The sequence below is a fragment of the Streptopelia decaocto genome (assembly GCF_964273445.1).
Source record: "Streptopelia decaocto genome assembly, chromosome: 23".
NCBI classification, from domain to species: Eukaryota; Metazoa; Chordata; class Aves; order Columbiformes; family Columbidae; genus Streptopelia; species Streptopelia decaocto.
Window position 1 is genome coordinate 5,529,156 of NC_138678.1, and position 114,676 is coordinate 5,643,831.

The 114,676-nt window shown below is 54.2% G+C and overlaps 3 protein-coding genes and 1 long non-coding RNA gene across 23 annotated transcripts; 2 read left to right on the top strand and 2 right to left on the bottom strand.

Annotated features, from left to right (window-relative positions):
* Positions 1–3,590: 3,590 nt before the first annotated feature.
* On the top strand, positions 3,591–6,644 carry LOC309449263. The gene is made up of 2 exons (XR_014185925.1): positions 3,591–4,119; positions 6,372–6,644. It is a non-coding gene; the product is annotated as an uncharacterized lncRNA (long non-coding RNA).
* Positions 6,645–10,461: 3,817 nt separating this feature from the next.
* On the top strand, positions 10,462–18,845 carry TMEM200B (transmembrane protein 200B). Its single transcript, XM_082071427.1, has 2 exons — positions 10,462–10,637; positions 17,142–18,845. The coding sequence occupies exon 2, from the start codon at positions 17,165–17,167 to the stop codon at positions 18,425–18,427; it is 1,263 nt and encodes a 420-aa protein (XP_081927553.1). The 5' UTR covers positions 10,462–10,637; positions 17,142–17,164; the 3' UTR covers positions 18,428–18,845.
* A 3,482-nt stretch (positions 18,846–22,327) lies between these two features.
* EPB41 (erythrocyte membrane protein band 4.1) lies at positions 22,328–94,702 on the bottom strand. 20 transcript variants are annotated; one of them, XM_082071508.1, is made up of 25 exons: positions 92,627–92,693; positions 82,466–82,537; positions 64,119–64,569; positions 61,609–61,836; positions 59,362–59,466; positions 58,403–58,445; positions 56,656–56,731; positions 55,984–56,202; positions 53,886–53,973; positions 53,272–53,424; positions 52,623–52,720; positions 52,111–52,283; positions 51,129–51,245; positions 49,763–49,885; positions 47,188–47,399; positions 45,501–45,557; positions 45,346–45,390; positions 44,597–44,659; positions 41,496–41,675; positions 31,152–31,589; positions 29,280–29,408; positions 27,895–27,996; positions 27,365–27,445; positions 26,315–26,422; positions 22,328–25,615 (listed from the first exon to the last, which is right to left on the bottom strand). In XM_082071508.1, the coding sequence occupies exons 3-24, from the start codon at positions 64,560–64,562 to the stop codon at positions 26,324–26,326; spliced, it is 3,273 nt and encodes a 1,090-aa protein (XP_081927634.1). In that variant the 5' UTR covers positions 64,563–64,569; positions 82,466–82,537; positions 92,627–92,693; the 3' UTR covers positions 22,328–25,615; positions 26,315–26,323. The 20 variants fall into 20 exon arrangements, 19 of the variants coding, with proteins under 19 accessions (XP_081927634.1, XP_081927635.1, XP_081927626.1 ...); XM_082071509.1 differs by lacking the exon at positions 92,627–92,693 and adding an exon at positions 83,821–84,014; XM_082071500.1 differs by lacking the exons at positions 82,466–82,537; positions 92,627–92,693 and adding an exon at positions 94,519–94,702 and having other exon boundaries at positions 64,119–64,552.
* Positions 94,703–102,333: 7,631 nt separating this feature from the next.
* LOC309449408 (CCN family member 2-like) lies at positions 102,334–113,191 on the bottom strand. Its single transcript, XM_082071521.1, has 5 exons — positions 113,058–113,191; positions 108,873–109,086; positions 105,031–105,282; positions 104,037–104,245; positions 102,334–103,549 (listed from the first exon to the last, which is right to left on the bottom strand). The coding sequence occupies exons 1-5, from the start codon at positions 113,118–113,120 to the stop codon at positions 103,238–103,240; spliced, it is 1,050 nt and encodes a 349-aa protein (XP_081927647.1). The 5' UTR covers positions 113,121–113,191; the 3' UTR covers positions 102,334–103,237.
* Between the last annotated feature and the right edge of the window lie 1,485 nt (positions 113,192–114,676).

Sequence of the window (114,676 nt, forward strand, 5' to 3'; positions counted from 1 at the left end):
GCGAGGTTGGCTCTCGGTAAATCACCCGCCGGCCGCCGCGGCAGCGGGTCGGGGATGGGGCGCCTGGCTCGGGCGGTCCCGAGATGAGCCGTTTGGGTCTTTCCTTCTGGGGCAGGAGGGTTAATAAATGTTAATAAATGTGCTGCTGCTCGGGCAGCTCAGCATAAATCCATAGATGGAAAAATTCAATAGTTGCACATGAGATCGTGAAATAATCCCAGAAGAATGAAAAACCCCTGCTCCGATACCCCTGTGTGAGCTCGGTTTCAGCAGGACTCATAAAATCACCACTTGAGCCCTTGGCAGAGTGTTAATTATTTTCCTGCCTATTAGAGCCACGTGTGTGATTGCTCCAGCGCCTGTTAGCAGGGTTAGTGAATTACTCTCCAAATGGCTCCTTCTTTCCCTGGTTGTCCTCTGGACGCAGGCGCCTGGAGATCACATCCGAGTCTCTGCTCAGCCTGGGGTGCGGGGTCTTTGCTCAGCAGCTGATCCCTTCCCCTGGTCACGGAGGGTCGAGCCCACTGTGGCGCCTGGAGATGCCAAAGGAGTTTGCACTGGGAGAACTCCGAGGTTTGTGAGCCTGTTTGTTCCCTCTTCTCCAGAAAATCATCCCAAATTTCGCATCATTTCTAGGAAGATTAATCAGCATTTTATGGGGGAAAGCGGCACCGACAGCTGAGTTCCCTCTCACCAAGGGGTTGTTTCTTCCCGGGAATTGCTTCTCTCTGGACGGCCGCCGAGGCCAGGCTGTTCCTTGGCTGCTGCTTAATTAGCTCTGAGTTCTTCTAGCACAAGTGTGGATCTACATAAATTAGCAATAGTGATCTCCGTAAGCACTTTGTAAGGCACAGGTTCCCCACCTTCCCTCTGCACCTGCACGTTTCCTCTCCACCCTGTTTCTTGCCCTTTTCTTTGTAACTGTTGTTAATTCCTAGTCCTTGGTGTCTGTGTCTGGGTCAGGATCTGCAGCCAAGCACCACGTAGCCGGAGGGAACAGACGGCGCGTGGGTGGCTCGGAGCCCGCGTGGTGGCTCCGCTGACCCGACACGTGCCCCGTGAAAAGGAAAGATGCTGCTTTTGGTTCTTGCCTTCAGCCCCAGAGACGCTCCAACAACTGAACTTGACTCCTTGGCAGGAGTCAGTTGCCCCCAATGCAATTGCACCCGGTGTGCCTGCAAACACCGTCGGTGGCGAACGCACAGAGAGAACCACGCGGTGAGGAGAAGAGGTGCCGTTCAGCAGCTCAAGAAAAGCCTGCGAAGAACCAGCTTTCTTCAGACTATCGGTCCTCGGGGAGCAATCGCGCATGCAATATTCAGCGGGACAGGGAAAGCAACGCAGAAAGAGCCATAAATATCTCCAGGAAAAGTATCTCTGATGGAGATGATGAGGCTGAAGAGGATCAGAGCTCTGGAGAGGCTCCTCCACGAGACCCTCACTGGTCCCCCTCTCGTCCATGCTTATGGTGGGAGAAGCCCATGGCGTCCGCCCACAACGTGGCGGTGCTGCGGGCACCAGGGGGGTTTCCGAGCCCCCAGACCTTTGTGGGGAGCGGGGCAGCCCGTGCGCGCAGCTGCGCTGCCCCCGGCACAGCCCTAATCTCATTACAGTATTTTCCATAACAATACAACACTGACATAATTATTACAGGATTTTCCATTAGCCAGACCATAATTGAAAACTTGCTGGGGAAAACAGTGTCGGGTTGCTGAAATGAAAGTTACCCCTTTTGCTCCCAAAAAGCCCTCTGGTTTTTGGTTATCCCTGCTCAGTCCCTCCCGGGTCCCTTTGCTGGTGCTTGGTCCTTGGGTGGCCATAAAACACCTTCACTCTGAAATCAGCACAACTTAATCCTCTCCAGAGGGATTACAGCCAGAATTTGTCACGGCTGCTGCTGCCTTTGCACCGGTGGCCGATCGGCTGTGACCGTCTGGGACTCGCGCTGGGCTGCAACGACCCACTGGGGTTACAAATATATATATATATATATTAAAAAAATATATAGGCAGGCATGGACTGGGATGGGTTGTACGAGGTGTCTTGTTTTCTAGGTAAAACGTGTCAGCAAAGCGCGGTAACTGGTGTCACTTCACCTCCTGAATGTCTGTCTGTGAATCCACCCCCCCAGCCCAGGCAGCCCCGTCCTTCCCGGGGAGGGAAAACTCGCCGTGCCAAGAAGCTCCAGCCGAGGGCTCGGAGCCTCCCTGGGGCCGGGCGGCGGGAGCCAGACCGTGCGATGGAGAGGGCCGGGCTGCTTCAGCTGCATCAGCGTTACTGGCTTTGCTTGTGGAGGGGCTGGTGCCGTGACCGAGCCCGTCCCAGGCGAGCGGGAGCTCACGGCGGCTGCTCCCGCGTCTGGAGAAGCAGCTTTTGGACGTTTCTCCCCAAAAGCCGAAGCTCGTGATGGAGCAGCACAAGGAGCGAGTTGTGCGGCCAACCCCGCCCCAGCACCCGCTCTCCGTGCGGCAGGCGGGCTGGCTCTGCACGCCTGCTCGTTAACGTGCGGGGTTAATTACGCGCGTGAAGGGCCGGAGGCTGGCAGCGGGGGGAGCGTGTCTGTCTGTCTGTCTGTGTGCGTGGCAGCGGGGCAGTCGGTTGCCGCGTGGAGCCCGGGATGCTGGGCTGGGAGCCGGCTGAGACCAGTTCTCACAAAGGGTTTGGGCTGCGGAATGTGGTTTCTGTGGGCACCTTTCCCCGAGGCTGCGAGCCTGGCGCGGCGGGGCAGCTCGAGCAGGGAGGTGTGTGCGCCGCCGCTGTAAGAAGTTGAGGGAGTGTGGTTCACCCCTCGCGCTGTTTGAATTGGGGCAGCTCGAGCAGGGAGGTGTGTGCACCGCCGCTGTAAGAAGTTGAGGGAGTGTGGTTCACCCCTCGCGCTGTTTGAATTGGGGCAGCGAGGCCGCGGCGGCACAGCCCGGCCCCGTGGGCGCCGCCGGCTCCCGGTGCGGCCGGGGAGAGGGATCCCGGAGCCACCGCCACGTCCTGCCCCGTGCCCAGAGCCGTAACTCCCTCTGCACACCCGCGCGGGGAAAGACCTCACAGATTTGGGTCCAAAAGCGCCTTGTTTATCCCCGGCCTCGTTGCGTGTCCTCAGAGCCCTCTGGTTCTGGCGGTTTCACCTGGGCAGGCTCCAGCTGGCAGTTCTGTTTATCTGGGCTGCATTAAGCGCCTGGCAGGTTGTGTTGGTAAGTGCACGTAGTTCTTCCAAACTCCGTTTCCTCCCGGTGAGACGCCGGGTCCCCACGGGCTGGCGGCCGCCCCCTCTGCAGCATCCCCGCGACCTTCGCAGCAGCCGCTGGTCGCAGCCGCGCTGCCGGGGCTCCGCATCCTGCTCTCCTGGTACATATGGAAAAGCAGGATTGCAGATCAGTCATCTGGGCTTTTTCTTGCATCCCATCAGCTGTGGATCTGCTTGGTTTTATTTAGAAAATAGTATATTGAAGGTATATACCTGTTGCTAATAGATACTTCAACTGAGGTCAAAGTATGTTATGTCTTGTGGGGGGGGGAAATGCAATTAAAAGCTCTTCATGCCAATAATAATTAAACAAGTGCATTTATTAGCCAGGGCAGCTCCATTTCTGGTGAGCGTTGGTGGGACCTGGGGGTGACGAGTGGGATGGCGTTGATGGTGAAGTGTCCTGCATGGGGGTTTCTGCTCTGGAGTGAACAATGGGGCGTCCAGCGCGTGCGCAGCAGCTGGGGGGGATGGAAACCGGGGTTTTGCACCCCAGGACTCCTGCTTTCCTGCAAGCGGGAGATGACAACACATGCATCAACCCCCGACTCGCCCGCATCCCGCATGGCCCCTCTCTGCCCGCCCAGTTTGCATCATGGACCGTGGTGGAGTGATGTCCCTGGGCCCCCAGCCGCTCGGCTCCTCCTGCCCGGGCTGTGAGCACAAGTTCCTCCTCTGGCCGGGAAGATTTTCCCCTCCCTGCTCTGATGCTGCATCTCTTCCCCTCTCTGGGAATAATTATAGCTGCTCAGGAAACGCCAAGGAGCGGCAGCAAAAGAGACCGCTGCCTTTTCCTTCTTCCTTCCTCCTTATGCACCAGCCAGAACCAATTAGACCCGTGGAAGCTCCTTCCTGCTTCCCTTTTAATTTCAGACCCTCCGGTAAGAGGAGACACGATAAAATGCAAGATTAAATGCCTAAAATACTGAGGATTTGGGATTACTGAGGTCAGGCTGCAGGACGCATGTGGTTCAAGAGGGGGTTGGACGGTGGTGCCTGCCCGCACCTTCCCTCCCGTCCGCAGCGCCGAACGGGGAGGGCGAGCGTGGAGCCGGCACAGCCCGTCGGAGACGACAAGATCCGTCACCGGTGCTCAGGGCCGGACTTGAGGGGGTTTGTGCGTGGGGCTGGGGCTGAGGTCCAAAATCCTGGCCCGTAGCAGGGTGGGGGGCCGAGGGTCTTAAATTTGTAGGTAATGGCGTTGAATAGCCCCCATCATAGAGCAACCGTAGGTCGTGGTGACATCCCCTCCGCTTCTCTCTCCATACGGGAGGGTTTCAGGCTTTGATGGCTGGAAAGATGCTGCTGATTTATTCATGGCCACTTCCCGCCCATTAGCTTTAATAGCGCTCACTGCTCTCCTCTGGTTTGGAGCCCGTCCTGTCCCTGCCCGCCTTTGCTGGGAAGGCCGAGCACCGGACATGCTGGAGCACAAACAGTTTCTTGGAAATCTCCGTTGTGCCGGGTTTACACCCTCAGCATCTGACCTTTCCAGCGTGGAAGGAGGGGGTGCCAGCAAATGTCCCCTCTCTGCTGCTTCTTCCTCTTGATCTTCTCGCTCAACAGAAGAAAACTGCGGAGATGAAACCCTGGAGAAGCTGCTCTGCCTTCCTCCCAGCTGCTCGCCGGCAGTGCCATATGGCAAATGAGCTCGGCTCTGGCTCTTTTGGGGTGGAAATGGGCCCTATGGGTGAATCCCAGCCTTGTGCAAGCCCCATGGCCGTTAACGAGACCACCCCATCCCATCTCGCTGAGCAGCCGAGGGGGCCCCAGGACCTGCCCAGGGAGGGAAAAATCAAGTGTTTGGGATAAAGCTGCCGTGTCTGAGCGGTCGGAGGGCAGCCAGAGGTGCTGCTGAATGCCTGGGTGCTGCTGCCCTTCGTTCCCTCTTGGCTCCCGGCCCATCGCCCCGCGCTGCGCCCACCGCTGTTCGGTTCCAGCCCCGCTCCCGGAGCCTCCGGGCGCTGGAGACGGGGCGCTCAGCACAAGACAATTCCGTGTCCTGCCTGGGGGGACGTGGCCAGATCCCGTCAGTGTCACCTCTGCCAAGAGGGTCCCTCCATCGGGCTGCAAACGGGGGGCAGCAAGCTGCTAATGAAGGGCTGGTGCTAACGAGGGCATGGTTTAATAAGGGGGGGTCGGGAGGTGCAGCGGAGTTGGAGGTTTCTCGGGCAGGACGGGACGCCGTGTACCTGCCTGTCCCTGCCTGTGCCGCAAGGCAGGAGTGGGCTGAAGATACAAATTGCTCCCCCAAGAGCCACCTGGAGCTGGAGTTGTTGTTATGGCTCATTTTGAAATGAAAAGGCAATCTCAGAATATTGCATTTCTGTGAAATGCCCCATCCCAGCTTTAGCTGAAGCACTTCATTCCAGCTTTTATTTTTGTTACTTCAACATTAGCAAGCACTAATGCTTAGCAATTTAGAACATAACCGAAATGACAAACCAAAATATTTTGATGTAGGAACCTCTCCGAAATCTGGGAAAGAGCTCGAAGGGTGAGTCTTTGGGTGCATTTCGGGATAATCCTTCCTAGATGGTCTCCTCTCCCGTCAGGAGTCGGATCTTGGTCCCTCGTGTGACCAAGCAAACGAAGTTATGGGCAGATGCGGCAATTTCAGAGCAAACCGCCTCTCCTGAATGCTTCTGGATGCTTAAAATTAGGGCACGGACCCCCAGCCTTGGCCGTGCACCGAGGTGGTGGGTACGTACGCGATGGGAGCGAGCGCCTCCAGCTCCGTTCTGTCCGTGACACGCGTTGCGTGTTCTGCCTTAAAGAGACACCGGGTGAAATTGAAACCAGCTCCAGCACAGATTTCCTCCCCAGCTTGTGCTAACGCTGCATCGTTGGAGCTGGAAATGCGATGGCCAAGTGGCTTCTGGCTGATGCTGGTCCCGGGGCTGCAGCGCCTGGGCGCCGCTCCTCCTCCTCCTCCTCCTCCTCCGGGCTGCTGAGCATCAGGAATGCAAATGCAGCAGGCAATGTTATCTTCCCAAATATTTTCTGTCAAGCGTGGATACGTTTCTGTGGCCTTTCAGTCGCATGAAACTTGACAGAGCTGCGTTTTGGCCTGAAGTTATCGGCTTGATGTTCCCTTCAACTGGAAAATGTTCCTTTTTGGTTGTTTGTACAGAAGGAATGATTCTTTACGCGGAGCTGCGTGACCCGGGAGCCGGTCAGGCGAGGAGGAATTGCTTCACATGGCAGCGGAGGAGAGATCCCGTACATCAGATCCACCTTGTCCCTGGACGAGAACCGCTGGGTAAAGAATGAAATACAGCGTCACCCAGCACCGTGTGACATGTGCAAGACAGGAAGAGTTTGCAAAACAGGATTATAAATCAGTGGGAAGAGAGGAGGCATTTAACTGAAAGCTTTGGAAATATATTAAAACTCTTTTTTCTAATTGGGCTAACTCATTTTAATCTGTGAAAATATGCAGGTTTTCTTCTACGTGGAGACGGGTGACATTTCCAGAACTCAAGTCTTTAGGCTTTTCCAAGTTCTTAGTGAAAAGCTGGAGATAATTACTTTTCCAGGGACATAAAGATAATGACTCCACATTTACAGAACATGATTAATAACAAGGCTGTTTATATTTACAGTCACTTACCACTGAAACGGGGCCACGTCCGAGGCGCCCGCGGAGCCTTTTATCCCCGGGTGCTGCGAATCTGGCGCTGTGGTTATTTCCGGCGCGATACCAAAGAAATCCCTCGGAAAGGGCCTGTAGGGAGATGCCGGCTCGTCTCCCCGCTCCTGAGGCCGTGCCCGGAGCTCCTGCCCTGGCGCCACGGGATGGGGGAATGGCTTTTGCCCCTTTTCTCAGCAGCGACCTTGTGAATACCGGGGGGGCTGCTGCAGCATCTCCTGCGGGATGGATGTTGGTGGAAATGGGATGGAATCCCCCATGCCCTGCAAGCGCCGGCTGCCAGCAGGGGGGGATGCATGGTGGTCGGGCTGCTCAGCTGGAGGGTGATTCCAGCCGCACAGTTTTCTGTCTCTTCCTGGTGCCCCATGACTGCGGGCCAAGGATGCGGCAGTGAGGAATAGCCACCAAGAGGCTTTTTTTAACCTCCATGGCTGACTTGGTTGTGGGAATACATCACGTCCTGGCGCTGTGCATCAGTTGCCCCATTAGTAGGGAAGTGCTGGTTGTGTAGCTTGTGCTTTTTCATGGCCGCAGCCCTGCGGCTGAGCAGAGCGGGTGACCCATCCAGCGCCCCCCAACCCCCCGGGCCAGCATCACCACCCAGCGCCCCCCGACCCCCCGGGGCAGCATCACCATCCAGCGCCACCCGACCCCCCGGGGCAGCATCACCACCCAGCGCCACCCGACCCGCCGGGGCAGCATCACCACCCAGCGCCACCCGACCCGCCGGGGCAGCATCACCCACCCCACCCAATGACAGAGAAGCCCCTGGGGGTCCCTCAGCCAGCAGGGGCCCAACCAACAAGAAATGTCTCTGCTGAGCCCACTGCCCAAAATACCTGCGTGGGCGGTGACCCTGCCCTAGCGCGGGTTGGCCGATGCCTCTACCAGATCGGGGACACCACGGGGGCTCCTCTCCCCCTGCTCTGCTAATGGGGACGGATCCGCAGCCCCAGGGAGCCGATGCCAAATCCCGCTCCAACAGCTGTATGTTCTCCAGCATGAGTCATCCCACCCCGAGCTGCAGCCTCTCCATAATAACATTCCTCCTCTCTGATCTCAGCTCCTGGCTGGGGTTGCTCGCTCTCTAGTTCTCCTTCCTTCCTCCACACGGTTCCTCCTGCCCAGGCCCCAGCGCAGAGCAGAGGAGGCTCTGCCAGACCTTGGAACAAGGTGGAATCACATCCCTTTTGTCCCTCAAAATCAAGAGAATGTGCCCAATTACCATGAGATTTGTTTTTCCTCTCTCTGAAGACAGCGACATCAATTCTTTTCCATATCGTCTTTTGTTTTTCCTCCCCATCCAAGACGCGTGTGTAAGAGCAACCACTGCCCACCCTTTCCCAGAGCATCAGGGAAGATGCTCTGAGCTTTCAGCCCTGCACGTCTCTGGTCCTATGAGATCTGCCCCAAAGCCGCCCCCTGACCCCTTCCTCCCCTCCCTGCTGTCACTTCTGTCCACAGCGGGTTCTTTTCTCCCCTTTCCCCCTCTGCTCCCCCAGAAGTGGTTCGTTTGCCTCTCCCTGTGTGAGCTGCCTGGAAGAGTAACCGGAGCTCATCCTCTGCGCCGTCCAGCTTTAACCCCCGGAGAACCGCTGGCAGCTGCCCTCTCCCCCATTCCTGCCTCTGACATGTTTTCTCACACTAATGGCAAGCCCAGGGGAGACCAACCACCTCTGCGCATCACTGGGTGAGCTGCGCTTGGGAAATGGCTTTGGCGGGCTCCAGAGCGGGGACGGGCAGCGCCTGTGCCAGCTCGCGCCGCCCTGACCCTGCTCCCGAAGCTGCCGCTGCCGGGCTCTCGCCGCTTCCCCCGGCTGTTTGGCCAGCTCCGCCTGGCACAGGTACAGCTTCTGAATGGAAATCAAATTTTGCTCAAAAGCATTATTTTCTTCTGGATTGTGGAGTGCCCAGATGGTCTCCAGCAGTAACAAAGGGAGACCTTGAATGTGCCAGTTGAACAGCGTGAAAAGCCAAATATCTGGGCAGTTGTGTTTGTTGGCTTGTCAGGATGAGACGAGGATGACTGAGGCATCGCTCCAGTCTAGCGGTGCAGCCGGCACCTTGAGCCCGCAGCTGTAATCCCTCATTGCTCAAGAAGTTCCAAAGTTTCCCAAATGATGCTTTAACCGAGCCTGGCAGGGGAAGGTGACACTGTGCAGCATCTCTGCAGCATAACCAAGAACTGGGGATGTTCTCTCGTCATTGACTCGCTGGATGATGCTCCCCTGCCAAAGACGGGAGAGGAACCTGTTGTCCTGTGCCCCATTTCTGAGTGTTACCCCTAGAGCCCTCCCCTGGGCGCTGCTCCCTCCGCAGAGCCGACTGGGTTCTGGATCTGCCTGCGGAGCGCGGGGCACGGGTGGCAAAGCCATGCGGGGCGTTGCAGGGTTGTTTCTTGTGGCTCCCTGGGGAGAGCAGGGGGCTCGTTTGGTGCTCTGAGATTTACCACAGCCGCTGGGAAGAGGGGGAACGCAAGCTCGGTACATTTTTAATTAAAGGCTGATAAACAGCTTCTATGCCTGCAAAATATCAGTGGTTTGAGAGTGTAATGGGGCCGAAGCTACTCAGCATTTACCAGTGCATTGTGTTGCGGTGTTGGTGTGTGAATATGTTGGTAAGATCGGTTGTTTCGGTGCATCATGATGTGCCACCAGCACTTATAGCCATGGGACACTGCTCTGTGCCCCGGGAGGATGGGGATGTGGGGATGAAGGTGGAGATTCAGGGATGAGGATGGGGATGTGGGATGGGGATATAGGGATGAGGATGGGGATGCAGGGATGAGGATAGAGGGATGAGGGTGAGAATGGGGATGCGGTGATTAGGATGGGGAAGTGGGGATGAGGATGCAGCGCCAAAATCCTTGGGGTTGACAGAGCGGTCTGTGTGTATCTTTTTGGCAAGTTCGGAGGAAGAAAAGCAGAGTGCTGTGCTCAGAGCCGGCTCCTTGCAGAGGCTCCGTCCTCTGCGTGCCCGCCCGGAGGAGAGAGAGCCTGAGGAACCGCTCTGAACACGGCCGGTCTGCGGGGTCTGCAGCAAACGCCTCGGCTGCCAAAGTTAACTTGGAGTAACGCTTTTATCCCAACTGCTAAACTCTCCTGTGCTCTCGCAGCTGGAAGGGGGAAAATTCCGCAAGGCCAGGCTGGCCTGGCTGGGAGGAATGGGGTCTGAGGGGGTCTGTGCCGCGGGAGGGGGAGAAGAGACCCCGGCCCGGGGCTCTGAGCATCCCGCGGGCAGTGGGGGGTCCCATCCTGCGCGGGGGTGCCGGGCTGGGGGTCCCTGCAGGGAAAGGCAGAGAAGGGACCCGGGGGGAGGCGGGGAAGGGATCCCGGCCCGGTTTGGCTCAGCCGCGCTCGGAGCCCGGAAAATCCCCGCGAAGCGATCGGAACTTTCCCACGGCCGCGAACCGGCCCTGCCGGAGCCCGCGTCCCGGAGGGCGGCTGGGGGGTCCCGTCCTGTGTCCCCCCGGCCCCTCCCCGCCAGCCCCGCGCTCCGCCCCCCGTGGGGCCGCGGCCGGGGCGGGAACCCGGGGCCGGGCGGAACCCGCCGCCCCCCCGCCCCGCGCCCAGGCGTCCCGGCGGCGGCGAGCGGGGAACCGGGAGCTGGGAACCGGGAGCTGAGAAGCGGCTGCCCGCTGCCTCCCGCCGCTCCATGGCCCCGGCCGCGGCGGCGCAGCCCAGCGCCCGCCGCCCCCGGGGGAGCGGCCCCGGCCCCGGCGGGAGGCGAACGGCTCGGCGGCCGCCGGTGAGTGCGGGATGGGGGGTGGTCGGGATCCCGGAGTGGGGGGACCCACGCGGATCCACGGGCACGGCACCGGCCGTACACGCGCACATCAACCCCGGGCACAGCGATCCCGCGGCGGGATGCACAACGGGCACCCACGGACACGGGGCACCCACGGACAAAAACACGCTCCCACAGACACCAGAAACACGCACAGACACAGCACATGGACACACACATGCAGCCTGCAGACGCACACTCGCGTGCACACTCTGACACGGATATGCACGGACACTCGTGTGCGAGCCCACGCACGGGCACACGCACCCTTGCACGGCCAGAATCCGGCCGCAGTATCCAAACCTCAGCACTTTGTGCAGTTCCCCGGGGCTCCTCGCAGGGCGTGAGGCAAGGAGCGGAGCACTCGCAGCTGATCCCTGTGCAGGATTTGGTGTAGACACTCGAGAGAGTGGGTGGAAATGATCCCGGTAGCTCCTGGAGGGTCTTTTTGCACAAGGGGCTCAGCTTTGCAGCTTGGAGGGGGGGAACAACCGCAGCCAGACCCACAGCTCCCGTCTCGCTTCCAGGTGGGTTTTAATTCTTATTCACAAAATCGGGGAGACGAGGCTTTTGCAGGGTAAGGATTAGCAGAGATGAAAGGTTTAAAACGCTGGAGGCAAGAGTAATCCCAGCTGGGAATAGAGCTGGGAACTTCGTTGCTTGCAGGCAGAGTGGGATGTGGGTCCCTGGGGTGGGAGGAGATGGGCTTTATGTGTTTGACCCGCTGGAGAACTTGGGCCATGCCTGGGAGCAGGGAGGACTTGGCGGCCCCTCCCTCCCTCCCTGCACACTGGCAGGGATTCGGCAGAGGAGCAGCAGCGACGGTGCCAAATTCAGAAGGAGTTTGGTCCTAATTCCCTGGAAATCCCAACCTAGAGCTTTTTTTCTTTCTCTTTCCTTGCCTCTTGGCCGTGAGGATTCCAGGGCGCTCTGGTGCGGGCTGCACGCCTGGGGCGCCCGGGGCAGGAGTTCTCCTAGGAAATCCCCCCGAGCTCCCCGCTCCTCCTCCTCCTCCAAGCAAGCAAAAAGCTGCCATTAGAAATCTACTTTCTGTTTAAATTTAGATGCCTGCATTATCTTGAATTTGGATTTATTAATTATTTGCATCTGGTTCATATCAAAAAAAGTTGAGCAATGCAGATGTCCTGATTTCAGCATCAGCTTGGAGGAGAAACATGAAATTTGTTGGCGTTTCTATTGTCTCCTTAAACAATGGCCCGTCAGAAGGGGCTGGGAATGACGATCCCCTTCGTGGGGGTCTGACGTGAGTTGAGCATCCACCCAGCTCGTGTGATCTCCTCGCAATGGGTGACTGCGGCTCATTTCCCAGCCATGGAGATTAGTCTAATTAGCAGAGCAAATCTGGGTAAGGCGAGCTCTTGTAATTAGTAATCAGTTGGATGTTTCCACGCACTTTCTTTGCCTGAGGGGTAGAGAGGAGCTGAGCGGTTGGCCCCATTTTGGGAGCAGGGAGGACTTGGGAGATGTCAAGGTGAAGAGGACTGGTGTTACTGGTGGCACTGGTGACTCTCCCCGCTCCTGGGCGTTGCTGCAACTCGTTCACTGATTGGGACCATCAAGCACAGGGTGGAAAGCAAAGGGACAGACCCGTTTGTGTCCCCAAACCACCCCGGCACTGCCTGTCCCCATAGCCTGCTGTCCTGGGTCATGTTCCAAGTGACAGTGGTGGCCCCGGTGGCTCCTGGCTGCTGCCTGGGACGTGGGACCTGACGCTGGGAGGGTGCTTCTCCGCAGCTCAGCCAGGCCTGAGGTGGCGTCTCCATCAGCCAGAGCTTAGGGGAGGTGGTTGTGTGTTAACATCTCCTCTGTCCTGTCCTTTGCTTGGGGAAACTGAGGTCTTGGCTGCTGCGGAGAGAAACGAGGGATGTTTCAGACTGCTGAGCCCTTGGGCCACGGGCAGAGGGTAAATTGTCACACCCGGGTGTCCTGTGCCGCAGCAAAGGTGAAAGTGGATCGCAACCTCCGATAAACAGCCGATGCGAGACCCCCAGCCCAGGACCAGGAGGTGGTTCCTGCTGGGAAGATTAATCCTTCCCACACCCTGATAATTAGAGTTACTGGGTTTATGTAAAAGCTTCTATGAGATAACTTAATTAATTATGATTGATTAACGGGTGTCACCGGCCAAAGCTGAAGCTGGAGGGACAGATTTTGTCACCATGTTGGGAACACGCTTGCACTGGGGTCACGGCAGGGAGATTTACCCCTCGGGATGGAGCCCAGACAAGGCTTTGCCGGTGGGTGCTGGGATGGTGACAGTTCTTCTGCTGGGACAGGCCCAGGAAGATGCCTGCTGGCTTTTTATCTCATTTCTTTCATCTGGTCACCTTTAATATGCAGCCAGAGAGAGAAATTTGAAGTGGACTGAGAAAAATAGAGATGGAGGAGGCACCACGTGGGCCTCACAGCACCCCGAGCACCCAGGATGACGGGTGCTCCACATGCCGGGACCGCGGCTGCTCCCCCCTCCTCAGCCGCGGTGGGAGGTGAGACGGGGCGGCGCTGGGGTCTGCTCCGTGCGGTCCCTCCCTGCCCCGTGCCGGGGGTGGCGTGGAGCTTGGGCTGAAAAGGGAGTTATTTTTAAGCGTCTCCTCGGCACAGACTGTTATTGCCATTCTCTGTACTGTCCCCGGTGGGTGGGGAAGCCGGGGAGGGCTCTCGCAGCTCCCCATGTCCTCGCACCCGTAATGTCTCATCTGCCTGGGTCCCTTTCCCAGGGGAGCTCAGCCACCACGGGCTTTGGCACCTCAGGAGTTGAAAAGCGATCTAAACCGGATTGGATTTTTTGCCGGTGTGTGTCTGTTGGACGAGCTGCGGGGGAGGAGGATGCTCTGGGGGAGACCTGTCCCCACCACGGCTGCTCTGAGCCCTGGGAACGTCCCTGTGTGGTGACAGGGCTCCCTGGGGTTTGGACGAGGTGGGGGCGTCTGTGCTGCACCCTGGCACTTCGGGGGTCTCACCCATCACCACAGCCTTCAGACACGCTGCGGGATTTGCTGACTGATTGGGCAAAGAATTTCAAAATCAGTTTATTCCCAAAGTCAGGAGAGCGGCTTTAAAGTTGTGATATTTTAGAAGAAAAGGCAAAATGAGGGGTTTTCCATCTGTCAGAGATGGGACCCTGGGCATGGAACGGGACCCTGGGTACAGGATGGGACGCCTGGTATGGGCAGGACCCTGGGTAATGAGGGGACCAAACCCTGAAGACGGGCAGCGCAGGCTGGAGCGGGGCAGGACAGCGGCGCTGGAGACGCCGTCCCTGGGGAGACGCGGGTTGTGAATCCCCGCTGCTGTGCTGCACTGTCCCTCACCGCAGCGCTTTCCAGGTGTTATCCTGGAAAAAATGACTCTTCAGGGGGATAAACCTGCCGGGAAAGCAGCCGCCCTCAGCATTCCCCGCACTTGGCCCTTTTCCTTGAGGTGCCTCCCCGGCTCTCCAGCTGTCGCCGAGCTGCTGGCCCTGGCTGGCACCTCCCGGCACACGGCACCGGGGCGGCCCTGCCAGGCGCTGGCACAGCCCTTCGTCCCCCAGCCAGAGGGAGACTGTGTGGCCAGATCTGCTTTCTGCCAGCCTGTGGCGTGCTGCAGGCTCCGCTGGCACAGCCGCGCAGGGGCAGAGCATCCCCAGGGCACCCACGGGACGCTGGACCTGCCTGCGAGAGGGACCCGTCCCAAATTCTGCTTTACTCCCCAGCCAGCTCCACTCTTGTCGGGTGCCTTGGGATTTAGTGTCAAATTCTAGGAGTGTCTGTCTGTGCAGGCTGGGAGGGTGGAGCCAGCAATACGCCTTCGTGATGGGGAGGATTAAAGAAATATTTGGGTTTATTTTGATGCCAGGCTTATTGCGGGGATTGGAAGCTTAGCTCAGAACCTGGTGGCAGAGCAGCGCTCATCTCGCCCAATAACGCTCACGGCATTTACGTTTCTGTGCTCTCGTTCCCCGCGGTGGGAGTCAGAACCTGCGGGCTGGAGGCGTGGGTCCCCGTGACCCGCAGCTGGAGGAGGTGGCCGGGAGCCCTGGGCCACTGCCTGTCCCCTCCGGGACCAGCCTGTCCCCTGCCCTCCCGCTGAGCTGCCTCTCGTTCTGCTGCTCCAACGCTGAATTAGCCCATTCGCGTGAGTGTCGGCGGCTCGGAGTTGCAGAACTGGATGGCAACGCTGGGTTTTATATATATTTTTTATTTTTTTTTAAAGAGCTTATGTAACCTTGGGGATTCTATTAATAAAAATAATGGTTTTGAACTCTGGGAACAAGCAGGCCCAGCGACGAGCAATTAAACACTCTGACTGCAGAAAGCAGGCGGCTATGGGGCAGGGGGGAGATAAGGGGAGAGGAGCGGGGGGCAGGAATGGCTGGGGAGGGGCCGAGGGGATTCCCGGCCTGCGGACAGACTGCCAGCCGCTGTGTCCCCGTCCCTGTGCCACGGAAAGGGAGGGAGGAGGGGAATGGGGTTGTTTTAGACCCAGCCTGGCTCTGGACCGTGTGGATATGGGATGGATGGGCACCCTCTGGTCCTGCCGCCCCTGTTTTTAAGCACCCCTGATCCCCCAGTTTAACTCCAGGAGGTACCCAGTACAAAAATGTGGGAACAGCAGCTCGACACGGCCCAGGTGAATGTCACTGGGACCCGCCGCACCGCCCGGTGTGGGACCCCGGCGGGGGTGCTCATGGTCCCCGCAAAGGGATGCTCAGGGTCCCCAGCAGGGACGCAGCTCCACAGGGCTCTAGGGGTTAAAGGAGATAGTGGTGGAATTGGGATTAAAGTGGCTTGGCCAAGGCTCAGGACCAAAAATAGGAGGTGTCTGGTGGGTGTGTGTTCAGGGTGACTTTGGGGGCCGTGAGCCCTGGGTGTTCACAGTTCCCCCCCAAGACGGTATAAAAAAGCCTTTGGGGGGTTTATTTTAATCCCTAAGTAGCCAGCAAGGCTTCATGTAGAGGATTTGATATGAATTTAAGAGAGGTTGAACCTAAGATGGTAATGAGAGAAAGCTGGGACATAACCTAAATCAGGGTATTTGGTGGCAAATGTTTCCCTTTAGTACTGAAATGTTTAAAACTCATTTTTCCGTCCAGGGTGACCATTGTGTTTATTTATTGCGTTTCCCCTTTGGCGACGCAGGACTCTCAGCTTGTCTCACGGGGAGGTTTAAACCCCGCTCAGCAGTGGGCTGCGTGTTTGGGCTGGTTTTGTTTGGGACTTTTTTCTCTTTAAATCTCCCTTATTCAAATTGTCACAGCTTGACAGCCTTGTGCCAGGAACACACTGTCATCCTCAAAGTCATAGCTTTAATTCCTTCTCTCTGATGCTAATAACACCTTAAGATGATTAAGGCTGGGGAAAAAAACCACTTTGTTGTTTTGCTCTTTGGCTGCTGGTGGTGCTGGTTGCTGGCTCTCGGTGCTCCGCTCGGCTCGGGGAGCAAAACCTGAGCGCCCACCTCCCTGCTGCCTGTGCCAGGGTGTTTGTGCTCGGTTTACCCTCTGGCTTGTAGTTGCTGAACATCAGTGCTGCCGTGCCCTCCGAACGCTTTTCCTTTGCGATGTTGGATACGGCCGCACGACGAGCCCTCCCGCAGCGTCCGTGGCGGGGCTCCCTGCAGCAATGCCCGCGGGTCCCTGGCTGGGGACGGCGCGGGCAGCGCTCCCGCTCGGCAGCGCCGGCGCTGCAGGGGCTGCGGGCGAGGGCGCGGACACGCCGTCCTCCCGCGTCACCCACCAGCGCTGGGCACCCGGCCGGGCTGCGAGTACATAGATTGCTGTCAGCATGAGGTTATTTATATTTTTTTAAAGATGTTTTTCGGTCTGGGACGTGTTCAGAGCGTTTGAGCTTCCCCGGATCATGAGGCAGCGCTTACCCGTGCGCGGCCCTGCCAGCCCAGCCCCGTCTGCTCTGCCGCTGGTTTGGCAGCAGCTTCAACACCTTTTTGCTCATCTAGGAAACAAGGTACTGGATATAAAGTGCATCAAGTCTCATGAGGAACAGCTGAGGGAGCTGGGGGTTCAGCTGAAGAACAGGAGCTGAGGGGAGACCTTCTGATCTCTGAACTGCCTGAAAGGAGCTTGGAGCCAGGGGGGTCGGGCTCTGCTCCCCAGGAACAAGCGCCAGGAACAGAGGAAACGGCCTCAAGTTGCGCCAGGGGAGGTTGAGGTTGGATTTCGGAACAATTTCTTCCCCAAGGGGCTGTGGGGCATTGAACAGGCTGCCCAGGGCAGTGCTGGAGTCACCATCCCTGGAGGGTTGGACATGGAGATGAGGTTCTCAGGACAGGGGGCAGTGCCAGGGTGGGTTATAGTCACACTCAATGATCTTGAGGGTGTTTTCCAACCAAAATGATTCTGGGATTCTGTGTCCTGGGCGTCCTTGTGGTCCCCATGCTCCTGGGATCCCAGACACATGGGCCCCCAGTGATGCCTCTTCACCTCTTTCTCCTCCCCACCTGCAGGAAGAGCGGCTGAGCCGGACACGATGACTGCCGAGAGCACCAAAACCAATGGACCCGTGCGGGAGCTGGAGACAGGGGGGACCAAACCGCCAGTGCCCCCCGCCCCGCCGCGGCGCCGGGGACGCCGGCTGCGGCGCAAATCACCGCCAGAGGTCCCGGTGAAAGGGCAGCTCCGCATGCGCTCGCCATCAGGAGCCTTTGTCATGGTGGGCATCTCGGTGGTGCTGGTGGGCATGACCATCGCCGTGGTGGGCTACTGGCCCCACCGGGGACCCAGTGGCACCGGGGCCAGCGTGGGGAACACCAGCATCACGGGGGACATGAGGAGGGAGGTGGCTGCTGGGCGACACGTGCCCCACAGCGAGAAGCTCAAGCTGATCGGCCCCGTCATCATGGGCATTGGACTCTTCATCTTCATCTGCGCCAACACCATGCTGTATGAGAACAGGGACATGGAGACCCGCAGGCTGATGCAGAAGGGGCTCTACTCCATGGCGGGGGGTCTCCCCGAGGGGACCGGCCCCGGGGACGGTCATTGCCAGCGTGGGGACGGCCAGCCCGTCCCGCAGGCCAGCACCGAGTGCGTGGAGGGCTGCTACCAGGTGGATCTCTCCTGCCAGCCCTGCCTTGGTCCTGACGGCAAGTGCTCCAACTGCTACGGCCCCAGCAGGCTCCAGACCACGGCCGAGCTCCTCCGGCACCCCGCAGCTGCCTCCCTCCTCAGCCTCCGCTCCGGCGCCTCCGCCGAGGCCAACCTCAGCCTCCCCCACCGCGCCGGGGCCGAGTGCCTCCTCTCCTCAGCTGTCGGGGCCTTGGCGTTGCCCGTCATCAAGCTCAACAACTGTTTGCTGAATGCGGCGGCACGAGGGGCTGGCAAGAAGGCAGAGGGGGCTCCTGCTGGTCCCCTTGCTGAGGCACCACAGCTCTCCCAGGCTCCGCTCTCCAGTGGTGCCAACATCACGCCCAGTGGCCAGGACCATGGTGGTGGTGGCCATGTCATCATCAACGTGGACGGCGGCTGCCCCGGCGTGGAGCTCAGCCTGGACACGCAGCTCCACACCCCGGGACACTCCAAGTCCCTGGACCTGGGCCGGCCGGGGGTGCTGCTGGTGGCCCCCATGAAGGACCGTAAGAACCGGAGCTGGCCCCGGCTGGACCACCTCAGCCTGGTGGGTTACGCCAAACTGGAAAGTGCTGGCGAGTCCTCAGACCGGCTGCTGGAGCCCAGCGAGCCCCGGCCCAGCTCCTGGGCCGTGGGGATGGAGCCGGGGGGCACGCGGGTCTGATGTCCCCATGGCCTTTGGGGACTGTGACGTTACTGTCCGTCATCCCAGCACCCACCAGCGACCCTAGAATCCACAGCCAGGAGAGGTTTGGGGGATGTTTTTAAGCAGGTGCCAAGAGGGACGTCCTGACGCGCGGCAGCGGGGGGACGACTCACCTGGGGTGTTCTCGATGACTTCCCGGTGGATGCCCTCGGCCTCACAAGCCCTTTTCCATGGAGCCCTTGCTTTGGGACCCAACACAGACTGTGGGGTGGGGACATGGGGGCAGGCGAAGCCCCACCGGCTCCTGCAGCACTTTATTTCAGCAGGGTTGGGGCGGGGGGATGTTTTGAGCGGGTGGTGTCCCCTTGTCAAGCCTCAACCCACTGGGAAATTTGCTTGATCGGAACACGTAAGCCCAACGGGGCTATTAAATATTATCTTGATGCCACGCGGTCCCACCTCACCTTGTCGTCTTCCCGTGAGATGCTCGGGGGGCAGCGCGGTGTGCGAGGCTCGGCTGCGGGAGGAAGGGTGCTCTGTGACCGCGGAGTATTTGCAGGATAAGGGGACAGGTTCAAGGTTTGGTTGCTGTTGTGGTTTCTCGCAGCGCGAGGATGCAGGAGGTCCCTGGGGGAGCTGCAGGCAGCGGCGCTGCTGCCCCCCCGCTGCGCAGGCAGCTGCGGGTTAGAGCAGTTCCCAAAGCCCGTCTGCGGGTCGGGTTTATCTGTGCTCATTTTGGTGGGGTGAAGGATGCAGGTACTGGAGGATGCAGGCAAAGGGAGGGGGTGTGATGGGGTAGAGAGGGAGGGCTGAGTGGTGGGGCTGGTTTTCCTGAGCCCCCTTGGGTGCCGATGTGGTTTTTTGTGCCTTTCGGATGGAGAACAGGAGCTGTGCCAGATGAGGCCAGAGAGCCTGGGATGGGTGTTTAATAACAGCCCTTTGACCACCACTGTAACAGAGCTGGGGGGCTGTGCAGCCCAAACAGGGATGGAGCCGATCCAAAAATGTCCCCCAAAAGTGCAAAAAGCGGAGCAAGGAGAGAGAAGGGCTGGAGCGACCACACCAAAACTCAGCAGATCCCAATTTCAGAGTTCCAGCCCCAGCCCCCCAGCTGCTCACCAAGATCAGCTGTGGGCTGATCCTCCTACCCCACACCTGGTGCTGCTCAGCCCATCAGGCTGGTTCGCAGCCCTTCTTCCTCCTTCTTCCTCCTTCTTCCTCCTTCTTCCTCCTTCTTCCTCCTTCTTCCTCCTCCTTCCTCCTCCTTCCTCCTCCTTCCTCCTCCTTCCTCCTCCTTCCTCCTCCTCGCCCCGCAGCAAGGGACTCTGCCTACCCGGTAAGTCCTTAAGATTTAAAGTCTCTGCGCAGGAAAGCACTTTGCACTTGTTGTACAGCCAGGGAATGCAAATGTCGGTGCACTATTTAGGGCGAGTGCTCTTTGCTACACGTCTCCTCGCTGAGGTGCTGGGAGGATGAAGTGTCGGGGTTTTCGCGCCGGGGCTGTTGCGCCGTGCGCCAAGCGATAGCGCGGTGCCTTGCGCCTTGTGCTTAGCGACGAGGAGCCCTAGGTCAGCGCGATGGCGTGCGGACGTGTTTCGTGGTGCTATAACGCTTTGTGAATTTCTGGTGAGGTACATAGGGTGTTGCTTTTGGATGCTTTATTTTTAAAAAAAGGAAATAAGGGCAACGCCAAGTCCCCCTCTGCATTAATGAGCTGGTGTGGAGCCAAGGCCGCCTGTCTTGGTGCTTCCCAGCACCCAAGGAGCCAGGACGGGGCTGGAGCTGGGGTGGGTTTGGGGTTCGTTGCTTGTTTTTTGTGTTGTGTTGGTTTAGTTTTTTCCTTTATTTTCGGCTCTCGTGGGTCTATGGGTGTCCTGCGCAGACTTGCTGCTGCCGCAGGTTCCACACATTCCTCCTGGAGACCTTATTGCGGCCTTTCTGTACTTAAGAAAGATGGGACAGACTTTTGAGCAGGGCCTGTTGCAATAGCACAAGGGGCGATGGTTTTAAACTAAAGGAGGGAGATTCAGGCTGGACAGGAGGAAGGAATTGTTGACACTGAGGGTTTTGCTTCCATGGAGGGTCAGAGATCAAACTGGTGCCACCCACCCAGCTGCTGCAGGTCGGGAGGTCACTCCCTGCCTCTGGCTTTGACTTTCCTCCTGTGCCTCAGTTTCCCCAGTTACGAAGCTCAGGGCTGGGCTTCGCATGTCCTACCTGCCCTGTTGAAGTGCAATTCCTTCCTTTCAACCCTGTTTACCCCAGACCCTAAAGCACCCCGGGCTCTCGTGTCCAGAAGGGACGGAGCCAGCCCTGCTCCCTGCCCGGCTCCCGCAGCGATTCCCTGACCCCGGGGCGCGCAGCGACCCCCGGGGACACCGCTGGCTGCTCGAGCCCCAGAATGAGAAGAACGACCTAAAAATAACCTGGGCTGGAACGAGCTGCTGTTTGGGTGGGAACTTTCTCCTCCCAGGGTTGCACCTCTGGGTCGGGGTCCCAGATGGAGACCCGAAAAGGGCCAGGGGTGGGTGACGAAGGGAAATGGCTTTTGTGGCTCCTTCCCAAAGGATGGGACCTCCGCGAAAGAGCCACCGGTGTGGGATCCAGGGCCTGGAGCTCGGGCTGGGTCCCTGGGGGCGGCCGCAGCCTCCGCTGGTGTTGGGACAAAGGGTTTGTTTGGGATATTTCACTTATTTGCATCTCTCCAGATTGCCATGGTGTTTGTTTACCTAATATTTTCCCTCGCTTGTAGCCAGGCGAAATGCCACAGGGCTCCAGGCTCGGCAGCCTTTGCAGTCTGATGGGGGGAAACTGAGGCACGGGGCTAAAGGGGCGCGACAGGGCTCAGACCCCCCAGCTCTGGGCCAGGCTCTCACCACCCTCAGTGTAAAGTATTTCTTCCCTGATGGTGATGCTGTGGCCGCTGAGCTGCGGACCGACCACCCAAAGTGCAGCCGAGCAGGAATTTGCCAATTTCCTGGCTGTTTGTCCCCAAACACAGTGTCTTTGGAGCTGCTGTTTGTGCCAGGCTGAGGCTCGTCACCCTTATCTAAAGGAGCTGGGACCCCCGTGAGCCCCAGCTCCTTGGGATGGGGTTAAATAAGGGCATTTTGGCGTGACCTTAATGGGGTTGGACACGGTGATGTGCGCTGGCTTGGGGAAATAACACGATGTTCGATTCTGCCCCGTCGTTTTAAGTCCATCAAGCTGCTGTGACATGTTGGGGAAAAGCAGCTCCAGCGGCGGCCGGTTCCCAGTTATCTGGGGCCAATTTCTGTGGTTCCTTTGTAATTTTTGCTTTGAGATCCAATACTTGGAGAGGCTTGGAAGTGAACTGGCCCAGGGCAGGGTGGCTGGAAGATGCAGTGACTTGTCTCTGGAGTACTTTGAATTTGTGTTGCTCTTACCATGTGAATATAGACATGTGCATGAGCAGCAGCAGGGCTGTGCAACCCTTCCTCTCCTCTCTGTTGGGGAAACCGAGGCGCAGTGGATGGTCCCACAGGGGGATGCTCGTCCCGTCCCGTCCCCAGTCTCCAGCCGCCCCAGCTGGGCCAACTGGCTGTTGTTCTGTGGGGCTGGCGGCCGCGGTGCCTGGTGTTCCTGTCCCGCCAAAAGGTGCTGCAGACAGAAAAAATGAGACAAAGAGACCCAGTTCGGACCATGTTCCTGCTCCAGCTCAGTCACGTTCGCTCGGGGTCGGGCGGCAGCTGCGGAGCAGAAACGCACCGAGCTCGCCTCAAGTTCTGCAGCTCGAGGTTCGGTGCGGAAGATGATGCTTTACACCTGGAATCGGGGGCTCCTTTTCAGCCCTTTCTGGGGGTTCTGGTCCCGCCCGCTCTGCTGGGGACGCAGGGACAGGTCTGCTGAGGTCGGAGCCGCCGCAGAGCCCGGGAGAGACGGGAACGAAACAGGAAATTGGTTTGTTCGAAAATTTATTGAAAAATGCAATACAAGAAGCAATACTGAACACTTATGTCTAAACTCTACGGCACCTTTCCCTTTGATTTACTATGAAAGCCCAAAGTAAGCGCTCCCATCACTAGTCAATCTATAAAGATTTGTGAGTTTTAAAAGTTCCTATTTTTATAAAGGATGTAAACAGCCGGCCTAGACAACTCAGCAGTGCCTTGAAAAACTTTACAAAGCTCCTTCATATTCTCAACTAAGTGATTTTTGTCGTTTACAAGTTCAGTCGCTCAGGACGCTGCCACCTCGTCAGGTAATCGCACAATCAGAAAAGAAATCAGCAAACCAGGGTTTATGGAAAGCAGGAATCAGTCTGTGCTAACACATCGTGTGGGGCAGCGGTCGCCATTTGGCAACCGGAGCTGCCGTTCCAGTTTAATGGAGACTGCGAGCTCCTTGCCTTCCTTTCTATAAAAACATTCATTCATATATAAATAGCTTCCATATAATGTATATTATACAATCAAGACAGTCTCTGGGTGAATTTGTGGAGTGGGAAGAGCTGGGAACATTCATATAAATAGACATTACTTAGCTGGTTTGTCTCTAGAAATGACACAGCACGCGGAGAACCGGGGATTGGAAAACGCGTGGGGGGTGGAAGGGGCGCGGGCAGCCGCCCCCACCGCCCCCCCGACCCGTCACAGCCCCCCCCGACCCGTCACAGCCCCCCCGGCCCCAGCCGGGGCAGCAGCTGCTTCTGCTCACAACAGGTTTATCTCGTGCCAGGCGGCTCGGGCGCGGGTGGGGCGCGGGTCGGGCGCAGGTCGGGCGCGGGTCGGGCGCGGGTCGGGCGCGGGTCGGGCGCGGGTCGGGCGCAGGTCGGCGCGGGTCGGCCAGCACTGGCCACGCTGAGCCGGGCCATGTCTTGTTTAAAAATGCTCGAGGAGAAGCAGAACTTAGAAGGGGGAAGTGTGAGAACACACAACCCGGAAATGGCCACCCAAAATCCAGGAAAAAAAACAAAGTAGGGTTATTCTAGTCTGTGGGTCCTTAAAAAGGGGCGTACGCGCCACGGTGAGCACATTGCTTTGGAAAGGAACCACCAGCAGGTTTCTTCCCCTAGAAATCCCCTGGTCAGGGTGTTGTGTGGTGCTCGGGGCACAGGACACCCCACCTGAACACCCGGGGCCAAGTTTCAGCTTCACACTGTGTTCCTCTAAACCCTCCTGGCACCCAAGTGCCTTTAAGTGCTACGGGCAAGCTTAGTCTACCCGGTGGAGCTCCGCGATCCCGAGGGCCGGCTCAGCGTGCTCGTCTGCTCCGGGGGAAGGAGGGACTGCGCAACACCACCGCAGTGCCCGCAGAAGGGCCGTGGCGGGTAAGGCGGGTGTCCCAGCGGGGGCGCGGAGCCGCGCCGGCGCTGCGCTGCGGGGGGACGGGACGGGGGGCTGTGCAGACAGAAACAGGAGGGCTGATCTCTGCGCTGCAGGCCGAGCGTTCCCGCAGTCCCAGCAGAGGTCACCGCGGCGACCACGCACAGGGCCAGCAACGCTCAGGAACAGTGAAAAACCCAGCGGCTCCAGCGTTTCCAGCACGGTCTCCAATCAATACTGCAGCTTCGTTAAAATTGCACCTGACTGTGAGAAGCTACACGAGCCCCAGTGTCTCTCAAAGGCTGTTTGCAGCCAAGTCATCGCAGCCTGAGCTAAATCCAGTGACTCCTGAAACACACGATTCAATTTTACAACAGCAGAGAGCTTCTTTTATTTGCCATTTTCTTCCCATCCTCGACTGAGGAGCAGCAGCACACACTCCCTGCCCTCGGCTACCAGTGTGCCACACTATATATATGTATAAAATCACAACCTCAAAGTGTACTGAAGTGGCCACAATGTCTGCACAGGCTCTTTACAAAAGCTTGTTGTTTTCTGGCTTTGTTCTCTTTTTAAATTTAAATGCTGGAAGGACAAAGCAGGGCACAACTGAAACACCTCCCTGAAGCTCAGGCAGCTCAGCCCGGCTGCTGCGGAGGGCAGCGCATCGGCCCCAGAAAAGCCATGTTCCGGTCACCCCGCTGGTAAGCTCAGCCTAAGGATGCAGACACTTAACCCTGGTGTTTCGCTCCAGCAAGGCAGTGATGAAACAGACCCCCAAGCCAGCGCGGAAAAGGGGGTGGCGGCACCTTCCACGTGATTTGGCTCTATCATGACCAGCAACACCTGATACATCCTAAGACTTCTTGTTCAGCCTCTCCAAACACAGCCTACAGGCCTAGGGAGGATTGTCTAAAGGGTTTTAAATTCGGTGATAGTAGGATATAAGCCCTGGAAACATGTTCAGCTTAAATAGCACTGAGAGGGGACAAAAAAAACCAAGAACCCATGACTTAGAAAAAGCCCCAAACCCTAATTTAAATATCATGAACACAAACAAGTGAAAAACTATGACACCGAAAAGAAATGAGTTACTGTGAATGCTGCATAACCTACCTTAATAGCATTCAGAGTCCAAACACCTTAACACACACTTCTAGGGCTTTTGAATGTAACAGCAGGGGTCGGCAGCACCCGGCAGCACACGGGGAAGGCGAGGGCTGTCCGTGCTCCGAAAGCTCTACAGTTCACAGTATGAGATACCCGAAGCAACTTCCAGTATTCCTTAAACCTATAGTCAGCTATGAAGATGTGTGCATAGGCTACACCACAAAACCCTACTTGTGTTCACACACCGGGGCCTGAAACCCAACGGGGAGGAAATTCAGAGCGAAGGCTCAAGCTCCCTAGAGCTAAAAAAACAAACAAAAACAAAAAAACCCACAAACACACAAAAAATAATAGTAATTAAAAAAACAACTCAAGAGGCAATTGGAAACGCCGCAGGAAACTGAAGTCCTGGCTTTTCGAGCCGAGTCCCTGCAGGAGCCGCGGTGGCGGAGCCGCACGCGCCATCCGCACCGCGCGGCTCTACCCGCGTCCCCTGCCCGGGGCCCGCGCGGCGGCTGCAGCTGCGCAGGCTGGTGCGTGAGAGGGAATGCAAAATCGAAAACCTGTAAAAAATGCTCAGCACAGTCGGAAATATGGCATACTTCTGTCACAACGTGTATAAAAATGCAAAACCCTACATCCGATAGGATCCAGTGGAGTCTGGAAAATCCCAAGTAAAAATGTCAAAGCGCAGCTCCTAATACGTGATATGAATGTCTCTGAGCATCAAGTCTTGTAAATCTGAGGTCTCTGTGCTCCAGGTAGTTTCTTGGTAGTTTTGCTGGTTTCGTTTTCCCGGCAGGAACGCGTCCTAGGGAGAGAAACACACGGTGAGTTACGGCTGCAAACAGCCGCGTTTCTGGGAAAGAGAGGAACCTGCTGCCCTGGCGCCGCCGGAGAACGGAAACCAGGAGGTGAGGGGCCACCAGCAGCACCAACGCCCTCGAGGAGCGTGTCTGAAGAGCCACAAGTCCAGGAACCCTTAGGAAACATGTGCCACTTTTGTTAATATTCAGGTTTGCAGAGTTAAAAAGCTCAACTACAACCTCTGTTAAACCACACTGGCTCTTCCCTCACTGATTGTGTCCAGCTCAGGGTCACCCAGCACTGACAGAGACTCATTTTGGTTGGAAAAGACCCTCAGGGTCATTGAGTCCACCCACAACCCACCCTGTCCCTGCCCCATGTCCTGAGAACCTCATGTCCGTCTGTCCAACCCTCCAGGGATGGTGACTCCAGCACTGCCCTGGGCAGCCTGTTCCAATGCCCCACAGCCCTTTGGGGAAGAAATTGTTCCTAAATCCAACCTCAACCTCCCCTGGCGCAACTTGAGGCCACTTCCTCTGGCCATTTACTTTGAACCTGAATGGGACTCATCAGCTAACAATAATGACAATAACAATTTTACTTAAAACTCTGACCGTGTTTAGGCAAATCTCACTGCGCTGAGACGGAGCCCCCGCCATGGGGGAGCAGCACCTGCCGCCCACCCGCTCATCTCCCCACTTACACAGCCCGGCTACTCCTCGGCGATCTCGGTCTCCTGGTGCACGACCACTTTGGTCACCGACATGTCCGGGTGCTGCTCCTTGGCCGCTTTTATCGCCTGCGCTAGAACCTGGAAGAGAATCACAGTTCAGGGCGCTCCAGGGGCTCCTCGGGGACTCGAGAAACAGAAATCCGCTTCGGCTGAGCAGTTCGGTGACTTCTGGTGGAGTTGAGTTGGGTTATTTCTGAAGGGAAAAGCTGTTTTATAAGATACCCCACATCACTGCCCCATGGCAGAAGATGGATGAAAGCAATTAAACACTGTTCATTGTTCCAGCAAGTGTGACGAGCACATTTCAGACACAGAATCACAGAACAGTTTGGTTTGGAAGGGATCAGGGTCTCAGTGTCAAAAAGTTATCTCATGTCCAGCCTAAATCTCCCCTCTTTTAGTTTGGTCCTATCACAACAGGCCCTGTTCAGAAGTCTCCATCTTCTCAGACATTTTCTCTCGAAATTAATAAACTAGTTCTTGTTGTACGAATATTCTCCAGCCCCATGATACTTGCAACTAAAAGTAAATTGGAAGCATAACTCTCTGGTGACAAAGCCACCACCTCCCACCCACGCCAGAGGCCAATGGGGTCACTCATCAGAAAGGTCCCACATAAAGCTGATGAGATTTAATGCGGGTGTTGAACGCTATGAAACGACTTCTGGCACAATACGGCAGCAATAGTGCTTCAAAGTTACTAGAAAATTAGTGCACATCACCCAGATGTCAAGGAAAACTTTTCCCCCCGTATTTTTGTGGATTTTTTTAAAAATTGCATTTGTCCAATCAAATCTTTGCTGCCGACACCAGAGCAGAATTCAGCTTTGCTGGCCCAGCTCTGCAGCTCCACACTGTGCAAAAGGAATTTGTCACTGAAAGCAGTTGTGAAGGGTTCAGTGAATCTCCCTGGGCTGTTTCCTGGCGATGTTATCTTGGAAGGGCAGGCTGTCTGTCTGTCTGTCTGTCCGCCTCGTGCCAGCTCTGAGCAGCTCTTCAGGGTCATGTTCAAGCTCCTACCTGGTCGTGGTCCACGTCTGCGTCTCCCGTGATGACAATCCTCTTCTCAATCCGCGTCTCTGAAATGCCACCTTTTACAGTCTGGTACAAAAGGAAAACTACCGTTAGTCTGGCAACGACAAGGAATTTGAGTGCATGGGGCTGCCTGTCTGGAGGCGGCGTCCAAAACCAGCGGTACCAGACCCTGCCGCTGCAGCCCCGCGTCAGAACCACGGGGGAGCTGCTGCTGATCACAGAAAACCTGTCAAATACTTATTTCCTGACGACTGGACCGGGGAGGAGCTGTGATTCCCAGTGCGGTTCTTCCCCGTTACCCTGCAGGACAGTCAGAGCCCGTGTCCGCAGGCTGCGCTTCACACACAATATACAGTCAAAGTTCAACACAGGCAAACCTGGGACCCACGTGCTTTGTTTCAGGCATGTATCACATTTCTCTGAAAAGAACTGGGGTTTAGGTTTTTTTCCATTATTCAACTGTGCCCACCTCTCCATCACGTTGTTCAGTTATCTCTGTTGTCTGATCGTGTTACCTTTGTGATCTGCGTGGTGGTGGTGCTGCTGGTGGTCTCCGAAGTGATGGTCTGAGCCGTCAGCAGGATGCCGGGGTCTAAATCTCCACTGCCGCCATCCGTCTGCAGGACAGAAGGACAGGCTGTCAGTCTGGGCAGAAACAGGGTCTGCACATCACCACGAGTCTGCACAGACAGAGCAGGACGCAAACCGGGGACAGAAACTCCACTGTGGACCATGGGACACGAGCTGATCTGCAGGTCACTCGGTTCCCATCCTGCATGACTCGACCTTTCCAGGTTTGCCAAAATCCCTCAAATAAATGATCCTTTCGAACTCATCCCTGCTGTGCTGTCCGTGTCTGGAAGGGCCGGTACGTCCCTAAGGAACAGTGTCCCCAGCACGGTGCTGGGACGATGTCTGCAGCCACCACAAGGTGGGACCGTTCTCCACACACCACGAGCCAGCGCACGCAGGGCTGACTGCTGCGCCGCTTCTGCGCGACCTCTGCACCACTTCTGCGCCACTTCTGCGCCACTTCTGCGCCACTTCTGCGCCACAGAGATGCCCTTTTCCCGCTCATTTTCCAGTCAGAAACTCCAACAGCAGCAGCCAGAGCAAGAGCCCTGCTCTGCGCCTGCTCGCCGAGGACCAGGCGCTGCTCGCCGTGCCACGTCTGAGCTGCACCCAGGAGGACGCTGAGCAGCCACGGGACTGCTCGGGAACCCCAGATTATACAAGTGTGGTCCACGGGGCACCCGGAACCAAACTCGCACCCCGGGCACTGCACCCCAGCAGCAGAGCATAGGCTGCTTCTATTACTGTAATACCAGCCACAGTTACGACAAATCCACAAAGCCTCCAAATTCTCAAATACCTAAATAAAACCTCTTTTGAACTGAGGATTAATTTTAACCTCAGCTATAGACCCACACCTGCGTATGTTGGTATTGCTCCACTGATATTTCTAGTCTCCCATCACCAGACCAGCACCCTGGTTGCATTTTATACTATACTTTCGTTTCTCAACACCTGTCTCAGGATTGGAACCTAAAGGACAATCAAATAATTTATAAACCGAGTTCTAAAGAGGCAGAAACAGCAAAGAGCCGGGAAAACAAGACAAGGCAGAAAAATGCCAACTGGGGTTAATTCCACACAGTCAAGTCTCCATCCTGAAGCCAGCAGTCGCTGAGGAGAGCTCTGCTCGCACGCACTTCTTTAAAACGTAATTACTCTTCAGGGACAGTAAGACATTGCTCCTCTAAAAACACCAGATGAGCCTGGAAACTGTGTCCACAGCACCGGCTGGAGCCTGTGCTGCTGCCCACCTGGGAGATCCACAAACAAAACGCTCACTTCAGTTTAGTTCGGCCCCTGGAAAATGAATCAGAACACACCTTACCTGTGCGGCTTCGTAGGTGATGGTCTTCGTCTCCGTGTGGACGATGGGGACTTCTTTTGTGGGAATTTCGCTTTTGAGGGCGCTGGACACGTCGGAGATGGTGACGGTCTGCGTCTTCACCAGCGGCGGCTGCGGACAGGGTGAGAACACCCCGTAAAGAACAATCCGGCGTTACCGGCGGCGCCGCGCTGCCGGCAAACCCTCCTGACGCTGATCCGGTAAAAGCGCCGCGGGCAGCGGGTCCGGCGCGGGTCCGGCTGCACGGCCCGTGTGCGCACCGCAGCGGGTCCGGGCCGCACGGCCCGTGTGCGCACCGCAGCGGGTCCGGCTGCACGGCCCGTGTGCGCACCGCAGCGGGTCCGGCTGCACGGCCCGTGTGCGCACCGCAGCGGGCCGGGCCGCACGGCCCGTGTGCGCACCGCAGCGGGTCCAGCTGCATGGCCCGTGTGCGCACCGCAGCGGGCCGGGCCGCACGGCCCGTGTGCGCACCGCAGCGGGTCCTGCACGGCCCGTGTGCGCACCGCAGCGGGTCCGGGCCGCACGGCCCGTGTGCGCACCGCAGCGGGTCCGGGCCGCACGGCCCGTGTGCGCACCGCAGCGGGTCCGGGCCGCACGGCCCGTGTGCGCACCGCAGCGGGTCCGGGCCGCACGGCCCGTGTGCGCACCGCAGCGGGTCCGGCGCGGGTCCCGGCTGCACGGCCCGTGTGCGCACCGCAGCGGGTCCGGCCGCACGGCCCGTGTGCGCACCGCAGCGGGCCCGGCGTGGGTCCCGGCTGCACGGCCCGTGTGCGCACCGCAGCGGGCCCGGCGCGGGTCCGGCTGCACGGCCCGTGTGCGCACCGCAGCGGGCCCGGCCGCACGGCCCGTGTGCGCACCGCAGCGGGGCCTGGGCGGGCAGAACGCCCACCAGAGCGCCCCAGGGCGCCCGGGGCCACCGGCCGCCCTGTCACGGGACCACCCAGAAACCGGCCCCGCTCATTATGAACCTTCTAATTACTGGGAGCTCATTGCCAGCGGCCAGTAAAAGGTGATCCTCATCTGACAATGTCGAGATTAACACAAACCCTGGTCAAATAAAGACTCGCTCACAGCTGAGCAGCTTTATCTGGACTGCAAGTGAAACGCTGTTTTATTAAAAATCCTCATCAGATCCTATGTCAACTTTCATTAAATCAATGTCAGACAAAACAGAAACATGACATCTCAAAAGAGAAATGGGGGTGGGAAAAGAGAGAAATCAGTTGTTCCACCACCTGATAATCATCCAGAAGCGAGACAAAGTTAGTTCAGACCCACAGTGCCTTCCCAGAGGCTCGATTTCTGCTCACCATCCCCAAACCTGGCAGATGCCACCACGGCTGTTAGTGGGGGAAGCAAACACCCGTTTGATGGCAAGCAACCAACGTCAACACTGAAGCAGGCAAAGAACATCCCCCGCGGTGGAGCACAAAGGGGACACCACAGCCCGTGTTCGCCACGGAAAGGAACAGTCGACAGCGCTTCCAATTCGCTCTGTTGCGCTAAGGCTCAGTCTCCAGAACAGCGGGAGACGGCAAAAACCTTAAGGAACTAAAATTACGTGCCTTTGGAGCCTAAATATTTCCCTCTTTGGGGATGTAATGGGATGCTTTGAGCAAAGAAAGGTGCTGTGGCGATTGTACTTAATGCAAAGATGAATTGAGAGGGGCTCATTTTAAAGCAAAAGATAAACTGAGAGGGGCTTGTGTGTGCTGACTGCGCGACATTAACCGGCTCAGTCGCTCTGAGCAAACACAGCCCCTGGGGTCCGTGGCATCTGCTTGCTGCAGTGTTTGGGGGTCCCGCTCCAAAGCCAGCCCGGGGTTTGGGGGAGCAGGCGCTGGGACTCACTACCTGGAAGCAGCGAATGACCACCGGCAGCCTGTCATTAACATCCGAGTCGTGCCACTCGCCATTTAGCTTCCTAAAAGCAAACTCGTCTTCGCCGTCCTGCGCCCCCCGGGCAGCGGCGGCAGGGCCGGCGGGGGGCGCGGGCCCACGACGCTCCCCGTCCTTCTCCGCGGCCGCGCAAACCCCCGTCCTGCATCTCGGGTCCTGCTCCTCGTTGGCGGGGAGGCTGGGAGCCACCTCCTCCTCCTCCTCCTCCTCCTCCTCGCGGCTCGGGGAGGAAGCAGCGCAGTCCCGGCCGGGAGCAGGCTGGGAGGCGGGCGGCACCGGGGGGTCACTAACAGCTACCGCCTGCTTTGAGCCCCCCCGCGCAAAGCCAGAGGGGACAGCGCTGCTCTCCGGCGCTGCCGCCACGGCCTCTCGGGACAGAAAGTCACTCATGTTCTAAAAAGAAATGAATACACACACAAACAAAAAAAAGGCCAGAGAGAGAGAGAGAGAGAAAGAGCGTTAGGGAGAACAGGAGGTCATGGAGCATCAAGGCAAAACAGCGGTTTCTTGTCACAATCACATCTCCGATAACACATGCAACAGCGGGGACACTTGGAAACCTTTGTGCTCCGTGCTGGATCCAGTGCGCTCGCCGACACGGCCTTCCCGGTACATTAATAACCCCCTCTTTAAGGAATTAAAACTACTCTCCGCAACTGGAGGAAGAGCCACCACTGAGCACCTTCTGCCCGGTGTGGACACAGGAATCATTCCAGTGTAGCAAGTGAGGACTTGTGCACATTCACAAATGCAAGAAAACCCACCGGCTACACCAAAACCTCACCCAGTTCTGGCAGATTTGTGTCCATGAGGATTTCCAGGCTCTTGGGCTTCTCCCGGGATGTTGCTCAGGACAACGCGCTGAGCCGCAGTGAAGATCAGCGCCGCGACGACCGGCTCCGACCGCGCCACAGGGACACGCCATTTCTGACAAACCCCCTCCGTGTGCTCCCCAAAGGCGCATCCAGCCCCACCCTCACTTTGCCAAACGCAAGATGTTATTCTACGGCAATACCCCACAGAACAGAAGTGGATGTTTTCAGCCTTGAGCACCCATGTCTTCATTTTGCTTTAAAACCCGGATTTATATACTGCCAATATACTCATCTCTCCTTAATTATATATGCTAAATCTTGCAAATTCATCATAAGATCCTGCGAAGATGCAGCTCATCTCCTGGAGTTTAATGGAAAACGGCTCAGGAGGAAGATTTCTTTACATACCGGCCGGGGAACTACTTGAACCAAGAGGAAGAATCACAGATAAAACAAAGCAGATTAAGCAGCTTCACCGACAAATCTATGTAAGAGACAAACAATTGTATCCAGTCAAAACAGCTTCCCAGCTCCCTTTTGCAGACAGAAGAATGGTTTGCACTTTGGACATGTCTTGTATGGTAGAAGCACAAAGGAAGAGGAAAGCCGAAATGAGGCCTATAGCGTCAATAAATCGCTCATCGGTAGAGCCAAGTGCAGCAATAAACATGCAAACTCTGGAGACAATGAAATCCTGATAAGATCAACTGATCACAAGCACTTTTCTTTCTTGCCTTCCTGTTCCACTGGTAAGAAAACAGACTAATGGAAAGGTATTTGTCAGACTAATTCAAAGGTATTTGTCAGACTAATTCAGTTTGTTTCTAGATAAAATAATCTATTTACACACACTTCTTTTTTTAGATACAGCTATGCTTGTTCCTATATTTTAAAATGCAGTTTGCATGTAGGCTAGCAAATACTACCTTATAAAAAACACCCTCCCAAGGAATTCGAGCACCTGTTACAAATTCTGATCTTATCAAGATTTATTTTGACTGGCACATGCAAAGGCGTTCCCGCGTTCCTGCCCAGACCCGCAGGGCTCCAGGAGCCCGGGGCCGCGACACCCGGACGCCCCGCAGCGGGGAGCCCAAATCGAGCACAAGCGCAGCGCTCGAGCACTCGCATCCGTCCGCAGCGCCAACAGCACACGGGACAGGGTGCAGCGTCCAAAGAAAGCGATCGAGCCAGACATGGATGCAGCCAAAACGTGACCCTGCTAAACATGGATCGTTGTGCACCTGATGTTGACAAACACTGAGGATATTGCTCAAGTCAAGCATTAGCATGTAAAAAATGACAGAGGACAACTCAGACCGGGGATAAATTAATAACAGGCTTAATTGCATGGCTGACACCAGCGACCGAAAGGATCTGTTTTTCTTAAGAAGTGGTTTTGTATGCATTTGTTTTGCCTGTATCTCTTCCAGAAAGTGCAGCTTTGGACCGGGCTGTGTCCGTACGCGCCGGCTGCCCAAGCGGAGCCGGGTTGGCGGAGCCGGCGCGTGTTCCGCAGCCCGTGCGGACACGCTGCCCCCAGAGACGCTCCATCACCCACCCGGACCAGACCCTCGCCCCGCAGGACACCCAAGGAGCGCTAAAGCCATGTCAGCCTGCAAAGACTTTTTCCGAAAATTGATAACAAGATGAAATTACAGTGCACGCCAACTCCCTACAGCCGCCCTATTAAATCCTATACGTTCAGTGAGTTAGCAGTTCCCGGTCCCCCTGTTGTTCGCTATGGCACCGCGTGGTTTGTGCTGGCGCGTGTTATTAGGTCATCCCCAAACAAGCGTCCGCAGGAGCCACCGGGCTCGGTGTGACCGGCGACACACGCACGAGCTGCTGCTGCTGCTGCTGCTTTGCAGTGAACCACACTCACCAGCGAGGTCCCAGCAGTTGATGCTCAATCTCACCGCTGTGCAAGCATTTGGGTAGAAAGTATTATAAAGCAGAAAACAAGAGATGCGGATTTTACAATACCTGCCGTGCCTTACAGGATTTCTTTACTTAAAGACTGAAGTTTAAAAGCTTAGAAGCTGTTCAACAAACTCTCGGTATTTGAAAATGATGGCCAGGGCCTACGGATCTGCGTTTTGGGGCTGATTTTTTAATTGCCATTAATGTGATCACAACAGCCTGACCAGCCTAGTCAGACGACAGACGGATAAAAGAGAATTTGACCCAAGTTAAAAGTAAGGCTAGAAAATACACAGCATGCTGCAAGCTTAAAAATAGTTAACTTCTTGTCATGAACTAGAATCCCAAGATATTATACAACACAGCAGCCACTTCCAATCTGCATCAACTATTTTGCACCATAAAACAACCTCCAGATCAATGCTTAAGTGATTTGAATAAGGCTGCTGAGCAATATGATGCCAGAAGCGTTTCCTGCCCCCATCCGCCCTGGTCCCTTCCCAGGTGCCCTGGGATGCGGGTGTGGAGCTGTGCACTTCTTATTCCCAATGTCCTGTGCAGAGAAAAGGCTGCTGGGGCCCTGCAAACGTCCCTTGGAGCAGCAGCAAGTGCGAACACCGTGTTTCCAGGGCACCCAGGAGAGCAGCACGAACAGATCGCTGCCCTGCGATCGCTCACGAGCGCACAGGATGAGCCAAACAGCTTATCCAGAACTGAACGATCTTACAGAAGAAAAGCTGCAAGTCAAAATAAAAATGGCTCTGGATCCAGCCTCGAGACACAACCTCGCGCACCTTCAGCCAGGGCTTACGCTGCGCTCCAGGCGGAAAGGCGGCGGTTAATGAGGAACGTGGCTGCTTCACTTACAAAACCAGAAAGGAGCATTTCTGTCCCCAGATGAACGCAGCGTTCGAGGAGACGCTCCCGCGGTTGTGTTGTGCAGGACTTGTGACGCTTTGGCTCGTGGGACAACTTTCTGCACATGGATTTTCCTACTATTCAGTCTCAGAAGTGAAGCGGGAGAACGTGTTAGTGTCACATTCAGCATTTGGGACACAGCTGAACCTTTTTGCCCATCTGCAAACAAAGTCTTTCTTAAATCAAGCCAGATTTAATCTTCAATCAAATTACTCTGGCCGGTTAGGGAGTGTGCATTGCTGACAGCCGCTCCGCAGCAGACCCAACACCGCGAACCCAGCAGACCCAACACCGTGAACCCAGCAGACCCAACACCGTGAACCCAACAGACCCAACACCGCGAACCCAACAGACCCAACACCGTGAACCCAGCAGACCCAACACCATGAACCCAGCAGACCCAACACCGCGAACCCAGCAGACCCAACACCGCGAACCCAGCAGACCCAACACCGCGAACCCAGCAGACCCAACACCATGAACCCAACAGACCCAACACCGCGAACCCAGCAGACCCAACACCATGAACCCAACAGACCCAACACCGCGAACCCAACAGACCCAACACCATGAACCCAACAGACCCAACACCGCGAACCCAACAGACCCAACACCATGAACCCAACAGACCCAACACCATGAACCCAACAGACCCAACACCGCGAACCCAACAGACCCAACACCGCGAACCCAACCTGGGATCTGGTGGCTGCTGGCTTGAGAAAGCAATACCCAGGGTTAGTCCACGGGAGTCGTTAACACAGGCCACATATAGCTTTTTTTGTTAATAAGCAGTGGAAAGAAGAATCTGATTTGCAGTAACATTTATTAACGATAAATGTACATATTTACAAAGAAAAATCTGAGAAGAAATACAAAACCAAAAAAAGTGTTCCAAAAGAGAGCAGTTTAGGTAAAAAAGAAAGTGTTTTCAGTCCCCACAAACTGATCCAACGCGACCGCGTGCCGCTGCTGGGAGACCCCGAAGAGGCACAAACCGGAGCTCGTCCTTCCCTCCGCCTTCACGCGCCACGACAGAGGCGGCCAGGGACACAAGAGAAACCCCATCACGTCCTCCCATGTCACAGGGTCATGGAGCGGATGTCGCCCACCCCAAGTACAGAGCAAAGAGTTTCTGAATGAATCCATAACCCCAACTTGGGCTAAATTCTTCTGAGCAGCTCCCTACATCAATCAGCCTGTAGGCTGGAAAAGGCGCCACCAACTCAAGACCAGGAAAAATAAAAACCCACTAAACCGGTGGAACAATTCTCAGAGTGACAAATGACTGACCCTCACGTGAAATGAAAGACACTTTGCCCACGGCCGTCCCGAGGGCCCGCGGTGCAGACACAGCGAGTCCAGCCCAACCGCGGTGCTGCAAACGCCAACGAGCCCTTTGGAGCCGTGGCAGGGAAATCACCTCTCCTCGTCGTCTCAGCACAGGAGGCAAACACGGAGTATCTGGTTTTCCGGTCGTCACTAGTTAGCGCATGAACGGCAAGGGGGACAGCCGCTCTCAGCCCAGCTCCGTCCCCACGCTGACCCACGGCGGGTCCTCAGCTCACGCTCCACTGACCCACAGGGCAAAGCGGCACCAGCAGGAGATGTGGACCATCCCCTCATCTATCCGTTCACTTTAAATAACGGAAAAGGAAAAGGGATGTTATTTTACAATAACGCAGACCTCGGACACCACTGATGATCATCACGAACAGAACCCGATACCAAATGCGGCCTCAGAGCTGAATCCAAGTTCCAAGCAATCGGCTCTGGCACTCTTGCTGCTTCAAAATACTGACGCCCACCTTCTCCCAAACCACAAAACCACAAGATTTTGTGTTTGATCTGAGGTTCAGAAGAGCTGATATTGGCATAAGAGGAGTTAGAAAGTGAGTTTCAGGATTTGAAACCCGCCCTGTCCCCGCGGTGGGACGAGGACCCGCACCGAGCTCCAGGCGCGCCCTGAGCGGGATGCGCCGCGGGCCGCCGGCGCGACGACCCGGCGGCTCCCGCACCTCGGCTCTGAAAGTGGAAGATGTGTACAAAGGCAGTGTGTTAAACCGGGAAGAACACTCTCCGATGGAAAATCAGCATCCTCACAAAGTAAAGACCTAAAGGCACAAACCGGTGAACTAACTGGAGCGGGTTACAAGAGTAATTGGAAAGATTCCCGTGAGATTAAAACGAAGAGTTTCACTAGCAAGCCACGTTTCTGAGACAGCATTTAGAGAGCCTCAACCGGTACACGGAGAGCAACAGGCGGCCCGAGTGGTCCGTGGCACACCACGGCCCTTCGGATCAGACAGCACGTGCCATATTTCTGCCTTTTTCCAGCAAGCTTATCTGCTAGCTTCCTAAATAACACTGTTCACACCGATACAGATCTACAAAGGGTTATAAGTACATGTATTTATATATATTCACACATTTTAGTCCCTGTAGTAAAGGCCTGCGCCGTTCTCCCCTGTGCCGCGGAGCAGCCGACGCTGGCGGCACCGGTGGCTGCCCCGGAAGGCAGCGCGTCGACACCGATCCTCCCGAGAACGCAACAGAAAGCAGATTCCTATCGAAAGGAGAAGCGTTTGGCTCAGTTCAGTCCCGTAATTACTATATACAGAAAAGAAACCCCTTAGACACAAAGTTCCACCCTCCTCCGGCTCGCAAACCAGCCCAGCGGGGCAGCTCCTCCTGGAGCCTACGCGGCTCAGCCGGGCAATTTGGATAAACACGAGCATCGTCCAGACGTTCACATTTGTAGCAATAAACAAGCGGCAGCATGCACAGTTTTGTTAGGGAAGTCAGAAAAATGGATGGCTTTGACACTGAAGTGTTTCCCGCCGCGGTGAAGCCGACACGCGAACAGCGCGGACGCACCTGGGGGCAGGTTACTCCGCTCCTGCAGCCTGCGCAGACTGGTCAGTTAGTTCGACACAAATTAAAACAAAACACATCGAAGCGCACCAAGACCGCTGAGTTCAGAAAAATGATTAATCCACGTTTACAATAAATATTTTCTCCTATAACACTATGTATTTTCTTGGAAATGAGAACATGAAAAGCTGCGATGCTTTGCCAAAGGCTTCCCCCACCGGGAAAAAGAAAAGCTGCCTGTCTCTGTCCCTAAGTTAACACTTGATAATCAACACTCTTTATTTAAATGCCAATCTCAGTTTCGTGGAGGAGCGGTTATGGATTAGATTCAGCAGATCGCTGTAAAGCCTCTTTTAGTTCAGTAGCAAATGCTCCCCAGCTTGTGAACGTCTCACATTTGAAACGAGAAGCTTCTAAGCAAGCCTTCAGCAATTCCTACATGGCACCTACAGAGGCTGAAGAAGCAAATGTTTTCTCCCACATATTTACACTCTCTCCCAGCGATCAGTAACACGGTTCAGAGAACTCGTTTTTTTTGCGCTAGGACACGTGCAAAGGGAGCTGGCAATCCATGACACCCGCCAGGGCCCGGCGGCAGCGACACAGCGACGGGCAGCGGATTTAACACGACGGTCGCCGCCCTCCCGGGACAGCGGAACGCGGAGATCACAGACCAGGACAGGGAAGATGTGGCAGAAGCTACAGCCAAGAAACTCAGGAGCTTTGGTCTGGAGGTTTCAACCTGACCTCAGAGGAAGAGCAGCCACCACACAGTCAGTGCTACGACCAGCAGAAAGGACATCACAAAGGGAACGCGTGGAGAGGGAAAAAGGCCAGAGTACAGCTGACAGCTTTTGAGGGCTTTCTGCTCCTCAGGAATCGGAATAGAAACCTTTGGCAGAGTTGCTTCGCTTGCCGGCCGGGGAAAGGCTGTCTCAGTAGGCATTTCCTGCTTTTTTAGCTTGTCTTCATCCTGTACTAACAGAGGACGTTCCCGTGTCTGCTTTCGTGGTAGGAGATCAAGAAAGACAGAGAGAGATGAACAAAAATGACAGATGGAAAGTGCCCAAAAGTGACACTTGGAGGTGTGCAAAGCATTGGGACAGCTTGTGCTCAACGAAAAGACGAACCGCCCCGGAGAGCGGAGCGAGGGGCACAAGCCTTGGGTGAGAACCTGACCCTCTGCAGAGCTCCTGAGCACCCGCTCCCGTCACGGGGACTGCGCCTGCGCCCCAACGCCTGCGCCAAAACCCGCCCGAGCGGCCTGGAGCCGGGGTGGCTGCGGAAAACGTCTGGAGGCCTCAAGAACTAGAAATGGTGTCGTACAAAATGCGGCCTCCGACAGCCTCCTATTCTACAGTGCCCTTAAAAAACAGTGTTAAATATCGCCAAACATCCGGACTGCAGTGCGGATACAAAATGCTATTTTCAAAGCTCTGACGAGAGTATCAAAATTTCAATTGTTTTGAAAATTCCACTGGAACAAGTGAAAAACTGTTAATCTTACAAACCGCAGGCGGCACACGGGTGGGATGGCAACGGGAGCCCTGCGAACTTCGGAAATTTTGCTCCGCATTTTAGCACTTTTGTTTCTGGAGTCTGAAGAACGTAAAAAGGAAGAAAAAGGTGTGAGTATCTCAGCACGGGGACCACGCGAGGGCTGCGGCGCGTCCGCCGGAGCGGACGGGCTGGGAGGCGTGGCCGTGGCCGTGGCCGTGGCGCCGTGGCCGTGGCGGTGGAGCCGGCCCGGCCGAGCCCCAGCGCGCCTACGAGAGGAAGAACTTGGCCCTGAGCTCCCTGAGCTGCGCCAGCCGCCGCTGGTCGGCGCGGGGCTTGGGGACTGGCTCTTTGCACACCCCGAAGTGCTGGGAACTGCGGAGAAAGTAGCTCGGAGACTGGGCAGCAAAAGAAAATACAAAATGCAAGAGTAACATGGTCATCAAAACAAAACAGAACAAAAAAACAAAGAAAGACAACATAAACAGAACAGGGTACAGTTAAACTTTCAGCATTACTTTTCTCGACAAATACATGGTTATATCTTTCATGCAGCTTTTTCGAACCAGCCATGCACCAAAATAAGCAAAATCGGAAGCTGCAAAAGCTGCAGCAGCGCAAAAGTCCTCTCGTGTGAGGTGTGAAACCACTTCACGTAGCCAAAAGAAAAGAAAGTTATCCAGCAGCTGCTGCTGAGTTTTGCTTGGTGCCATTGCCATAGCAAAGTCTGGCTCAGAAGCGCATCAGCTTTACCTCGAGCCCACCAACCTGTCTCTCAGAAGATAGGACAGTGACTTTCTCGACCTGGACACACAAAGTGCGTTAAGGTTCAGTTGTCTTGCAATAAAACATTTTGGAACAGCAGAAAAGCAGCCCCTGGCAGAATATCCTTTGGGCACTACCAAATACACCGCCATGGACAGGGAAATAGGATCGCTTTGCGTCTTTAACTGATTTACCATCCTTAAACATGAAGTGATCTTTAGTAATCAATGATAAATAATGATTAAGAGATTTACCATCCCGAAAGGTGTGGGAAAATGCCCTATCCGGGAGGTGCCTGGTGAAGATGCATTTCTGGACGTTCGCAGCAGAATGTGACCACTTCGGACAGGCTAAAATTACGAGTGAATTTCCAGAAATGCAAATGCAGGGCTGACACCATCGCTGCTGCAGCCGCAGGTGTGGAAAGCCCCCAGCACCTGGTTATCGCCAACAGCAGCCCCCCCAGACCTCACGGGCGGTCCCCATGCAAGAAAGTCTTCAGAATAACCAGCAATGGCACTTTTGAAGAGCAGTTGTGGAGCTGCAGAGTCCCTGCTCCATCCCACCCACACGTCCATGGGCTGTACTGGCAGCCTGTAGCAAACCTGGCCATTAAACCCCTTGTCACAATAACCCTCCGTCCCCTGCAAGATGACGGCTGCACCGTCTGGAGATCAAACGCCGCCCCTGCGGCGCCGGGCCGGCGGGCAGAGCCGGGCCTCACCGCGCCTGCCGCCGGGACGCGGGCTTTCGGTTGTAACGAAAACCACATCTGTTGTTTAAGAGACCGACTGTAACGGGCTCCAACTACCGTTTCACTCACAGGCCTCAGGGCTGAGGTAGGTAGGGCCAATATTAAACAGAGAAGGTGTGTGTTGTCCAAGAAGAAACCAGCTGGCAGACAGATCTCTGCTGCTGCAACTTGGTTTCTTTGAAAAATTACCTTTTTAAGGAAATTAGCAGAGAAACTGAATGTGGCTACTAACACCGCTCCTACGAGGAGGAAGATTTTCAGCAAGCAGGAACAGCCCCGCTGGAGCCGCCGGCGCTCTCCCGCGGGCTCCGGAGCACATGGCGCTGCCCGGCCGAGCCCAACGGCGCCGGACTGACCGGGGAGCAGTGACCTCAACACTGACACCACCGAGTGCTTCTTGTTATCTACAATTGTATCTCTGAAGTAATAATTCCCTTCCATTCAGGAATCTGCAGTTTGGAGACTGCATTCCCTGGCACCAAGAATAAGCCAGTGCCCAAAACAGCCATGGGAAATACAGTTCAGCATCACGGATGGCAGCAGCACTAGGAAAAGCAGCATCGAAACCAGGTGAGGAATTCCTATGTGCTTTTCTACCAAAAAAAAACCAAATCACATTTTTATGATACTGCAGCTAAAGCTTCAATTCTCTCAGAGGCCACAACACGCGTCAGAAGTCAATATTATTACAATTCATTATAACTGAAGACTAAGGGGAGCTGAGGCTGCACCGTCCCGCCCCGCGGCACTCACCCCGTCCGCTCCCATGGGAACCTGCCCGTTGACGCTGAGCGTTCGGAACGGGGAGTGGGCGGACAGGCGCTTGTCCCATTCGCTCGGCCGAGGCTCCGGGACGGACTCCATGAAGTTCTTCTTCAGCTCGCTGATGTTGGCGTGATGCTTCTTGATTTCTTCTTGTGTCTTATCCAGATCCTATTAGTTAAAAGGGCAGGATAAGGAAAGGGCCGTGGAGGCGGCCCGTGCGATGGCCTAGGCTGCCGCATAGCAAAGCTGCGCTCAGCAGAGCCGTCCCCGGCTCCATCGACAGCGCTCACACGGCAAACACACAAAGGAACGTCCTCCCTCCTGATTGATTTATTAATTGGGATAAACTGCCATGGGCACGGAGCGGGGTCTCCTCCGGGAGCGGGACGTGCCACCGACTCCTCTCGAGCCACATCCAAAGAGATGACGGCTGAGCTGTCACCGCATGGGTTTGCCCCATATGGGATTTTAATTGCAATAATATATTCGTTTGGGTTATTTACTTTAATGCCTTTAAATTGGGTGGGTTTGCCTTCTTTTCACTCTGCTAGCCTGAATATTCATGGGTACATGCACTTAACGTTTAAGAAAATATTTTCCAAACTCTATTTATTCTCTTCATACCTATTCCTTCTGCATCCTACAAGCATTATCTTTGCTCCCAGAATACCCCATTACACCCCCTCGCTTTTGTTTCATCCCTCTGGGAGCTACCACAGGAGGTTTCAGGCTCCTGAAACGGAGATGACAGCCCTTTAAAGCCAAACTGAGAATTCACTTTATGCCGGATCAACCAAGAAACTCCTGCTAAAATGCCTCATCTGGCAAAAGCCAGATTTCTGCTCTGTGCCGCCAGTTTGCAGCAAACGCACAGACTGCAAGGCAAGCCGGCTCTCTTCAACTTGTTTAAAAATAGCTTTTCTTTGCAAGCAAACCAGAGTTTGTGGAAAACAAAAGCTTTTGCATAAAATAGGCTGAAGCCAAACAACAGCTTTTCTGGACAGCGCCAAAAAGCAGCAAGCCTCATCCATCAGAAAGGGGGAAACTGAGGTCAGTAAAAGCATCACTGGGAAATTGTTGCTATCTTTGTGCTTTTAGCTGGTACTCGGCCCATCGATTTCAGAAGATGGGAGAGCAAACGTGTCCCTAAAGGAGGGTCCCCTGACATCTGCGTCCCTGCAGCTCCCCCAGGACAGCGCCCTCCTGCGCGGGGTACAGCCCCCAACGCCGCGTGCTTAGCTTGCAAATTAGGAACAGTTTCTCCCCCAAAGGGCTGTGGGGCATTGAACAGGCTGCCCAGGGCAGCGCTGGAGTCACCAGCCCTGGAGGGTTGAACATGGAGATGAGGTTCTCAGGACATGGGGCAGGGACAGGGGGGGTTATGGTTGGACTCCATGATCTTGAGGGGCTTTTCCAACTACAATGATTCTACGAACAACATTCGCTCTTTTTGGCACGGTTTTGGGGGAAACAACAGGTTTGGGCTCCATCCTGGATGAAAGCACAAGGCAAGTGCCTGCGGATTAGGGGAAAAAAACGAACACAAGTAAATCTGCTGAGGCTGCTCCTGGTTTAGAGCAGAGAGCACGACCGCCGGCATCCCCGAGCTGCTCCAGGAGGGTCTGCAGAGCAGCACAAGCCACCAGAGCCACGTGGAGCCACAGGGGGTCGTGAAAGCACCTGGAGGAACGAGCTCGCTCAGGCCTGAACGCTTCTCCTCCTGCTTCGCCCCTTTTGTGAGAACGCAGAGCGCGGGCTATCGAGCACAGGGGCAATAAATGGCTTTCAATAAAATCAAGCAGTAACTTCAGGATCTGCTGGAAAAATATCTGATCTGCCAAATGCACGGATTTAAAAAAACAGGAAAAAAAGGGCTAAAGGGGTGGGTGGGCTGCAGGGTCAGCGCTTTCCTAGGGGAGGGCTGCAGCACCCGCCACGGAGCCGGCGGGGAGGGAGCGGGCCGGGTGCCAGAGCCAAGTGCTGCGCTAACGGGAAAACCCGCGGTCTAGAAGCAACGGAAACGCTCTGTTTGGGGCCGGGGAGATGGAGCTGCTGGAACTGGGTGCAGGAAAACAAAAGGCACAGTCTTTGCAGCGTCCCGGCGGCACCAAACCCTGCCCGGCGAGCCGCAGGGCCAGGACACCCCGGGGACGAGAGCGCTAAGCTGCGGCGGTTAACAATACAATAATAATTTTAAAAACCCTGGAAAACACTCAAAAGCTGCAATACTTTTAAAACTGGCATTGGGAGAAGGCAGTTAGTACACTTCAGCTTTCAAGAGATACCAACAGGGAAACCCTCCAGCTGCTGGTGCTGCAAGTTTGAGGAGAAACACGTAACACGGGAACACAGGATCAGAAGCCACAAAACACCTCCCATAACACAGTGTATTAAAAACATAAATAAAATACATGATTGGCATGGTCTGCTCTGAGACCCTACTGGGGGAACACCGAGTGTAACGGGCTCCCGAAGCCGAAGAGAACGGCTGTAAGCGCGGGGGTGAAACGGCTTCTCGCCCGCTCACAAGCCACCCGCGGCCATGGGTCCCTGCGTCACCTCCGAGGGCACCTGGTGCCGCTGCAGGATGGGGCTGGGAGGGCGAGAAAGCACCGGGAGCAGGACCGCGCCGCCGCCAGCATCGCCGCGGTGTCCCGAAGGAGAACGCGCCCTGTCCGAAGCCAACGGCCGGAACTCCACGGAGACTGTAATTTCAGTATAGCTTATCCCGAATTTTGTATTTTCATCGACTGTTCCCCCAGAACAATAACACATGTCAAGCGAGGGGGAAGGTGTGATTGAGCCCCCGGCGGGTCCCGGAGCTGACCGGAGCGCGTGGCTCTGCCAATCATATATTTTGGGTAAGTATGAGAGAATGAAAGTCAGAAGAGCAGAAGGAAGGATGCCTGCAGGTCGTCGGGTTTACCGTCACCATGCAAAAGCGTATGTAAAACAAGTAATAAAATAGAGGACTTCCATGCAGCAGCATGCAGAAACAAAGGCGGAGGCAAAGAGGAGGAAAAAAGTTCAGCACAGATGCAGAAGGTCTAGGCAAACGCAACTGAAAAAAGCTTCGAGTTCATACAAACCTCCAACATTAAATTGCTATGCCTGATATAAATGTTTTCACCATCTAGCCTCTTTGATCTTTTCTGTGAAAATGAAAGAAAAGGGGGAAACAAAAAGGAAAAAAAAAAGGCACAAAAAATTAAAATGTTGTTCTTGCGGGATTGACAAATTGGCAAATTAAGAGTGAAGTAAGGTGGGGGGCAGCGGGGGAGCAGCCGCAGGCCCGCGGACCGAGGGGCTGGCGCTGGAGAGCGGAGATGCGATGGAGTTAAAGAGACAGCGCCGGCACCGCCGGAGCCTCCGCGGGGACCTCGGGGACTCGCACGGGCTGCGACCGCCGGCGACACCGCCCGCGGCTCCGCTGGCGTCACCCGTGTCACCTCTGCACCGCCTCACTGCGCTTCACCACCCGTCCCGTCTGGATGTGTCCCCTCTTACTTCATTTAAAAAAGTGTTATACTTGGTTTGTTTTGCATTTCCTGGAATGCACACCACAGTTCTCTTTGGTTTCCAATTAAACTTCTTACAGAGAAGTAGAGAGAGATTTTATAAATCCAACCAAGTGTGTTTCTCTCAAAAATTCACTTGCATAATTTTAGCAATCAGCTGTTCGTTTTGAAATAAAATATTCAATAGTTGTAGTTTAAAAAAACCCCAAACAAATCGCAACCCAAAGCACACGGGGAACGTGGCGCACTGTCTTTTTAAACGGGTACGGATGCATGAGCGATATGGCAAATTTCTCTGGTGACAGCGTGAAGTGGCTGACCTTCCTCATTCTTATCAGCTCCTCCTCTTTCTCTGCAGGCGGCTGCTGCGGGGCGGCGATAAAGAGAAAAAGTTGTTGGTTCATTTAACTGTGTTGAACCCCAACATTTTAACCTTAAAAAAAAGTAGCAACCTAACTGAATTATTAACACAAACCTGGGGCTGGTCACCATTCACGGTGGGTACTGTGACCGCAATGTGCGTTTTCCTCACCTACATTTAAGAAATAAATGGGTAAAAACATTTCTTGTTAGTAGACCATTCAGTTTCAAAACGCAGCTGCATGGAGTCGGTTTTGAAGTGCTGGGTGAGCATGCAGAACACCAACATGCAGCTCTCGGGAAGGAGTTAATGACACCCAGCTCTCGGGCCTGTTAGTCAGCGGCACATGGACAATAATTCCTCCAGCCTGAGGATTATTTGCATTTGAAACCAGAGCTTGGTGCCAGGCAGTGCTTTCAAATTCCACTGGCGGTTGGATCTCCCAGGAAATCCTTCCCCAAAGCCACATGCGCAAACTGACGCCGACCTTCTGGGAAACAGGATTATTTGTTACGCGTTCACAGGGCCAGTGAGAAGAGTCCTATCTATAAAATCAAACCTAACACCATGAATTATTTGCTGTCCACGAGCAGAGAGCCAAGATTGTCTTAACACTTCGCGGAAAGTGTTCTAGGGAAACTGGATTGCCAAGTATCCTGCAGGCGAGAGCAGCGGTGGGTGTTACATAAGTGACGCGGCTGCACTGGAGGATCAGCGTAAACGGGCATGTTCAAATCCACAATTTCCTCCCACAGCTACATGTAAAGAAAAAAAAATGAAGTGTTTAAGCATTTAAGGAAAAAGCCTGTAGTGAGTGAGACGGGATGAATGGAATTTCCTTACTCTCGGTTTGACGCCAGGGAGGGCGCGCGGGAGCAGCGGCACAGGGACTGCCACAGCGCGCTCCAAAGCGCCATCATGACCATCTCTTCGGCTTTTTAATTTAAAATTACAGGTCACACAGGCCACACGTTTTTTTAAAGCAACTCTCTTTTCTCCATCTTCATCTCCCAATCTTAATTAGTAGTGATCTACCCAGGAGTTTGTCATCCGACACCCACTGCGTGATATACTGCAGCAGAAATGTGGCTCCAGTAATGCCGAGAACAGCTGAATACTGAGAGTAATGTAAGAATTGTATCTCTGGGCATACCCTGCTGCAACACCGCAAGGTTTCTGTCAATACATTTGCAGAACATTAAGGTGTTACTGTAATACGCAATTATTTTCACTTAGGAGAACAAACACACCCAGATCAGCATCAGCAGAGGTCTCGGACATTTGCAGAAAGTTCAAATAATGTTTTTTAAAAAATCATTTAAACAATAATCCCCCAAGATCTCAAGACAGTGCCATTGGCAGCTCAAGCTCTGACCCAGTGCGCAGAACGGGGACAGCCCGTCACCGTGAAGAACAGCCGCACCGGGCGCGGGGCTGCGGACCGGATCCCCGGCACCGGTTTGGCGGGAACAGCTCCGGCTGTGGCAGCAGGAACCGCCCAGACGGCCGGCGACGGCGAGCCCCGCGCTCAGCAACTCCTGTGCGACTCTTGCCGGGTTTTCTGACCATCTATCAGTAAGTTGCGTTTAGTTTGACCGCAGCCCCCAAAACGCGCTGCCCTGCACCCCAAGGGGCGAGGCTGGGATGTCCTTTGGCCCCAAATCCCCGTTCCTCACCCCAATCCCATGCTTGGCCAAGGGATCAACCCCTTGCCCAGGGACAGGGCACAGAGCTGATGCTCTGGGGAAGTTTCTAGAACCGAATCTCCAGCTGCCTCCAAAGAGACTCAGGTCTGATGTACCTTTGATGCGTCGGCCAGCTCCGGTTTGGCTTTCTCCAGTGGGATTTCTTCCCGTCTCACATCGGGTTTTGCTGCTTCCTTTTCTATTTTAGAGGCAGCGACCACGTCCTTTGAGCCAGGCTTAGCTGGGCCCGGCTCTGCAGCGTGGCTCTGGGCGATGGCCGGGGCGGAGGTGGGACGGGGACTCCTCTCGGGGGTGATCACGGCCACTGCTGAGGATGGGGGACAGAGACAGGGACAAGGGTCAGAGCTGGTAACGTTTCTGAAGCACCGGGCAAAGTCCTCCCAAACTACAGCGCTGGTGTTTAAAATGAAAGGGAGGAGGAGGGGGCAAAAGGGAAAAGAAATCAAGATGTTGAGCAAAGCGGCTTGTGCGTTTAGTATGGGAAAGTTGAGGTTATTTTCCTTATGGTTTAAACAAAGTAAAATAAACCCCACACCAGATGGGTTACAAAAGCAAGCTTGCACTCTGCAGAGAAGCCACACCAGAGAGGCAGATCTATTTTTGACACCATCGATTTCTGAGTCCTTTACACACAACTCACACAAAAGTCCTTCTCGTATGGCCACTAAAATAGAAACGCTTAAAGCTGAGCTGAGTTCTCCACTCATTGGCGTCTCCTCAACCAGAAACGGATGGTTTGTGCAGTGGCACCACAGGCTTTCCAGCAATTCAGACCAAAAATAAATCAAATAATCAACACGCATTGATCTACAAAACTTCACAGCATCTTCCTGGTGGGTTTCGAGGCAGGCGGGGCCACGATGGGCATCTCCTGCTGCCAGGAGACAGCGAGCATCTCCGGCATCTCCGGCATCTCCTGCTGCCAGGAGACAGCGAGCATCTCCGGCATCTCCGGCATCTCCTGCTGCCAGGAGACAGCCAGCATCGCCAGCATCTCCGGCATCTCCTGCTGCCAGGAGACAGCCAGCATCGCCAGCATCTCCGGCATCTCCTGCTGCCAGGAGACAGCCAGCATCTCCAGCATCTCCGGCATCTCCTGCTGCCAGGAGACAGCCAGCATCGCCAGCATCTCCGGCATCTCCTGCTGCCAGGAGACAGCCAGCATCTCCAGCATCTCCGGCATCTCCAGCATCCCCGGCTGGGCCGCAGCGCGGAGCTGAGCAGCGCTGCCGAACCACCTTCCCGGAGGACGGCGGTCCTGAGCCAGCACCGGGACACACATCAGCCTGCTCCTCTCCTTCGATTCCTCACTTCCCCGACAGTCCCTACCCCTGAAAAGCCCAACAGCTCCCAGATATTCAAGCCCAAATTAATTCACTATAGACACAATAAGCTATTTAGTTCTCCTGATGTTGTTTTTTATGGCCATTCCGCTGAAAATATACCCCGCTACCTGAAGTAATTTTGACATGACCTCATATTCCTAAAGCACTGTGTAACCCCCCCAGCCCACGCTGGGTTACTCGTGTCCATCCAACTAGTCAGACACTAGAAAATCTGATGTTAAAGAAAGTGTAATTTTAAGTAATTGCCGGGTGCGCAAGGCCATTGTGGTGGCGCCTGGTTCCCTCGAACCGGCTCTAGTTCTCTCAATACCATTTTAATTCCTCCTCATCCTCCTCCTGGGCTGGGATTATCTCAACATTGCCAGGAGCACGTTTGGCCAAAAACATGACGCAGGTGTCAAAAAGCCACCTCAGAGACTGAGTAGCAAAGGGATCACTGCAGCAGTGAATCCGCAGGGCCACCCCTCTCTGGGGCCTCCTGCTTCTCTCAGCGCTTCAGAGCACGCAAACATGCAAAAAGTAATACAAGAACATAGCTTTTTCTTTTGATATTCAGCAACGAGTTCCACGCTGTCCAGAACTGAGTTATTGTAGTTATACACCTCTAGCTATTTGGACAGATGAGGATCAAAACACGGGAAAAAGCACTGCTGCAAAATATGAGATTTAAAATAGCAATGGAGCTCACCGTGGCCGGGAGCTCCGCTGCCGCGGGGAGCGCGAGCGCCACGAGGAGGGCGCAGGGCACGCGAAGGGGCAGCGGCGCAGGAGAGCCCGGAGCGCCCCGCGAGCATCCCCCCGCACGCAGCGCTGCCTCGGTGCTTCTCGTAACATCCAAGGAAAAAGATGCAGCTCCGTCACCTCCCTCTACAGCTTCAATCTCCTCCTCCCGCAATGACCAAATCTGCTTTTAACTATGATTAGGGTGTACCTGTCTGTGGCAGTGAAGATGCTCTGAAGAAAAACCCTAATTAAGGAAGAAGTTGGCTCCCTACTGAGGAGAAAAAGCGGAGCGTAGGTGCCGTCCAGCAGACACGACCCCGGTGTCCCTGCAGCTCGGGAAGCACAGCTGACAGGCAGCGGCAGCGGCAGAGGAGCGTTGGAAGGCCACGGCACACGCACACGGGCACAGCGCCGAGCCGCCGCGCCGGCGCCACGGCAGCGCTCGCGTCACCGCAGCACAAAGCACAGGGTGATTTGAGCGGCAATTAACACCACTGCAAACGACGACACCTCTGTGCTACAGCACGGCATCACTCCAACGCGGCGGGTCCCGGCACGGGCGGCGCCGAAGCCGCGCCGATGGCAAAGGCCGCGGCTGTACCTGAGCGCGGCGGCTCCGGGAACGCGGGCTCGGCAACAGGAGCCTTAACCACCTCTACTTTCTCCTCCTCCTCTTCCTCCTCTGCAATGGGTTTCATTTCAAAAGTTTTGAGAGGGTGTTCAGCTAGAAAGAGGTTTGCACGTGTTAACAGAGCGGGACACACGACGGCTGCCACAGCACAGAGCGCAGATCCCTCTCCGAGCAGCAGCTGAGAACAGCGATGTGGTCTGTAAACCAGGCAGCTTAACAGTATGTTTTCACTGTGCACTTATATGTTAGTCTTTCTAGCGCCGCCAGGCCCCAGAGGGATGAGTGGGGACAAGAACCACGAACGAGCTTTGCAGGCGCTTTGCCCGGGAGGGGACGCGCGAACGGCTCTGCCCGCAGAGCCGGGGAGGCGCGGGTGCTGGCTGGGGAAAAACACACCCAGGCTCCTCTAGATAAAATACATACAAACTACATAAAAACTAGCAGCTTTAACTAACGGACCTTGTCTGTCAACTTCAAATCTAGAAACTAAGATGTACAGCCATCCGCCTTTGGTGTCTGAAACGCTAACGCTTCACCTCGTTTCTACAGCAGCGGGGCCTCCCCGCCAGGCGAACCAGGACTCGGGACAGTGGTGGGGACAGTCTGTCACGGCGCTTTACAAACGCTTGGTCCAGGTTTCAAACCAGCAAAACAGCGATGTCGAAACCACATTGTAAAAACAAAAACAAATGCAGGGTGGGAGAAGGGAAGCGGAGCAGCACACCATGCAGCTGTACATGAATTATCTCAGCCCTAATGCAGCACAGGCATTCGCTATGTAAGTGACAAGGACTGCAAGTATTTGACACCACCACTGCTGCGATATGCTTATTAGTATTCAGATATGTTGTTGTACCTACACACCTCTTAAGAGTATTAATATTTATTACTAGTACCTATCGGAAGAGAAATATGAGCTCCATGTAGCAAAATGGATGGCATTTCTCAAACCACCAAAAGAACCCAGAATAGGCTTAAAAAATGGCAAGCAGGCCCCAGGGTGAAGAATTTCAGAAGCTTTACAAGAAGTTTCAAGACCAAACTTTACCCTTTTCTAATGCACATCTACAAAAGCACCCACACTGACTGAGGAGACAGCTCCCAACGCCAGCGCATCCCGAACTCCCCCCCACCAGAACCACAGGCGCATGAGGTGCCAGGTGGAAAGTGAACAAGTCCCCCAGAGCCGGGCTCTCCGTCCTCTGGCTGCGAAACTCTTCTTGCAAAAGAAAAATGAAAAAGAAAGCTGCCAGGTTTGGTGAAACTTTACAGGAACAGGCATGTAAAGGAGAGGAAAGGCGCTGCAGAAGAGTTGTAGCCACCACCACAGCTATACCTGGCTTCTCTCGGATCTGATCCACGGGTTTTGGTTCGGGAACCTCAACCACCACCACCTCCTCCTGCTTCTCTTCCTCTATGGCTCTGAACTCAACTTTTTGAGTCGCACGTTTAGCTGAAGAAACGGGGCACACGTTAACGACTGCCCGCACGGCAGACGAGAAACAAGGCTGCAGAAGCGGTTACATTCACAGGCTGCTCTTTTCCAGGCTCTGCTATCTGGGTGCGTGACTGCAGCGGGTTTGTTCACTCATCTGGGGCCATAACGGTCTACAGGGCATGGTCAGGGGCAGCCAGCAGCGCCGGCGCCCGTCTCTGTGCATCGCGCCCGGGACTGCGAGCGTCTGGCTCTGCTCAGTCCTGATCCTCTCGTGCAAAGGCGCCCCGTGATCCAGAAACAGGGGAGCAAGCTTCGGCACCCCCCTCCCATGGCTCAGCTCCTCCAGCCTGCTCCCGCCTGATGGATGTGCCACAAGCCCGCACACCAGCGTCGCTGCAACCGGTGCTGGAAAAGCTTCAAACAGCTGTGGCAAGAACAAAGCTCTCTCAAGGAAAGCTACGCCACTTAAAAAGCTCTGTTAAACAAACAAATCCTACAATAGCTTAATTCCCCATTTGCTAAAGGAAAATGCGTTGAGACTAAATGAGGATGTATCTTTACAACCAGAGCTTTGCCATGAGCCTTCAGCACCCACCTACGTGCTTTTTGTCAGGCAGTTCTTGCTGCTATCGGTTTGCATTTTATATCCAGATCTTATAGGGAGGTGAAAACTTCAGCTTTTTTTTTTTTAAAGCAGGGTATTTAGAATCACAGAATCATCTTGGTTGGCAGAGACCCTCAGTATCAGAGTCCAGCCACCAAACTGGCTCCAGCACTACGCCACGTCCCTAAGGCATCTCCGTGTCTCTTACGCTTCTGTGGTATCTAAGGAGCGCTGCAGCACCCGCGGACGGCGGCGCAGGGGCAGGGAGACACTCACCTCCGTCCAGGCTCCGGGACGCTCGCTTGCTGGCCGTCCGCTCGAACTGGGGCGCGGGCCGGTCGATCAGCGCGCTCGCCTGCCGCGTCTGCGCCTGCGTGCGGCCGCTGTAGCGGAATTTGGAGCCCAGCGCCAGGAACCTGCTCTTCGGGATGGCCTCGGGGGAGGTCAGCCTGGAAACCACGCAGCGTTCACCGCCAACCACAGCGCCAGCGTGGGAAGGGCAGGTGAAGAGAAATTAAAACACAAACTACAGGACTCACTGCATATGGCTAAGAAAACAACATGCTAGCAATAAACTCCACATCTGCACAGGCTGGAAGACTCTGTCTTATGTATCTTTTGAAGAAAAAGCTGCCTAGAAAATTCTTGCAACACAAACACTCAAAGTCCCTGCAACCACTCCACTCCAAATTTCTGAAACACCAAGGAGCACTGAAGCCGTGCTCGTTGTTGGCAGCTAATCCAGAGCGTTAGTTACCCAAGGCGAGCCTACCGTTCAGAAAACCCACCTGAAAAACGTGTGATGCTCAACACACACTTTCCACAGCTTCTTCGCTGCCCGGTAACTTGGCAGCTTGAATCCAATGGTACTTTCATACTGTTCTTGCTGTGGAAAATGTAAGTTAATTAGGTATAGCAAGAAATAAGTCTGGCAGGATTGCAGCTCCCAGCCCATCGACCTGTTCTGCTGCAGCACACGCTGCTGGTTTAGCGCAAGAGGAGCTGAACTCACTCCACGACGTGCCCGCTGCAGCCCAACTGAAAAGGCGTCTCTCTCCCTCTAAATACATATTTTTTTAAGTGAGACAAAAGCCTCTGTCTTGCCCAGTTTCCGATAAAGGAGCTGATCCTCTCCCAGTTCCAGCTGAGAACCTCCCAGTGCCTTCCCCTGGACGCTGGGAATACCAGACAGTGCCAGGAGATGGTGCTGGACGACACGTTGTTCAAATTGTCACCCGCCGCTGTATCGCTTCAGCAAAGTCTGCATTAAGTTCGGGCAGAGCCCGCTAAGCCGAGATCAGACACGTGTCTGAGTGTAAAACGCCCATCAGAGAAAAGCTTGCTCCCTACCCCCACTTTGTTCTAGTGAAACACATGCGTCAGTGATAATCAAAAGGCAATTAAAGAAGACGTGAGCACAAAGAAGTCAGAACATACCTCGCCTGGCCGAATCTTAATAAAGAAGCTGCTGCGTTTGTAGGAAATCTTCAGGACTTTGGGCCAAGGGAAGCGGTTGATTCTCAGTTTATCCTTGTAAACCAGAAGGCCACTGGAACAGACTCCCAGAGTGATATCCACCCCCTCCAAGTCCTGGGGAAGAGGATGAGAACTTTAGCAGCGTCAGAGCTACAAACTGCAGGTCTGTCCTCCAAACGACCATTTCCCCGGCGGCTCCCCCGATCCGCCCCGCTCGCTCCCCGCAGCCCCCCTCCGCGGACCCACCGCGACGCCGGCTGCGCCGGGGCTGCTCCGGGCCTGTCCGCGCTCCAGAGCAGAGCGGCGCTCCCCGCGGGGCAGAGCACAGACCCCCTGCACCAGCAGCTTTGCAAAGCTTCCTGCCATATATAAATAACAAGCAGCCAGGAAGAACCACTTCTCTTACAACACTTGCAACAGCACGTGAAGCATTTCTGTCGTGTGTTTGTACAGCAGCTGCTTTACTTCCTACAGCTTTCAAAAGGAGCCTCCTGAAACAGGCGAACCTGCTCCTGCGAGGGAAGGATAACCAACCCGCAAACCGCACAGGCAGGCGCACGCACGCCGACTCTCACCTTGGCTTGGTGGAGGTCGACCCCGTACATAGACAGCTTTTTTGCATTCTCAAGGAACTCCAGGTCCGCTTGGGCTGGAGTCATGGACCTGTGGGAAGAGATAAAGGGCTCGTTATTCGTGTAACCGCTGCTTTTAAGAGGTGACAGAACGGACTTCATAAAACCATTTACTCTTTAGATTTTCTTTTGCTTCCAACACAAATTCGTGCCTAGATAAAGAATTATTAAATTGCTCTGAATGCACAGATTTGTGCTTGGAGACACCCTCATAAAACAGACGCAGCTTATTTCTGTACAGCCGTACAGACCCTGACAAGAAAGCAAACTATCCAGCGAGGAACTGTGGTATGGGGTCCAAAAACCAATTCAGTGGAAGAAAACCCCACCAGTTCAGCGGGTGACGGGGACTGTTCCCAAAGACCTCCTGCCCCCCACAACCCAGCGACTGTTCTCCAAAGCCAATGCGAGAACAGCTGAGACCCCCCGGCAGCGACTGCGACCGGCGCGGAGCAGATAACGGGAGCTCTTCTGGGAACAGATGGTTCTGCAGGAGGGGCAACACGACACAGCTTCGCTTAACACAACCAGCCCGATAATGGAAACTATTATCAACCTGATTGAAGTGCCCTTGTTCGGGAGCTCCTGGTGTGGGGGGAACCTCTGACAGCTCTGCTGGGAGAGCATTCAGCTGTCTGCACTTCATTTTGTTCCCTGCTTTGACGTCTTCCTTACTGAGCGCTCACATACGTCTTGTGTGTGGTGTAAACAGGGGTTTTAGTTGTAGGAGATCAGGCAGACAATAAAGAAAATCCTCCAGGAGACACCAGGAGCAGTCCCCATCTGACACGTGCAAATAAAGCAGCAAAAGATGGAGTGTGGCTTACGAGTTTTCCCACTGACAACCCTCTGACCGTCGAATGTTCACAGAAATTAAATGGGTGCATATTGCTCCTTCCCTCCTACAGGTTAAATACAACTACACCCTAATACCTTGAAGTTTCCTCCTAATGAAGCCATGAATAATTCAGCAGTGTGATCTGCCACTTCCAGCACAGCTGACAACCTTTGACTCCAAGTCATGACGCTTTGTCAGTGGCCCCGGCCGTTATTTGCCCTCATTTCCTCTCCTCTGGGTGCAAATGGAGGGGAATCAATTTAAGGTATTGATTTGTGGGCTTGAGAGAGGTGCTAATTGTAGACGGGGCCGCAGCCGGGGACACACACCCGCCCTCCCTGCCGAACCACGCGCTCCCGTCTCGCCTCGCTCTGTTCTCGTCACTCGTTCACGGGTCAGGGGCTGAAGGTCTCGGTATCACACACCGGTTTATGGGATTTTTTTCCCTTCAACGCTCGCCGCTCTCACGCAGCTTCTCCAATCCAAGCCCCCAGAGCAGCTGTGAAACGAACCTCAAAGGAAGATGAGGAAGAGGTTCAGTGGCTGTGACCCTTTAATCTGGTACCAGGGGGACGTTGAGTCCTCCAGCCCCACCTGAACAAGAGACACCTGCGGCCACGCTGGAAGCAGGAGCAGGACAGCCCAGCCGCAGCCTCACCCCGCCTGCCTCACCCGGAATAATTCCACACTGAAACACGTGTTACTCGCGTATTGTGGGAGCAGAAAACCCCAACCGTGCTGTGGGCTACAGCGCACACAAAGAGACGAGATCCGCTCCGGTCAGACTGCAGCCCAAACTTTACATACATCCCAAAGCAGATACATATAAAACACTACAAAGGGCAAGGTTAAAACAAGAAAACTTTACATCTTCACATGAAATGAAACTCACTTGCATGGCTATACTGTTGAAAAACAGCAACTGACAGATTTTGCATCTGCTTGCTAAAAACATAATATTTCCTTTCCGCAGTAAGAATTTCGGCTTTGAGAAAGATTTTGTTACAACTTTAAAGCAACAGACATTTTTTAAATAGCTGATGTTCTCAGTAGCTGAAAATTCACGCCTCACTGCTAAAGCTTCTGTTGCCAACATAAAAACTGGTGCAGCAGGAATCCAAAAGCTTACAACAGAAGTGCGGAGAATACCAGAAAGCCCCATTATCTCCATTGTTTCAGGCTGCTCCAGCCTCTGTACCTTACCTGTATGTCTTATGGAGCTCCACAACCTTCTCTTCGAGCTCCTTTGTCTGGTTTGGGGCCAGTTTAAACTCGCCGATGTAGTCGGGGCCGTGCAGGTCGGGATCGTAGTCGCCCAGCTCGGACTGGACCGTGTAGGAGCCCAGCAGCGCCAGCGTGGCGAAGGAGCAGGGCAGGCGCCCCGCCAGGATGTCCTGTCGGAGCTGCAGGCACAAGTAGTACCTGGGGAAAACCAAATACTGTTTACAGAGAGCAGAGAGAAACTCAGGGACCACGCAGAATCCGTTTCACGCCGCTGACGAACGCAGCACGATGCCTGTTCCTAACTTTGACCCGCATCTTTATTTATGGGCTAACGCTCCCATGGTAAAGAGCGTGGAGGAGAGGAGGACGTGAGGCCACCTCCATTCTGTAAAGGGAGCAGAGGACACATATGATCAGAAAAACTCGGTTTTCAATAAAAATTTACTTTTCTATGCAAGCACACACATGCCAGGATCGTAAACGGCACTGCCCGATGCAGGCAGACCTCGCTGCAGGGCGAGCGCATCCTGCACATTCACTGAACCAACCAGCCCCCCAAGACATCTGACCTCCTTGCCCAATGACGGAATAAACCCAAACATGAACAATCTCTCCTCGGCCTGCAGCCGTTTCCTCGCCCAGGCAGCTCACCTGGTTATGTCCTCCGACAGCTGCGCGGGGTCGGGCGGATAGAACTTGACGTTGAAGGTGAAGTCCCAGGGGCCTCCTGCAATTACAAAGAGGGGGCTGAGGAAAACAAACGTGCCAGAAGAGCTTTGCGACAGTCAGCGGTTACTGAAGGCTGGGGAAACCCAGCCTGGTCTTCAGAGTACGGCCAGAGGATTGTGATACTGATTTTAATAGCGCTCGCTTGAGCACATGGTATAAAATACTATTTCACTTATGGAAGCCAAGATACAAGCAGGAGAAAACAAAGCGGGTCAGACGAACACACGTGAACAAACCACAGCTTGTGGAAAATAATTCAATTCCTTGCTAAGAGGCTAAATTGCTCACATGTTTTTTCAGTGATTCAAATAAAATAAAAAGACCCATGAAGCGGGGTCAGGCAGGGGCTCCGGGTTAATGAATCAGCACCGCTCCATCACTCGACCCCATTTTCAGGCTCCTGGCGAGGAGCAGATGTGCTCATTCTCTCAGCAGCCCAACGCGCCGTGGCCGCGTCAGACCCAGCACGAGTTCCACCATCCCCCAGCAGCACTGAGACAGGAACAGCTTCACAAGTCCAGACCTAAATGCTTTAATACAGCTTGTTGCAAACCTTGTACTCCCTCTCTTTATTGAAAATAATCACATTTATCTGCAGAAAACAGTCTGGGCCAACTCATTAAGTGCTCAAAGTAATTTTCATAGTCACAACTCCTCCTTTAACACTAATTCAAAGAGAAGATAACCCTGCGCTTAACTTGCTCGGAGCTGTAACTCAATCTCAACAGGGCGGAGGGGATTCAGGGATTCCCTTCTCACGCCATCACTGGCACTAAACACGAGGCAGCTTATTTTCGTTATACACAGTTCAAAACTAGTTATTCCAAGAAAACATTTTAGGGAGCAGAGGTTACTTAAAACTGACGTACATTGGCGTACACACATTCATATGTACATTCAACATATATTCAAGTAAAATGAAGTAACCTGCCATTTAACCCATCTCAGGGGAACAGATTCCATAGCAAGTTGCTTATTAAACTTACAAGCTGGATTTTACCTGCATGGTAAAGAGAAGTTGTTGCATTTTGCCCTAATCTGTATTTAATGACACATTTTACTCTATGCTCCCCAACAAAATCAGACGTCAGGCAGTATTTTACTTTCGTAAAACAGTATTTCGGTTTCAAGGCACTCAGATCTGCTCCTGAGGAAAAAAAAGCCTCTAAAATGTATTTAACTTTGACGCCGACCTCGTCTTGAACTAATTCAGTGCTAGCAGAGCTTAAAATACAGCTTTGAGAACAGCTGGTGCCTGCCCTGATGCTCCTCGAGCCGTTTCGCTGCAGCACCAGCACGTGGAGCCAGGCAGCCCTGGAGCCCACGCAACCCTGCTCCAACACACAGTTTTGCTTGGGCTCTCCAAATCGCCTTTGAAGTTTAAGTTTTCCCTCCTCCAACGGGAAGATCTCCCACTTCAGCACTGCACGGTGGCAAGGACAGTGCGGTTTGCATAGAGCAAACACCTCAAATCATGCTTTCCCAAGGAAATTACATTTTTTCCTAAATTTAGAGCACCACTAAATCCTTAAGAAGAGAAAGGATGCGGAGGCTGCTTGAGCCCTGCCAGACGCTCACCTGACCCCGGCCCTGGGCCCCCCAAAGCCAGGCTTATTTAGGGCAGCAGGGAGAACCACACACATCCACATAACACATTCCACCTACTCACCGTGAACCTGCTTCTTTATCTCTTTGGCGGGATCGAGCCACGTCTGTAAGAGGATAAAAATTCACAGTTTAACAGATGTTCCAGAAACACCGCAGAAAAGTGCAGATCACCAAAATATGGCAAAAAGGCCAACATTTGACATGAACGCGGCCCCAGAAACCGGAGAGACGGTGCATTTCCCGCAACTTGTACTCCAAACTGAAGTCCGGTGGAGGAATGAACCCCCTGAATCCCCCGAGCTCGTCCGTCTTGACCAAGGGACACGGCGATACTTATGTTTCATCCTGTCTTTCATACGCTTGCCTCTCTAACCTATAAAACCTGCCTCGAATAGTGATGGGGTGGTCTTTGCTTGTGTATTAAAAATCTACACTTGCAATTAGTAATTATTTATTTATATTAATTAATAGTATAATTAATTAATGATATTAATTTGATGATATTAATGTCTGTCAGTCATAGTAAGTGATTACTGAAGGTGAAGCATGGGAATAGTCAGGATGTGGACCAATGTAACTGGTTTAAGGACATAAAAGTGGGCCCCTGATTTCAGTTCAGCACACTTCTGGCCAGCTTCGCAAAGCAGTGTGAGCAATTGCTTGTGTTAAAGCGTAACCACGGGTTTAAAAGATAAGACACTGCTTGAGTCTAACCAAACAAAGACCTTAAACTGAAACCATGAGTAAGAGTTTTGGTATGAAGTCACACTGTTTGTTCACAGGGCAAAGCCTCCACTCAAAACTGCTCTCACCAAAAATGACGCCGGTGCCAGCGCAGCAGCTTGTACTTTTTTTACTAAAATCCACAGTCCTGTACTCATTTGTTCACAACTGATGACCCTCACAGTCCTTTCTGGGGAGGACACGAGCAGGTATGTTCAGAAGAGCTCACGCAGGACGTCCCGGGGGATGATCCTTCGAGGCGCCGGCGGCCCCGGGCACAGACGCGCGGCCGCTTACCCTGGACGTCGGCGTGTCCCATACGGCCAGACCGAAGTAGTCTTCCTCCAGGAGGTTGAGGTGGTCGCAGACTTTCTTCAGCAGATCCTGCCCCTTGGCGTGTTTCTGCAAAGAGACCAAAGGAAATTCGGGAGGACGGGCTGGCTTTCTGCTGCCTTCTTCACAGGCGAGGGAGAAGAGGAATGTCATCGAGCATTCTGCTTCCTCTGCTATTTTTTCCCAAACCCCGCAGAAGTGAACTGGCCCGAGGAACAGACACCCTTTTAGTCCGAAAGCACAAAGGAAATCACCCCTGAGGCACAAAACAACGGTAACCAGCTAATTGTATTGAAGGCTTTGCTGAAAAGAAAGCGCAGTTCCAGTGAAGCAAACGAGCTTCACTGATGCATCACTTGTGCCCCCATCTCTGCTTTTAGTCTCATCTGCACAGCACTGAGCCAAGAGCGCAGCCCGTTCCACTGCCGTCATCCAGCTGGAAGGACCTCGGTGCACATGCTGTGACTCCGTAGGTAACATGGGGCACGTGTTACAGCCTGGATATTTCTCAGGGAAATTCTGGACGTATAGGAATTAAAAACCTTCCATTGCCCTCAACCGGAAAAGACGCCTGGAAGTACTCATTGTTCTTGTTCCAGTACTTAAAGGGCGGCTGCAAAGAAGACGGAGCGTCCCTTTTTACAAGGAATTCCACGGAAAAGACAAGGGGTGATGGGTACAAGTTATTTGTGGGGAGACTGACTGGGCACAAGAAGGAAATTTCTCCCGATGAGAACAAACAGCCATTGGAATAACCTCCCCAGGAAGTGCTGGATTCCCCCAAATTGGGCAGTTTTAAGATTCAGCTGGACAGGGTGATGACCAGCTTGTCTAGACCGGGCTTGTGCTAAGAAAGGTTGCACCAGATGATCCTTGAGGTCCCTTCCAACCCGGGACTCTGTGATTCTTGGATAACGGCATTTGTGCTGGTCTTTGCCTACACCTTTGCAATTCCTTCTCAATTCAGTGTTAAGCGCTAGAGTAGGATCACGCTGGTGTTAAAGCCAAGGGTGCTCGTCAAGTCAAGAGGGTTCCAGAGCCACGGCAGCCCCTCCTAATCCCTCAGGACCTACAGACAGAGATTTCTAATGTCCTGCGCAAGTCAAGACCGACCCCCCCCAACAGTGTGAGAGAATCACAGAGTCATTTTGGTTGGAAAAGACCCTCAAGATCGAGTCCAACCGTTACCCCAGCCCCGGCACTGACCACGTCCCTACGAACCTCCACCACGTCCGCGCGACGTCGGCATCTGGAGGCGTCGCTGCCGCAAACTCGCGCACGAGGGCACAACCACCTGCCACCAGTATTTCGGGGAACAGTTTCTTTTTGGTGGGGCTGCACACAAAATCCCCGGCCCAGGGGAGGGCGATGGGGGCTCCCAGCTCTCCCCGTGCAATTAGCAGCAGCGACCTCGTTACACAAACACTGACCTACTTGCCCAGGGTCACCCGAGGTGACGCTGCCACAGGAGCCCTGTGCCACATCCCGCTCCTGGCCCCGTCAGCCGCGGAGCTGGGGAGAAACGAGCTGACGGGAGCGCGCTCGAACGGGAAGGACCGGATTGTTAATATTCTGGACCAGCACTTCAACACTGAAATGGGGATTTCTGCTAGCTTTTTATTGCCCTGACAGCAAGAGACCCTGTGAGAGAATGCACAAAATAAAGCAGAGGAAAAGCTCTCAGACTAATGGGTATACAGGGCTGCAAGTCAACATAATAATTTTAAATTCTTTACTGCAGATATATTCAGCTGTAGGCTGAACACAGCACATTTCTTTACATCCAACCTCCACGAGTTACGTTGGCCTGATAGGTGAAGGGGTCCCGGGTGAAAAGCGCAGATCAGCTTGACAACCCATTTTATTCAAAGGAAAGGGGCGGAAGATATTTAGACAATCTCAACCTAACTCAAAAACCTAAAGCCTAGTCTAGGATACAAATGAGAAAGATGAACTTTTTTTTAGGCTTCTCCGACATTTATAAAGCAAGGCAGCCTGGAGATTGTAGAACAATAAAGAAAGATTCCTAGGCATCCAGAGATTTTTATAACAAATAATCTGTTATAGCTTACAGCAAGATTGTTCTGCAGTAAAGCACGTGATTCCCTGGCAGCAAATAGGCCCCTATTAAATAGTGCTTGTGGTGATTTTTCAAGGTGAGGAGAAGGGAGAAGGAAAATAGACGCAGAAACAAACCCCAGAAGTACTTACATCCACGGCGCACTCAAAAATGGTGTCATCCAGCAGGACAACCTTGCAGTACATGTTTCTGTGCCTTTTTGCTGCTCTCTGGGCAGCTCTCAAATCCTTCTCCGCTTTGGTCTCTGCAGCCTCTGGTCTGGGCTCGGGCTGGGCGCCCTCCTCGGCCTCCCCGCCGTCCTTGTCCCCGCGCGCTCTGCCCTCCGGCTCCTGCGCGTCCCTCCGCTCCTCCTGCGCGGGCTGAAACCCCAACAAGCACTTTAGATGCCAAGCAAACCGAAAAACATCACACAGAACACGCAGAGGTGCATTGCAGGGCTGGGATCTCACCCCACAATTAGGTTTCTGACTTGTGTGCGTAACCTGGGTGGATAATCACGAAATCATGGAATCATAAGGTGGTGATGATAATTTTTGAAGCCCTTCGAGTCATTCTCACCTCTTCATTTAATAAAGGATGGAATAAAAAAAGGAGAAAGGGTTGATGAGAGAACTCAGGGCAGATTACATCATGCAAATCTTCATGCTCTTAACGACTGCACCTTTTGGACCAGTCAGTTTTCCCCTCTAGGCCGGACCCCAGCACGGTGAGGGGTTTGTCCTGGCCACCGGTATGGAGAAGGGGCACACACGGGGTCCAGCGTCTGAGCCGACCGATCTGCCACCGCGAGGGGCAGGCGGCCTCCGCACGCCCTCCCTCTGCCCGCCAAAGCACTTTATGAGCCAGTTTAATTCGCTAAAATAGCAGAAAGAAGCGGTTTGAGGACAGGAAGAGGGAGAAAGCTGTTGTTTTCCACTGCCATTTCAGCAGGTTGATGGAGCCCACGCCAGGCGCTGGAAGCGACCGGATGCGGCGGGAGCGCGGCCGAGAAGAGCAAAACCCCGTCCTTCCAGCCCGTCGCGCCCCATGAGTCACGGCAGCACCCGCTCGGCCGTGCCGCCCGTCTGAGCGCCCGCGCGGCTGACTCCTGCTCCGGCGCGGAGGGACAGGCGGAGCGCCGTGCCGCCCGTCTGAGCGCCCGCGCGGCTGACTCCTGCTCCGGCGCGGAGGGACAGGCGGAGCGCCGTGCCGCCCGTCTGAGCGCCCGTGCGGCTGACTCCTGCTCCGGCCGGACAGGCGGAACGCCGTGCCGCCCGTCTGAGCGCCCGTGCGGCTGACTCCTGCTCCAGCGCGGAGGGACAGGCGGAGCGGGGACCCCGCCAGAGCTCGCCAATGCCCGTCCGTCAGCATTTATCAAACAGGCAGCGCTCGCCAATGCTTTCACAGCAGAAGTATCTGCCGAGTGTCACAGTTCAAAAAGCCACTGACACTGATCTAAAATAAGAACTAAACAGAAAGTGCAAATGCTTCGTCTGAAAGGAGCAGTGGCGAGGGAAGGCTGCGGGTGCACACGCACTCAGAAGCAGCAAACCGAAGTTAAACAGAGAAAGAAATCACGCATTTCCTCTTGAAGACACAATTTCCGAGCTGAAATTGCACGAAAACTTCCAGCTCCAACTGTCAGAGGTCCCAACACACGAGCAGAGATCATCCCGCGGTTTTCACGGGCTCAGAAATTCAGGAGAAGACATTTTAAAAATGTTTCTTCTCTCCAGGTTTGTAGTTTCAAGGAGGTGGAATTACAGCTCCTGCCTACAGCCAGCAATGCTCCAATTTACACGGGATTGCTCCAAAGCTCAGGGTCTGTTGATACATAACACCCCTCTGGAGCCCATTCAGAACTTCAAGCAGAGGGGTAAATAACCCGGATTTTACCAGGAATACAGAGGGTGGGTTTTAAGGAATCGCCGCCTCAGGAGAAGGGGCTCTCACCTTTCTCTAACTCCGGGCAGCCGCATGAGTAACAGCAGAGTTGCAATTACACAAGGAGTAAGAGAGGGCACCCAATACCGCCAAATCAATAACAGCTGCAGGTTCGTGTCTTTGTCTCGGTTTCTACTATGCTTTAAAATCTTTAAATTTTGCATGAAAACTGACCCTGGCTGCAAAGAGCAGCCGTCAGGCGCGGGGCCCAGCCACGTGCTGTGCAGAAATCCCCGTCTACATGGTGCATAAGCAGAAAATATCTGTATTTGGCAGGCTCAGCACCAGCCCGGACTGAACAGACGACCAAGCGCTGAAATGCCACGCTTGCGCTTCCTGAAGAAACCCTTCCCCAAATCCGCGTCCCCTGCGCTCCCCGGCTCACGGCACCGACCCGCCTGCCCCTGCGCACGCTCTGCTGTGAGTTACGATGTGAACCCCGGTGCTGGTGTGACCTCCCACGCCCCGAGAGACAGCACGGGGCGTTTTAACTGGTGCTGTCACGTGCGAGCACCATTTCGGAAGCAGGCACCTTGCAGGGGGCTGGTACAGGAACGCGCGAGCGGGAAGCACGCTGTGCTCCGCAGGGAGCTGGCCAGAGCCTTTCAGCATCTCATGAGTTTCTTGGACTAAGCTTACCATCCCAGGATATGACGTTTTCAAGGTTTTGGCTAAACAGGCGCATTTTCAAGAGCAGAAGGGAGCACGGGTGTTTTACCTGTGTTTCCGCGCTACTTAAGGAATGGAGATCCAGCGATGGATCGGTTTTGAGCTCAGGCTCAGGAGCTGCAATGGGTGCTTTCACCAGGATGTCTTCATCAGGGCTGGCTCCTAATCCCAGCTCTTTCTGGTCACCTCCCACCTCTTTAGGAGCATCAGTGCCTTTGTCCTCCTCGGACACCTGAGACTTGGGCCGCCTGAGAAAGGACGAGAAGAGGCGGGAGAGACCCCGGCCCTCGGACGCGCGTCGCTCCCTCTTGCTCTGCTCCTCGTGCGTGGGGGTGTCGCCGTTGGACGCCACGGGCCGGCCCCCGGGCGCCTGCTGAGCCCCTTCTTCCAGAGGAGCCTCTTGCTTCTGCGTCTCGGCAGCTCCGTCCTCCCGGGCTGGCGGCTGCTGCTGCGAGCTGTCGGCGTCCGCCGCGGGGCCCTGCTCTGTTGTCATGATGAGGCTGCGCGAGAGGTGCGAGAGGTCAAGAGCTTTCCAATATTCAAGTCTGCATTAAGCTATTCAAACCAAGCCGCAAGCACAGACACCCCACGCTCCCCATCACACCACCCTGTCCCAGCACCAGCCATTAAGAGCAAACACATCATTCATTTTGCTAAGGTTTGCTTTCATAGAAACGTCTCTGTCGACGTTCGCCCATGCGTATTCCACCATTTGGACAGCGTCGACTCCGAATTGCCACACGTCCTGGCACCAGGTCTGCGGCCTGACAAGAGCAAGTGATTACAAAATGCGACCAAGATTAGGGGAAGGGAAGGAGCCGTCTTGCTCCACAGGGCTGTCCGGACGTCCCCTCCTCCTCCGGGTCCCTGTTCCTTCTGGCTGTGGGAGCAGCGCAGATGGGAATCATCGAATCATTTAGGCTGGAAAAGACCTTTAAGACCATCAAATCCAACCGCATGAGGGGACACAGGTGACCAGGCAACTTTTCCCTACCACTCCAAAAGCCCAGACAGCCCACGATGGCTGCGGCGTTGGAGCATCCTTCACCACGGCAACTGGAACGAGCCATCTGCTGCTTGAGAGCCAAAAATTGCATGGCCACAAGAGATTTTAGCAGCTGCTCGCTTCTGAATGGCCCTGGAAGCGGCCACGGATCTCACCGTGATCTGAAAAGGGGGATATTTAAACATGATAAACCACACTGATGCTCTGCTCAGGATGGGCGCGTTGGTGTTGATCACTATGCTGATCTGCACAAGACGGGCCCAGCGCAGCAGAGCAGGCTGGAGGACCCATGAGATCTCCGCCTTGCACACTGGAAAAATGTAAAATGAAAGGGTCCCCAGCACTCCCACAATGGAGAGCAGATTTCTTCAGAGTCCGTGCTGTTGAGCTGATGCAATATTTATTTCAACTTTAGCCTGGGCTGTCGACACAAAAAGATGGAAATCACATGAGAAGAATATCTATTTAAGGTACAAAGAGGACCCAAAATAATTGTGCTTTAGAGAGGATAGAACTAATCTTTGCATGTTGCATCACGTGTATCTGCAGCAGTAAGTTGCTACTGCTTACACAGAGCAAATAGCATATAATCCAATATGCCTTTCAATCCGCCCAGCCCAAGCCTTGGCATACAAACATTTGCTCAAAATACGTACTTAAAATTAAGAAACATTTCAAGATGTTACCCTCCTACGTATTATTGCATTCAACGATTTTAATGTAACTCATCCTGACCGCCAAAATAACCAGAGTGCTTGAAAGAGAAAAGCCCTCCTAGCTTTCCAAAGCGCTATTCCCCTGCATTTAATGCAAAAGCTTAATATTATTCCTAAAGCCGTGGTTCAAACAAAGCAGCGTTAGGGACCTGCGCTGAAGCTGTTCACCCAGCAGTGCCCACTGCCTGGGTTTCCAGGTTCGTTCTCCTCCAGCGCTTCCGCATGGGAGAAGACAGGACGGCAAGGCGGCGGGAGCACCCCCGCAGCTCTCCGGACGGGGGGTGACGCATCACCCCGCTCCCCAGAGGTCTCGCACGAGTTTGTTTTCGCACGATTATCACAGAGCGGGCTCCACGAGGAAGCTGTAAAACCCCAGCTAACGGGAAGGCTCCGGCAGACTCCGCAGCGCCCGGCTGGCTCCCCCGGCCCTGCGGACGGGGCAGCTTCGCGCCCGCCGCTCCCTCTGGGGAAAGCAGAAAAACCCAACCCATAGCGCTGAACGTGCCTCTCCCCTAAACCAGAAACAGCTGCAGTTCGGGTCAGGAGAGGTCCCGAAGGGGCTGCACACTCACGGGAGCATGGGGCTGCGATCGGTTTGCAGATGGCAGCACGGGGGTGATCCACCCCTGCAGCAGAGTCACCCCAGCCAACTCACGCTCTCCAGGGACTCCTGGGGACGCTACAACATGGCGCAGGGGGCAACAAGCTACGTTCAGCCAAATGCACATCACCCCAAGCCCACGATGCAGGACGGACTCACCGCGGCCACCTCCCGAAGCCCCAACACATGCAGAACAAGACAGAGACGCTGCAAAACCGTCCCACCGCAACCGCACGAGAACAGCGAGCTCCCCCTGGCATCAGTGCCAGAGCAGCCTCCTTTGTAGATGCTTCCCGCTGTGTTTGTTTGGAACAAATGCACTTGGAAGAATCGTTATCACAACACACAACAATGGAAGCACGTTGCTCTTAAAACAGCAGAACGGAGGCTCTGGAGACGGGGGCTGCGGGGGAGCGCAGCTGCGGAGCGGCTCTTATCAGCACGGTAAGAGCGGGACAGTCCACAAACAAGCGTCTCCTCCGGATGCAGTTTTCTCTCTTTAACTACCAACAATTCTGGAAGAAGAAATGTTCACTTGTTTGGATTTCAAAGCCGCGGTCCTGGACCGTTCCCAGTGCACGAAGGTGAATCTCACTGGCGACGAGCAAACGTCTCCCCGTCTTTCCCCGTCCCCAGGAACCATCTCAGAGCTCAGCCAGATCCCCTCGGCAGGGCCGGGGAAGCAGAGATGGGCACGTACGAACCCTTCCCTTCCCCATCAGCACTTCCCAGCAGCACCAGTAACTCGCTGGGTGCAGACAAACACCTTGCTGCAAGACCCAGGCGCGTCTCCATGGCGTGGGCTCACGGCTGGCTCCCTCCCTTTGAAGTTTTATGTTCAGAAATGGTTTCCTGAGCTCAAAAGCAAAGAGACTTGTAAACAGGCAACATAACCAAGAGGACGCTTTATTTAAAAGAATAAAAAGCACGTTTGCTGCACAGAGGTGCTTGCTGGGTCGTGTTTTGCTTCCAACCCAGCCCGACACGAAGAGCGAGGTTCCTGCTCTGTTGCTCTCCAACTCGTTATTTGGAGAAATTGCTGCCCACAGCCAAGCCACCAGCAGGTTTTTAGTTAAATGACAGGTTCTCCTGCCGCTATTCCACGAGGCAATTCCGCAGGCGCCTCGGGAGCTCCCCGGATGCCAGAGGACGCTCTGCTGGGAGCACCCAGGCTGCGCTTGGAAACGCCGGGCTCGGCTTTGTTTGGGCTGTGTTCTGGTTTTGGGAGGATGGGGCTTCGATGCCAGACAGCCGGTAAAAGGCAGGTTCTTCACAAGTCTGGAGCAGAGAAGGCGTCTGACACTACGGAAACAAGCACATCACAGCAAAACTTCACTATGATCCCACATAGAGATTTCTGAGCAAAAATCTGGAAAGAGTTCGAGCGTGTAGTGATACTGAAGCATCTTTAAGAACATCCTACTCCAGATGAGAAGCCTTTAGCAACAGGAAGCAAAAGGTAACCAAACATATCCAGAGGGAGATGTGGGGAGATGACAAATGAGCTGCTCCCACCTGAGCAGATGCCCAACAACACACCCATCGCCGGCACCCAACGAACACCAAAGCCACCCAAACACCCCGAGCGTTCCTCAGTCCCGGGGCTCACCCCCATTTCTACCCGAGGCTGTCGGGAGCACACGACATCTCTGCGGGTTTTTTGTCACCTATGCACTCCACCTTTCTGCATCAAAATCCTCTACACAAAATAGACTTGAGGCTTGAAAGGAGCATAACAGCTTGTTGCTCGTCCTCTTCCCAACATCCACTGCTCCGCAGCCGATGGCCAACGCCAGATAGTGGTGATCACGCCACTGGAACGAAGTCTTGACCTTCCTACCCAAAAATGTGGCTTTGCCAAAGGCTACTGCTCCAGCAAGAGCTGGAGACAGTAAGAGAGAAATTTCTGCTAAAAAACGACAAAAATCAAATAGTTTCAGCAAGAGCATGTGCTTTGTTCCAAGATGCATTCCTTCCCATTTCATAATATGTGTGAAAAGCACACAATCCACCAGGGAAACTACACAGAACATGGCTCTGACACAGACAGGACAGGCTGAAAACGGCTTTTTCAAGGCCTGGTGCATGTGCAACTAAACTGTGTCTGCAGGTGGGAGAGGAGGCACCTGCAGCTGCCCTGCAGGACGTCCCGCTGTCCGGACGCGGCCCCGTCGCTCCTGCCACCGCCCGAACGCAGCGCAGAACCGCGTTTCTGACAAAATGAGAAACCAAAATGCAATGCAATAAGCCTCTCAGTAAGGAAATCAGACAACTTTACAATGCTGTAAAGCACCAGAACCTGTCAAAACTTATTTAACATATTTTATTAGAGGAATAACTAGCGCTGGCACTTTATAACCGCTGTGAGCACTAACGCGCACCATCTTTTTGTGCCGATGCTTTGGGCGCTGAACAAAAGGGATGTGGTTGCTCGCCCGGCGGTAACAGGACACTTCAGGGGCCCCATCGAATGGGGGAAAAACAAACACCCCAACACACCACAGATGGCACGTTACCGCCACCCGGGTTTAATTCGCACCAGCACAGCCCTCGTAATCTACTGTACGCTGGCAGCACCGTGCCCCTCTTTCATCTGCTCTCGTACAGCTTTCCTATTTAAATGAGGGCAAAAAATAGGAGCTCACCATCTGCTGAAAGCAAATCATTTATGTTCAAATGGAAGACTGGGCTTATAAAATGACCCGACTAAATGGAGCAGTAAGTGCATTACAACTGAGGGGAACCGGGAGCTCCTCCCGTGTATCCTCAGAAACCCTCCCGGAAGCTACAGAACTCCTTATGCAGGAATTCATGGGCTTTGCTCGTTGGTAAAGCACTGAAATTTAAATGAAAATATGTATAGTACTAGTCGCCAGAGCCTTGTCTGCAGCGATGGGTTTGAAAAGGCTGCTCATGCGGGACCTGTTAAATAAACTCCCTTGAACTTGGAGCAGTTGGATGCAGAACAGAACCAGGGGGAAGGCACGTGCACCAAAATAAAGCTGCTCACGGACTCTCCCTCCTGAAGCAGATCAGTAGTTTGCTAAAAAGACTCAGAAAGCAGTTGGTTTAACACAAGCGTTGCTGCTTGTCCTGCAGCGAGCGACAGAAGCGACTCTGGGGCTCCTGTCGCGCTCAGCGGAGCCCAGAGCAGCAACAGCCTTTCACGGCGCCTGCTGAAAATCTGCTCTGCAGCACTGAGCCCCCGAGCCACCCGCCGCCCACACACCCGCGGGGGACACGGCCAGGACGCCCGGGCTCCGTCCCGCAGGGCGCTCCATCGCAGCGCTGCCCACCTTGCACCCAGAATACCGGGGCGACGATGGCAAGGAAGCAGAGATGATAGCGCCAGCATCGCACAACGCCCCTCCTCCCCGCCGCCTTCCTAAGCAGCAGCTCAACAGAACCAACGACGGATCCCGACCAGCTGAATAGGAGGATTTTTGCCATGCATTATTCATAAGGGGTTTTTTCCCCCTTCCTGAACACAGATGTGTTTACTCACACTGTGCCTCATTTACACTCAAGGCTTAACATAACAGGGTTCATTTTCCTTCTTTACAGTTTCTCAAGCACAGGGGTAAAGTGCTTTTTTTGCTTTTGTTGTTTTCCCTTTGGCTGTTTCCCAACCAACGCTATAATTAGAACCCAAGAGGGACCTGCACACTCCTTTGATACAGAGCTGCCTGCTAAATAAATACCACCCGTGCACACACACACGCGCAGGCACCGGCCAAGGACGAGCCGCCGCAGCACCGGGAGCCAGGAGGATGTTTGACGCTAAAAAGCTCTGCAGAGGCTTCCTCGCCTGCTGCTCCCCTGCTCCGTGCCGGGGACATCACGCTCAACCGCTCGGTTTGTAAGTTACATGGCTGTAATACAACGTGCATTCATCCGAGTGCCTCGAGTACATCGGCCGCACCCTGGTACAACGCCCAAAATTCATTGAAAATAACCTATTGTGATATTTATTTGCTGAACAATAAATGCACAACATTTAAAATATCTACGGGAGCCACCTACAAGACGGGTGGTGTGGCTTGAGTCACGCAAGGCTCGCCCAGCTAAAAGCTACCTGAAAGCATTCTCAGCTTGGGCTTTAAGCTGGGCTTACTGCTTCAAGATTGCACTGAATATGAAGGAAATTAAAACAAGTCAGCACCGACGCTACCCAGGGCTGATTTCTCCTGTAAATCAGCCATTGCTTCTCCTCCTCCGGACACATCGCGCTTCTGCTTCTCTGCAGAAGGATCCTGCAGCACCGGCCTGAGCAGCCAGGAGACGGTGACAGCACCGGGACACCTCCCGCGGCCGGGGGACCGGAGCGGGACCTGCCCGAGGCTGCACCCCAGCTGCCAGGGGCGAAAATCCTCCATCCCCACCAGGAACAGAAACCAAATGGGGAAGGAGTGTGAAGCAGCGATTAAATTTCTTCTTCTGCACTTGGCAGTCAATTACGCACAAATTACAGGTTGGCTCGGTGCTGTCACCCTGCCCAGAGCTGCTCCTGTCGGCACCGATGAGGCTGCAGAGCCCTCCTACCCAAAACCTGCCCTCCCAGCCGCTTCCCCCAGTCCGCCTGTTTGTTTTTTCCACCCTGCAGTGAAATCAGGCAGCTTTAGTTTTTAATCCCCTTAATTAGGGGTGTGCGGCAGCCTTCATTCCTTAATTACATCTATTGACACATCTGATGCAACACATTTGCAAACAACCATTTTCGCTGGGGATGGCTCGGAATCAGAATTGCCGTTGTGGTTCCCACACCGGCTGCGCTGTGTCGCCGATGGGGAGAAGACACGACCCGGCTTTCTGGATGCTTTACAAGATAACACTCACACACAGCTCAGAAATGTGATTTTCATTAAATAATCACCTGTTTCTTTGGCAGGATTTAAGCACAAAGCGACTACGGTGCTGAGAAACCACTCTCAACCTGCTTGAAGCAGCTACTAAAGATTTGCAGCAAAAAAGTTCCCATTTTGGGCAATACCCTCAATATTGACCCGGGGACAGAGGGATGATACTTCAACGCTCAGCCTGGTCATTCCAGTACGTGGCCGCTCCGCGGCGCGGCTGAAGGCGGACAATGGCGCACTCCATCCCCGTACGTGGCCGCTCCGTGGCGCGGCTGAAGGCAGACAATGGCGCGCTCCATCCCCGTATGTGGCCGCTCCGCAGCGCGGTTGAAGGCGGACAATGGCGCGCTCCATCCCCGTACGTGGCCGCTCCGCAGTGCGGTTGAGGGCGGACAATGGCGCGCTCCATCCCCGTACGTGGCCGCTCCGCAGCGCGGTTGAGGGCAGACAATGGCGCGCTCCATCCCCGTATGTGGCCGCTCCGCAGCGCGGCTGAAGGCAGACAATGGCGCGCTCCATCCCCGTACGTGGCCGCTCCGCGGCGTGGTTGAGGGCGGACAATGGCGCGCTCCATCCCCGTACGTGGCCGCTCCGCAGCGCGGTTGAGGGCGGACAATGGCGCGCTCCATCCCCGTACGTGGCCGCTCCGCAGTGCGGTTGAAGGCGGACAATGGCGCGCTCCATCCCTGTACATCACCGCTCCGCGGCGCGGCTGAAGGCGGACAATGGCGCGCTCCATCCCGCCAGCTGTCAGGAATCCCTTTGATCCCGCACACACCGAATACCCAGCGAGCACTTTATTACCAAAATAATTGCGCCAACGCTCCCGCTGCCCGCGGGGCCGTTACTGCCTCACTGACGGGTGCCTGTGCTGGCTCTTGTGCTGAACCATTACGCTGGACTCCCATCCTCACGCACTAATAGCTCACTAGGACATGGCAGCTGAGCTCCGACATGCAGCCTGTCCTATCAGCCACAGCAAATAGTAACCAGAATATTAAATATCTTCTTGATTTAAAAAAATGGGAAGGACGATAGCATGATATTGTGAGTTTTTGCCACTGTTGGAGACCCAAGCGAGCATCGTCGCTGGTCCCCATGGCACCTTCTGCTCCGCTGCTGCACCAACCCTCCTGCTCACAGCCATCGCCAACATTTGCATGGAGGAAACGCGCACAAATGTTGCTTTCTTCAAACTACAGAACGGAAAAGGAAGCTGTGCTTACTCTCAGCACCTGCGGGGAGCGGGACAGAAACACGCTTCGCCACCACATTACAAGGGCTGCCTTCCTCTCTGCGCTCGACGGGTTTGCAGGGGGGTGTCGCACGCAGGGTTTGATTTCACTCGGCAAACACCAGCCCTGCGTGTTGGAGCGGTTCTCAAGCGCTACGCTTCACCTCCCTGACTCCCACCTTTGCCATCCGGCACCGACACACGCTGGGCACCGCCCCGCTGAGAAGACAACAGCAAACAGCTCACGACTTGCTAAATATTGCAATATTTTTTTAAAAAGAGCCTTGCAAGATGGAGTATTTCCTTTAGTAGGGATAAAGCGGATGCAGAAAACAGAAAGCAGGTGGTTTAAATATCTCCCTGTTAAAATAAATCACAGCTGAGGTTAATGGCGCTTTCTGGATAAGCCACTGGTCTTGTGCACACAATTTAGCATCCTACTGATACTTATTTAACAAGTTAGTTCTCAGAATAATCCTTACTCTGTTCAAAGTGTGAGCATTCGTGACACCCAACAATACAAAAGCGGTATGAATAACTGCATGTTTTTTTGGAGAAGCTTTGCTTATTTTTCCCTTTTTCATATTTAAATCCCAGTTGTGCAATTGGCTCGCGCACAGCTGAAGCCTCACGAGCCCCGCGCTGCCTCATCCAGCCGCAAGCTCCGCAGACCGAGGGCTCAGCATGGCCTGGGTGTTTGTCAAGCACCAAAACCACCAGAAAATTAGGAATAAACCTCATTATCCTCAGTATTTTGGACTCAAAGCCCACTGGTCTTGTCTGGCACCCAGTTTTGAGGACTGAATGGGGAGCCTCACCTACAATTATGCTGCAAAAGGGCTGTGAGCCGCGATACCAGACAAGCGAACTGCTGACGGCAGGAGCCACACAACAGTCCTGCTGAACCCGCATTCATGCAGCACGAGCGAACAAATGCCACGCAAATCCTCTTTTCTGCAAGCTCTGCCAGTGTCATTGTTCGAGCTAAAACTGCCATGAGAAGACCCTTCAAATGAGATCGGGTGAAAGAGTGCAGCGAGCAAAAAGCGCCGGTGAGCTCACCCCGGCTCCCGAAGCCAAACCGGTGCTTTGCTCCTGCAATAAATACATTATTACGCCGCCTCCTTTGCACTTCCTTCAGGCTCTCTTTATACACACACACGCTGAAGGTAAATGGTCGCCTGTTCCTCCGTAAGATGAAAATACTGAACGCGCCAACAAGGTCTGGCCAGGATTCAGCTCCATGACACCTTCTCACCGGTGTCATCTGTTAGCAGGGCAGTACGGAAAATGAGAGCAAAGCCGCACCAGCTCCAGAATGTAGGCTGGTTCTAGGCCTCATGGTGACAAGGAGGATGGTCTAAGAGTAAAAGCAAACGCAGAAACGAACGCAACGGGCTGGTCTCCCATTGAGGACATTGGTGCACACGGAGCAGCCTGAGCACGCTGCAGCTCCACAAACTAAACAAGCTGCAAAAACTGTTCAGAAAGTGAATTACAACTCCACATCCCATTCGTAAGTCAGAGAGATGCTTAAAAAGTGTCTGCCTCAGCAGGTGACGACCCCCCTTCCGCAGCGGGAGGAGAGGAGCCCGTCCCTGGTCCGCGTCTGCACGTTTCGGTTTGGTCGGGTTGCTCTGAGTCGCGCTCACATTCGGCACCGACGTCGCTCGCGCCATTGCCACGTGGATTTGCCATTTCTCAGGCATTTTACCCACTGACATTCCAACTGCAAGCCTGCTTGTTTTATTTAACCGTGCTCCTGCTCTTAAGCTACCATCCAATTACTGCTCTCAATTACCCGGTGCTCAAGAGCCGACATTAATTACAGAGTTCCCCGCGCACGAGGATGCCGCCGGCTGCACGGAGCTGCAGGCATTGCCTCAACCCTGCCGGCTCTCTCCTGGGGAAAAAACAGAGTTTCCCGCTCTCGGTGGCAGATTAACTGAGCAAAAAGAGCAGGTTTGGTGACATAGGGGATGAGCAAAAAGTCACCGTGGCCTCAGTGCCCGGATCTCAGCAGCCCCCGGGGTGCCCTGTGCATCCACACCCCTAAACGGCTGTTTTCTGCTCTGGAACACAAAAAATAACGCAGCAGCAGCTCAGGACCAGGGACGTTAACCTGGAAACCTCTGGGATGCAGGACACCCGTCACCATCAGCAGCTGGCGCCGTATTAATTCATGTGAGTTGCAAGTGCCTTTGGCAAAATGGATGCAAAGCCCAGGCTCCCCAGACTATGTGGAAAACACCCAAAAACTATCTCCCTCCAAGCAGGGGTCGCTTTAAACCATGAACCGCGCCTGTTCAGGTGCCAGCACCAGCCCTGGGACGCGAGACCCAAACCAGCTCCCCTTTGGAGCACAGCACGAGCCTTCGGGAGCGGCGCAGAACGACCCTGTGCAGCTCGGGAGCCCTCCCCAGCGGCACCGGCGTCCCCAGACTGGCGAGAGAAGCTATTTTGCACTCGCATTGCTCAGATTTAACAACCCCCCTGGCGCAAGACACCCTTCTGTCCCGCTCTGAGAAAGACCCCATCAGCTTCGGCCTCCTCTTCTCTGCCTTTTCACAAACAGGCATCTATTGCGCAAAGGACTGATGCGGTGCCGCTTGTGTGAAACGGCCACGCGCCAGAAGGAAATACCGCTTTACCACAATCACATACCATTTTTAAATTGAATATTAGATTCTTTTCTAAACGTGTTTCCCTTTGCGTGGTGCAGTGCACTTCCAAGTATTTCAGAAGCAGCACTGCAAAACTGATTCTTGGCAGCAAGAGGGAAGGTCAATGCTCAACCTGTTCTACATGCAAGTGGAAAACCAGAAAGGTAACAGTGGGGCCAACGATGTCTCGAACATTTTCTCGGGAATGTTTCTGCTGAAGTGGATCAGGATCTTCAACACAGGGGAAAAAATAAGCAAACCCTTGATGTACACAGGAAAAACACACCCATGAACTTCACTCTACATCCTCTCCACTCCCAGCTAAGCGATGATAAAGTTTAACAGAACAGGTGTTTCTAGTTTAAAAACGAGATCTCCACCTAGCCCAAGATGGTTTTCTAGCGGTAAAGCCAAAGGGTGACAGAAGTTACAATTAATCGAACTTTAGTTTCAGTGTAACTAATCACCACTTGCTGTTTTGCCAGAGTCAGAAGTTTCGGAAGGTTAAACTGTTTCCAAAATGAGCACAAGTTTTTCAGTTGATTTTACTTAATGCACCAGAAGGGCGCAGTTCTCGTTTCCTTCCAGTCCCGGTTTGGATGTAAAAGGCGCAGGCGGGAGTCGACGCAGAGCCGAGCTGGGGGCTTGTTGCATCTGTTCCTGCTGCCTGAGCAATTTACAACTTTTGCGATGAGAAAACACAAGAAGTAGTTAATGTGCAACCACTTCCACCAGCAGCAGCAGCCCGGCAAACAACAGCCTACCCTGCAACCAGCCTGCAGCTCTACAAGCCGACAGTTAGCTCCGTGCAGACCTCAACGACCTCCCGAACCTGCGCGTGACCCACGCCTTGATAGTGAGCCCTGGGGGGCGATGGGGCTGCCAAATAGTGAGCCTTGGGGGGTAATGGGGCTGCCAAATAGTGAGCCTTGGGGGGCTATGGGGCTGCCAGATAGTGAGCCTTGGGGAGGCTATGGGGCTGCCAAATAGTGAGCCTTGGGAGGCTATGGGGCTGCCAAATAGTGAGCCTTGGGGGGCTATGGGGCTGCCAAATAGTGAGCCTTGGGGGGCTATGGGGCTGCCAAATAGTGAGCCTTGGGGGGCTATGGGGCTGCCAAATAGTGAGCCTTGGGGGGCAATTGGGCTGCCAAATAGTGAGCCTTGGGGGGCTATGGGGCTGCCAAATAGTGAGCCTTAGGGGGCGATGGGGCTGCCAAATAGTGAGCCTTGGGGGGCTATGGGGCTGCCAAATAGTGAGCCTTGGGGGGCAATGGGGCTGCCAAATAGTGAGCCTTGGGGGGCGATGGGGCTGCCAAATAGTGAGCCTTGGGGGGCTATGGGGCTGCCAAATAGTGAGCCTTGGGGGGCTATGGGGCTGCCAAATAGTGAGCCTTGGGGGGCAATGGGGCTGCCAAATAGTGAGCCTTGGGGGGCAATAGGGCTGCCAAATAGTGAGCCTTGGGGGCCTATGGGGCTGCCAAATAGTGAGCCTTGGGGGGCTATGGGGCTGCCAAATAGTGAGCCTTCTGGGGCTATGGGGCTGCCAAATAGTGAGCCTTGGGGGGCTACGGGGCTGCCAGATAGTGAGCCTTGGGGGGCAATAGGGCTGCCAAATAGTGAGCCTTGGGGGGCTATGGGGCTGCCAAATAGTGAGCCTTGGGGGGCTATGGGGCTGCCAAATAGTGAGGCTTGGGGGGCAATTGGGCTGCCAAATAGTGAGCCTTGGGCGGCAATGGGGCTGCCAAATAGTGAGCCTTGGGGGGTAATGGGGCTGCCAAATAGTGAGCCTCTGGGGGCTATGGGGCTGCCCATACCCCCCCTGCCCCTGCCCGTGGTCCACGCCCCTGTCCCGCCTCTGCCGCTCGCTTCACCTGTGTTTGCAACTCATCTCATCACTGGCAGCGATGCAGCTGCGAATCTACCTCAAAAAAAGGAGGGAAAAAAAGGTTTGCATCACTAGATCACTTGGCGTTTTGCAATTAGCACGGCATAGATCAAACCCAAGCTGGACAGCCCAACAGCATAATATACAGGGAACACTCATGCTGCAGAGTCCGGTTCAGTTATAGGAAGAAATAAAGCTGCAAGAAAAGCAGTGAAATACCCAATTTCCCTGTAATTGCAAGCCTCCTTGCTTTGCTGAAGCCATCTCTCACAGCCATTATCCGGTCCCGTTCCTGCCTCGGGAGGCACAGGACACGTAACACTAACAGACCCAGCTTCCCCGAGCTCTCACATCATTCGTCATGCACTGGGAACTCTCTTTTTCTTCATAAACTACATCTTGCCGTCTGTCATCATCGGGTCAGCTGAAGAGTGTCCATCATCATTTCCAAACAAGCCAAGGGCAGCAGCTGCAAAACATGGAGCCAGCAACGCTGCCCACGCGGTGTCGCACCGAGACGGCACGAGCTGGGCGTCCGCCGGCCGGGACGCATCCCCAGCACCAGGATGCACCCTAAAGAAGAATATTCTTTGCTGCCTGGACGCTATTTAAAATGACTTTTTACATTAATTGTAAGTAGGGCTTATTTTTGGAGTAGGGCTTATATTTTGAGCATCCTCAAAAATACTGAAAAATCATGCTAGAGCTTATTTTCGGGGCAGCTCTTATTTGCGGGAAAACAGGGTACAAGCCATCTGGGAACACATTCTCTGCCTTCTGCCTGTGCCAGGGCACGATTACATTGTAAATGGCCTTTTCACTGCCCCCATACACTTAAACACACGTAGGAGAAATGGAGATGTCGGTCAGGCAGAATTTCTTTTGACGTCGCATGAAGAACGACGCCCCATGCAACTTTCAACACACAGTTTCCATCTCCGCATGTCCACCACTGCCAAGCCAACAGTCATAAAAACAAGCTCCTAAGGCAGAAAACTTTGGCCTAATGCTAGATTTTTAGACTTTTTCCACACAAAATGAACTGCTGTGTTGGCATTTCTGGACTCCGGCTCTTCTCCCCCATCCGCCCAAGAGGCCGCATCCCTCTGTGGTCCCACAGCTCATGTCTCTGTGCACATCGAGATGACACCACTGGAATTCGTGTGTTTGCAAGCAGGACTAGAAAACTATGTGCATGCAGAATGCGGTGTTTAAAAGACGAACTTGCAGTTTCTGACTGGGGATTCGAGGGTTTTTTTGTTTTCATCAGACTGCACAATGCCGCCCTAAGCTGCCTCTGAAAATGTGCATCTTCCCGTACAGCCTCAGCGAATTCCGCCTTTTTCTTAAGAGGAGAAACGAGGGATATTTGGTTGTAGGACCCTCTTCTCACTTGTTTCAGCAACTAGAAGGCAGCAAGGCCGGGCTGCAGGAGAAACAACTTGAAACTACGGCAGCTGAAGCTGGACCTGAACGATTTCTGCCCTCCCACGAACCAGCCCCTGCCCGATGACAAACAGCTCTCGAAGCTCCCCAGGAATGGTCCCCAGCTGCGTGTTTCTCGTTTCCCGAGTGCCTGGCTCGAGGCGCCGCGGGCAGCCCACGGCAGCAGAGCCCAGCGCTTCTACAGGGAACGCTCCACCGTGCTCCACACCCACGGGACAAAACCAAACCACCCCTCCGGGTTTACACCATTACCTTTCCCAAAGCACCCAGCCCCGTCTCACAGGCGCATTGCAAAGACCAGCTCCTGCTTTTGATGCATCTGCGCTCTGGCACCGCAGATGAGCCCAGGCGGGAATTATTAATCCCGTCTTCGGAGCAGAGTTTGAATAGCGGGAAATAAATACAGCCCAGGGCCCCCAGCACAATGGGGCAGGACTGTTCCCACTTAGCGGGGTGGTTTTTTCTTATATTCAGCAATATGCAAGCCCTGGGGGTGGAAAGCCCACGTGCGATCACGCACCGAGCCCCGGCTGGGCCGCGCCGGCACAGACGCGGAGCAGCCGCCGCGGGGACCAGCGGCACGCGCCATCTTCTACCGCCCCGTGTTCTCCTGCGGAGCTGGGCGAGCGCCTTAGTTATTTATTTGACTAAAAGCTTTTAATTATCTCTCTCACACACGCGCATTACGCGGGGCGGGGAAGGGAGGGGAATAATCAGCCTGCAACCGGCCAGCGCCACGGAGCGATCGCGCCTCCAGAAACGCGGCAGGAGCAGAATCGCCCCCCGGAGCTGCTCCTGTGCCTGCGTGTGCCGGGCTCTGCGTCACGACCAGCGACACGCAAACACCCGTTCCCTCCGAAGGCACCAGAGTGCAAGTGCTGCGTGACTTAATAAATCATAAATGACAGAGCCTGCTCTGGGTGCCTGCACGGAGCACAGCAGCTGCAGCGGGCTGGCATGGGAATGCGTTTAAAAAGCCCGTATCCGAAAAGCAGTGGGGGCTGGAGGAGGGTGCCCTGGAAGGTGACAAGTGCTTGAGACACACTCCAAGACCAAATAACTTTCCTCACTGTGGAACTGCTTCATTTAGATATATACATATATATATATTTTATTCCGTCCACACAGATGAACTAAAAGTATTTGCTTTTAATACATACCGTTAGCATCATTACACAAGCAAAAATTCACATAAACAGAAAACAAGCGTAAACAACCGACTGAACGTAAAGAAACTAATAATATTAATCTGGATTAAGTACAAGCCATGAACATTTCTACCTAATCCATCCGACGGACAAAGATAAATCCCCGCTATGCCACGTCCTCCCCTTCTCTGCAACTTAAAGAACCACAGCGCTGATCAAAACAGCGTAGAAGGTGAAATCTTTATGTAGAACCACCTGCTTAATCTACACAAGATTACAGCATAAACCAAGCACCAAGAAAGCAGAACAATCATTGCGAAAGCTCCCCAGGCCCAGAGCACCATTTCCACTCGAGACGCAACGCTTCTCATCGGGCTTCCCCAGCGAAACACAGCTCAGGCCTGAACAATCTGAGCTTCTGCCATTTCTTAACGCTCCAGAAAAGTTGCATGGGGGTCAAATGCGGTTGGGAAGAAGCAGATCCGCAGTGGAGTTTAAAAACAGAAAGTTAAGGTTTATAAAAGGAAAAGATTTGCATCCCTCAGGCTCCTGCAGGCCCCGCAGAGGCTGCTTTATGAAAGCAACAGCTCTGATTCACCGCTGCTCCCTACCAGGGGGGTAAAAGCAGCTTCGGCAAGCAGAGCAAGTCCGGACAAAGCCGGCGGAGCACAGAAGCGCAGCCCCCAGCAGACACACACCCCACGCTGCTCTGCTCCCATTTCTCTGTTCCAGGAGAACCCCTGGCCCCCATATATGGGAAGAGCCCAGAGATTATTCTGTGATCCACAGCATCCCTGTGACCCTCAGCATCTCTGGGCTGCACCAGCTCCTTGGGCTTTTTCCAAAAACCAGATGATATGTGGCAGTAAACTGCTGGAGAAGAACCTGCTCTGCAGCAGGACAGGTAGTGTCGTGGTGCCCCCAAATGAAGAGGCTCATCGAACATCCCTCGTTAGAGAACACATCGAGGAAAAGGTGTTTGATGAGAAACTCCTGGCCAGGTGCTGTGGGCACACATCCAACACCTCCACGAACCTGCTCGAGGACAAAGAGCTGGGAACTCTGACACCAAAACCCCAAGATGCCTTTGAGACACTACACAACTCCTGGTGAAAATCCAGCAACCTGGGAAGTGCAGTTGCCTTCCGTCAGCAGCACTTCTGTACGTCCAATTTTATTCCAGCATGCTACGTACCACATTCCCAACATCATCACCCACCCATCAACATATCAAAGCGCACAGAGCATCCCAACATCCCGTGGCTGGAAGGCTCCAAGCTACCCCGGCACGGCAACGCTTTGATCGCTAATGAATGAATTTGCAAACGCGGTTGCTCACTAGAGAAGCAACACAGCTACCAGCCCACCTCCCATCAATTCAAGTATTCTGCTCAACAAGCAGTAAATGGGGCATTGGGATAGATATGTTCGACCGCTTCCGAAAATCAAATGCTGTCAAGTGAAAATATCGTGGCCGCTCAAGCGGAGCACGCAGGCAGTTGGCAGCGCGTTACTGGAGACAGCAGTTCTAGATTTGCAGTGTAATTGTCTATAGGCATTTTTAGGCTTTGGGAACATACGGTGTGTTGGAACAGGCTGGGAAGTGACCGTCATTCCCTCGCCCGGGTCAGGAGCGGCCGAGAAACCGCGACCTTCCCATCAAATGCTGCTGCCTTCCCATCAAACGCTTTGCTGCTGATAAAAATTTGGTTTAAATTGCGAGATCTGCTGAAAACACAGGTAATTCCTGTTGTTCTAATCAAAACTGACACAGGGAATAATTAATGCATTTACGTTAGGAAACAAAACATCATTCTCTCTGTTTCATAAGGCTCTAATTGAGTTTTAAATGTAAGGAGCGCTATGTTTATCCTGATGTTTACCTCCTGCAGCAGATTATGTTTGTCCACGGGAATCCTAGAAAATCCTCACCTTCTTTATTAAGGCCATGTCAACAGAGATACACAAAGCACCCTGCTGTCTTTTATATCACATAAAATGCTCAAAATTGTCCTGGAAACGTAAATGAAGATGCCAGAGGTTGGCACCACGATGTACAAAAATAAATATCAAGTGCGCTTGCAGCACTGACACCCGACACACACCGCGAGTGGGACATCCCGTTAACAACCACAACGACCCAGGAAAACCTTCAAGGAATTTAAAATTATAATCGTGCCAGCCATTATAAAAGAAAATAATACTACTGTACCACCACAGAACAGCCTTCCCAGGGCTCCTGCGAGCCAGCTAATTGTGAAAGGAATTGTACTCCCCAGCGACGAACAGACAGCAGCCCCTCCGCGTCTCCCCTCCACGCACAGCCGTGCTCTCCTCCCCCGAGACCTCATCAGTAACTCAATTGTGAAATAAGAACCAACTAATTAGAGGGACCGTCCCTCCAGATCCATCTAACTCGGGCAAACATAACCTAGCGTGTTTGGAAAGCCTTAAAATCCTAAATATGAAGAGCAAGCTAAGCTCAAACTGGTTTTGTGCTGTTGTTCAGAACAGGACATTGCTTTGCTTCTCTGTATTTTTACCAGCATCTTATTTCAATTACACCACAAAGAACTGAATTATAACTGAACTGTAATGCCCAGCACAACACCTGCCCCAGAATTCAGACAGTTTCCAATAAATTTTATCTTGGCAGCGGGACGTGCAATTCTTAAATGAACATTTACGCGCCCACAGCCGGGGGGGCTGCCAGCCCCTGCCCAAAACCAGCCCCCAAAACCACCCCCCAAAACCACACAGACTCCCCTCGGCACACAAAGGGGGAGCAAGTTCTTTTTCCCCCAGAAACATTAAAGCAACGCTTGCAGACGCGGCACTCACAGATGCGATCAAGGTGCAATTTGAACTCATTCCGGGCCCCTTGGAATCATTTTCGTTGTAAACATTGCCTTGCTGGAGATAAAAAAATAAAAATACACCTTGGTGGAAAGTCCTCAGAGCCGAAGAGCGCTGCTTCCCAGCGCGGCGAGGCGCTTTCCTGAGCTGGAATTCAGAGGGAAGCGGGATGCACAGCGGTGCTGGACCACAGCAGCCACTCCGTCCCACGGGCGGGTGCCGGGGCAGCTGGCGGAGCCCGGAGCTCTTCCCCGCCATGTCTCCTTCCTCCTCCTCCTGCACAATGGACTCCGCGCAGAGCTGGAGACCCCGGCTGGGCCACCAGCCACCCTGGGACCCGCAGTCCCAGCAAGGAGGGGACGCCGGGTGCCAGCTCCCCTGTGTTGTGTCCCCCAACCCGCTTTCCCCCCACTATTTCTCATATCCTACAGAACCTGTCTCTGGCTGAGCCTCAGCCTTTTGCCTTCCTTCTCCATGACACATGCACCCCACAGAGAGCGGGCACACGGCGCTGTGCATGCACGGATACACCATATGCACACACCCTGCATGCACAGACACATTGTGAACACACGCTGTGCAAACACACACGCACTGTGCACACATACACAGGCTGCACATGCTCACAAAGACCATAGCAGACACACAGGATGCACCCCGGATACACCACGCACACGCACACACGGTGCCTGTGCAGGCGCTGTGCATGTGCAGACTGTGTGTGCACACTCATACCCCACACACACGCATCCTTTACACGCAGGGTGCACAGACCAGGCACGCACAAACACTAAGATCCGCCTTGCACACAGACCACGCACACATGAACACACGCAGCGTGTGAACACACAGATGCACGCGTGGTTTATGTGCAGAGCGTGTCTGTGCACACACACGCAGGCACACCGTGCAGAGACCCTGCACACACACACTGGGCATAAAAATACATACAAACACATACCGCACATGCCCAGACAGCACAAGGACACCGGGCACGCACCGATACGCCGTTTGCACGCACACGCAACCCCCGCGTGCACCGATACACGCGCACACACCGCGCAAAGACCGTGCGTGCACCGATAACGCCGTGCGCACGGACCGCGGGGTGCGCGTACACGGCGTGCACATCACAGGATGCACGCACGCACACGGGGTGCACATCACAGGATGCACGCACGCACACACACACACGGGGTGCACATCACAGGATGCACGCACGCACACGGGGTGCACATCACAGGATGCACGCACGCACGCGGGGTGCACATCACAGGATGCACGCACGCACACGGGGTGCACATCACAGGGTGCACATCCGCGCTCCCGCGCGCACTTACCCGCCCGCCAGGAGGGCGCGCGCGGCCGTCCCCGCGCGCGCGCGGCGCCCGTCGCCCTCACGCCGGGCCGCGCAAAGGGCTCCGGTGTGGCACGCCGGGGCCGTTCCGTTCCGCACCGAGCCCGTTCGGCTCCGCGCCGCACCGAGCCCGCGCCGCCCGGCCGCCGCCGCCCGCCCCACCGCTCTGCCCCCCGCACCGCGCACCCCCGCCCCTACCCACAACAGTGTAGTAAGTTCCCATTGGCCGAGAGCGAGGGGCGGGGCGCTGGCGCCGCCTCGCTATTGGCGGAGAGGAAACCGCGGCTGGCGAGGTAGGTGGGGGAAGCGGGAGCGCGCGCCCCCTCATGGCTTCCCCTTTTCTGCCTCCCCCGTGCCGCTCCCCAGGGCCGCCCCGCGGGACCGCGGCCCTGCCCGGCTCGGCCGCCGCCCTCAGCCCGGCGCAAAAGCACCTCCGCGCTCGGGAAGGGGAGGCCGGACTGTCGGGGTTACCCGCGGCCCGGCGCTAAGCCGATGGGGGCGGTGGAGCACTGGAAGGGGCCGCGGTCACTTGCCGCCGCCCGGCCCCGGTGCGGAAGGCGCGGGGGGGCCCTGCCCCCGGAGCGCCGAGCGGCGCCCGCCTCCCCGCCTGGCCTACATTTCAATGCAGTTCGCCGTCTCCCGGAGAAAGTTGTGGGAGGACCCGGGGAGGGGGATGCTGGGGTTTCCTTTATTTTTTTAAAACATAAAGCCATTGGGAACCGAACAGGTATCGGCTCAATCTATGGCGAGCCTATAAAGCGATAATTGAGATGGCACCTTGGTTGGGATTCATTCTCATGCTGAAGCCCTCACTAGTACCAGCCCAGCGAGGACCACTCACACTAAGGATGCTTCTGCTAAATGGGAACCAAACAAACCCAGTTTTCCAGAAAAACAAACCAAAACGTGCGTCTCACAGCTATTTACCCCTTTTCCTCTGTGCCTACAACACCTGGCTCTGCCAAAACATGCAAAACAGGGCAGGTTCCCCCGTGTCTTGGTGTTGAGACCACTTGCAAAGGGGAGGGAAGAGAGGTGTTTTTGCCTTAAATCTGGAGTATCTGGTGGTTTGAGAGATCTGAGTACGTTTGATTCAAAGACAGGGGCTGGGAAAGGTCTGGCAGCTGGAATTTGCTGCTCCTACATCAGAGATGGGCGTAAAATGTGCCCTGAAGCTCTAACTGCACTCCCCATGGCATTAAATTAACACGTTTTAATAGCCCGGGCTGTGAAGGGAGGAGGCTCAGGTGTTTGGTGCTGACCTGCCGCAATAAAGGATGCTGCTCGCCCACGGTGGGCTGAAAACAGAAACGCACGTCTTTAAGGAGAAAACCACTGAGCAAAGAAACCACAGTTTTTGGATGCGACGGGTTGGCAACAGCTTCTTGCAATTAAGAATAAACAAGCAAACAGAACCACGCTTCATCATAACACGCACACACGCTGACAGCAAATTGCAGCTTATATGGAGACCACAGCAATGAAAACTTCACATCAAAATGGTGATTTAGCACCACGCAGCACGTCATCCACTGTGCCCAGATCCCCAGATGATCCCCGACTCCATCTGCCAGCATCTGAGCGCAGACAGTGGCAGCTCCTGTATTTCGAGCCGTTATTTCCCAAGCGAAGCGTTTATCCACAGGGAGCACCCATGCAAGCTGCCACACGCGCTGCGCACGAGGGCAAAGCCGCTGTTACCTCTTCAGACCCCAAATAAATGGAGGAGGAAACGTCAGAGCAGTAGAGTAACCAGACGTGAAAAGAGGCACACGGCCTGTGCTATAAGAGCACCTTGAAAATGGTTATTCTGGGGCTAGGGGATTTGAACAGAGGCCAAAGCAATCCCTTTGTAGGGAGCAGAAAAGAAAAAGAAAAAGAGTGGGGGGAAATAAAGAAAGAAAAAGGGAAAAGGAAAAAAAGGAAAAAAAATAGAACACTTTTATTCATATGGAAATACCACCAGCAACATCACACTTCTGCTGAAAAAATCACTGGCTTAACTTCTAACCTTTTCCTTCCTACGCAGCCGCAAACTGACCTCTGCAATCCCATAAGAAATTTCTTAAATTCTTCACCACAAGAACGGTTTGCCCTGTGCCAAGCCCAGATTGCAAATATTTAAAGAACTCCCCAGTTATAGCTGGTTTAAGTCGATTTATAGGAGTCAATTAGAGACTGAGAATTATTTCAATAAGTCAGGATTTCTTGGTATTCGGCTGCTGGATATAGGAATAAGGAGAGGAATTATATTCATGTGAGGCATGTGTTTGCGGACTCCAAGGCAGAGGTTGTTCCTTGCAACCTGAAAGACGACCCGGTGAGCGCTCAGATCCCCATGAACTCGGTCTGCGGAAATCAACTGGGTCACAACAGCGAACGCTGCCAAGCCCTACCCTGTGCCTCCTGAAAGCATCTCAAGATTAGATGAAATCCAGCTCAAGTAAATTCTTCATTTAAAAAATAATAGTAATAATCCTTTGTAAGGTGATGCAGTGCTCTGCAGGGCAGGTCCCTGGCGCGTGGTTTGTAAAATGGGGCTCCCAGTTTACACCAGCGCCGGCGAACACGGCGCCTCGAGCGCTACTGGCACAAATAATGAACAGCACAGAGCTCTCCTCACCCCGAGGAGCTTCTCTACGCAGGAATTCCCAATCCAAACAAAGGAATCCTGCATTGCACTGGTACCAGTGCTCCCTCCCCCAAAACAAGCAGGGCTTAAGATGAAGAGAAATACTCAGCATTACACCGAGTTCTAGGAAAAAAAAAAAATTAATCTGGTCAAGGGAATAATTCATCCACTGTGGCTCTACATAAGCTGTCTGTGGCTGCGTTACGCGTGTGTTTGTACACACAACAATGGGCAAATTCAGTTTACGTGCCACATTCACACATTTTGCTAATGAGCGACAGCCTCCGGAGCAGCAGCAGCCATTTCACAGAGCAAACGAGGTGGGAGGAGAGCAGGTGGCCCCGTTTTGCCAGCTACTGGCCCCCTGCCCTTGGCTCCTCTGCCGAGATTTACTGTCACCGTCGGTCGCGCTGCTTTGGCTGAGAGCAGAACCCAGGATGAGGTGCAAAGGAAATCTCCCTTCGACCTCACAGGTTTCGTTTTACAGCAAAACGTTGATCTGTAACAGAGGTATTTCAGGTAAATGATTTACCTAGAAGGAAGGGGTGCTTCGGCCGACACTGTTTCTCCAGTGCTCAATTTAGCATACAAAGTGACAGGTACAGCCAGAAAAAGCGCCAGAAAAAGCCTCTGGGCCAAACTACAAATTCAATAAATTTTCACAAATTAGAACATGCCGCAGCACTTCGCTGCAACACGTATGTGCGCACTGAAGGCAACCTAGGACATCCACACTCACCTGGCTCTGTGTCAAGTATTTAAGCAAAGATTAGATCTAGTCCAGTCCACTGTAGCACTGTCCAAAACCAACAATCAATTCACTGTTGAGCAAGTTATCAAAGGGCTAAGCAACACCCTCCATAGCTAAAGAGACAGTGATTTTGCTGTCGTAACCCCACTTGGCATCACAGCAGTTACTCTCGAGTTTTGCCAAATGCAAACAGCTTCTCCAATCCTCTTCTGTGCAGTTTCCTACTGGAGAGTTTTCCTTTGTTGGTTGGTTGAACAGCAGGAATTGTGCCCTTTAAGGACCATTATGGCCAAACTAAGGCAGAACGTTCCTGCTTGTGGGCAGAAGAATCTGGTTTTTGAGCTGCTACATGTTTTTGGTACTGGGCTGGCTCATGCGAATGCTTTTTGGGAGACAGGAAAGGCACAAGGGATGGCTGGGCAAATAAGCCAGGATACCTAGGAATTCCCATCCCACCCAGAATCTTGTTAACTTATGGAAAAAGCTCTCGCTGTGGGTTTCATCGGTTTGAATGAAGTTGATGTCCACTTGAGCAGTGTCACAGCAGACCAGCTTCAAGAAGAAAGAGGAATAAAACAGATGAGGAGCACCAGCTCTCTGCAGGCTGCGCGCCCTGGAAAGTCAGCTTCGAGACAGCGTGTAAATCACATTTCTGACAAGATGCTCCACTGAGAGATTAGAGGAGGTCAGCGTCAGATTGCAGGATCGAGTTTTCATACGATGAATGTTTCTACAGCAAGGGAGAAATACTTTTTCCCTTAAGTATGGGTAGGAAGTATTAAACGTATGAGTGGCCGCACTTAAAGGATCTAGAAAGTGCTTCAGAAAGCCTGGAGAATAGATTACAGGTGACGCTCAGGAAAAAGGCAGAATCAGCGCGGCATGAGCCTGAGCTCCAGAAACAGCCCGAAATACGGACCAAACTGTGGAAAAAGCCATCACAAGAGATACACAGCAGATTGCAAGCTCCCTCTCATTTCCAGCACTTACCCATTTTTCACTCCTTAGCAGTCCCAGTAAAAAAAAGACAGGACTGAAAACAGAGGAGCACGCTCACACAGCGCTCGGCTCCCTCCCCTCGTTAATGAGCTCCAGAAGACGCTGCTGGAAACCTCCGTGCTCGGGAGGCAGCAGGAGGATCCAGCCCTCGTGCCACCCTCCCAAACCAAAGCTGGGCAGCCTGGCCAGGGACGCAGCCGTCACTGCAGCGGGGGACAAGCTCAGCTACGCAGCCTTTGCCAAAATAAACCCCACAATAACAGACAGTGCCACCTGGGGACCAGCACCAAGGTGGGGAGGCAGAAGAGCCGTGCCCTGAACAAAGGATGTCGGTGGCTGATTCACTCCTTGCAGCGATGAGAAGCCAACGTGCAGCGAGGAGAGGCTCTGGCCTTTTTAAACTACACCAAGTAGGTGTACTTTGCGCTGTAGCTCCTCCACACCAGTTAGGCGAAGCTCTCACCAAAGGATGCTCAAGCGCAGAACTGACTCCATGCTGTTATGCTCCCAATCCAGCCAAATATTATGTTCCCTTGGCCTCAGATTACTCAAAACGCAATTTGGTTCAGGGAAGAAAAGTTTCAGGATCGGGGTTTACTTAGGACCAGTGTGTACCTGGCGGTAAGTTAGCCAGGTACTCTGGTCTGTCCTAACGTACCCCTTGTAACCCAAAGGCCTGGCAGCAAACTCATAGAATCACAGAATCATCTTGGTTGGAAGACACCCTCAAGATCATAGAGTCCAACCATAACTGAACCCTGGCACTAACCCGTGTCCCTAAGAACCTTGTCCAAATGCCTCTGAAACCCCTCAGGGATGGCGACTGAAGCACTGCCCTGGGCAGCCTGTTCAATGCCCCACAGCCCTTTCCATGAAGAATTTTTTCCTAATATCCAACCTCAACCTCCCCTGACACTGGACAACAGTTCATTATTGTGAGCGAGATCTGCAAATCTGTGACGGACACCTGGCAAGACCTAACATTTATTTAATTAAGACTTTAGCTATGGAGAGCAAATACAACTTCTAAGCAGAGCCTGGGCTGCCTTATTTCTTCCAGAAACCTGAGTCGAAGCTCCGCACCACCTTGTTCAGAGCTGTTTCCCTGCCTGCTGTCTCCTTGGACCTTGCAGGGTTTGTCTTAAGCTCCTAACTGGATCAGACTTATCACCCCAAGTCCTTTCTACAGATGATCCCCCAACCTGACACAGCACAGCCACACTCTGCTGAGAGAGGCATTTCTGCAGGTGCGCCACCATTAATTGCTGTAGATATCACAAATTTAAAAAAAAGAGAGACTTCTCAGCTTGGTTGAAATGCGGTATATTAACCTTTGGAACTGGCAGTCATGGATACCAGCTTCAAACAGATTAATATCAATAGGACGAAATCCCAGAGGAGAGCATCACGTTGCTGCCATTTTTTCTGGAGCTTCACAAAATAAGGCATTTTGAGGCTTTATTTAAGGTCCTATCTTTCTGTGCTCATTTTATAAAGGACATCCAAAGCAGTTCAGATTTCTAGGCAGAATCCAAGGAAAGGAGAGGGGGGGAAATCGGGAGCTGCAGAGGAAAGCTGTGGGTAAGGATGGACAGAAATCAGGCTTCATGTGAACTGTTGCCATTGTCAGTTAATTGCCAAGAGTTGTCCTCTCTGAAAAAGGTTTGTTACTGAAATAAATAATAGTTAGTTCAGCATGTCCTGCAGGTCCACCGAGCTGCAGGTTAACGTGGCGCACACACTGAATCTTTTGAGCAAGAGATGCAGCACCAGCCTCGAGATGCTCACTAGCGGAATCTTAGCCCTGCATTCACCACAGCCACCATCAGAAAGAAGCTAATAATCATTAAGCTGCCATCTTTTATTTCTAATTATTTGTCTCCACAGCAGGGTTCCTCCAACCATCAAGCAAAAGGGAAGCAAAGTCTCAAAGGAGTGACTGTTTTGAAGACGGTTTGCAGCTGCCACCGCATGAATGGCTCTCCAAGAACAGCAGCAACTGCTCCGAACTGCCCACCGAGCGGGAGGAAAGCATCTCTGTTTAGCCTGTTTTTCAATATTGGTTTTTAGGTCAACTAAAACAGCTTTTCTTATGCAACAAGAGACACAGAAAGCTCACTTGCTTTTGAGTCTTTCGCTTTCATTTAATGAGATGGTAATTCAGAAGGCAGCGCTGCTATTTTAAACGCCACAATGAGAACTATTTCACTGCCTTACAAAGCGCTGAAGTGAAACTGCTGAGCTAAGCCAGCCCTAAAACTTGCCACCGTGTCAGATTCTGGTGGTGTCTGCTGAAGGGGTGGACAAGCGAAAGAGACACCCTGGCTTCCAGGAGAGGTTCAAAGCAGAAAATCTCACTGAAAGACGGAAAAGCAGGAGACGTGATTTATTTTCCCTCTTTGAGCTACACATGAATAAGAATTAAGCGGAGACCCCAGTTCACAACACAACTGCTGTTCAACAGCTTCGTGAAGCCAACGCCCCACAGTGACCCATGAATTATGGGATGGAAAGGAACAATTTCACGTACAGGTAAACTTTAAGATCTGGACACGTGGCTTCCAGCATCACCAGTGCCAGCCAGCCCAGCTCTGGGGAGACTGAGGACAGACTTTTGAGCGGGGCCTGTTGTGATAGGACAAGGGGTGATGGTTTAAACTAAAGGAGGGAGATTCAGGCTGGACATGGGGAAGGAATTGTTGCCCTGAGGGTGGTGAGAGCCTGGCCCAGGTACCCAGAGAGGGGGTGGATGAACCATCCCTGAGACACCCCAGGCCAGGCTGGACGGGGCTCTGAGCACCCTGAGCTGGTGACGATGTCCCTGTCATGGCAGGGGGGGGCACTGGGGGGCTGGGGAGGTCCCAACCCAAACCATTCTGTGAAATCAGGCTTTGTTCAGGTTACCAGCTTCCAGTAATACACCCTTGACCAGGGCCCTGTCACGCAGCGATCCCCAGATGGGTGACTGTTCCGAGGGCCTGCTCAAGCACGAAGGAGAAAGATCCTGCGGCCTGTCACCGGTCCAGGTGCTGCTGTGCTGGCAGATGTGCCTCTCGCCAACCCCCTCCCACAGCCACGCCAGCAAACACTTGCATTTTGCTCCAAATCCAAGCTGCCAACCTGCATTTCTTGCAGCTACACCTGCACAGAGGAGTTTTATTCTGCACTGAAATGCCTGCTGGGTGTTTGGTGAGGATGAGCACTCAGCACCTCTGATTAAGGCACCTTCTCTAGTTAATTAAAGAGCCTTCTTTTAGAGGCTTGGTAGCAAGAAAGAACAGCTCATTCAGAACAGAAGACAGCTGTTCAGCTTCCAAATACAGTGCTTCGCTTCTGTCTAAGAACAAGAGGCTTGTGCTTGGATTTGATTCACATCTCCTGCCCTCCCCTGTGAGGCATCATCTAAAAACGCCAAGTTTTAGAATAAAGCAGGTTTCTCCCAGCACCTTCCTCTGCTTTCCCTTCACATCGTACATCAGCGACTGGCAGCACATTGAGCAGAGCTGCTTTAAATACACCCAGTCCTCCCTGTTACTGGGAGAGGTTACTGGAATGGACAGGGAAGGGCAAAGCTTAGCGCGAAGACACTTGAATGTAAAAAACAAAAGTAAATTAAAAACTCCTGAGGGTCCCAGAGGGAGGAACCTCAGTGCAAAGGCACCTGCACCGAGAGAACCAGCTTTCCCAAGCAGAGTCCCCTTCCCTCCCTGCACCCCGAGCACACAACCCCTATTTTGACAGTTTTTCACACACAGACAGCCCCTCGCAGCCACGCTCAGGGACCGGCACCGACCCTCTGCTGGGAAACCACCAGAACCCTCCCCACAGGAGGATTTTCCCCCCGTGCAAAGCAGGATCTCCGCGAACACAAGCTGGAAACATCGGTGCCTGCCGCAATTCTCCAAGCTCCACACGTTTCCCCTTCTCTCCTGCCAGAAGGGCCTCGGGCTCCTCCGTGCCCCGCGTGTCTGTGAAGGGGAAACCAGCCCAGCGCTGGGCTCAGGCGCTCGGAGCATCCCTTACACAACCACGGCACCAATTTACCCTCAACAGCTGCCGGGGGAGCCTGGGGAGCAGCAGGGACTATTGCTTTCCATCACCAAAACCATTTTCCCTTCCATTTGCCCACTTGCTGGCCCTCAATGTGCTTTTATTGCCCGGTCCGTGCTTCGCAGCCCAAGCTCGCAAGAATAAAACTACTGCCAGAGGCTTTTTCATGTTGTAAACTTGGCCTGGAAATTGCTGTATGAAGTGTTTTTCAATATCCAAAATCTTCACACACACACAAGATAAATCCCATGGTTTGATAACAATCAATACTCCAGAGTTTAAGACAGAATAAACAAGTCAGTTCATTATTTAAGTTCAGCTGTTCCCCGTCACTGATCTAATGAAGCAGGTACTTACCCAGAGATGAGTCAGCCGGGCAAACCATGCAGGCAAAGCACCAAAATTCATCACGGGGCAACATATAGAAGAGAAAGGAGAAGAGACACTGATTAATAAGCAGTTCCAGCTAAGCATGAAAAACCCCTCAACCCACAAAAAGCCAAGTGCTCACATCTGTATTTCACGAGCGCCACAACAAGAGTTCACGTAAACGGACTGGGGTGCCTGAGCCTTCCCAGAACCGCAGGTGGAACTGCACGCCCACGATGAGCCGCTTCCTAGAAACGTAAACACCACGCGGGGGAAAAACCAAACAGCCCAAAAAAACTTGAAGCCAACGTTACTTCGCGCTGATAACGCAGCGAGCGGTGACGCAGGCGTCCCGGGCACAGCGGGCTGGGGAAGCGGCGGTCGCGGTCTGTCTGTCCGTCCAGCTCCTCCAGCTTTACATAACTTCTTGTGCAAACTTCTGTGGCGGATGGACGCAGCCCAGCACCAGCCCCAGCCGAGCCCTCTAGTGGGCTTTAAAAACTCCACAAAACACTCAGAGACTTAATTTAATTAACGCTCTGCCAGAGGCCGCTAAACCCTAATCCTCTCAACAAAAGGATCATTAACTAAATGGAGAGATTCAAGGGAGCGACTGTGCTCTCAGCTCCCACGGGGGTGTGCCGGGTCCCAAAATCCTGCCAGACCCTCGGATCCGGGGAGCTGCTTGACACAAGTGCACAATCAAGCACTCACGGCACATCAGGAAAGTCCAGCACAGTGTTGGGCTCCTCCACAGCCACACCGGAGAGAGGGACACAAGCCCATACCCATCTTTTGGGATGCCCCGCAATGATGACAGTCCCAGCTGTCACCTCCAGTGAGACCGACCCCCTGAACTGCTGGACTAGGAGGGGATCCAGCTGGAGCGCTGGTTGGTTGTAAGCGTTACTACCCACTGATGTCAAGAGCCTGGCAAGCAGGTGAAGGATGGCTCTGCGTTCTAGAGGCAGCCTCGGTCCTTCAACCCAAGGCTGGGAAAACATCTCCATCCCACCCCACACAAACCAGCAGGGAAGGTTTTCCTCACTTAGGAGAGTGGAATATACATTGGCAGATGAATTTACAGCACCCAGGGTGCAGGCTGGGAAGATATAGTCAAGGTAAAGCCTTTACAGTCAAAGTTCCCAGCCCATGAGCATCATCCTGATGGAGATGTGGGGTTGCCCTTTGCAGGTGGCTCCTGAAAAGCCACCTCCAGCTCCTGAGCCACACAGACGCTCCAGAGCACCACGGCTGCAAGGAGCACATTCACGAGACTCATTAGCGTGGTGAACGCAAGCAGAAGAGCTTAATTACAGGGCAGGGATGGTTCCCTCTGCGTCCGGGTGCCAAGCTGCCCCACGGGACAGACATTGCTTGACACAGCCCGCAGGAAGCTCAGCCTTCGCCTGTGCCACGTGCAGAGCCTGCGGTCAGTGGGACCCTGGTCAGGGCTCTGAGCAGCTGCAGAGCCTCAGCTCGCAACTATGAGAACCCAAAACAGCAAAGACTTCAGGTGTTGTTTGCAAAAAACCTCCTCTGGGTCAGCAGCAGCCTGCACAGATCTCTCCGGAGATGCTACTGCAGCCCATCCATAGGTGCTAAGGCCCACATTTTGGTTCTATTTGTGAGCACCCCGATCTCATCAGCACCCTCTGAAGCTCAAATCCCATCTCCAGCTGTGGTGTTCACCAGGGCAGAGACCGCAGCAGCTGCAGGCTCACACCCCAGAGGCTGCCACAACCTGGGGCAGAGCTTTTGGGGTGGCCAGGAGATGCTTTTAGCTCCCCAGAGGGACCTCAGCCCCCCAAGGCACCAGCCAAGCCCACGGCAGCCCTTCTGTGTTTGGGTTCCCAGACGTCCCCGTTTTCAATACGTGCCTTTTGCCCCTGTCCTCTCCCTGTGGCTTTTCAGGATGGAGCTGACATTCACTGAGGCCTCCTCGCCTGAAGATACAGAACCACCGTTCCCAGAGCTGACGAGGCTGTCCTGCTTTGACCCAGGGCAGTTTTTGGCAGACACAGAACAAGCAGCTCTCTCCACATTCACCTCCCGCAATAAATCCAAAGAGCTCCCGCCTCCCCAGCCCAGGCAAGAACACAGATGGTCACAGAGATTAAAACATACAGAGAATTAACTGACTCATGCAAATGAGCTTCTCCATCCAGCCCAGCGCTGCCCCATGGTTTGAGGCGCAGCGCTCGGATGTGACCGTCACGGTTTGCTCAGCTCTGATAACAGCCCCTTATCGACCTGAACAGGGAGCCAGAAAGCCGACAAGTTTGCAGGCAGTTTGTAGGGGAGGGCTAGATGCAAACTGCCAGAGCCAGAACCGCATCTGCCTCCTGCTACAGCGGTAGCAAAGAAAGTAGTGACGCTAAGAAGAGACCTGGACAACAGCACAGACCAAGTCTGCACTCGGTAACCTGTGCTTTTCCACCAAAAGGCAGCTTGGGCGGATCAAACAGCACTGCAACGCCAGCGCGAGCCACCTGCGACCGATCACCGCTCGCAGGGGACCGGCCAGCCAGGAACTGCACGCCGGCCCTGCGGCCAGTCCTGGAAGGAGCGTCTTGGCACCCGCTTGAAGCCCGGGATTTGTCAGCACATGGGGAAGGATCCAACCATCGACAGATGAGCCACCTTCTCAAAAAAGACAACCTCCAGGATGCCTCCCAGTGAGGAACTGCACCCCAAACCCACCAGCATGTTAGCATCACCAGTAACAGCTTTAAACCGTATTTGATTTTTACTCAAAAACAGGGAAAAAGTCTAAAAGGCACAGACTCCTCCAGCTCAGGCACATCCCAGCCGCCAGCCGGTATTTTTAAGGGGTAGGTTTCAAGCTACGCGATGATACAGATGACGGCATTTGCTGTGAAAAGCCTCCCCTCCGCAGCCATCAGCACCGTCCCTGTGCCAGCCGCGCCGGGCTCCTGCGGCCGCAGGTTCGCCCAGGCCAATCCCGACCGAGCAGAAGAGGTTCAGCTCCACATCACGACATCGACAGAGACGGAGAAAGTCACGTTCCGGCCCAACGTGGCTCCAGGCCGGGCTGGCATCTGCCCTCCATTGTTCCCGTGCTCAGCATTCGAGCCCGTGCAGATGCAGGGAGGCGACTCGGCGTTTGATACAGACCCTCGATGCAGAGAAAGAGCTCCCTTCAAGTTCTGATGTGCCCACAAGTGGTGTACCCCATCCTCCAACGGTTTTTGGAGAACAGATATAGAAATGCAAGCCCTTCAATGCTGGTACTGTTTGGCAAGTGGCTAAACCATCACTGCAATCAGGGGAGATCAACCAGGCAGGGATCAGCTCACAGAGATCACATACAGGATGATAAATACTGTAATGCATTGGCTGCAGTAACACCCTGGCTATGATCATGCTTGAAGGCACCGGTCCACCCATGCTAAGCAGAACTCGGCAACACCACAGGGTCCTCCAGGCTGCGCCCAAGCTCAGAGCTTCCCCACGTCTCCCATCCCATCGCTGAGATGTTTGCAACACCTCCGAGATGGTTTAAATACCGCTGAGGTCGGAATTTGGCTGCTCCAAAGACTCCCAGCCTCACAACCCGCGCTCAAACCCAGCTCAGGTCAAGCGTGGCCAGATGTAATTACTGACATGAAAGGAGCTGGAAAGCGCCTCTAATAAGGGAACGGATTTGTGCCGCCAGGCCAGGGCTCCTGCTCCTCCCCAAGCTGCCAAAACCTGCCTCATATCAACCAGACCGGCCAGAACCTCACCTCCCGCCTCGCTACCAGACCTGCCTTTCTCAGGGATGGCAGGTTTCCCAGTCACCTGTTTGTGAACTGGAGCAGGGGATATTTTAACAGGATTCACTCGTTTAATCGAACAGCACTCGCGAGGCTGTCGGGAACCACCTGGCAGCGTTTTGGGGTGCAGGGCCTGCCCTTGCTCTTCCATTTGCTCACCCCAAAGCCTTTTGCCAACCCAAATAAAGCCTCAGTGTCCTTCTGGGTGCATTTTCCCAGCTGCCTTCAAATCCCCAAGCTGCAGGAAGGAGCAGCAGACAACTCCAGCCAAGAGGTGCAGCAAAATAAGCCAACTGAGCTCCCTTCCAGCCTCTCCTCCTAAAATCTACAAGCAAGAGGCAGCCTTAGAGCCTTCCTGGAGCAGCAGGTTCGGGCTCCTGCGAGGCTCAGACAACACAAAGCCATTTGGACCCAGTGTTTCTGTCCTTGGGAGCACAGATGGTGTCGGCGTGAGCTGCCCCCCGTGCCTGCACGCCTGATATTTCGGCATTTTCTCAGGGTGCGTCGGTAGGGGACTAGAGACAAACCATGCTAATTGGATAGGCGAGGAGTGCTCTGCAGCCCTACGAAGCTGCGAGCAGCTGCTCAAAACCCCTTGTGAACCACAAAAATAGTTTAATCTAAGGAGCAGGCATGGATTAAACACCACAAATGCCCTTTTCTCTCTGCGAGTGCATTTTTCCCCCGTTGCGGTCCCAAAACAAAAACCAAACCCGCAGATCAAACCAGGAAATTCGGCAAACTTCGAGCACTGACAATAGCAGGAGGATTTTCCAGACCTTCGAGCTTGTTTTGCAAGTCCCGGATTATGTAAAGCACTGGTGTGCCATTGTCGGGGAAGCCGCGCTGGCCGCTCGGCGCCGGAGCCAGCTGGCACCGCGCTGCCCGCACCGGCACAGCTCTTGTGCCACACCGCAAATTCCTTCCCAGGCACCTTCCACTGCAGCTATTATTGCCTTTCATCTTACACCTAATTGTTACGTGATGAATCATCTTCCCGGGGTTGGGTTTGATTTCCAGGCTACCATCCATTGGTGCCTAAACCAGCTGCCCTGGAAGAAGATTCTCCCCCGTGTCTGAGCTGCTGTCACGGCTGCGCTCAGCAAAGCGTCCCGTGGCTTAACTAATTCTTGGCTTTTCTGCCCATTGAGGCACGCCGGGGGGTGAACCAGTTATCACTGCGCACACGTCCTCTGGGAAAACCATACAAGAGGCTGGATCATTCTGCATTCAGCACCCAGCTGGAAAATCCCTGTCGGCAGCCCCGGGGCAGGTGGGATGGGAGCCGGTGGCCCCTGGCAATAGCCTCACACGTGGTCCCGGTGCATTTGCCTAATTAAGACCTAATGAAGTGTGGAGATGTATTGTGGAGCTGGCAGGGGAGCAGATGTGCCCCCTGAAACCGGATGCTGGCGGGGGGAGCCAGCAGCCTCTGTCTCAGTGGTGAATCAGCAGGAAAAGCTCAGGCTGGGATGCTCGGCCCTTTGAATTCAACATCCCAGGGAAAGAAAAATGCTCTGATCATCAGCAGCCTCTAGTGGGGAGAAGTGACTCAATGGACCTCGGGACACACAGCCCCCCCTGAGCCCCCCCTGGCTGTCCCCAGGGACCCCGAGAGCAATGAACCAAACACCAATGGCCTCGGTGGAGCATCTGGGGTGGGAGACGGTGCAGAGGGACTGTCGCCACGCACCAGCCGCGGTCCCACACCCAGGATAAGCATGGACAACCGGCGGCAGCACCTCCTTGCGAATCCCAACTCGGAGCCTCGCGCAAATCACTGGGTGAAGGAAAAAATAAATTAATAAGAGGGACAACCAAATCATTCAAATCCTTCCTGGGCAGCTCATTCAAAAAGAGATCTCTGGGCTGATGTTGGGCAAGTCCATCCCCGCAGGGGAATCACACCCTGGGCAGCTCCCACACCTCCAACCCGCAGCATCCAGCGCAGCCAAGAGCCAATTCGGACCCCGAACTTCCAGCCCCTGCAGCCCTGAGCCTCTTCCCATAGCTGGGAACACACACAAAGGTAAAATGCTGCTCAGCACCGACAAGACGACATCTGCCATCCAGGGTCCGCAGCCCCCGTCCTCCCCAGGGAACTGCTGCAAACAGAGCTCGGAAAAAGCTTTGTTATATATCAAATCAGTGACAGAGCTTCAGAGTGCGGCTGATGCTTTGCTTACCCTCTGAGCGATCTTCACCCACCGGCGGCTCCGGAACGACCGCGCGGTGCAGAGATGCGTCTGCGGGCGACTCCAGCGGCTGCCGGGCTGCGTGCCGGGAGGACAGAGCCGCGCCAGGGCAGCGCCGCGGATGAGCAGGCACTTCTCTCCTCGGCAGGGTTTCAAACCCTCTCCGGAAGGCCTGAAGTTCCCCCTCAGCGCGAGGCAAAGCCAAGTGAAGGGACGGGGGACAGGCCCCCGCCACCCGCAAAACAGCTTGAGCGCAACCACGGGGAAGCAGTTTGCCGCACGGGGGAACTTTTCACTGCCGCTGACTCGCCGTTACCATCGCGACACGCAGAAATGGCACGTGCCCGGCTTTGGGCTGCCGGTGCCACAAGAAGCTCAGGGGTACCCACATCTACACACACCTGAGCCTCTGAGAGCTGTACACCTGGGGGGACGCACACCACTTCACGAGTTTCAGCTGCCTCCTATCGGGGACAGGCACCAGCTGCACCACGTTTAGCACGAGCAGGTCAATAGCTGCAAGGGAAGGGTTGAGCTGAACAAGGAACCTCAGCCCCATGTCACCCCAAGCTCTGGCACAGGTGCAAGTTACTCCCACTGATTAACCAGGTTACTTGGGCAGAAAAGATGCAGAGGGGAGCGAGTGCTCCCTTGGATCATTAAAGCCTCAGGAAAGGAGGAGCACAGGGAGAGGGAGAGTTTTGGGGTGCACCTTCAAGAACCCACCCTGCTCCCACACCCCAGGGCAGCTCCTCTCCCGCGGGGCAGCACAGACCCCCTTGCACCATCAGCCTCCCCATCCTCACTCTGGCTCACCCGCTGCCAGGTGGTGACAGAGCACGGGTGGGGGTGTCAGGGGCTGCCAGAGCACCCCACGCCGAACCACAGCCCCGCACGCCTCTGCGCAGCCGCCCGGCACCAGCCCCTGCCCGTCCGAGGCAGCAGCCTTGGCAGTGACCCCACCACAGCCCCACAGCGGGCCCCCGGATGACAGGGCACCCCGACACCCGCTCCCGCAGAGCAAATGTTGATTTTTCCCATGCAGTGTAAGTCAATCCTCGGGCGAGGAGGCGGCTGCTGGCAGCGCCCAGCCAAGGCACACCCCTCCGTTGCAACACAGCCCTAAAGATAGCCGCTGGCCCCTGCCACGCTATCCCCTGTCACCTCGGAAAGCGGCTCAGACCCCCCGAGCCCACCAGGAAGCAGGGAAGGCAGAAGCCCCCATGGCACGGACCAGAGAGCAGGTTCACTGCCCCCTCATGAGAGTGAAATCCAGGAAGGAAAGAAGTTGCAGGAACCACTGAGGACACCGAGTCACGCCGCTCTGGTTGCAACATCAGCACAAAGCACCCCCGTGTAAAAGGGGATGTGGGGAGACAAATCCCCCACAGCTGTGTGGGGGAATGGCGTGGAAAGTCGCTGGCGAGGTTTTAGTGCCGCTCGGCTGAGTGTGGCATTGATCCGCGCCGGGACAGGTATCAACGAAGGAGGAGGCTCCCAGCTTCAGGAACCGTCTTGGGGGGGTGCAGACGGTGTCTTGGAGAGAGGGGAAAGAGCACGGCCCACCCCAAACCCTCCAGCTGTGCTGCGGCTCCGGCAGAACCCAGCGAGCACCAAACACCTCCGGGAAATCAGAGCCAGATGCCAATGCGGAAGGCACCGCTGCCGCAACCGCGGGGTACGGGGGGGACCCCGAGCCTGCACGCACCTTTTTCCCTGCGCTGCACCAGCGGGAAACACTCCATGGGAGACCCCAACCCCAGAGCACCCTGCATCCCCCCTTCTGCCCCATACGCTTCCTGACCACACTGCAGGTACCCCCAGTCTCTCCCATTTCTCCATAACCCCCCCATCCCACCTCTGTGGGTCCCCCACACCCAGACAGACCACCCCAAAACCCCAGAGCATCCTGGAGCACCTCACATCGCGCTTGATCTCTATGGGCCCCAGCAGAGCCAGGTCACCCCACATCCAGCCTGACCCTGTGGACGCCCCCCCAGCACCCCTCATAATCCCCCCCACCCCATAACCAGCCTGACCCCCATGTGTCCCTAGAGCATCTCAAATCCTCCAATATCGGTCCAGCCCACAATCGGACTGACGCCCTCCTGAGAGCCCCAAAGCCCCCCATATCCCCCCCAACCCCATAACCTCCCTGACCTCACTGCAGCCCCCTAGAGTGCCCCAGGCCCCCGCACACCCCTCCCCTCCCCACCCCACCACCAGCCTGACCCCACTGTGACCCCCCCCAAGTTTCCCTGGGACTCCTCCACCCAACAACCATCCCGGAGCCCCCCTGCAGTCCCCCCACAGCTGCCCTGAACCCCCAGTTCCCCCCGCACTCACCCGGGCCGGGGCCGCCGCTGCGCACCGCACCGCGCTGCCTCCACCTGCACCGCAGGCCCCGCCCCTCGTGACGTCAGCGCGCCCCGCCCCCCGCGCCCCGCCGGCCGCGCCCACTGGCTGCTGCCCCCGCCTGTCAGCGCCGCGGAGGGGGCGGGGCCGGCGGCGGCGCGGCGCTGCAGTGGGCGGGGCGAGCAAGTGACGCTATCACGAGGGGCGAAGGGGCGGAGACAGGAGAGCTGAGTGCCGCCGTGACGTCACCGCCCCATATAAGGAGAAAGCGCGCCTGCGGGGTTCCCATGAGCACCCCCCGCGCCGCTGGCACCCCCGGGGCGCCTCTAGGTGCCCGGATGTCACCGGGGCTGCTGGCGGAGCCCCAAACCTCCCCAAAAAAGGAAGAATTAGGTCTTTTATAGACTCTGCGTGTTCAGGACAGATAAGGGTCGTGGGGCTGAGGGGGGGTCGGAGCCGCCCCCGCTCCCCCCGGGTCCCTTTGCGGCTCCGGTTGCCCCGGGGCACGCCCGGGCTATCGCTGCGCGCAGGCGGCGGCCGCGGGCGATAAGGGGCAGCGGGGCTCCCCAGGAAGGGGCGGCGGGCGGCATCCCCCGCTCAAACCTCTCCCCCGGCCCAGCCCCGGGGGTGGCCTCGCGGGGGTGCCCGGGCCGGGGGAGGTGGATGCTGCCCCGGGCTGGGCTCCGTATCCAGGGACCTCCCCCGGGACCCAGTTTACGGACGGAGCGCCTCCGTCGGGAGGTACCTGGTGGCCGCCGCCTGGGGACACTGGCGAGGACTTTCCCCGTGTCCTCACCCCGGAGCCTCTCCGGTACCCAGAGAGCGGCAGGAGGGATCCTGCTCCCTGCTCAGCGCCTCGACGCCCCCCGGCTTGGCCCCTCTGTCATCTGCCCCTCCTCAGAGACCCCCTAAACCTCCCCAGGGCAGGGAGGAAGGTTTGGGGGGATCCCCAGAGCCCTAAACCTTCCCCAGGGGAGGAGGAGGAAGGTTTTAGGGGGAGAAAGAGCCTCCCACCCCCGGGGTTGCAGGGGGAGCCCCTGGCTAATGTGATGAGTCCATAAGCTGTTAAGCCACTGCAAAGCCCCTTGTGTTCTGGCCCCATTATCGCCGATTCTGCTCACATCTGCTCCTGGGGCTATTTTTAACTGGGTATTAAGGACTTCTGGGGCCTTAAGCAGGCAGAGCTGCAGCCGTGCTGCTGTTTGGGAGGGGGAATAGGCCCCCCCAGGACCCCCTTCCCATCCACACGCAGACATCAGCTTTGTGGAGGGTCCCAGCACTGGTCCCAGTGAGCTGATGACACTGGGGAAAGGCCAGAGGGGATGTCAGGCAGAAGCCTCGCACAGAGGGATGGCTGCCAGGGATATAAAAAATAAAGAGAGATTTATTAGCGTTGAGTAAAGTGCAACCTCAGTGTAGTTTTATACGCAGGAGCTGTGTAAACAGCAGGAGAAAAGTTCAGAGCAGACCCAGAGGGCAAGGGGAGGAGAAGCCCTGAGCAAGGTCACGCTAAAAGGACATAAAAACCATGTAAAGCCTTAAAAAAAAAAGAAAAACATCAGATAAATTATTTACAGTTCAAACTGATTACAGGTAAAAGGAGGCTGAAGGCTCACGAGCTTCCGCAGGCTGAGAGAGCAAGAAAAGAGGGGCCGAGAGGAGAGCCTGGCCCCCAGCCAGCGCTTCAGCGGCGCGACGGGCTGCGGGGCAGGGGCTGCGGATCGTCCTCCGGCACCGCGCTCTGCGTGGGCTGGAGATGTGCTGGGGCAAGGCCTCGGTGCTGCGGCATGGGCCCTGCTCCGGGCAGGAGCGGGAATTCACCGTGATTTCCAGTGGTGAAAGGCCAGGAAGATTTAAGGAATGAGATCGGGCTCCTACCTGGATGTTTCTGCTAAAAATCAGCAGAGACTGAACACAATGTGTGCGTTTTCAGAGGTACCAAGGCACATGGAGCCACGTCGCTGCCGGCTGCGCCAGCCAGGCTGGGGCTGACAGTACCGGTGCTGGTGGCCTCACCAGGGCTATGGGCTTGTTTCTGGTTCCCTCACTGACCTTCGCAGCACCACGGGGGAAGGTCAGGAGCCTGGGGCAGATGGGGCTGATCCCCCACACACTTCAGCGTTTTCGGAAGGCCACAGGGACCACTGGTGCTGTTCTGAAGAGCACAGCCCCTCACAGAGGGGGAAGAGGCTGCGTTGTCCGGGAACACAGACACGAAAGCGCTGCAGAGCCCTCCTGACACCTTGGCCTGTGGATCTGACACGAGAGGGCTACTGCCTCTCCATCTTGACATGGTCTCCGATCATCCTCCTGTGATACGTGGCCAGGAAGATGTCATTGTCTCGGGGGCAGTCGTAGTGGCAGGAGCACATCTTGATGAACATCATCTTCCGCTGGAAGAAGTCCCCCTCGGGGCAGCGGAACTCCACCTCCACAGTGCTGGTGACATACGGGGTGCAGCAGCGACCATCTGTGCAGCTGCCGCAGAACTTGGGTCGGTAGGAACGGATGCTGGTGCAGCCGGAAAACTCAAAGCGGAGGCTCCGGCGTGGCTTAGGGGTCCGCACACACTTCTTCCCCTTCTAGAGAGAGAGCAGGTGGGTTAACAAGGACATAGACTCATAGAATCATTTTGCTTGGAAGGAGCTCTCAAGCTCATTGAGTTCAACCGTTACCCCACCCCTGTCCCTGCCGCATGTCCTGAGAACCTCATGTCCATCTGTCCAACCCTCCAGGGATGGTGACTCCAGCACTGCCCTGGGCAGCCTGTTCAATGCCCCACAGCCCTTTGGGGAAGAAATTGTTCCGAAATCCAACCTCAACCTCCCCTGGCGCAACTTGAGGCCGTTTCCTCTGTTCCTGACGCTTGTTCCTGGGGAGCAGAGCCCGACCCCCCTGGCTCCAAGCTCCTTTCAGGCAGTTCAGAGATCAGAAGGTCTCCCCTCAGCTCCTGTTCTCCAGCTGAACCCCCCAGGTCCCTCAGACGCTCCCTAGCACACTTGCACTCCAAAACATGACAAGCTCCCCCCAGGCCTGTGCTCTGTCTCCGTCACTCCCCAAGTTACATACCTTGGTCTTCTCCATGGGGAAGTCACAGGGCCGGACCATGCAGAGCCGGGTCTCCTTCTCCAGGCGGCACTGGGGGTTGTCGTTGGTCACTCGGGCAGAGATGCCCATGCCGCAGCTCCTGGAGCACGCGCTCCACTCAGTGGTCTGCACCAAGCAGTTCTCCTGCAGATCGTTCAGCTCTGGCTTGTGTGCGGGATCCTCCCTGAAAACTGAGCCATGTGGAAGAGACACAAGGCAAGGTTCAGGGCTGAGCAGAGTGTGGCAGCTCCCGAGGCTGCTCCCAACTCCGTTTAATGTCCCAGAGACAGTAGCAAAGGTCTGATCCATCCCATGAGCAGAAGGAAGACACCCCCAGGCCCCTCAGCCGCTCCCATCACATTTGTGCTCCAGCCCCTCACCAGCTCCGTTCCCTTCTCTCCACTCGCTCCAGCACCTCAAGGCCTTTCTTGGTGTGAGGGGCCCAAAATTGCCCCCAGGATTCACGGTTTGGCCTCCTCGGTGCCCAGCACAGGGATGGTCACTGCCCTGGGCCTGCTGGCCACACCAGTGCTGGTACCAGCCAGGATGATGGTGGCCTCTTGGCCACCTGGGCACACGCCGGCTCATGTTCAGCCGCTGTCACCAACACCCCCAGGTCCTTTTCCAGTCGTTCTTTCCCGAGCCTGCAGCGTCCATGGGGTTGTTGTGACCCAAGTGCAGGACCCGGCACTTGGTCTTGTTGAACCTCAGACAACTGGGCTCAGCCCGTCAACCCAGATCCCTCTGTAGAACCTTCCCACCCTCCAGCAGATCAACACCCCCACCCAGCTTGGTGTAGGCTGCAAACTTACTGGGGGTGCACTCAATCCCCTCATCCAGACCACTGATAAAGAGATTAAACAGAACTGGACCAAATACTGAGCCCTGGGGGACACTGCTCTTGACCGGCAGTTTGGATTCACTCCTGTCCCCCAGCAGAGAGCTCCTGGCCCTGTCACCTCTGTCCGCTGCTCACCCGCCATGGCCATTTCAAAGCGGTTTTCCTCACTGCCCTCCTCACAGATCCACTCTTCACAGCACTTATTGCGAAACTTCACGCGCCGGGGGTTGGGGCACTCGGGGGACGGCAGGCGCAGGTCGTCGGAGCAGAGGGGGATGCAGCCGATGGCCCCGTCCATGCAGATGCACTGCAACGTGCAGGTGGGCTGGAAGCTCTCCCCGTTGTGGTAGATCTTGCCCAGCAGGTCACAAGTCGCGCCCTCATGAGCTGGGGGAAGGAGGAAGAGGAGGAGATGCTGAGCACATTTAATATTTGGCTCCCTGGACTCAAGGTTATTCCCGACATCAGTTTTGGGAGGTTGGCTCCAGCTGCGCCAGACCTCCCAACATTTTCTAGAAAAATCTCTTCTCTGCTGTGGAGGAGCTGCTAAGTGGGACTTTGTCTCTATAGCCTGTTCCCATCAGAGATGTCCTTCTCCAGCTCGGAGCGCCCAGGCAGCGCTGGTATGCGAGATCCACTCCTGACACAACACGTGGGTTTGCGGCTTTTGCTCCTCATCACTCCTGCAAGACCAAAAGGCAACATTTTCTGAGGAGCAGCTGGTTCCCCACGTGTCTAAAGGTACCTACAAAAAGAAAATAACGCTTTGGGTTTGTGACCTTTTTGGCTCCTCTGAGATGCAAGAATCTCTTCCTCCTTCCAGCCACAACTTTTTCTGTTTCTCTCTGTTCTGAACTGCGGATCCCTCATCCCCACCCCTGCTACGAGTCTGTCCCTCCTTCCTGATAAAACTTAAATGAGGGAAAAAAGGAAGCGCACCGATGTCCGACACACGGGAGCGATCCTCAGCCGTGCTCACGAGTTCTTACGTCTCTATGAGCCAAATATTTTTTCCAGTGGAAATTTTCCAGCAGAAAACTCTCATTTGATTGGGAGTTTTGCAGGCACAGATCAATGCCAGGAATATTTTCATGAGAAACAACTGAAGCATTGCAATTTGCTATCAAAGATTTCCTTTATTCTCTTACAATGGTTCAACCAAAATACTTGTTGGACAGTCTCCATAGGGGGAAGCATTGTGCTCGGGTAATAATTTTAGATACTATAAAGATCAAGATGAAACATGTTGATAGAATGGAAGTGGAACGTTTTGACACAGCCAAACAATTATCCTAAATAACTCATGGAGAGTTTTGAGAATTTTGTTGTTGTTCTTTCAGCCTGAAATGAACTGTTGAAATCTCAGATTTGTTCACAGAACAGAAATCCTGCTTTTGAGTTCTCATCAGCTGCTGCTTTCTGCAATCCTGACCCCTAAAAAAATACAACTAAAAACCCCACAACATCCGTGCAAACCTCTATTGGGAAGCTGCAAAACCAGAGGACTCTTGGCTGCTTGCAGGGGCTTACCAGGAAACCTGATCTATTTCCCCGGTCTCACTCGCCCGTGGAACTTTGGTTCAGACAGTGTTTGGACGGAAGGAGGAGCAGAAGCCTCTTTCCATCCCACCTGGTCCTGAGGGGACACGAATCCTTCGGCTGCTCATGCCTTGTTTCTAACCAGAGCTGGGTCTCAACTTGCAGCTCTGCTCAGCGCCCTGGGTATAGAAATCCGCCTGTGCTCCTACTTAGCAGTTGCAAAATCCTCACTTGTTCCACCAGAGCAGAACCCATCCGCTTTCCCTCTGCACAGCCATTCATTTTTATTTTTAAATGCTCTTTCCCTGTTTTTCAGCCTGAGTTCTCTCCCTCGGAACGGCCGCGCTGTTCACTCGCCGCTCTCCTCCCCACCCAGGGCCCAGCAGCCTGCTGGGGGCTTTTATGATGTTTTCAAGACTCAAATCGTTTTGCCATGCCCTTTGTTACCCCAAAAATGACCTTACTTTCCCCTCAACCCGATACAATTAAAGCCCCAAAACAGGTTGTGCCAGTGGAGTGAGAGGGCTCTTTATTTGCCAGCCACCTCCTGCCTCCAACCACCACATCCAGCCATGGAGACTTTTGCCCTTTTCTGCAGGAAATATGGCCAAACTTGAGCGAACCGCTGCAGCTCTGGCAGCTCCTGCACCACCCACCACCCTGGGCCCTCCCCTACTCCGGAGTTACTACAGGATCATCTCGACCTTTCTGATATGCCAAGGTCTCTGCAGAAGGGATTAATTCCTCTGCAATATGTGAAGTGCTACATATTGTGATAACATTAAACAATATACAGCAATTTTCAGTCTGATGGTTCCCCTCCCCCTAGGCTCCCACGGCACCTGAACATCTCTGCTCCATTCTGCTTCCACCACATCTGTCTTTTTTGGACACCTCTAAGTCCTCTCAATTCACAAACCTTCTTTCCCTTCATTCGATCCATCATTCCACCTCCACCTTCCTTCACTGCCTCCAAACCCCCCGTGTTCCAAGAGGTCAGTGTGGACATCACAAAAAGATCACCCGAGGACATTATGTCCCTAATCCTCGGTCCAATTTAGGGAGATATCCTGTTCTGTTTTCATCTGGGAGTTTTGCCACAAAAATCTTAATTTGTCACCTAAAGGCAGGAAGGACATTTGTGGTCTTTGCTTTTCTACAGGGCAGGGAGCGGGGACTCCCCTCCAAATCCTCATACCAAACCCCTACAGCACAGTGAACACGATGTCCAGTCCTCACATGCAGTCTTTGAGATGGAGACTCCTCCGCACTCCGGAGTAAATTGTTCCAGTGATTTAAGTACCTTCACTCTACGAGCACACACCTCATTTTCAGTTGTAATTAGGCAGTTTACAGCTGACACCCGCTGGATGTCATTACACCTATGTTTACCTAATTAAACTTGATTTCTCAGCTCTTAGGTGTCTTGATGCCTACAGAAAGTATGAAGAAGCCCATGTGGTTTCTAAAGATCATGCTAACTGTGGGAGGAAAATTAAACAACTGATAAAAACTTCTCATAAGAAAGGAGAAAACACCTTCTACAAGTAAAATTCATTATTTAGAGTAAAAAAAAAAATACTGTATGTGATCCTGGCACAGCAAATAGTGCCGTTCCACCCCAAACCGCAGCAGCCATCGGGGGCGGGTGCGAGCGGCGCGGCTGCTGCGGCACTTCCAGAGATGCCAAACGCTTCCCAGGGTTCCCATCAGCTTTCCAGCTCTCCTGGCTATTTTGGAAAGCTTGGATTAAAAAAATGGTCAGCTCCCGGCAGAGACGGGGCAGAGGAGTCTTCTTCTCAAGCAAAGATTGAGGAAATACAATATACCCAAATAATTATTGCATGCTTTTAAAATAGCTACTAAGAAAAAAAAAAAGTCTTTTCTGGCTGAAAAGAGGCACCAAGATTAACTCAGAGCAAACAAGTCTGGATTTGTATTGGCCTGGCTCAGTAATTCTCATGTTCTACACATATGCTATTTTGCAAAGGAGTTGCTCAGCTCTTTCCACCCACGTGCTGCAGCCAGAAATCCTGCTTCCCTCTCACATGTAAGCGCTCGAGCGCAAATGCTGACCTCCAGCGCGAGGCAGCGGGCTTGGGGTGAGGCTTCACAAGCAACTATACTTCCCAGCAAAAGCCCAGATTGCGGATATCTACCCATAGACACTACAGGGCTGGAGGACGTCTCCTAAAAACATCATGGGACCCAGGGAAGGTTTCAAACCCCGACTGGTGCCTTTGGAAACATCCTCACTGCAGGAGCAAGCGGGTTGTCTCACGATCAGTGAATCTGTTGCCTCGTGGGGCTGGCACAGACCACACAACGTGGTGCTGGACAAAGGTCCGAGTGCTCTGGTAACTTCTGATGACATTTTCTGGGAGATCTGGAAGGGCCCACAAAACAACCCAGGTGATAACAGAATGCACAGCTCTCACCTAAGCAGATCCCACTGCCTCTGTGGATCTTGGAGAAGTCGCAGTAGAGTCCCTTGTGATGATCGCAGGGTCTCTGCAGGGAGCAGAGCTCGCCCAGCTGCCTGGCGCACACCTTGCAGCAGCCGCAGGCGTCCAGGACGTGGCTGGTGCCGGCGGGGCACGGCAGAGCCTGGGGGGCGCAGCGGCACGGGGACGGGCAGGCCTGCGGTTCCGCCTGGGGGAGACAAACCGTGGGGAGAACGAGTGTCCCACAGGCACGGGAATGAAAAACAGGGCTCAGACACCCCACGAGAGGAGGGAAGAACGACTTGGCTCTCGAGCAGAGAGCCCTGCTGCAGAGCATTAAGCAAGATTAAGCTTTTTCTCATCCCTAATTCATCTGGAGTTCAAGGAAATTAAAAAACAAACAAACAAACAAAAAAAGCCTCTAGGAAGCAAGGCCAAAACAAACAGGACAAGAAGTATCTTGGAGTCCCATGCGCAGCTCAGCCCCTGCTTCCCTGGAAGCACTAAAATAGTCATTATGAGCAGTAATTCCCGGCTCAGGAGAAAACACCAGAGCACTGGTTGGAAGAGACCCTCAGGATCATCGAGGCCAACCGTTAATCCAGGGAGGGGGCACACCTGGAACACAGGCCAAAAAAACATCTTTTTAGAGCTCAGTTCACACCTGTTACATCCCATTTAGCCCTTGCTTGTGAGACAGCTTTCTCGGATATTGTGTTTGTCACTAATAACACGAGTCAAACTTTTCCAGCTGTTTTGACTGTTGCTCAAAACAGCTTCTCTGACTTGAGCTCACCTGGGGCCAGGAGATGCCAAATGCTCTGTGTTTCGGTGAAAATCTGCACAGTTTGATGCATGACAGAGATCAGATCAAACCTTTGCTCACGAGCCCTCCCCGAGTCTCACCCCGCTCAGCAGGAACCGGCGGAATTCTCCTCAAAGACTCCAAGCGCAAAGCATTTTGGAAACGCTTGTCCCCGGCCTGCAGCCCAGCGGCTCTGCGGCGGAGCCTGGGAGCCGCGGGGACGGCGCGGCGCGGGGGCCCCTCCCCGCTGCTGAAGTGCATTAACAAGACGCTAAAAATACAGAAATTCTGTTTTTCATGTATGCAACTGCCATAGCTGCCAGCAGGACGTGTTGTTCAGCTGTGGATGGGTGGGTGGGGGGTACATGAGATCATAAAAGAGGCGAAGCATTCATAACACAGGACCTATATTAAGATGCAATTCATGCACTTAAAAAAAAAAATAACGACAACAAGGATTTTCCAATGCAGTGTCAGCCACAGGCCATATAAAGAAATGCTCTCAAAATAGCTCTCCTGCTGAGAAACCAACCAAAACAAGCTCTTTCAGGGTAACGGGGAGTGCGACAAAATTAAGCGTGACTGAGTTTTCTTTCTTGCCTTTGTTAATCATTGTTGGCACCGTTTATTTCCTTTAATAACTCACCCAAAGAAACCAGACCACCTGGTTTTACCTTCTGTTTACAACCAGTTCCACTTCCTCCTTCTATTACAGCTGTTTTTCAGCATGAGAACATCTGGATCTAGATCTCTCGTGTCCCAGAGAGCTGCTGGGTGACTGTGCACCCCCACCTCTTCCATGCCCCATCTTCCCCCTCCAAGCACAAGCACGGCTGAAAAAGCCCAACTCACCCGTATTTGCAGGGATTTTGAGTTTTTCCCATCGGTCGGCTCAGACCTGCCCCTTTCGTCACCCCGTGCACCTGGTGTCATGGGGCTCCTGTTTGCTTGTGTTATTACTGAGCAAAGTTGGCTCATGCTACTTATAACTCCCACTCCTCTCACGGGCCCGAGAGAGGAGAGGACGAGCTGCCGTGGGTTTGGGCTCGTGGACTCTCCGCAGTGAGCTCTGAAGACCTGGCTGACAAGGGGAACTCCTCGAGCTGGGAACAGCTGGTAGAAAGTCAACGTTGAACCAGCTTCCTGGAGTTCTCCATGAGTTAATTCGCTTTCACGGCAATTTCAAACAGGCTAAATAATGGATTATATGGCATTTGCATGGAGCATCCTGCACGATTTTCAGGGGCTGCTTCTAGGACCTGGTTCAATGCAGTGTGGAAACTGCCCAAACTGTCCCAAAGAGCGGCAAGGACTCACATTCAGACCTGTACGTCCCACAAACACCAGCGTTTCCACATACGATGCCACCAACCTGGGTGCAGGGGAATTCAACTCAGAGAACGTTTAATTTCCTTTTCCTCTGCAGAAGGGTCTGTCCCCAGAATGACACTTTTACCTTCACTGAACAGGGTTTTCACATCAGTTTCACTATAGCTTTGACCTCGTTTCTGTTGGGGTTAGCAGCGCGTTTCTGTGAACTTCGAGAGCAGCAGAACAGAACAGGATTAGAGATCAAGGCTGTAGGTTAAAGAAAGTGCTAAAACCTAGAGTATGGGTTCTCCAGCTTTGCTGGCAGCTCTCGTATCGATCCCAAACACTGCTCCTGAATCTGCCACTCCCACAGCCCCCGACCGGCGGCCAAGCCGCAGCTAAACCAGTAAAAACGAGCGGATTTCCTCGCCTGTGCTCCGCACGCCTTCCCCACCCCTGACTCCCAGGTCCTATCTGCTCCCTGACAATCCAGAACAAGCTTCCTCCCAACTGCCAGCACCAAACCTGGGGGGAAAGAGAAAATGGGAATGTTCTTCCTGCTTCACATTCACATAAAACCTCCTCCTCGACACCCTCGGGAAGGAAGGAGCGCAGGGACGCAGTTCTGTGGCATCATCAGGACTTCTCAATCCTGATCAATGTCCACATGAGCCCAGGGACCCGGCTACGAGGACCAAGCCAAAGAGGAATTTTTAAATAACCGCATTCAAAGGGCCAGGACAGGAGGGCTTTGAAGCTGAGCTTGCTGTTTGGGAGCCAGGGGTTAACACTGTAAGGTAGAAACAGTATAATAAATATCTACCTGGTTCTCTTTCACCCTCCAAGCCTGGCAGCAGGTAAATCAGTCAAAACACAGCCATTCACATCCTCCAAGCACCGAATTATCATGCACGATCCCTGCTCTCCCACCTTCTCAGGTACAACAGCCTCTTACATGAGACAAGACCCACACCACACAGACAGAGCATGGAGACTTACCCAGGCTGAGCCTGGCTGAGCTAAACACAACTCCCAGCAATCCTGGTTCTGCTCTGAACAACACAGGAGGCAGATTCAGGTCAACAGCTCTTGTTTCCTTGCACGATCCACTAAACATCGCTCTCAGAGCTCAAAGAAAGCCACAAGTCCCATTTCCAAGGCAGTCGGAAAGTTTAGGGGAAACAACATCATCTCAGAGTAATCACAAAGCATCCCTGTCATTTATATGACCCATATGATGCTGCGAAAGCTGGGTCAGTGCAAGAAACCAGACAAACATCCCAAATCACAGAATTACCCCCAGGTCTCAGCAGTGTGGGGTGCACAGGGCACCTTGCCTAGTGGGAAGGGGCTGGAACATGCTGGGTGCTGCCAGGAGCTATCAGACCTTGTCACCCAGGAGGTTATTGCATCTCTCAGCATAATAAACTCTGCAAGGAACAGCAGTGATTTCTTCACCAATCCCAAAGGCACTTACTGCAGTTTAGATACATTAATGACTGCAGCAATATTCCTGCTGTTGCTGGCACTGCACTTGCATACAGAAGTCCTAAGCAGAATCAGCTGCTCTGCCAAGCACTTGTATTAACACAAAACCAGGCACAAATACTGGTCTAGAGAGGCTGTAAGGCCATTTTCCCCTTGGTTTTGGGTGGATTCAGTGGCAGCTGGGGAAGGACAGTGATGCTAAGGAACTGGGGTATGAGAATTTATTCTTTGCAGTGGCATAAACTCAGAGACTTCACCTCTCTCTGTTCTCTTCGGCCCCCTTGTAAACCAGGGCTGCCTTCACGCTCACGCAAGCGGAGCGAAACAAACTCCGTTTGTACTTGCCACGAGCGGCGAGACGCGCAGACGACAGGATCGCGCGCGGTGCGGCGCCGAGCGCGGCTGCTCCGCCGTGCGCTCGCGCTGCTCTGCGGGCGGCCAGGCCCCTCTCAGAAACCTGCCGAGAGGCAGGTGGCGACTGGGAAGAGTTATTCAGCCTAAAGTGTCCACATGCATCAAAGCAAGAAGCTGTAATGCCCGGCCAGCAAACGGAGCTGCTGCTGCGTGATACGTACCCAGCCAGGGGTGAGGAGGAGGAGGAACAGGGTCCGGGTCGCTGTCCCCAAGTTGCCAAGCATCCCGAGGAAAGGGAAGGGAGGGGATTCAGGCTGCCAAATGACTCAGTCCCACTCCTCCGGAGTTTCTCCTCTCTCTTTGGAGAAAATAGCACACCAGCTCCTCTTTAAATAGCCTCCTGAAGGGGGCGTGCCCGTGCTTGAGCGACAATCTGGAAAGCGGGCTGAAGTGGGTGCAACAAAAAATGTCCAAATTCCCGGGAACACGAGCAGATTCCTGTGGCCCCGGCGGTTACGGGGCTGCCGGCACAGCCCGCAGCTTGGTTACTTCCCATGTGAGTAAATCAAATCCTAGTATGAGCATGATTATTATTTTTTATTGTTTCCTCTCTTTAACTCCAGAAGTATGAAGCCTGAGACAGCTTTCTTGACACAACCCCCATTCCCCACCTACGTCCATTCCTTTTTGGCTGCAAGAAACTGAGGACTTAAATAAGCAGAGCTTTGTGGTGCTCAGTGTTTTCCCTTTGAACGGGAGGAAGGGATGGAAAGTTCAGCGCTGTAGATGCAAACGGGTCCCATAACCAACTGTGCATCACCAGCACTCGCTGCTGCCAACTTCAAGAAATGAAAGTTTCATGATTATAAAACCTGCTGTCTGAACTCCTGCAAGGAGGAGCTGCTTGTTTTATGAGGCAATGAAAAGCTCCAGGGTGAAGGTTATTGATAAAGGACAGCAGTTCCCTGCAGTGCTTTAATTGCACCTCAGGATTGATGCAGAATATATATATATTTTTTTTATATCAGGACATAATCTTTTCTATTTGTTGCTGAAATATAGAACCAGGCTTCCACACAACCTGCACAAAAAGACTGTTAGAATATGAAAGGGTTGTTTTGTTTATTCCCAAGCAGCAGGTGGAATGCTGCCGTGGAAGGACGAGGAGGAGTGCAGCAGAGGGGACTCTGAGCCCTCGCTGGCCTGCGCACCGGACAGGAACCCCCGGTGCTGTTCACCGAGCGGCCGTAAAAGATGGAGCCATGTCTTCGAGTCAGGGACTTTCCCAGGGAAGTTCTCGGCTGGGAGTCAAGCCTTGCATTTTACTCAGGTTCTCTTAGGTCCCTGTGCAACACCAGATCAGGCTCCACACTCCCTGTGCCACTTGTTTGTCCACTGCTGAAAACAGATAACTCTGACTCTTAACTAATTAGCACTTGGAAAGTCCCTTGGGATTTGGGGCCGGAGAGCATTAGTGCCATGCGAACCACCTCGGATGCACCTCCTTCTCCTCCTCTTCCATACGACAAGGGATTTCACAATCATTTCCATACTGGCTACCTCTACTAATGTCACAACAAAGGATTATGCCTCTGCACAAAAGACTTTATGTACTGGAGGTGGCATAAACATCCAGTGTCCTAGAGCAGCTGGGAGCTAAAGGCAGTCTAGCTGGATATACATTCCTTCCCTGTTTGGAAGGCTTGGCACCTTAAAATATGTTGTCGCCTAAAATTAGCTGCTCACATTTTGCAAGACATTCTCCCACTGCTTGTAAATAAGATGGGGATAAAGTGCTACACACCTCTGCTCTCATTTTCTCACACAGCAAGAAGCTGAA

Coding starts and splice junctions, on each gene's coding strand:
- LOC309449408 (XM_082071521.1), bottom strand. CDS start 113,120: ATGCTTGGCAACTTGGGGACAGCGACCCGGACCCTGTTCCTCCTCCTC. Junction 105,283..108,872: donor AGGCAGTGGGATCTGCTTAG/GTGAGAGCTGTG, acceptor TCCTTCCCCCAG/CTCATGAGGGCGCGACTTGT. Junction 104,246..105,030: donor CTTTGAAATGGCCATGGCGG/GTGAGCAGCGGA, acceptor CACATGGCTCAG/TTTTCAGGGAGGATCCCGCA.
- EPB41 (XM_082071507.1), bottom strand. CDS start 64,562: ATGACAACAGAGCAGGGCCCCGCGGCGGACGCCGACAGCTCGCAGCAG. Junction 59,467..61,608: donor TTTTTGAGTGCGCCGTGGAT/GTAAGTACTTCT, acceptor GTCTCTTTGCAG/AAACACGCCAAGGGGCAGGA. Junction 45,558..47,187: donor AGCTGGCCGACGCATCAAAG/GTACATCAGACC, acceptor TCTTAAATGTAG/GTGAGGAAAACGCACATTGC.
- TMEM200B (XM_082071427.1), top strand. CDS start 17,165: ATGACTGCCGAGAGCACCAAAACCAATGGACCCGTGCGGGAGCTGGAG.